Here is a 121,896-nt window from a genome sequence, read left to right on the forward strand (position 1 = left end):
GGTTCATGGAAGTGAGTCCACAGGACACAAAACCAGTCACAGCCGATCCAGGAGCCCGTTAGTTGCAGGCCACAGCCTCAGTTCGGCGCAGAAATGAGTAAACCTCGTGGAGGAGTGAAATGAACACCCGCCCGTCCCTCTCTTCCGGCCCCGATACCCTGACCTTTTCAATCTGGCCCAGCGCTTAAAATGGCCAAACAGCAGGTTGTTCCTCACTCTCGGACCTGGGCCCTACCACTTCTATAAATTCTTAGGACCTGGTCCCACCACCTTGATTTGGCACATACTTGAGCTTTCCAGTTTGGCCTGGCGCTTAAATCGGTCAAACCTCAGCTTATTCCTTGCTCTCAGAACCAAACAACTCTTCTTCAAAAAGTAGTATCATGGCATCTTCTACATCTACTGTTGAGAATAGATGGGCCTCTGTTTAATCTATCAGCTCATGGCTAATCGATATTTGATCGTTTTAACACAAAATGCAGTATTCTGAAGAGGACTGGTTCATGGACCTCTGGTTTCGTCCTTGTGATGTCAATAATCAGCTCCTAAAGCAGGGTCTCAACCCAAAATGTCAATTTACGCCATTTGCCTTTATAGCTGCTGCTTGGCCTGTTTAGTGTACTGTTTATGTTCTAAATTATAGTAAGTGTGTTCTATTTTGTCTTCAGCATCAACAAATTGTCTTGTACAAGCTGCTTAGAAAAGTCATTGAAGACATGTTTTAAACAACAAATATGGGTTGCTAGGCTCTTGCTGGGAAAAGAATACATGATTGGTTGGTTCTGAACTCAAAAATGCTGGAGGCAGGTTGGTGAGGGAGTAATGGGTTCACATCATAGCAGAAAGGTAGCAGATGGGAAGGCTGTATGCAGGAATTGCTGCAGAGCTGGAGACATGGGTGATGCCGCGTTATAAAATGTTCACATTTCTCATTTGATTAGAGTTGAATAATGTTCAATAAAACATGGAGCTCTTCCTCACTGCACTGGATGACAGACATGCCCACACAATGAGATTTACAGGAAGGTGTTTCCTGCTTGGAATTGCTGCCTGCCACACTTCCTACAGTGCCCTTAGGTCAGCCACAGGGTCATCAGCCAGAGACCACCATTCATCGATGTTTCGCTGCCTTAGCGCTGGTACATCTCCTGGTGACGGAGCAATGACAGGGACATCTCCCTGCCAGCCCTGCATCTTCCAATGGGATTAGTCAGACCCTAATTTCAGTCCATCCTCTTCAGCCACAGCCAAAAGCTGCCCCTTTCTGCCTCTTCAGCCATCTCTCTGATGCCCCTCCTGAGCCTCGTTCTAGTCGCTGCCGTATCTCAGAGTAACCTTGTCATCAGTGCACCAATGAAACGCCACCACCCTACCTCACAGGGTAGGTGATGGTCCTCCAGCCAGCTTCCTCACATTCAGCTGCCAGGTCTGAGTACTTCATCCTCTTCCGCTCGTGGGCAGCCTCCACCCCTTCCGCCCGTGGGATGGTTAACTCAATGAGGAGGACTGCCTTGGTGGCCGTGGACCACAGTCCTATGTCTGGGTTGAGCGATGTGCTGGTGATTTCTGTGGGGAACTGTAGCTATTGCCAAGATCTGCCCTCATGTTCCACTCCTTGTCTGTGGAGAGGAGTCCTGAAGGAGCTCTTGGGCAGATGCATTTAGCACTCTTACCAGCCTTACCAAATGGGCTAAGTTGTCGTTCCGCTGGGGAAAGGCTGTTTCTCACATCCTACCTACAGGTCTTGAGGATCTCCGCCAGCTTCTTGAGTACCTGGTCGCGCTGCCATCTGTAGTGCCCTTGGGATGGTGCGGTCTTGCTTCCTGCCAGGATGTGTTGGAGGTTGGCATCGGCTGTTTTACACAGGGGGCATCTATCCTCACTGCTGAACCAGTGGCAAAGATTTCAGGGGTAGGGCAAGGTGTCATAGGTTGCCCTGATGAGGAAGCTGAGTCAGGCTTGTGGGATCTTCTGCAGGTCAGACCAGCTGAATGACCTGTTGATGAAGCCCTCCCATGTTGTCCAGCGTCCCTGGTGGCCCTGTGCCACTGTCTTCACCCTGTAGTGCTCCTGCTCTGTCCTTATCACCTCCTCCACTAATGTGGTGAACTACATAGACCTGTCTGGACACGTCCCCCCCGCAGACTGCTCCTGTGGTTCCTCCCACAGACCGTGGCTCCTTCCATGGACCCCGGTATAAAGGCGATTGGAGGCACAGCCCTGGCCTCAGTCTCCAAGATGTTGTATGGTGGTCACTTGCTGCTTGTTCTTTCTTCCAGTCAATAAAAGTCTATATCTCGCCTCACGTCTCCGAGAGTTATTGATGGTGCATCAACTACCTTGGCTTTCCTCTCTTTGTCTGAAGCCTTGGACTAGAAATGTGCTGCCTTCCCCCAGCCAAGTCCTGCATGTCCAGCCTGGACTCTGCCGACAATCACCTTGTGCTGCAGCCTATTCTACTTCAGCTTGAGTTCTCCATTTACGCCTGGTATGGATTGGGGCATTGGCACTCCTCAGCAGTGGGCCGGAGGACTCCCTCAGCTCAACGAGCAGGTGGGTTTTCGCGTGATTGTACCCCAAGCCGATGGGTCTCAGTGGCAGTGGCAACATGTTCTTCCTGGAGAGGCCAGTGTCGGAGAAACACCAAGGCAGCCCCGGCCATTAATCTGATTTGACGAAGTGGCTATCTGGAGAGCTGGCAGCACATGTTAGGGTCATGACAGTTCACACAGACTGATCATAATTGGGAGCACTGCCTGTATTTCCTGGAGAGGGACCGGTGATTGGCAGCGAGTCACAGTTCTCTTGGGCACCCACAACAGATACCACTTACTGTGTCACTTAGAGTCAAAAAGGAACACACACCAGGTAGTGAATATATATCAAACATGTTGTAAATTTGTATTTGCAGCTAATTCAGAACAATTTGTCAATCCTGAACTGCAATTTCCATGCATATAGTAACTTCAACATACAGAAAAATTCATAAGGGTGTTAGCAAACAAAAAGTTGATGTCAAGTTACCCATGGAAAGGCAGGTGACCAAAAGCAGAATTTAAGGAGTGTCTTAAAGAGAAGTGAGAAGGTAGTCAGATCTTAGCAATATAAAAAAACAAGAAATGCTGGAAATATTTTGCAGGTCAGGTAGCACATTTACAATGTAAATGTGATAAATAAATCTGAATCTAAAACCTATACAAAGAGTAAGACTGATTTTTTTCTGATTAACGATCCTCATCAGTTCTAAGTGATCAGTTAAGTTCTAAGCTAATTCCTGAGCTTGAACACCATTTCAGACGTGCTGTTGCTATGCTTGATCGTGTCACAGCTGTTTTGCTGAAGAACAATGTACCGACTATCTGCTCTGCTGACACACTGGGGCAAATACTCTGAAGGGGTACAGAGGAGCTTCACTTCCTGTGATGGAGTGTCTCGGTTATGAGGAAAGACTGCATGGGCTAGGTTTGTTTCTGCTGGATTGCAGAAGGTTGAGGCAGAACCTGATAAAGGAGAAGAGGAATTATGAGGGCCACAGAGAGGGTAAACAATAACTAGAGGCAAACAAGAGAGAATCTGCAGATGCTGGAGATCTGAGCAACACACAGAAAATGCTGGAGGAACTCAACAAGCCAGGCAGCATCTATAGAAAAGAGTACAGTCGACGTTTTGGGCCGAAACCCTTCAGACTAGAGGCGTACGTTCCATGTGAGAAGTAAGAGTACAGAGAGGATATAAGAAAGAATTTTTTTGCCCCAAAGCTGGTTTGGAATGCACTACATGAGGGAGTGGTGAGAGACAGGTGCTCCTACAACATATAAGAAGTATCTAGGTGAGTATTTGATTCACTAAAGCATAGGAGGCTAGATACCAGGTGCTGGTAAATGGGATTATTATAGATGGGTCAGCATGAGCAGGGTGGGCTGAATGGCCTATTACTGTGTTGTATGATTCTATGACTGGAATCGCTTTACTGAATGATGAAGCCTACTCAAGCCTCTGAACGGCCAACAGCTGCTCCTTATTTATTTGTTTATCTACAGATACAGTGTGAGGTAGGCCTCTCCAGCCTCTGCAGCCACATTGCCCCAGCAACCCCTGACATACCTGATTAATTGTCGCTAATCACGGAGCAATTTACAATGACCAATTAACATCACCATCTGCGGTCACGACTGGCAGGATCACAACACAACCTCCAACGATTTTTCTAAGTGGCCAAAGCTCTGAACCTTACCTATAACAGGGAAAAGTGTGTGTTCGGAACCACCCGACTCGCTATCCTTGGGTATGTCGTGGAGAACGGGGTCATTGGCCCTGATCCTTACCGTATGCGCCCCCTGTCAGAACTCCCTCTTCCCACCACCCTCAGAGCCCTCAGACGGTGCCTGGGCTTCTTTTCCTATTACGCCCAATGGGTCCCTCACTACGCAGACAAGGCCGGCCCCCTGATCAAGTCCACCGCATTTCCCCTCTCTGCCGAGGCCTGCGCGGCCTTCAGCTGCATTAAAGGGGACATTGCCAAAGCAACGATGCATGCAGTGGACGAGACCATTCCCTTCCAAGTAGAGAGTGACGCCTCCGACTTTGTGCTGGCTGCTACCCTCAATCAGGCAGGAAGGCCAGTAGCATTCTTCTCTCGTACCCTTCAGGGCCCTGAAATTCGGCACTCTGCGGTGGAGAAAGAAGCCCAGGCCATAGTGGAAGCTATTAGGCACTGGAGGCACTATCTCGCCGGCAGAAGGTTCACCTTGCTGACCGACCAGCGCTCAGTTGCGTTCATGTTCAGCAACCAACAGCAGGGCAAAATCAAAAATGATAAAATTTTGTGGTGGAGAATAGAACTCTCCACCTACAACTATGATATCCTGTACCGGCCTGGCAGACTCAATGAGCCCCCTGATGCCCTATCCCGGGGAGCGTGTGCCAGCGCGCAGCTCGACCAGCTATATGCCCACCATGCAGATCTTTGCCACCCGGGGGTCACCCGATTTTACCATTTCGTGAAAGCCCGGAACCTGCCTTACTCCCTTGAGGACATCAGGACGATGACCAGGGACAGCCAAGTCTGTGCTGAGTGCAAACCGCACTTCTACCGTCCTGAAAAGGCGCAACTTATCAAGGCCACCCGCTCCTTTGAGCGACTGAGTGTTGACTTTAAGGGCCCCCTTCCCTCCACTGACCACAATGTCTACTTTCTCAACATAATCGACAAGTACTCGCGGTTCCCCTTTGCCATCCCCTGCCCCGACACCACTGCCACGTCCGTCATAAAAGCCCTGCGCCAGCTCTTCACTCTGGTCGGATATCCCTGCTATATCCACAGTGATAGAGGGCCCTCCTTTATGAGTGACGAGCTGTGCCAGTACCTGCTGGCTAGGGGCATTGCTACTAGTCGGACCACGAGATATAATCCCCGGGGAAATGGACAGGTGGAGAGGGAGAATGCCACAGTGTGGAAGGCCACACTTTTAGCCCTTAAGTCAAAGGGGTGCCGGTCTCTCGATGGCAGGAGGTCCTCCCTGAGGCACTCCACTCTATCCGCTCCCTGTTATGTATGTCCACCAATGCCACCCCTCATGAGCGCCTATTCTCTTTTCCCAGGAAGTCTGCCACTGGGACCACCCTACCGGCTTGGCTGATGTCCCCAGGGCCAGTGCTGCTCCGGAAACATGCGAGGAGCAATAAATACCCTCTGGTCGAGAGGGCTCACCTACTACATGCGAACCCCCAGTATGCCTACGTGGTCTTACCTGATGGGTGGGAGGACACGGTCTCTGTCCACGACCTGGCGCCCGCAGGAGCAGCAGACCCCTACCCCGAACACTCCACGGTAACTATGAACCCTGTACCCGAGGTGACACCGCGCACACCGAGCCCTACACAGACTCCTCACGACACTCCCATACCGGGCGCCTCGCACACGCATGAGGGATCACTGATGCCTAATGGGCTGACACCTGAAGTCAGGCCAGAACCAGCACAACCACTGTCTCCGGTGCAATCACCGCTGGTGCTACGTAGATCGCAGCGACAGATTTGACCACCTGATAGACTTCACCTGTAAATATACTTGTAAGAAACTTCGCCCCATGGGGACTCTCTTTTAAAACAAAGGTGGGGTGAATGTGGTGAACTACATATACCTGTCTGGACATGCCCCCCCGCTGACTGCTCCTGGCTCCTCCCACAGACCCCGGTATAAAGGCGATTAGAGGCACTGCTCCTCCCTCAGTCTCCAGGATGTTGTGTGATGGTCTCTTGCTGCCGATTGTGCTCTCTTCCAGCTAATAATAGCCTATCTTTCGCCTCACTTCTCCGAGAGTTATTGATGGTGCATCAGTCTGCACACCATCGCAGACTTCAAAGATAATCGCAGTGGTGCTGCCAACATCACTGCCTCTCTCCCAGATGAGCTAAGCCTTTTTTACACTCGATTCGATGTCGCCAAAACTGAGCCCCCGAGGACAGCCGCTGAAGCGACCTGCATCTCAATCATCTCTGAGGCTGAAGTACGCAGGTGTTTCCAGCGAATGAACAGCCACAAGGTTGTGGCACCGGACGGCATCCCAGAGCAGGTACTTGGGATGTGCGTAGCACAACTGGCTGGTGTATTTGCAGACATTTTTAATCTCTCCCTCTCCCAGTGTAGAATATCCTCCTGCTTCAAAATATCCACCATTGTCCCTGTATCTAAAAAGACCAAGGTGACATGTCTGAATGACAGCATTGTGCAGCTGGATCATGGACTTCCTGTCAGATCGCCAGGAAGTGGGCTCCGTCACCTCTGCCCCTCTGACCCTCAACACAGGTGCCCCTCAGGGCTGTGTTCTAAGCCCCCTCCTTTACTCTCTGTACACCCATGATTATGTTGCCACCCACAACTCCAATCTGCTAATTAAATTTGCAGATGATACTACATTGATTGGCCTTATCTCAAATAATAATGAGGTAGCCTACAGAGGAGAAGTCACCACCCTGACACAGTGGTGTCAGGAAAACAACCTCGCCTTCAATGTCACAAAAACAGGACTACAGGTTGTGGACTACAGGAGGAATGGATATAGGCTCACCTCTGTTGACATCAATGGATCTGGAGTTGAGAGGGTGAACAGCTTTATGTTCCTTAGTATACACATCACCAAAGATCTCACTTGGTCTGTACATACCGGCTGTGTGGTGGAAAAAGCACAACAGTGCTTTTTTCACCTCAGATGGTTGAAGAAGTTTGGCATGAGTCTCTAAATCCTAAGGATTTTCTGCAGGGGCACAACTGAGAGTATCCTGACCGGATGTATCACTGCCTGGTATGGGAACTGTACTTCTCTCAATCGCAGGTCTCTACAGAGAGTGCTCTGGACAGCCCAGCGCATCTGCAGGTGTGAACTTTCCGTTATTCAGAACATTTATGTTAAAAATGGGCCCATTGGGGACCTGAGTCTCCCCAGCCACAAACTGTTCCAGCTGTTACCATCCAGGAAAAAGCCAGGATCAACAGGCGCCAAGACAGCTTCTTCCACCAGGCCATCAGACTGATTAATTCACGCTGACACAATTGTATTTCTAAGCTATGTTGACTCTTCTATTGTATATCTTACAGTACGTACTATTTATTACAAATCACTATAATTTGTACATTGCACATTCAGACAGAGATGTAACATGAAGATTTTCTCTCCTACATATGTGAAAGATGCAAGAAATAAAGCCAATTCAATTCATTTCAGTTCCTTATTTGGTGCATGATTTATCTGGTTAAAGCTCAGCTTATCTGAAAGACTTTAAAGAACTCAATGTACATCAGCTGGGCCACCTTATCAGTTCAATTTCCAGCCACTTCAAAACATGGAGTCAAGATGTGGGAGCATGCATATGCTTTGCTGAGAATCTCTGATGTCACCTTCTGAAGTCATACAGAAGGTTTCTACTCATCCATTCTTGCATGGACTCAATGCTGACATCACATGTAGATGCATTATTTTCCATGGAAAGGCATTTTGATATTGACATTAGTGGGACAATTTTATCCATATTCATATAATTGCATGTTGCATTATATATCTGTTCAGACATTTGAAAGTTCTGACTTACACTGAGGGTTTATATGAATTTTCCCCTGGATTCCTTTAGCTTTTGTTCTAATCTGTTCTAAATTATACCACAGAACAAAACAATTTTACTGTTGTTATCACCACCTGCATTCTAAGATCACTAAGGACAGACAAAACATTCAGTAAAGGAAATATGAATATACTGTTCCTTTTACCAGGTCTAAAGTTGAAATGCATGGTGAAGAAAGAAATTAACTGCTATATTTTCGGAAGAAATTCTCTATTGCAGATACAAATTAATTTGAATGTACTGTTCTAATAGTTTATTGACTTAAAACATCAATTCTATTTCCGTAAGGTTCTCTGGCCTGTTGAATATGTGAATTTACTATTGCTGGTAACCACACCAAGAGCAAACCCATGTTTATTGTTTGGTTTGTAGCTCCGGAGACACTTGGCCTTTCCTTGTATAATCCCCAAGGCTCTAATATTTATTTTTGTGATGTAATTCCAGGGCAATGCACATAAATCCAGCTGAGACTGAAGAAATGTCTTGGACAAATTTGGCTTTGTTTTTATGACTTCATTGCCCCCTCTTGACCTGTTGATGTCCTATATTTCCTGAAATATTATTCTTACAATAATTCCTGAATTGGGCATTAAACAAGTATCAAAGATCTCAGCTTTCAAAAAGAATCATTGCTAATAAATAAACAAAAGGACCTAGTTTTGTCTGCTTTTAATAATATTGTGTTCTCATTTAATGCTTCAAATTTTTGAAAAATATCATTGAACACTTGTTATGTTCCTATTGCGAAAGACTCTGGGACTTCCTCAAGGAAACTTTCTGGTGATGCAAGGAGTCATTTGTTTTGAGACACAGCCTGCTGTCTGGATCTAATACTCTAGTGTGGCAGTTCTTAGGCATCCAATCAATTTTCATCAATCTTAATGTCGAGGTGACTCTATTTTGGTTTTAGCTCTTGGCTTAAACTGCTTGAGCATATTTGCTTCCTCATAAATCACCTTTCCATTGTGGATATGAAGTGAGTAGAGTGAATGCCTCCTCCCGACTGACCATTCATTATTCACTAAACCTCTTGTCACCTGCATGAACACCCCTTTGGGCAATTAGCCTCACTTGCTTTTCACTCTATCACAGACATTCCCTTTCATCTTCTCCTTTCTGCCTCCGCTTCACCCCCTCCCAAACATTTGTGCATCTTAAAACCCACACATCTCCAAATTTCTCCAGTTCTGATGGAAATTCATTATACTGCTTTGTATCTTGCCAGACATTGCAGGTGTCATTCCAATGATTTCACGTTTTATATAATAAAATGGATATCTAGCATATTTTACTAACCCAGAAGCCAGAGACGAACAGCTGGGCTGCTAGTCCTGAGACATATCATTCACTTAGATATCACTTAATGGTTTGATTTCTGACGTTGTCCGTTGGCATCTTTCTTTGCTGATGCCAAAAAATGAGGAAATAAGATTCTTGTAGATTGGGAAAAAATCCCACACTACAGAAACCTAAATACAACAGAATCATCAATGGAACAAAATAGCACCCAGTATATGAAAAAAAAACAACTACAAATGCTGGAAATGAGGAATAAAATGTTGGAAAACAGAGAAATAAGACAGTCTAGATAGTAGAGAATGTGGGCGAAGGTGATGTGTGGATAAAGGCATTTTTCTGATAGGGATGATAAATGGGAGTTATGATTAAGTGCTTTTCTTTCTCAATTCTCATGAAGAGTCTGGACCTGAAGTGTTAATTCTTTTTCTTTCCTCAGATGCTGACTAGCCTGTGCAGCATTTCTGTTTGAAGAAAACATTAAGCTGGATCCCACAGTTTGAAGAAAACGAGCTATACAAATCTGGGCATTTCACAAATATACAACTTGCAAACAACATTCAGAGCTTCAAAAGAATTGATTTGTTTTTCAATATGTGTGCCAGCAATGAAAACAATGTTTGTTTCATAACTTACTGCTGTTACAAAATGCCTGATTTATTTGCCCTTTTAGTGAATAAGGTTGTACATAGGCAAACAAGAATGACAGGCTATTTACTGATTCTCCTCTTAGAGTCATAGAGTCATAGAACACTGCAGCACATAAAAAGACCCTTTGGCCCATCTAGTCTGTGCTAAACTATCAATCTGCTTAGTCTCATCAAGCTGAACCTGGACCATAGCCCTCCATTCTTCTCCCATTACTGCACCTATCCAAATTTCTTTTAAATTTTGAGATCAAACCCCCCATCCACCACTTCCACTGGCAGCTCATTCCAGTTTCTTTCAGTTAATCAGCATTGATCAGTGGGAGTACAGCAAGAACAGCATCCAAAATATTTGGGGTTGGAGCATCTGATTGCATGTTACAGAATCAGGTTTGTTATCACTGTCTTGTAGTACAGTGCAAATGTCTAGGGCACAAATCTATAGATAGGGTATCTAAGACTTTTGCACAGTACTGTAGTAATTTTATGTATTAAGCTGTACTACTACTGCAAAAAGAAACAAATTTCGTGATGTGAGTGATGATAAACCTGATTTTGATTAAGGTCTCTATTGTAACTGTAAGTGGAAAGGAGGCAGGGAGAGGGGGATTATGGTTGAAGAAAGGGGAAGAGAGTGGGGAGGGAGCGGGAAGCACCAGAGAGACATTCTGTACTGATCAATAAACCAATTGTTTACAATCAAATAACCTTGCCTGGTGCCAGAGCCAGGTGTGTCTGCACCCACACCACCCGCCCCTAGCACTCTTTCTCTGCCACCTATCACACAACCCTCCTCTGGGGCTCCATCCTCACCATTCCTAACATCCTTTGCACCTGCCAGATTTAAAACTTGCTCTCCACTCCGCATTGACACATACAGTATTGTGCAAAAGTCTTAGGCATCCTAGCTATATATATGCACCTAAGGTGTTTGCACAGTACTGCATATAACAAGAAATCTGTTGTTTTGCAGCAGTAGTTGAGTGAAAATACATAACAATTTCTAAATATTAGGAAGTAGTACAAAGAAACCCACAGAGTTAATCCATAATTTTGCAGAAGAATAAAAAAAACAAATCTGCAATATGGAAAGTTGTTGCATAACTCTTACATTTTTGACAGTTTCTATATCACTGCTAAATTTGTGGTTTCTGTTGTTTAATTTGCTAACACAAATTATGTAAGTTATGAAAACTGGACCGAATGAAAGTGTTTGTTACACTTGGAAAGACTTTATTCACTCATAAAGCGTAGTAGTCCAGATGATTTGGATTTACTCCGGAATTGGAAAAACATCAGATTCAATTTATTTTGACTGTCTTACATAACATGAGATTTGTTGTTTTGCTGCAGAAGTTCAGTGAAAAGACATAAAAATACTATAAATTACAAAATAAATAAACCAATAAATCAAATTAAAAGGAATAACGAAGTATTCTTCATGGGGTCGTGGACCATTCAAAAATCTAATGGTGGAGAGGAAGAAGCTGTCCTGAATAATTGAGTTTGAGTCTTTGGTCTCCTGTACCTCCTCTTTGAATGTAGAAAATGGTAGGACATGCCCTGGATGGTGAGGACCCTCAATGATGGATGCTGCACTCTTGAGGCACTGCCTCTTGAAGATGGTTTTGTTGTTGGGAAGCTCTGCAACTCTCTGCAGCCTTTTGCAATCACGTGCAATGGAATTACCACATCAAATTGTGTTGCAACCAGTCAGAAAGCTCTCCACCTGTAGAAATTTACAGGAGTCTGCTGCGTTTTGTGGCTTCAAAATATTAAACTATTTGAAAGGAAGTCACGGGAGTCCAAAATGCAGGGCCAACTTCGAGTTTATTTTACGCGAGGTGCACACGTGGTATTGTGATGACATACGCAACTGACGAATCTTTACATATAACCTTTAATTAATTATTTAAATGAGCAAGAATGTTTAATCAACCAATATAGACACAAGATTACTCAAATATTACATAAATATTACATACGCAACATCCTTAGCGACTTACCAAACCTCCTCAAGATCTTAACAAAGCAGAGCCGTTGGCATGCCTTCTTCATTATTGAATTTATGTGTTGAGCCCAGGACAGATCCTCTGAAATGTTGACGTCAAGAAACTTAGAGCTGTTCAACCTTTCTTTCCACTGCTGACACCTCAGTGAGGACTGGTTTGTCTTCGTAAGTCCTCAGTCAATTCCTCCGTCCTGTTGATGCTGTGTGCGAAGTTATTGTTGCACAGCAGTCAACCAGTTGATCTATCTTGCTCTTGTACGCCTTCTTTTCACCATCTGAGATTTTACCAACAACAGTGGTGTCGTCTGCTAATTTATAAATGGTGATTGAGCTATATTTGGCTACACAGTCATGAGTGTAGAGATTAGAGGAACAATTTAATGAAACTTAGCTTGACCTTTTATGTTCTCTTTCTGACAAAGATTGTATGCATTTTATAATAAAAATGAATGTTAAAAGACTCGCCATACATGGAATCAATGTAAATGTAAAAATGATAGCAGGAAGCCGTAGTGAACTCAAAACAATACATCTCAGTTAGGTAACTTAGCATTTTTGCAAGCCACTAACGTGTTAAACTATTAATAAGGCATCCTGTTTCAAAGAACAGAATGTAAGTATTTATAATTACTAAAAACCTTATTAGAATATGCATCATTTATATCAACATGGGGTAGGAGTGGGCCTGTTTCTTAAATGTTAACCCTTTTGTTCCTTTCTTATGCTTTGTGGTGTCTAACTTGCATCAGCCAACATTACACATATGAGGCCAGTAACAGGGCAACTCAATCCAGTGTGAGTCTGGAAGAAGACTGCATGGGCTTCAAGCAGCAGGGAATCTTCAGTCATTGCCAGTTCCAGTTAATCTGCCATGAACACTTGAATATTCGACTGCAACTCAAAGGAATTAAGAACAGCTTTCTTATTTGGGCTGTAATTAATGAACTGTCACAAACCTTGCAATTCTTCACAATATTTAGAAACCTGATCACATGACAATTCCATAGTCTTATTTATCAAATACATGAAAGCATATGGCACTAGGATTTTTTTATTTCTACTCTACTATTGGCATATTAACACTGTCATGGGCTAGTACACTCACCCCTAGATCAAAAGATTTAGGTTCTACCAGGCCCATTCAATGTACATAAACATTGAGTAAACAGCACTAAAAGTTCAGCAACATTTTCAACATGTTATACATCTGAGCCCCAGGCAATTTTATTCCTTTGTGGTTATACAGCCACTAGTGAGAGCTAATTCATAGTATCAAAATATCTCCTAGAGTCTCTTAAAGCCTCCTTCAGCATATCATATTTTTTTCCTATTTAATCTGGATGAAAACTTGCATAATATAATGCAGCTAAGTGCTTGGCCGCTTCATGTCAACTCTACCACCAAGAAAAAATACCAGCCCCTTTACTAGGCCAAGGAAATTTGGCCTGTCCCTGATGACTCTTACAATTTTTATGGGTGCACCTAAGGAAGCATCCCATCTGGAAGAATTGCAGCTTGGTAGAGCAAATGCTCTGCCCAAGACAGGAAGAAATTGTAGAGTTGGGAACACAGTCCAGTCCATCACTCAAAACAACCTCCCCTCCACTGACCCTGCCTGCAATTCCTGCAGCATATGAAAAACAGATAATATATTCAAGTACCCTTCCCACCCTAGTTGTTCTCTCTTCTCCCCTTTCTCATCAGGCAGAAAACAAAAATCTGAGAGCATGAGCTACCAGAGGATCTCTTGTGTACTATGAGATAAACTTCTGAACTCGTGACTTCCAAATAAATGTGAGATCAGAGATAATCCTTCTCCTGATTTCTACCTTGCCCTGGGCTTTGCGGGAAAAGGTTACAGGGAGAAGGCAGGAGAATGGGGTTGAGAGGGAAAATGAATCAGCCGTGATGAAATGGCAGAGCTGACTCCTTGGGCCAAATGGCCTAATTCTGCTCCTAATTTCTTATGGTTTTAAGGTCTTATGGTCTTGCACTTTTACACCTTATGTGTCACTATGCAATGCACTTTCTCTGCAACACAGCTCTACATTCTGCTTTCAGTTTTCTTTTGTGCTGGATCAATGTAATGATCTATGGCATGCTGTCCAGAGGGCATAGAAAAACAAAGGTTTCTCACTGGAGTTCAGTACATGTAAAAATAATAAACCAATACTAAATGCGACAACAGAATCTGTTAGTGCTGGAGTATCCCCAGTAGATGGTATCTCTATGTGAGATGTGTTCTGCTTCATTTTCAGTAACAGGAAAGAAGCTCACTGATTCTGGCAAATCCCCACGTTCTCAAGATTTGTTCAGACAAGACCAGGAAGTGAGAGAAGGTATCAGTACCAATAAATTACATCCATGGGAATGAATGCATAATCTTGTACTCATTTCCTTTTGGAATGGAGACATACTTGAGATACATAAAATAATGAGTGTTCTAGATAAAGTGAAAGGAAAAGGTCTGTTTCTTTTAGTCGAGCATTTAAAAACTAAGTGGCAGATCATTAAAGGAATTAGTAACAGTAATAATAGGAGGTGAAGACAAGATTTTGTTTTGAATAGATGGTGGTAGAAGTGTGTACTACTGCCTGAAAGGGTATAGAAGCAGGGACCAGTCAAAGTTCAAAGTAAGTTTATTATCAAACTACATATTCACCACCATATACAACCTTGAGTATCATTTTCTAGAGGGCATGCTCAATAAATCCACAATAATAACCAAAATAGAATTAATGAAAGGCCACACAAATTTGGATGCTCAACCAGTGTGCGAACAACAACTAACTGCAAATACAAAAAGAAATAAATAATAATAACAATAAATAAACAGTAAATATTAAGAACATGAGATGAAGAGTCCTTGAAAGTAAGTCCATAGGTTGTGGGAATATTTCAGTGATGGGGCAAGTGGGGCCTTTGGTTCAAGAGCCTGATGGTTGAGGGGTAATAACTTTTCCTGAACCTGGTGGTGTGAGCCCTGAGGCTCCTCTACCCACGTCCTGATGGCACTAGCAAAAAGTGAGCATGACCTGGGAGGAGGGGTCCTGCCTTCCTTCGACAAAGCTTAGTGCAGATGTGTTCAATGGTGGAGAGGGTTTTACCCATGATGGACAGGGCCATATCCACTACATTTTGTAGGATTTTCTATTCAAAGACATTGGCGTTTCCATACCAGGCTATGATGCAGCCAGTCAATATACTCTCCACCACGCATCTATAGAAGTTTGACGAAGTTTTAGATATCATGCCAAATCTTTGCAAATTCCTAAGGAAGTAAAGGTTTTGCCATGCTTTCTTTGTAATTGCACTTATGTGCTGGGTCAGGACAGTTCTTCTGAAATTATAACGCTGTGGAATTTAAAACTGCTCCACCTCTGATTCTCTGATGAGACTAGCTCATGTATCTCTCCTTTCCTCCTCTTGAAATCAATAATCAGCTCTTGGACTTGTTGACATTGAATAAGAAGTTGCTGTAGCACCATCCAACCAAATATTCAAATCTTTTTCTGTATGCTGATTCATTACCACCTTTGATTCGGCCCATGACAATGGTGTCATCAGCAAACTTGACTATGGCATGGGAGCTGTGCCTTATCCACACAGTCATAGTTGTAAAGTGAGTAGAGCAGGGGAATTAGCACAAGCCTTGTGGTGCACCGGTGCTGATGAAGATTGTGAAGGAGATGTTGGTGCCAATCCAAACCGACTGGGGTCTTCAAGTGAGGAAATTGAGGATCTAATTGCACAAGGAGGTACAGAGGCTAGGGTCTTGAAGCTTATTGATTAATTTTAAGGGGATGATGGTATTGAATGTTGAGTTGTAGTCAATAAAGAGCATCCTGATGTATGCATCTTTGCTGTCCAAATATTCCAGGGTTGAGTGAAGAGCCAATGAAATAGCATCTACTGTGGACCTATTGCTCCGGACAGCAAATTGGAATGGAAGCAAATTGCTTCTCAGGCAGGAGTTGATGTGCCTCATCACAGTGGATGTAACTGCCACTGGATGATAGTCATTGAGGCAGGTTACCCTGCTTTTCTTAATAAATGAAGTCTGCTTGCACCAGATTGGTATCTCAGACTGCCAAAGTGAGAGGTTAACGATCTCAATCATCACTCTAGTCAGTTGATCAATACAGGTCTTTAGGAATTGGCCAGGTACTCCATCTGGGACGGTTGCTTTTTGTGGGTTCACCCTCTTGAAGGCTGTTCGCACGTTGGCCGTAGAGACAAAAAGCAAAGGATCATTGGGAGCTGTGAGGGTTTACGATTGTTCCTTAATGTTTTATTGGTCAAACTGAGTATAGAAGTCATTCAGCACATTTGGAAGTGAAGCCCTGTTGTCACCTATGTCTCCTGATTTTTATTTTATAAGAGGTGATAGCATTCAAGGCCTGCCACAACTGTTGAGCATCCATCGTTGATTCAAGTTTGAATTGTCACTTTGCCTGATAATTTCCTGGAGATCATACCTGGACCTCGTGTAAATTTCTTGGTCACTGGACTTGAATGCTTCTGACCTGGACATCAGCAGGTTGTGGATCTCATGGTTTATCCAGGGCTTCTGATTGGGGAAAACTGAATGATTTTGTGGGGATACATTCATCTACAACTGTAGATGGTAGTTTGTGACTACCATGGTGTATTCATTCAGTTAATACATGCAAAGTGTATTTGAATGTGCTTCAGAAGACCTGAGACCTACAGATCTGGTACTGGAAGGTAGGCATTAGACTCGTTAACCATTTCTTGACTGATACAGTCACAAGGGGGCAAGTAATGACCTCCTTTGTAATAGAACTTCTATGATTCTTCAAAAAAATATGGTAGCACATTTCAATAGAAGCGTAGGGAAGTCACAATACTTGGAATGTCCAAGTCTACTTAGATGAGTTAGATAAAGGAATGTCTGAATGTCAATCCATTAATCATCACTGATCTATGGGGCAGCAGTGATTCTTGCTCTCCTTTGAGACTTAGTGCAGCTAAAGCTAGCATGTTGAGGAGCTGGAAAAATGCCGGCAAATGTTGCCTCTGCAAAAATTCTACAAATTAATTAGAAGATAAAGCAAACCATTGTCTGTGTCTTTTCCCAGGCCAAAGCCTCCTGCATTGAAGCCCCTGTTGCATATAGTTGGCCACATTTGGTAGGTCACGCCATTTGCAAGCTTGACACGAGGTTCTCTAAGTGCTGGGATGATCCTGAAGCAAGAAAGTTGAGGGTGGTGTTGACCTTTCTTGTCCTGTGTTCATGAGTGAGCTTGAACCTAAGATTTCATATTGTCACAAATGTGATCCTTGTTGATGCATATTCTGAGCAGATATGATCCTAGTGATATTGAAAGATACACCATAGAAACAAGCCCTTTGGCCCAATAAGTCCATGCTGTCTATCATATGTATACATTATATAACCTTGAGACGTCTCCTTACACACAGCAACAAAACAAAGACATCTAAAAAAATGTTTAAAAAAAGAACATCAAAGAAATTTTTAAAAAAACAAATTGAGCAAACAAAATGTAGGCAAACAACATTCGGAATGAATGTGAGTCTACCGACACAAAACCAGGCGTCACTGCTGCCGGAGTGGGCCATAGCCTCAGTTCAGCAAAGAGCAGTGCTGAGTAAACATCACAGAGCAGCAAGCAGAACAGGCCCATCCCTTGCCTTTGGTCCTGACACCCCGCCCTTTTTAATCTGACCCGGTAATTAAATCATTCAAACCTCGGGTCTTTCCTCACTCTCAGGGGATGGCCTTAGGCCTCACTTCGGCTCTGTCTCACCTCCGCCTCCTTTTTATTCGCCTCACGTTGCATTCCCTCAGAGAAGTGTAGATAAAAATAGTTTTCTCTGAAGTGTAAGTGGATAAGCTGTTGGATGCTAGGCTTTTGGCATAATCGGGGACATCTGTTGTTCACTCACGCTTTCTAGTGCAACAAGCAAAAAGTGGATGCAGTAAACTAATTTTGTTTCCAGTAGATTATCTGAGGATACAAAGAATATACCTCAATTTGAGCAGATAGCTGAGTACTCCGTTAGCAAGAAAAGTGGTGAATACCAGGTTTCAGATTGGGTGTGATTGGCCCTTTAGATCACAGAATATAGAACATTACAGCACAGTACAGACCCTTCAGCCCACGATGTTGTGCCAGCCCTATAAACTAGTCTCAGATCAATTTAACTCTTTCCTCATTCATAGCTCTCAGTTTTTCTATCATCCTTGTGGCTATCTAAACATTTCTTAAACATCCCTAATGCATCTACCTTTATCACCACCCTTGACAGGGTGACAATAAACTTGAACTTGAACTTGAGTTCATAAGATATGCTCTCTAATCCAGGCAACATCCTGGTAAAACTCCTTGCACCCTCGTTAAAGCTTCCATGTCTTTCTTATAATGAGGTGACAAAAACCAAACACACTAAATAACTCTTTGAGAAAGCAGGATTAGTAAAAGTTCATTCTACTGTGGCTGAACAGCCACTGTTTTCAGTCCAATGTGTTCAAAACTTCCATGGGTGATAAATTTTGAGCATTTCAGTACAGTTGATATCATCTGGATGAATTAGAATAATTTTATTGCCAGTATATGAACATATCAGAATTGATCATAGTTCAGAGCCAAACACAAAACACAGGACAATATTATAACAGACAACATAATAGCAAGCAACAAATTATAAGACAATAATGTAAACAGCCATGAGCAAACAACAATTTGCAGAATGGTCACATGTGCAAACGTCAATAATTAAACTTAAATAAATGTGAACATATGAACGGGTTAAATAATTATTGGCAAAACAAGGAGAGCAGAAAAGACCATTTAATGGATGCTGTGTAGGGACATTTAGGGTATTACACCTGAGTGAGTTTTATTGAGAAGATGGATAGCTACAGGAAAGGAGCTTTGACGATGACGTGTACTCCCGATAGTGATGGGCTTGTAGCATCTCCCTAATGGCAATTTGGTGAATGGGTGACTGCTGAGGATGGTGGAGTCAGCAGTAACTTTCCCAGCTCTTGTGTTTGCTCTGGCAATGGACAGGACTTTTAATGTCGGTAGGTGGCAGCCAATGATCTTCTCCACTGAGTGGACCACCCACTGAAACCTGGGCTTAGAGAGGGAGGAGGTGGAGGAAAACCAAATGTTGCTAGATGTGGTCACAACACTCAATGATAGCTGAGTAAAAATTCATCAGGACACGCCCTGAGATATTAAGTTTCCTAAACTGGTATAGGAAGAATAAACTCTGCTGGGCTTCCCTACTGATGAACATACCATGCTTGTCCCACTTCAAAGTATTGGTAATGGTAGTCCCCAGAAATTTGAATGACTAGACCATAGACACACCCTGACTATTAATTTTCAAAGGAGGGCACATAGGGAGTTGTTGGCGGAAGTCAATATTCATTTCCACTGCCTTGATAGCATTAAGCTTCAAGTTGTTACAAGCACACCATACTACAGGTCAGTCTACCTCTCTTTGATAGCACATAGTTATTAGAGATAAGACCAACTACAGTTGTGTCATCTGCGAACTTTAGGATTTTAATGGATTTGTTTGTGGAGGTACAGTCGTTTTTAGAAAACACAGCCCTGGGGAGACCCTGTACTTTATGACATTGGACTAGATCATAGAGATTGATCTGGTAAAGTATCTGCAGTGAAAACAAGTCTGATTAAAAAAATGAAGATACAATATTAATGGTGGAAATGAAGAAACCCATGAACATGCATGAAATGGCTTCACTATTGCAATTTCCAACATCACTGGACTTTTTTATTTGACATTCAACAAACTAATTTCTGCACCCAGACTGCTATCTCAGGTAAAGACAGCTCATTCTTGTTATTATCACACTACTGTTTGTGGGAGCCTACTGCACGTAAAATAAGTGTCACGATGTGTGCTGGCTATATTGAAATCTAGCTGCAGAGGAAAGACTGACTCTGACGTAGGGATGGTGACAAGAGGCTATTCATAATAATTTCAAAAGAATATTAGTGACTCTGCCAAATGACAGCACGAGAAGTAACATTTTCAAAACTAGGACCCTGCAATTAGCACTAATCAGGCATCTGCTTAGATAATAAAAGTAACACAGAATCCCTGAGCTATCAAACAAACCTTATCAAACTTAAATAGAAGGCACCAGGAGACTATTTTCAAAGAGCAAGTCACTTGAGAAAAACACAAGGAAATCTAAATGATTAATGATGATCATTAACTAACAATTAACCATTTCAACTGCCCTAAAAAACTTGGAGCCCCGTGCTCTCCAGCCTGAAGAACTTATCGCAAATCCAACATTTCTACAGCAGTTTAACTGGAAAGGCAAGCTGTTGATTGTGGAGTATTTTGAAAAGTACTGAAATTGTGAAAGGCCCTAAGTAAATGCACATATTTTTCTTTATTACTGTGACATAATCCACATCTTGATTTATTCAAGAGTCGTACTATACAGAAATAGTCCTATCAGTTCACTAAGCCCATGCTGACAATCAAGTAACCATTTATACCCATCCTACACTGATCCCCATTTTGTGTTCTTATCCATTCACTCTATACTTTAGGACTCACCTACCCACTGGAGACAACTTACAATAGCTAATTAAACTAATCATTTTAGTATTATATGTATATATCGTTTTCAAATTTTTTTACAATGTTGTCTTTTATATGCTACTCTACCCAAAGCCTAATGAAATTAGAGCCTTTTATAAATTTTGGAGTTGGTTAGTATTAAATACTTGATTTTAAAAAAGAATTATTGCTTAGTTGGGTTTTATTGTGCAAATTTAACCTCAGAGTTCCAAAAATTCCATTCTATCACGCAAACTGCAAAACTTATGTGAACACAGAATTTCCTGTATTTTTATGATTATTACAATGATTTCATTTCAAATATAAAAAAAAAGTTCTGGAATGTGGAAGAAATCTGGGAATGTGTGGTTCCTGCTGAACAGAAACTCCCAGCTGGCTGCGAGTGGGTAAGAGAAGGTCATCCTAGCCCTGGCAGGGTCAAATACTGTACACACAATGCCATCGTCATCACTATGTGCTCTCTTGTAGGACATAGGCAGTCACAGTGTTTGACCATGATTGTTCTTGGCAATTTTTTCCACAGAAGTGGTTTGCCATTGCCTTCTCCTGGTCAATGTCTTCACAAGATGGATGACCCCAGCCATTCACACAATGTACCAGACCCTTTCATGGCCCTTACAAAATCTACAAACCCAGAAGCAAGTTTGCTGACAAAGTGAGCTTTATCAGTTTTCTGAAGTCCAGATCAGGCAACCTGACCTTCAGATACAAGTATAATCAAAATAAGGTGCAGAAGCCTGAAGTCCCACACCATCATGTTCAGGAACAGCTAATTTCCAACAGCCATCAGGTTCTTGAACTAACCTGTACAACCCTAAAAGTACCTCAGCAAGGGAACACTATGAATCATCTCTTGTACTTCTATACACTTGTCTATGAATTTTTTTGCACTGGTGTCTTGATTTGCAGTTTTTTTCTTTGCTTTCTTGTATAATTTATTTCCTGTGTTTCGTCTGAACCTACATGACTGTGATATTGTTGCAAGCAAGATTTTCATTGTACCTGTCGCTTGCTGTTCCTATGCACAGGATAATAAACTATTGACATATCGTCATATTCAGAATTACCTTAGGTAAACTGAACAGTCTAACACAGTCAGGTGAAACCAGATTTATGGAAAGTTTTGAAAAAGTGGCAAGGTAAAGAGAAATGTTTGAGATTGAGAAAAGGTGGTTAAATCTATTGATTACATGAGTGGTGAACAGTAAATAAAGAACAAGGAGAAGCCTTGTGTTAAAAAAAGTGCCAGGATTATGAAGTAGGAGGATGTAATTAGACAGAAATCATAAGGAGATTTGAAAATGTAGTTCTTAAAATTAACATATGCAAGGACAAGGATTATTGGAGGATGGAGCAGAGTGTGTGAGGTGATGGAGTGAAATATTTTGGACAAACTAAAACTCATATAGTGTTACTGGAGGGAAAAACTTAAGGGGACTAGAACTACAAGGAAAGTTGGCAGAATGGGGTAGATATAATGGGATTGATAATTTCTGTTCAGTTCAACCCTTAAAATAAAGTCTGGTGTATCTCATACAACTGCTGAATTATAAGATTAGCATTTCATTTAAAAAGAAACAGATCAGATGCTCCAAAGATAATATGGCAATACTCAATCCAATCAACAGCAAATTAATTCCTTTACTTGTTACAGTTAATCATTTATCAATTCTATAAAGCCTGCTGTAACTGTCTTTGATGTAAGTAACTTTTCCTTAGATACCTTGCTCTGTGATCAGTTCACAAAACCCCGGGAAAAAAGGTAGACAAATACTATCACACTAATCAATGACATAATGCTAAGGCTTTGTAAGGCAATGGTCAGACTGCACTTGGAGTATAGTGAGTAGCTTTGGGCCCCTTATCTAAGAAAGGATGTGCTGGTGTTGGAGAGGATCAAGAGGAGGTTCATGAGAATGGTCACGGGAATATAAAAGAGTTAACGTATGTGGAATGATTGATTGCTCTGGCCTATACTCACTGGAGTTTAGAAGAATGAGGGGAGATCTCATTGAAACCTACTAAATACTGAAAAACCTAGATTGGTTGAGGAGTGAATGTTTCTTATAGTGGGGGAGTCTAGGACCAGAGGCCTCAGCTCTAAATAGAAGGATGTCCCTTTAGAACAGAAATAAGGAGGAATTTCTTTAGCCAGAGGGTACTAAATCTGTGGAATGTATTGCCATAGATAGCTGTAAAGGCCAAGAAGTTGGGTATATTTAAAGTGGGGGTTGATAGGTTCTTAATTAGTAAAGGTGTCAAAGGTTACATGGAGAAGGTAGGAGAATATGGTTGAGAGAGATCATAAATTAGCCATGATGGAATAGTAGAAGAATATTCGATGGGCCAAATTGCCTAATTCTGCTCCTATGTCTTATGAACTTATAATCCTTTAACGTTAAAATGGTTGCCATAATTAATCTTTTCACTAATGCACAGTTTGGATCTGACTTGGACTATTATCTCCAAATCCCAATAAACCCCTGGCCCATTCATGGAGTAAAGAGTTGAATTTCAGAGGTGAAGTGTATGTGATTGCTCTTGGCATCAAGATTTTATTTGTCGAAGTATGGCATCAAGAAGCTCTGACAGAACTGGTTAGTGGGCAGTAAGGAGAAAACACTCCAGTGATTGGAGACGTATCTCAGATTGTAGGAGATCAAAAATCCAAACCCCAGGATGTAAATGCAATGACTACCAGAGTATATACTTACTCTTTGCAATATACCACCACTTTAGTTTGTTGAAAACTACTTCAGACAGACAGTTGAGTTTACTACTGTCTGGCTGGTCTATGTCAAATTAATTTCAATTACCACATCAAATTAAATCCTAATAAGAATGCATAGAGCTTACAGGCTCTTACAGGCTTACAGAGTATACATCACTCTGCATACACAGATATGTTTCCCTCCCAACAATACATTTACTTATTAGCATTGACTTGGCTTTCTGCTTCTGTGTGAGACATTTTCCTGTCCTCATCTGTGGTCTGAAAGCACTTTGGCACAGACCTATTCGTGCCTCTTCTGTCCTTCTCCCAACCCTAACTGGCAAATTTTGTTATTATTATATTGAGCTCTGTGAATCTTTGTTTCGTGAAGTGCCCTACCTATAAAGTTTAAACAGGGCAATGACCATAAAATGAATTATTTGTGTATTAGACGCAATCAAAGAAATATATTCATGATTGCTTTATATATACTGGTAACAATATACAGGCTATATAAAAATAGTAAGCGATATAGCACAATTTATCAGTATGCAGTATAAATCAATCTTTTATGTATCAATTAGTAATAACAGTTGTGGTAAAGTCATTTTCACCATGAAGACTAACAAAATGCAATGTTACATTTCGAATATACAGAAGTGGAAAAGTACAACTTCAAGTTCTAAGAGAGTTAGTAATAGAAATAAATCACTATCTCATCAACTTAATGACAGTACTTCTTGGCAATGATAACAGAAACATAGTACAATCAGAACAAAAACTTGCAGGAGTAGATGAATCATAGAAGCAAGAAAGGGTGATCTGGTGCAGGGTTGTATCAATCACTGGAACTTACAACTATGAGGATAATTGAGATACAATTTGATGCATACTTCATTTGCCACAGACCTTTAAGACTTTGAGTTGGGTTAATGATCTCATTTCAGTTTGGCCAGACAAAGATGAACTGGAAAATATTTTCTTTTACTGAACTTTAGAGGTCACCATATTGCCTGAACCTTAATAGAGCATGAAGAACTTAATTACAATTTCCTGTAGGAACCAAACCACTCACGGGTCCACTAGTGTCAGGCTCCTACAAAGTGCCAGCCTCACATTAAAGTAAAGCCCCTCTGTGTTAATAGGACATGAGTTATAGGGAAAGACTGAATAAGCTAGGACTTTATTCCCTAGGCATAAAAGAATGAGGGGAGATTTGACAGAGGTGTTCAAAGTTGTGAGGGGTTTAGATAGGATAAATGCAAGCAGGCTTTTTTCCACAGAAGTTTGATGAGACTAGAACTAGAGGTCATGTGTTAAGCATCAAAGATGAAATCTTTAAGGGGAACGTGAGGGGGATCTTCTTCACTCAGAGGGTGGTGAGAGTGTGGGATGAGCTGCAAGTGGAAGTGATGGATGTGGATTCGATTTCAACATTGAAGAGATATTTGGATAGGTACATGGTTTGGGCGCAGGTCGATGGCACTAGGCAAAGTAAGAGTTTCCCCGGACTAGATGGGCTGAAGGACTGTTTCAGTGCTGCAGTGTTCTATTACTCTATGATTCATTAGCATGACCTTGCTGTATAAATGTCCTGACAATAGGGTTTGGGTTGGAAAATGCCTTGACGATAGGGTTTGGGCTAGAACAATCCTTGCTCACAAAACAGCTAACAAATCCAGAAAAGTATGAACTGATTCTTTGTAGAAGGTCAAATTTGAAGGCAGAATACAGGGTTAATGCCAGGATTCTTGGCAGTGTGGAGGAACAGAGGGATCATGGGGTCCATATCCATAGTTCTCTCAGAGTGCCAAGCGAGTTGATAGGATTGTTAAGAAAGTGTATGTTGTGTTGGCCCTTGTTGATTGCAGGATTGAGTTTAAGAGCCTCAAGGTAATGTTGCAGCTCTATAAAAACCAAGGTTAGACCACACAGTGAATTGCGTTCAGTTTTGGTCTCCTCATTATAGGTGATATAGAAGCTTTTGAGAGGGTGCAGAGGAAATTTATCAGCATGCTGCCTGGACTAGAAAGCATGTCTTATCAAGACGGGTTGAGCAAGCTAGGGCTTTTCTCTTTGGTGCAAAGGGAGGGTAAGAGTTGACTTGATAGAGGTGTACAAGATAATAAAAGGCATAGTTTGAGTGGACAGCCGGCAACTTACTATAAATTACAAAAAGAAATATTTATATATATATATATATATATATACACACACACACATACATACATATATATGTGTGTGTGTGTGTGTGTGTGTGTGCGTGTGTGTGTGTGTGTATATATATATATATAAGCAGTGCAAAAAGAGAGAAAAAATAGTAAGGCAGTGTTAAGGGTTCATTGTCCATTCAGAAACCTGATGGTGGAGGGGAAGAAGTTGTCTCTAAGATGTTGAGTGTGTGTCCTGAGGCTCCGGCAGCTCTTCATTGATGGTAGTAATGAGAAGAGGGCATGTCTTAGATCATGGGGGTTCTTAACAATGGATGCCACCTTCTTGAGCCATCACTTTTTGAAGATGTCCTTGATGGTCCGGAAGCTAGTGCCCATGGTGAAGTCGGATGAGCTTACAACTCTCTGCAGCTTTTCTGATCCTGTGCGTTGACGTCTCCATACCTGATGGGAATGCAACCAGTTAGGATGGTCTCCATGCTGCATCTGTAGAAATGTGCTAGAGTCTGTAGTGACATACCAAATCTCCTTCAGCTCCTAATGAAATATCACTGCAGGTGTACCATTTTCATAATTTCATCAATATGTTGGGCCCAAGATAGATCTTCAGAGGTGTTGACACCCAGTAACTTGAAGATGCTCACCTTTTACATTGCTGACACTTTGATGAGGACTGGTATGTGTTCTCCTGACATCCCTTTCCTGAAGTCCTTTTGGTTCTACAATTATTTGGTTCTACAAATATTTGCTTCTACAAATATTTGGTTCTGTGAGGAGGAAATGCAGCCTTATGACTTATCAGTGAGGGAGGAAGTTATGCAGCCCTTTGCTGCAGCAAACAGCCATATCCCTGTGATTAAATATTTCAGAATAGACAGCTGGTCAGTTATAGAAGGGTGTGACTGTGTGATGCACATCCTGAAATCCAGAAAGTAGTGTTATAGGACTCTTGGTTCCTGCACTTGTCCAATGGATGTAATGTTCTTGCAGAGCTTGGGAACCATTGGGAGGACTGAGAGGAGAACAAACAACCTTACTACAATGTGGTGCTTCAGGATGCCCTTTGTGTCAAGAGAGTCAAAAAGAAGGTGGTTGTATAAGGAGATAATATTGCCAGGGAATTGCATAAGGTATTGGAGCAGAATTAGGCTATCTGGCCCACTAAGTCTGTTCTGCAATTCATTCATGGCTCATTTATTATTCTTTTCTCAACCCCATTCTGCTGCCTTAAGCCTCCTTATCAATCAAGAAACTATCACTTTACACCTTAAATACAGTGCCCGCCATTGTAACCAAACCCAATGTATAATTACCAGATATCTCCCTGGAGTTGGAGAGGATCTTGGAGTGGGTGGGGGAGTATCCACTTGCCATGATTCACGTAGGCACCAGGAGCACTAAGATCTTTCTGCTGTATGTGTTTGAGCAGCCAGTTACAACCACCAAGTTAATCATTTCTAGAGTCAAGTACAGTTTTATTTAAGTACAAACTGGTACAGTTTTATTGAGATCAGGCAGATGAATGCGTTGTATAAAGTCTGATGTGTGAGAAATGGGTTTCTAGTCATGAGTCACCAGAATCTGTATCGGGGAAAGAGAAAGCTGTTGTTTTAGATCAGACTGCACTGAGGTCAAACTGGATAAATAACATCTATTGAAAGAGAAACACTTATTGTTCTAGGTATTGGACCATTGTCAGAACCAGAACTCTGAGACAAAATTCTGTAGAATCAATTACCTAGGGAGGTAGATGGAATTTTAAACAGAAGATGATGGGGAGGAGTCCAGTGCAGAGAATTTTAAAATACCAAGAAGAAAAGAAAGGAAGCATAAGCATGAGAAAATCTTCAGATGCTGGAAATCCAAATAACACACAAAATGCTGGAGGACCTCAGCAGGTCAGGGAACATCTATGGAAAAAGAATAAACAGTCGATATTTCAGGTCCTGAAGAAGGGTCTTGGCCTGAATGGTTGACTGTTTGTTCTTTTCCACAGATGCCACCTCCAGCATTTTGTGTGTGTTGCTTAGGAAATGGCAGTGAGTGAATGGATAAATGACAGCCAAATTATGCCAGGAAGGGAAAAGGTTTACAAACAAAATATTCCACTAACTTAAAGTGGTAGTAGGACAACTAGGGTCTCAATGCAAATCAAAATGCACAGTACCACTGTGGAGATATGGCTGCAAGATGTGGAAGGCTGTGAGCATAACATCGAAGAGTGTTCAATATTTAGAATGGAAAAAAACAAAGGAAAATGAAGTGAATGGTGTTATTGGTAAATCAAAAGTAACGAGGAATATATTGATTCAAAAATTCAGAAGTCATGTTGGTCATACTAAGGAACACCAAGGGGCAGAAAAACATTATCTATAAAAGGGGCACCCAATCTTCTTTATGCCATGGACACCTACCATTAACTGAGGGGTCTGTGGACCCTAAGTTGGGAACCTCTGGTCTGTAGGCTTCCAAACAGCAGTGGTAATATGGGGAAGACATCAAACTGGAAATTATAAATGTTTGTAATAAAGGTCCAAAAGTAATCATGTGTGACTTCAATCTATTTATACAATTAACAATAATACTTGGAGTGGGAACCTTTGGAGTGTGTACGAAATGGCATCTTGGACCATTCTTGGAGGAATCAATTTGGAAACAGGCTCTCCTAAATTGAGTACTATGCAACAAGAAAGGGTTATTTAATATTCTTCTCTGTAGGATACTTAAGACAAGATAACAAAGTTCTGTTTTAAAATAGATACTTCAATTTAAAACTAGAAGTAGGTAAGTGTAGATGGCATATGAGGAGTGGGTTGACTATGATAGATGAGAAAGACATGACAGTGGATAAGCAATTGCTAATATTTAATAAGTGCTAATGCAGGAACTACAAATTATATATTCCCTTCAAGATCAAAAACACAAAGTTACCCAATCATGGCTCACAAAAAGAAGCTATTAATAGCATTGCATTCCAAGAAGTGTTATAGGAAGTTGCTGGAAAAAGTAGCAAGACAGAAATTGAGAGAAGTTTAAAAATCCGGAAAAATAAATCATGAGAGTAAACTTCCTGTGAATATAAAAGCAGATTGTAAAATAAAATTAGATTAGTAGTGACAAATGTAAATAGGGAATATTTATAATGGGGGACACGAAATAGCAAAGTAACTAATTATTTTTGTTTGTCTTCATTGAATCAGACCCACATAACTCCAGAAATATTTGGGAACCAGAGCCTGAAGAAAGGATAGAATTGAAGTAGATAAGCATTAACAAGAAATTACTGCAAGAAAAATTATTGGGATTGAATGAAGCTAAATCCCATGGTTTGGTTATTTTCATCGCTAAGTACTAATAGAAATAACTATCGATTAACACACACAAAATGCTGGATGAGCTCAGCAGGCCAGACAGGCATCTATAGAAAAGAATAAATAGTCTATGTTTTGGGCCGAGTCCCTTCATCAGAACTGAAAAGAAAGATGAGAAGTTGAGTGGGGGGGGGGGGGGGGTGGAGGGCAGCTGGAGGGAAGGAAGAAGTACAGAGGTGGCAGTTGATAGGTGAAACCAGGAGAGGGGGAATGGGTGATGTAAAGAGTTGGGAAGTTGATTGATGAAAGGGACAAAGGGCTGGAGAAGGGGGAATTGGATAGGAAAGGACAAAAGACCATGGAAGAATGAGAAGGACAGGAGCACCAGAGGGAGGTGATGGGCAGGTAAGGAGAGAAGGTGAAAGAGGAAAACAGGAATGGGGAATGGTGAAGGAGAGATTGGGAAGAGGGGGGAAATTACCAGAAGCTTCAGAAATTGATGTTCATCCCATCAGGTTGGAGGCTACGGAGATGGCATATAAGGTGTTGCTCCTCCAACCTGAGTGTGGCTTCATTGTGGCAGTAGATGAGGCCATGGACTAACATGTCAGATTGCTGAAACATGTCCTTGCCTTCCTCGCTGACTTCCTTCAGCTGGGAGTAGAGGATCTGTTTGGAAACACATGAATTAGGTATCTGGGTGACATGACTTATTCATCGGAGTTGGTATTGCTTTATCCTGGTGGAGATGCTGTTTATAACTATGGATCAGTAGATGTACTAATGGTTAAAGTTCTAGTTTGTGGATTCTTTCATATTGTACAATGGCAAATATAAGCCCACAATTAATAAAAAGGTGGTAGAGAGAAAACAGGGCACTAAAGAATAGCTAGCCTGACATCAATAAAATAAAGAATGTGATAACAGGGGACATGGAAGATTAGACAACTATGAACATTTGAAAAGAAATCATGTTTGACACATGCATTGTAGATTTTGAGGACGTAGCTGGTAGAGTGGGAAAGGGAGAACCAGTGGTTGTGGTGTATTAGACTTTCAAAAGCCTTTGAGTTTCAACATTAGAGGTTAGAACACAAAGTTAGAGCACATGGCATTGAAGCACTGTCATGGTTGAAAATTGGTTAACAGACAGGAATAAAATAATAATAAGTATGTCCTTTTGGTGGCAGGCAGTGATATAATGCAAGGAAATCCAATTATTCACAATGTACTGTATATTAATGATTTGAACGAGAGAACTAAATGTAATGTATTTAAGCCAGTTATATGCCAGCATACCGAACCTGAACAGCATCTCCACCACAATAAAGCAAAGCCAAATCCGATTAATAGGGCATGTCATCCAGATGCCTAACTCATGTCTGTCCAAACAGATCCTTTACTCTCAGCAAGGAAGGCAAGGAAATGTTTGAACAATAACATCAAAATCAGCCTGAAAAATTCAACATTACATCTAAAAACCGGGTAGATATTGCACTCAATAGATGCACCTGGAGGAAATCTGTTCAAGAGGGAGCTGTGCTACCTAAGAATGACTTCTGTTATACCCCAGAGAACAGGCGGCAGCTGCAAAAGGAGAGGCTGAACAATCAAAAGACCCAACCACTAACAATATCCACCACTTACTCGTGCTCACACTACACCAGAATATGTGGATTCCAGACTGGCCTCTACAGTCACCTAAGGACTCACCAATAGACAACCGCTTAGGAGAACATCCTACCCGACTGGGGTGATTGCACTGATACTGTTGTGTGAAACTGAGTGGGATTGTGAGCTGTGAGGGGGATGCAAAGAGGCTTGAAGGTGATCTCAGCAAGTTGAGTGAGCGTGCAAATACTTGAGAGATGGATTGTAATCTGGATAGGTGTGAAGTTATCCACCTCGGTAAGTAAAGCAGAAAGATGGTATTATTTAAGTGGCGATGGATTGGGAAAGTTTGCTGTAAAAGGGATCTCTGTGTCCTTGAACACTAGTCTCTGAAAGCAAACCTGGAGGTTCAGTTAACATTTAAGAAGGGAAATCGTATATTGGCATTTATTACAAGAGGTTTTCGAGACATTATCAAAGATGGCTTCATATAATTATACAGACATTGAGTGACAGCATACCTGGAGTACTAAGTGCATTTTTTGTTCTACCTACCTCAAGAGCGAATGTACTTTGAGGAAGTTAGAGGTGAAGGTGTAACAGACCAGTTCCTGGGACGGTTGGATTGCCGTATGAGAAGTCAAGTTCACTAGGATTGTATTTACTAGGGTTTAGGAGAATGTGAGATGATCTTATTGAATTGTACACTATTCTGACAGGGCTTTGCAGGCTGAATACTGGGAGAATGCTTTCCTGGCTGAGAAGTATAGAATGGAAGTCTATAGACTCAGGATAAGGGATAAGTAATTTAGCACAGAATAAAGGAGAAATTTCTTCACCTGGAGCATCATGAAGCTATGAAATTCTTCACTAGAGGACATGGAAGCCAAGTTATCGAATATATTTAAGAAGGTGATACCTTTCTGGACACAAATGGTATCAACAGATGAAGCAAGAGGTTAAGAATATAGCAATGGATGGAGAATTAGACACAATTACAGTGAATAGAGGAGCAGACTGGAGAATCAAACACTCCTATTTTTCTATTTTTTAAATATTTCTCTGAAGCAGAAAGTTGTTTTGTGGAAGATGTCCAGGAGGATTGGCAAAACTCCTGACTAGTTATTTGTTCAGCTGTGTGTTTTTGCCTTGTGGAACCGACAAAAGTTCATGGAGGCATTCATCAAATGAAGAAGCCATTACTTCCAGAACCAGGCCCCATTTGTTGGACACAACTGGAACTAGGGTCGACCTGAACTAGGTTCTTAAGCGGAGGCGGGGTTCTTGTGGCTTGAGCCTGTGGTTGGCTGGCGCCACTGATATACAACAGCAGAAATTAGATTCCGTTCCTTTCACCAAGCTGGAATTCCAGAGGTACATTCAGGTTATTGTGCTTATTCACGGACAATGCAAGTAGCATTCCATGAATATCAAGCCTGTGGTAAACGTGGCCCCTTCCTGTTTGGGAAAATCGTGTTTTACTTTGCCACTTCCCAATAATTCTCAGAAGTTGCCCATGTATATGTGATTTGACAGGAAAAGGAAGATTGATTTGGAATATTTGATATGTTATTCTAATTTCTTAAGAATAAAGGAATATTGAAGATAAATATGGTCTCTCTCTCTCTCAGGGCTAAGATCTACAAACCAGGAGAAGATATGTTATGGGATGAAATTAACTTTTTAAATTCCATTTTATCTCCTCAGATTAGCAAAAGTGCTGGCCTAGTGGAATCCACCAGAAACTGAGAGCTCGGTCAGGCAGCAGTTACACTGCCTACTCTCTCTGGAGTAGCACACTGCCTTGTTCCGTCCTGCCTCAGGTGAATGTACAGGAAAACAAAGAATAGACAGGTAGCATTAAATACTGGAGATTAAAGAAGATTTACCATAGTCTGCCTCCTTTCTTCAAACACAAAACTGGAAGGTTTTGTGCCTGAAGATAAAAAGAAGATATAGAGCTAGGTTTTCTGCTCTGTTAAAAAGTGATGGAAGGTACCGGCAACATACAAAATGCTGGAGGAACTCAGCAGGCCCAGCTGCATCAATAGAAAAGAGTACAGTTGACATTTTGGGCCGGGACCCTTCAGTAGAACCTTCCTTCTTCACCATTCTATCCAATTGTGTTGTCATTTTTGTGGAGCTTGGGAACTGCACCCAAATTTCCTCTGTACCATTAAGGGGCCCAACATACTTCCTTCCTGCATTTGACTTTCCAAAATACATCTCCTCACATGTGTAAATTAAACTCCATTTGCTATTTCTTCAACCAAATTTGCAACTGATCTAAGTCCTCCTGTACACTTAGACAAATTTCCTCACTAACTGCAACTTCACCAATTTTCATGACAGCTGAAAACCTACTAATCAGGTCTCCTATACATTAGCTGTAGGTGTCTTTGATTGTTTCTGTCATGTTATGTCACTTCCAAGTTTGTTGTCTGAAAAAAATCTTCTGTTTATTAATGGATTTTAATAAATGGCTTTTTCTCAGAGTCCTAGAGTCGTCATAGAGCACTACAGCACAGAAACAGGTCCCTCAACCCATTTAGTCTGTGCTGAACTATTAATCTGACTAGTCCTAATGACTACACCTGCACCAGAGCCCTCCATACCCCTCACATCCATGTACCTATTGAAATTTCTCTAAAGTGCTGAAATCAAATCCACATCCACCACTTTCACTGACAACTCATTCTGCACTCTCATCACTATCCGAGTGAAGAACTCGACATAATTCTCCAAATTAGGCCTCACCAACATCCTATACAACTTCAACATAGCATCCTGTACTAAATATGTTAATTTATGAAGGGCAATGTCCCAAAAACTCTCTGTACGACCCTACCTACCTGTGATGCCACTTTCAAAGAACGTGTATTTGTTAGGGTTTGATGTATTGATATGAAACGATGGATTAATAGTTACATATGACAAAATGGGGAAATGAATACTTCACTCCATGGTGTCAGGACTGTAGAGTAGTCACATGAAGTTAAGTGAAGCTCCAGTGTGGTTCGAGGGTAAAATGATATGACCATCACAACTTCATTACTGACATAATGCCAGTTGAACCACAGAATCATAGAATGACGAAGCACAAAAGCATATTATTTGACCATAAAACATAGAAACAGAATAGGTACATTCTGTCCATTGAGTCTGCTCCACCATTCAATCATTTTAACTCTCAACCTCATTCTCCTGCCTTCACCTTTGATGACCTTACCAATTCAAGAAACTATTAACCTCTGCTTTAAATATACCCAATGACTTGGACTTAAAAGCTGTTTGTGGCAATGAATTCCACAGATTCACCATCATCTGACTAAAGAAATTCATCCTCAGATCTGTTTTAAAGGGATGTCCTTCAATACGGAGGCTGTGCCCTCAGGTTCTAGACTCTCTGATTATTGGAAACATCCTCTCAGCGTTCACTCCACCTAAGACCTTCAATGTTCAATAGGTTTCGATGAGAGCCCCTCCCATTCCTCTAAACTCCAGCGATCAAACGCTCCTCATGTATTAACCCTTTCATTCCTGGGGTCATCCTCTGGACCCTGTCCAAATCCTGCACATCCTTTCTTAGATAATAGGCCCAGTTAGATTTGGCCCATCAAGTCTGTGCCAACCATCAAGCACACATTTACAGTATATTAATCATGGAGTTTCAGAGCATGGAAACAGACCGTATGGCCTATTGAATCCATGCCAATCATCATGCAACTACTCCTGGAATAATTCCATTTCATAATCTCCACATTGCATGCAACTCTCCTCAAATTCTACCAACTCAGCCACACACTAGGGGTAAGTTACAGCAGCCAAGTAACATAACAACAGGCATACCTTTGGAATGAGGGTGGAAATCGGAGCACCCGAGTTAAACCACTGCATACTATTATTAAACGGAGTATTGCGGAAGAAAAATATTTAACGAGTCATTAACTTGAGCAGACATAATCAGAACATTAATATCAGTAGAAATTGAGTTCTTACACTAAATTTTATTGTACATATTTCATATCGCTACATTATTATCAGCAGTAATGCTTTTGAATGCTGATTACTTCTTTTCTTCTGAAGCAGTGCTGACTTATAATTAATGTGTAACTGATTTTTGTTCACAGTGTAAGCAAAGATAAATATTTTTAATCTTGTTTTATCTATGCAGGTGACTCACCATTATCTGATACTGAAAACCAATACCAGTGCCAGCAGTTTCTTGACCTTTCTCCCAAATACAGTACATTATGGCATTGTTTTTCTGAAATTTATGGCAACATTTCATCAGTAATCAAGCCACTCCTTCCCTAAAAACATGGGATCGACTTTCTTGGCTTTATTTTTAGAACCTCTATCTGTTATAAGGGGGAGAGAAATGGCGTGCATTTCTAAAAGATGTCTAAGTCACTTTTCTGGCACTCGCTTCTCAGGAATCCATCACATAACCTCCTGTCATCCTATCAATTTGAATATAAACAGAAATTATTGGAAATGGCCATCCGGTCATGAAAGGTCTACAGAAAAGAGAGTTAGCATTTCAGATCAATGAAATTTCATAACATAAAGCCAGTGTGCAACAGTTAAGCTACCAGACCAAAAATCTGGCTGTCTATACTGACAATCCGGAGAAAGGAGTTCAGAACTCATCGTGGTGGCTGTGAAATTTAAATTCAGTTAATAATCTGTTTTTTTTTAAATATAGACACCTAGTCTTAATGATGCTGATCACAAAATCTACTGTATTGTTGCAAGAAATAAGCTATCACTCAGGAAGCCTAGTCTGCCTTATAAGTGACTCCACACCTTCGGTTGAGTGGTTGATTCTGCAAAGCCATCCATTCAAGGGCGGTTAGGGATGAGCAATAAATGCAGGCCCTGATAATGATGTGTAGACCCTGAGAAATAAATAATAAGAACAAAATAGCTGTAAGGTAGAAACGTAGAAAACCTACAGCACAATACAGGCCCTTCAGCCCACAAAACTGTGCCGAACATGTCCCTACCTTAGAACTACCTAGGCTTACTCAGAGCCTTCCATTTTTCTAAGTTCCATGCACCCATCCAGGAGTCTCTTAAAAGACCCTCTCATTTGGAAAAATCACCCTGATAATTCAGGGCTGAACCATTTTGAGTCAATTTAAGTTATTAAGGTCTTCTGACAGGTATAAACTGGAGACACGGGTGTCATCAGCAAGCTCTTGCTCAACCCTTGGACTCCATGCGGGAGCCTACATCTGAGGGCAGCTGAGCAGCTACGACAGGGGCAGAATATTTTGAGCTTGTGCACGTGCAGCTCTGAAGGTTTCCAGGCTCCAGCAGACAAATAGCAATGTGTGGAAATGCTGGAAAAACCTAACCGAATTTGTTCCAAAGTGAACCTGCCACTGACCTACGGATTCAGTTCAAGGTGAGGTTCCTCTAATAAGCAGCGCGATTTCAATACTGTGGTTGATCAGGAACACTTATCTGTACCCTCCTTATTGCATAACAGGCTCTGGCTTGTAATCAGAGAATGATCCTTTTGGGACTGACATTACAGTCAGGAGAGAACAGAGTTCAAGGTTACTGTTTCTTTGGGTTATGACCTTTACCAATATATCAGTCCTGAATTTAGGCAATTGGATTTGAGTAAAAGGTCAAATATTTAGCTCCCTTCTTAATGTAACAGTAGAACATATGAGTAGTTTTAGAATTAATTCAAAGGACTAATAATTGATCGGGCCTTATGAAAGTAAAAGTTGCAATGCTTGCACTGATATGGGCCACAGTAATTTTACTTTATTTAGAGACAGAGCATGATAACTGGCCATTCCTGTCCAATGAGCTTGCACAGTCTTTTTATACCCATGTGACCAATTAACCGACTAACCGGAGTGTCTTTGGAATATGGGAGGAAACCAGAATACCTGGAGGAATGCCAGGGAGAACATACAAACCCCTTCAACTTACAGCTTGGGAATTGAACCTGGGTTGCAAGCAATGTTCCCCCAAAGGTGTGCACGTGTGTGCATGCATATATCTTTTGCTACTAATGCACAAAGGAATTAAAACTGCATGCAAAGGGTTGTCACCCTCTACTTCATTGACATGTTAAGTACATTTCAGTCAGACACAATCACATGTCCTTTTGCAGTTTCTGATGGGGACAACGTTGACAGCATGGTGTTTGTGATGATTTGTCGACAGATTTTAGAACTGGTTTATTTAACCCGTTTTCATTGAAGAAATTATTCGGTGCACACGTGTCACTGGGCAAAAAATTGTACAGCGCAAGATTTTTGCGCATACTGGTCATTACAAATTAGAGTGAACATTGGTCGCTAGCACTATGCTAACCACTACACTACTGTGCCACCCCTAAATCAAGGGTGATTCTGCCATCTTTATCTTGGATGTTAAGTAGTCAGTTTTTTATATTCAATTCCATAGGCAAAATGCTAGACAGTGTTGTATGCAAGCAAATAAACATTACTAAAGAAATTCAGTTGATCACTGAATATAACCTCACGAGATATTGTCATCAGCTGAATGGAGCATCCTGGAATCAATCATGCTGCACAAAATAGGAAACAAGGGAGAATCGGCTGATGCTGGAAATCCAATCAATGCACACAAAATGCTGGAGGAACTCAGTAGGCCAGGCAGCATCCATAGGACTGCTTTATCAGGTTTCAATTTGAATACATTGAAGCAAGATCATCAGAATTAAACGACTTCGTCTCTTTGCGATTGTGACAACTTTGTTGGAACGCTCTTCAATGGCGATGGTTTATCATTTCACTTGTTACCATGGGCCAAACGTGGCTCACTACTGCCAAAAGCTGAAGCCTCCAATCTATCAACTGCATGCAATGGTTGAAATACAAGAAAAGCTTTATCTCAGAAAGATCTCTGGATTGCTTCATTTGATACTGCTTAAAACAAATACCATTTTCATATTTGGTCATTGTTTATTTTCCATTGAATAAGTAGCATTGACATTGTGGCCAAATGGACTGTTTCTGTACTGTAAAACTCAACGACACTATCTCAGTTACTTATTATGTCAAAAACAATAGGCCAGCTAATCCTCTCTCCCTCTGCAATTCATAGTTCAATTCATATTTCTTAGAACAAGTATGTTCATAGAACAAGGATTGTTTACAAGGATGTTGCCTGGATTGGGTAGCATGCCTTATGAGAATAGGTTGAGTGAACTCGGCCTTTTCTCCTTGGAGCGACAGAGGATTAGAGGTGACCTGATAGAGGTTTATAAGATGATGTGAGGCATTGATCCATGTGGATAGTCAGAGGCTTTTTCCCAGGGCTGAAATGGCTAGCACAAGAGGGCATAGTTTTAAAGTGCTTGGAAGTAGGTACAGAGGAGATGTCAGGAGTAAGTTTTTTATGCAAAGAGTGGTGAGTGCGTGGAATGGGCTGCCAGTGGCAGTGGTGGAGGCGGAAACGATAGGGAGCTTAGAAAAATAGAGTGTTATGGGTAAAGCCTAGGTAGTTCTAAGGTAGGGACATGTTCAGCACAACTTTGTGGGCTGAAGAGCCTGAATTGTGCTGTAGGTTTTCTATTTTCTATGTTTCTATAGGTTAACAAGAAAATTTAGGGTGAATTTTAACTTCAGGCTATTTGTGTTTAATTGTAAAAGATAGGAATTGGACAACTTAATGACAGGCAAAGAATCTGCTGCCTTTCAACCTGAATGGTGGAAAAGGAAAATCAATCCTAAGATTTGAAGGCCTCCACAACTTGTGTGTGGTGAGGTGAGACCATGTGGATGAACTGATAAACGGAGTTTGGATATGAGGGCTCAATTTTTGGTTCGGATTGTTGTTGTTCACTTTAATTGCATGATTCTGTGTTTTTTTTCTTTCTCTTGTGTATCGCCTGTTGGTCCACACTAAGAATGCACTTTGGTATTCATATTTATTGAGTTTTTAAAGTATTGTTGCATTCTTTATCTTCTTGTTTTTTTTTTGTGCTACATCAGATCCAGAGTAACAATTATTTTGTTCTCCTTTACACTTGAGTACAGGGAATGACACGTGACAGTCTTGACAATTAGGACAAGAATTTAAGGTATGAACAATAATCTGACCTGCCTTACTTCAATCAGGTTCCATAGCATAGGAAGGATGCTCGGATTATCCAAAAACCAGCATTAATAGTCAAGAAACCCTGGCAAGATGGTGCCAGTGAACAATGCGACTAACAGCACTGTCCTGCTGACAGTTCAGCAGTCTGGTCAGAGCGATCGATGCAGACTGGGGTGCTTTGATGAAGAATAGCCCTGCATTGGCTGGTTACACTGTGCTGAATAAATCTAAATTTACAATCTAAATTTAAATAAACATGAGACCGTAACACCGTAAGACAGAGGAGCAGAATTAGGCCATTCAGCCCATTGGGTCCACTCCACGATTTCATCATGGCTGATCCCACATCCCATTCTACCCCATACATCTGCCTTCTCACCATATCCCTCGATGCCCCAACCAGTCAAGAATCTATTAATGTCTGCTTTGACTATACCCATGGACTTGGCCTCCACCACAGTCTGTGCCAGAGCATTCCACAGAATCACTACTCTCTGGCTAAAACAATTCCTCCTTACCTCTGTCCTAAAATGTCCCCCCTCCAAACTTTGAGGCTGTTTCCTGTAGTCTGGATTGCCGCCCCCCCCGAGGAAACATCCTCTCCACATCCACCTTTCAACTTTCGGTGGTTTTCAATGAAATCCCCACACATTCTTCTAAATTCTAGACCCAAAGTTGCCAAATGCTTCTCATATGTTAACACCTTCATTCCCTGAATCATCCTTGTGAACCTCCTTGGGACCCTCCCCAATGACAATACATCCTTTCTAAGATAAAGGGCCCAAAACTGTTGACAATACTCCAAGTGCAGCCTGACTAGTGTCTTCTAAATCTTCAGCATTATCTCCATATTCTTATATTTTATTCCCCTTGAAATAAATGCCAACATTGTATTTACCTTCTTTACCACAGACTTAAACTGTGAATTAACCTTCTGGGAGTCTTGCATGAGGACTTCTATGTGTCTTTGCACCTCTGATGTTTGTATTTTCTTCTCATTTAGATAATAGTCTGCACTATTGTCCCATTTTACTGAAATGCATTATCATACATTTCCCAACACTGTATTCCATCTGCCACTTTTCTTGCCCATTCTTCCATTTGTCTAAGTTCTGCTGCAATTGCATTGCTTCCTCAGCACTACCTACCCCACACCTATCTTCGTATCACCTGTAAACTTTTCCAGAAAGCCATCAATTCCACTATCTAAGTAACTGACAAGTAAAGTAACGCGAAAAGTAATGGTCCCAATACTGACCCCTGAGGAACACCACTGGTCACTAATTGCCAACCAGAAAAGGCCCCCTTTATTCCCACTCATTGCCTCCTACCTGTGTGCCTGTTGGTTTGATGTCTGATATTCTATGTGTTGTTTGGTTACTTTTTGCTGTTTGTGCAATTTGTTCTTTGTTTCGCTCATTGGGTGTTTCATGACATTTCTTTGTTTTGTGGCTGCCTGCGTGAGGATGAATCTTAGAGTTGTATTCTGTATATATATTTCAATCATAAATATACTTTGAATCTTTCAAATCTTTGAAAGCAAGGGTTCTTAACTTAAAGTTGGGCTGTTAACAAATTATGGAAATTCAGTGACTTGCCTAAATTCAGTCATGGTCGATGGATATGCATTAAAGCAGTGCGGTTCAAAGTTCAAAGTACAATTATTCTCAAAGTGTTTTTGTGGTATACAACCCTGAGATTCATCTTCCCACAGAAATGCACAAAACAAAGAAAAACCATTGGACCCATTTAAAGAAAATTATCAAACCCTCAACACGCAAAAAAAGAACAAATTGCACGGACGGCAAAAAATATGAGTGAAAAATGCAGAATACAAAACACCAAATCGCAAAGATATGAAAAAAGTCCAGACATATTCAGTTCAGCTTGGTTTGGTTTCTCGCTACCTGCAGGCTTTGGTACTTCTTGGCTATCATGACCTTTTGAACTCAGTTGGTTTAGATATTAGCCATTCCTGGGAACAATGAGACAAAGTTATCATTAACTGTTCATTGTACATAGCATTTCTCTTCTATAGCTTATTAATTCACCTGCTTTGTTAAAGTATGCCACTTAGTCACTAGACTTCAGTAATAATTAATGAAATTAAATAGATACAAGATGCCTTAGACCTGCATGAGTATTAATACCTTTATAAGGGAATTGTACGAAGAAATTTGATGGAAGACTGGGTCATTGCTCTGAAAGCCGGCATTCTAAATTGGGAAACAATAGCCACGATAGCATTTCTTTGTCATTATAGTTGTCTCAATATGGCTCCTCCAAAGGAAAGAACTCTTCAATATTGTATGCTTGGAGGAGCTGAACAGGTTAACATTTGGTTGAGAACTGAAGTTATATAGGGTACAGCGGCAGTTTTGAGTTGTCTGATGTGTGCCCATAACTCTGGAGCAACTGAAGGTCTGATACAGAATTTCAACCTGAAACATCGAAATTTCCTCGCACTGAAGCTTCTCAATTCACTGATCTCTAGCATACTGTGTGTAGCTCTAGATTCTTGATTCTGTAGTTTCTTGTGTTTCACCATAAATTTGTCTCTTTGTCATCAAGAATGGCCAATATCCAAACCAAATGAGTTTGAATTGCCATGATTGACAAGGTTCCACAGTGCAAATGAACGGTCTCCAACCAAAATGTTGACCATTCATTTCCCTCTGTAGAGTCTGACTGACCCTCTGATCTCCTCCAGCATCTTTTGTGTTTTCCCCATAAACTTCTATTTCTTTCTCAACTCTTTCTCTTCCCTCCTGAAGTCTTTCTCTGCTTTCACCCTTCCTTACTAGCTAATATTTTACTCACTCTGGAGACAATGGTTCAATTTGACACTAATCAACAGAAAAAGAGTCTTCCGTGTCAAAGTGAAAAAAAGATCTCTACAAAGTGATCTAAAATAATTACAAATATAAAACACAAAAGAATTGATTGCAGAAGTATTCACCCCTTTGAAAATGACACACCATACCATCACTGGCTCAGCTAATTGGTTTTAGAAGTCACGTAATAAGTTAAGGTGTCCTAGCTATATATAAACCTGTGTAAATTCAAGGTGTTTCAATTGATTGTAGTAAAAATACATTTGTATCCAGAAGGTCCAACTGCTGGTGAGTTAGTGCCCTGGCAAAAGCTACACCATGGCAAAAAGAACACTCAAAGCTACTCTGCGAAAGGTTATTAAAAATCACAAGTAAGGAGATGGATACAAGAAAATTTCCAATTCACTGAATATCCTTTGGAGTACAGTTAAGTCAATCATCAAGAAATGGAAAGAATATGGCAGAGCTGTAAATCGGCCTAGAGCAGGCTGTCCTCAAAAACTGAGTAACCATACAAGAAGGGGACTAGTGAGGGAGGCCACCAAGAGACCTATGACAACTGTGGAGGAGTTACAAGCTTCAGTGGCTGAGATGGGAGAGACTGCACAACACCTGATCATTTTTCACTTTGACATGAAAGTGTGTTTTTCAGTTGATCAGTGTCAAAAAAGCTAAATTAACTCCACAGTGTTTCAATGTTGTAAAACAATAAAACATAAAAATTTCCAAGGTGGGTGAATACTTTTTATAGACACTGTAATTGTTGCAAACAAGATCATTTCATAGCGCAAACACGAGGAAATCTGCAGATGCTGGAAATTCAAATAACAACACACACAAAATGCTGGTGGAACACAGCAGGCCAGGCAGCATCGATAGGGAGAAGCGCTGTTGACGTTTCGGGCCGAGACCCTTCGTCAGGACTAACCGAAAGGAAAGATAGTAAGAGATTTGAAAGTAGTGGGGGGAGGGGGAAATGTGAAATGATAGGAGAAGACTGGAGGGGGTGGGATGAAGCTAAGAGCTGGAAAGGTGATTGGCGAAAGTGATACAGAGCTGGAGAAGGGAAAGGATCATGGGACGGGAGGCCTCAGGAGAAAGAAAGGGGGGGGGGAGCACCAGAGAGAGATGGAGAACAGGCAAACAACTAAATATGTCAGGGATGGGGTAAGAAGGGGAGGAGGGGCATTAACGGAAGTTAGAGAAGTCAATGTTCATGCTATCAGGTTGGAGGCTACCCAGCTGGTATATAAGGTGTTGTTCCTCCAACCTGAGTTTGGATTCATTTTGACAATAGAGGAGGCCATGGATAGACATATCAGAATGGGAATGGGATGTGGAATTAAAATGTGTGGCCACTGGGAGATCCTGCTTTTTCTGGTGGACCGAGCGTAGGTGTTCAGCGAAACGGTCTCCCAGTCTGCATCCATGCCTCCAACCTGATGGCATGAACATTGACTTCTCTAACTTCCGTTAAAGCCACTCCTCCACTTCTTACCCCATCCCTGACATATTTAGTTGTTTGCCTGTTCTCCATCTCCCTCTGGTGCTCCCCCCCCCCCTTTCTTTCTCCTGAGGCCTCCTGTCCCATGATCCTTTCTCTTCTCCAGCTCTGTATCACTTTCGCCAATCACCTTTCCAGCTCTTAGCTTCATCCCACCCCCTCCGGTCTTCTGCTATCATTTCGCATCTTCCCCTCCCCCCACTACTTTCAAATCTCTTACTATCTTTCCTTTCAGTTAGTCCTGACGAAGGGTCTCGCCCCGAAACGTCGACAGCGCTTCTCCCTATCGATGCTGCCTGGCCTGCTAAGATCTTTTCATATGTGTTTTTCTTTGGATGGCTTAAAATGTTTTCAGTAGGATTGAATTTTAGCAATTGCTAGGAAAGGACTAGCTCCAGAACCTGAAACATACTTCTACAGAAAGAAGTGTGAACTCTGCCACATTGCAGTATAGTGCTCTTTATACATGAGGGTTATGTACAAGAAAGTACCATGGATTTTGGGTGATTGGGCCATTCATTAATCAGGGCAGCTACTTACTTGTGTAAATTCTCAAAGAATAAAAATGATTAAGAACATAGCCAGGATTCCTCTCGTTTACTTTGGACACTCTGCTGCTTAATTGGGACAGGAGACTGTTGTGAAGTTTCTAACTAGGTAGTGTCATTTAGTCGGTCACATGCACTTTTGTGGCTGTTAGACACTACACCACGCTTCAACCAAACAGTGTGCATTTGTGCTCAAAAAGCAGTGATTTTTGTCATTGATAGTTGGCAAAAAATAATTCAGAACTGTTTTGCTCACTCCAGCTTCAAGCATTCAGGCTTGGAGATGCCAGAAACGGCTGGGAGTGAAAAGGAAACCATTTCACTACTTCAACAAGTTAGGAATTAGGAAGAATTTGAAATTATTGACAAACAACTTGAATGTACCATGAAAATGAAGATTTGGAAGATGCAATCATCAAAAGCATTTTATGAAGGCAGTCCATTATCTGCACCAGGTAGTTAAGTAGTAGTTTGTCTTATTTGAAACTTTTAATCTAAAATTGGAGCAGCCGCTTAATTGGGCCAAAATCTACTGGTCCTGATGTGTTTCAATTAATTTGAATTCACAGTTTTCAATCGGCACTAAAATAGTAGGAGGCACAGTGGCATTGTTGTTAGCACAAGGTTTATAGTGCTAACATTCACCGATTGGGGTTCAATTCCTGCCGCTGCTTGTAAGGAGTTTGTACATTTTCCCTGTGACTGCTCAAGTTTTGTCCCACATTCCAAAGACGTATGGGTTAGGGTTAGTAAATTGTGGGCTTGCTAATTTTGCAGCAGAAGCATGGAAACACTTGTGGGCTGTCACCAGTGCATCTTCAGACTGTGTTGGACATTGATCCAAAAAGACTAACTTCATTCTATGTTTCAATGCTTCAACATACAAATGACAAGTAAATCTAATTTTTCTTTCTTCCTTTTTTAAAATTATACCATCCTTTTTAGAATCCCATAGATTGTGCTGTGGTAATATAGCACTTTTATGAGGTAAGATTCATACTGCAGGTTTGCTGCCTTCATCAGGATCTCAAGGTTACATTGCTAAATTAAGTTTATCTTCAAGTTGATGTGTATCATATTGTCACTATAAAACTCAAAAGGTTCTTGTGCAAAGGCAATAACATATACTGCAATTGACTTTGTGATAAGATTTGTGCAATCTTTTCAACAGAGTTTTACTTTGCTCTGATATGTCTTGAATTGGTCAATTAGCAATGGCACATTAGGGAAGATAGCTAGCATTTACTTTTTCAATAAGAACATGGAGTACATTATTTATTCAGTGTAAGGTACACTGCATCCTTTAAAACAAATTTTTAAAATTAAAATCAAAACTTAAAAAGCTAAGGCAGGATCTAATTTTTGAATGTGGGAGAGGGAAGATCAAACTCAATTAACGCATAGACATCTGCCAATGAATTCTGTGTGGACCAGTAAAAGGGGTTAGACGATGGATGATAATTTGGAAGAATGAAGCACACATATTCAAGTAGGGTAAATATTTGCAGTGTAGTATTCAGTTGTTCATGTTTCAAGGGTGATTTTAACTGGTGTTAAATTGGGAGGTGGGAAATGAGAATGGAAGTTAAATGGGAAATGTTTCTTTAAAATATTTCTCTTCACACATTAAACCTATGTCCTCATGTTTTAGATTCTCCTACCCTTGGAAAAAAATTACACTGGACATCAAAGATTTTGCTTCGGGAATTCTTTTGGGTGTATCTAATAGATTTTGAGCTGCTGATCATGAAAACCACCATGAAATTTCCCTATCATGCACTATTTTTAAAAAAAAATCACTTATATTTGTTACTGAAGTCAGAACAACTGATACCAAGGTTAAGGAAGTAATTTTTGTTGGTCCACAAATCAGACAGGTATCAGTGACAGGCAATTCAAATAACTTCTTGTGGGACTGGAGAAAATTGCATGGAATGCATTCAAAGATGTTGTTGAAAATTTTCTTGGCAACTACAGAGCACTAGACTACATGCTGCCGGCTGACAATATGCTTCAAGAATGCAAAACCATGAAGTGCAACATGTCACTAAAGATTCATTTTCTGCATTCCTATTTGGACTTCTTCCCTGCAAATCTTGGCACTGTCAGTGATGAGCACGGTGAAAGGTTTCACCAGGACATTATGGTCATGGAGAAATGGTATCAGGGCAACTGGAATCCATTAGTGCTGGCTGATTATTGTTGGACACTTAAGCTAGAAGCCTCAGACACTGAGTACAAATGAAAATCATCAACAAAACATTTTTAGCTTAGTTAAACTATTGCAAAATGTCAGCACCATTATGCAATCAAACACATTATATTCAATAAAAGTTAATTTCTTTTTTCTCTAAATTCCTATGTGATACAAGTAGTCTGTAATTATATCTGTGTTCAGCTTTGAGTGATCTAACATAAACAAAAAAATTCGGAGGAAATAACACTTTCAAAGAAATTTGTTATCCAGTTTTATTATCTACCCAACCTTTGTCCCTCATAATTTCATAAATCTCATTCTCCTGTGTCATAGTGAGAACAAACACAGCCTATCCAATCTCTCACTCCTTTTAACTAAATAATCCATCCCAGGCAACATCCTGGTGAACCTTGTGCTCTCCAGAACTATTTTCTCTCATGCTATCACATATTGTCTATAGTGAAGTGACAAGAATTGACAATAATGTCACAAGTATAGCCTAACCGATAACTTGTACAGCTGCAACATGGTGCCTAAACTCTTGTACCCAGTACCCCTGGCTTTGAAGGTATCTTTGCAAATTGTAGACCCTTCATAGCTTGTCCAATGTTTCAGCAGCCTAGGGACCAAAACAATGCAATTGGAAACAAACAAGAGAAAATGTGCAGATGCTGGAAATCAAAGCAATACACAATCAAAATGGTGGAAAAACACAGCAGGCCGGGCAGCATCTATGGAAAAGAGTAAACAGTCGGCGTTTCAGATCAAGACCCTTCTTCAGGATTCATTTGGAATCCTATTTGGATTTTCAGCTATTGGCAGCATGCTCAATAGGGATCTGTCAGGGTACGGACCGTAATCCGCATTCCGGGTTTTGATCCGGTCCGAGGGCTCTGGACTCCGGGTCCTTTAGTTGTCCCTCCCGTCACTCGTGATCTAGTTAGGACCCTCCTGGCTCAAGGAGGCACACCTGTAACTCATTCAGCTGCATGTGTTTATAAGGGGCCTTGGGACTGGGACCAGGCGGGTGGTCGTTTTGTTCTGTTTCCTGTTTCTCCGCCGGCTCCGAACTCTTCTCTGCATTCTGTTATCCTGCCCGGGCTCAGATCTACTCCTCATCGTGCTTCTCTGCCCCCTACCAGTAATGCCAGGTTGATCCTCTCTCCCCACCTTTCTTCCCATGCGCTACTCCTGCTTCTCCGCTCGTTTGTGTTGTTCGCGCCGTCGCGCTGTCTGCTGGTCTTTCCCGATTTTCCTGTTATCATGACTGTTGTGTTGGTCACCCTGGACCTATGCCTGTTCCTACCCCTTGCCTCTGTCGGGCAGGTCCGGCCGACCTGCCGCTGCCCGGCAATGGTTCTGCCCGTTCCTATCCCTTGCCTCCGTCGGGCGAATCCGGCCAACCTGCCGCTGCCTGACAGGGGTTCTGCCCCGTTCTCCTCTTCCACCCAAACCCTGGGATTGTGCCCCACACCTGCCTAGGGGTCCATGTCGTGCCCAGGCCTCCGGTGTTTCCGCCTGGGAGGCGGCCCTACCCGGGATATACGCAGCCCACCCAGGGAGGGCTCTCAGCCAGCCCATCTAGCCACCTAGACCTGTCTGCCAGCTTGCCTGAACCCTGGGGACCTGCCTGTCTACCTGAACTTGAACTCAGGGAGCCCGCTCCACTCTGCCTGCCTGGACTCCGGGAGCCGCTCCGCTCTGCCTGCCTGAACTCAGGGAGCCCGCTCCGCTCTGCCTGCCTGAACTTCGGGAGCCCGCTCCGCTCTGCCTGCCTGGACTCCGGGAGCCGCTCCGCTCTGCCTGCCTGAACTCTATCTACCTGAACCCCAGCACTACCCTTAAGTGCCATGGCATCCCCATCCTGTCCTCCCCCTAGTACTTCAGTGTCTGAGTCCTGCGTTTGGGTCCATCCGCCCGCATTCCTGACAGGATCTTGTCTTCCAAGAGATGAAACTATCTACCAGGCTGTACCTTGAGCATCATTTTGTGTCAACACATCTTGTGCTAATCAGCATGGGGGATATTTGTCCAGGGAAAGAAGTCTTAAAATGTATCTAATATTTGTGTTAGGCATAAGGACAAATGCCACAATCAGTTTAAAGTTCCAGGTAAAATAAATTATTATTTGGCTTGACTTACAAGAGCGCCGTGTCAGACTATGCATTCGATATAGCGTAGTAAATGTAACAAGATAATAAGGGGTGTAAAATTGGCAGATTATTAATAAGATAAGCCTTATTTCATGTGAAGTGAAACATATAGTGAAATGCATCATTTTGCATCAACTACCAACACAGTCTGAGGATTGTGCTGGGGGCAGCGTGCAAATGTTGTCACACTTCCGATATAGTAAGTCTGCAGCTCAATATCCCTAACCCTAACCATTGGTCCTTGGAATGTGGGAGATCACTGTCTTTGATTAGCCTTCAGGAAGTGATGGTGATCCACCTTTAATAACCCTTGTTGTCTTTCCAGATAAAATGTCCTCACACAGCTGTTGATGAAGTTACCAAGTCTAGATCCAGCAATGATGAACCAACAGCAGTATATTTCCAAGTGTATAAAGTATCAGAGAACCTGGTAAATTTCCTGTGCACCTTCTGTTCTTGTTCTTTCCTGGCAATGTAGGTTTGGTAGATGTTATTAGATTAGTTTCAGTGGTGAATTATTGCTTTACCCTAAATAGGGCAGAGCTCCCTGAATCTTATTGGAACTGCATCCACACAACAAGGAGGCAGCATTCCATTGCATTCTCCAACGTGCCTTACTGATGATACAGAGCATATAGGGAGTTCATAAATGAGGTACACTTCTCAGGACATGCAAACTCCTGATCCAATTACAAAGAACCCAATGGCTATATATCATTAGGAATCGGAGGAGACTTGGCATGTCTTGAAAGACTCCACCATATATCTACAGATGTGCTATAGAGAGCCTTCTGACTGGTTGCATCACTGTCTGGTACAGAGGGGCCACTGCACAGGATCAGAAAGAGCTGCAGAGGGTTGCAAACTCAGCCAGCTGCATCATGGGCACTTAGCTTCCCCAGCTTTGAGGACATTTGAGCCTCAATTAAGCAGTATCCATCATGAAGAGCCACCACTAACCAGGATATGCCCTCTTCACATTACAACCATCAGGGAGAAGACACAGGAGCCTAAAGATACATATTCAATGTTTTTGGAGCATCTTCCTTTCCTTCACCATCAGATTTCTGGATGGTCCATAAAGTACTACGTTACTATTTTGATCTATCTATCTAGTAATGTTTATGTATTGCTACCAGAGAAAAAAAAACAAATCTCAGATTCATACCACACTACAGGATAGAAACAGGCCCTTCAGCCCATCCAGTCTGTGCCAAACTATTAATCTACTTTGTCCCATTGACCCAGACCTCATTTGTTCCTTCTTGCCTATAGCTGCTATGTATCACCTTCGTCTTCTCAACCAAGGCCTCAATATCTCTTAAAAACCAAGTTTCCCTGCACCTTTTATCCTTGCCTTTTATTCTTTTAGGAACATGCAAAGTCTGTCTTCACAAAATTTCACTTTTGAAGACATGCCCGCATAACGAGTGCACCTTTGCCTGGAAACAACCTTTCCTAATCCACGCTTGCCAGATCTGATGCCATCAAAATTGGCCTTTCTTTCCTATTTACAATCTTAATTCAAATAGTAGAACTGTTTTTGAAAGATATGAACATGAACTTTGGACTGGGTAAATGCAGAACATTAAAAGTAAAGAAAGGTGCAATAGAGCTAATAGAATACAAGACAGAGCAGCAGGATACAATACAACCAATGGATTTCTATAAAACGTATAAGTATCTGGGATATCAACAAGGAAAGAAAATAGTTGATGGAAAGTAGCTGACAGAATTTACTTCAAGGCTTAAGAAAATCTAGCAAACAGAGCTCAATAGTAAAAATTTAACAAAGGCAATGAACACTTTTGCTGTCTCTATATTAAAGTTTTCTTTGGCTTAATATCTTGGTCTGAAACCGATCTGGAAAATTTACAAAGGAAAATAAGAACTGAAAAGACAAATTTCAGAAAACATGATGTACATTTGAATGCACTTTGATTAACACTACCTAGGACAGAAGGGGGAAGAGGAATAACAGACATTAAAAATCTACACAACAGTCAGATAAATCTTCTAAGGATATACTTTCATTAAGAAAAACAGGAATCAGCAAGCATATGCAATTTCAATATGAAGCATACACCACTAAACTTAAAGGAGACCACAACCCAGAAAAATGAAGACATTATCACTATTGAAGAAGTTAACCAATGGAAGAGCATGACCCTCCATAGGAGACATCCCCACGATTTGATCAGACTAGATGTCAACAAGGAAGCGTCGAACACCTAGCTCAGAGTTGGAGATCTCTTCCCAGAAACAGAAGTGTTCCTTGTGGCAATACAGGACCAGGTAGTTGACACAAAAAAAATATCAAAAGTACACAATAAAAGACCAACAGATTCAAGACGATAAATGTAGAAAATGCTGAAAAAAAACCCAGAAACAATCCAACACATTACAGGATCCTGTAGCAGTTTGACTTTATCTGGTTACTTACACAGGCACAAGCAAGTGGCACACATCACTCATCAAAATCTTGCTTTAAAATACAAACTTATAAATTAAATCAAACCTTACCATAAACACAAGCCTGATCCAGTTTTAAAATGAGAATACCACCAATCATATTATGACCGATCCATTATTACAGATAGGACAATGCATAATAACCATCCAGATATAATAATACAGGATAAACAAGCAAGAACAACTCATTTAATAGATATGGCCATTCCAAACACACATAAATTATAGAAATCAATAAGTGAAAACACCAGAAATAAGCTGAATTAAAAGAGGAAATTGAAAGTCTTTGGAACATTGTCCAAATACTAATATCTGCAACAGGTGTTGTCCCAAAGGCACTACACATTTGCATTAAACAATTAGGGCTACCCATCGATATCTATGTAAATCTCCAGAAAGCCACAATACTACACAACACTAGAATAGTTTGAAAGTTCCTAGCAATTGAAAATTGAGTGTGCTTGGTTATGCCAGTACCTTAGGTTTTACCAGCTTGAGCTGAGAATCAATAAAAATAGTAATAATAATAACAAAATGGTCATTAACATCATCATTCCATTCTTATTCCCCTGTTCCACTCCCCTGCTCCACTTGCCTCAGTCGGCAAGTTCTCCAGTCTGAGCATAACCATTACATCTTCCCTGACCAGTAATACCACCCCTCCTTCTTCAATCCTCCCGCTCCATCATGTCTAAAACAATGGAATTCTGGAACACTGAGCTGCCAGTCCTGTCCCTCCTGCAACCAAGTATCATTAATGGTGACAATGTGCTGATCCATGCCCTAAGCTCACACTCTTTCCTTTCAATATTCCTTGCATTGATATATATACAGAATTCAGAACATTAGTACCACTCTGCTCAAAGTTTCAATTCCTGACATTGTATATAGGTTTAACACCTTTCCTGAAAACCACTCCAATCCCTGCTCTGGTGCTCTGTTACCCATTCCCATTAACTGCAACTCTAGTTTAATCTACTCTCTCCCCACCCCCCACCATTGCAGCATTCCACAAGAATATTAGACCCCCCCTTCCAGTTCAGGTGCAAACCATTCCATCTATACAGGGACCCACTTACCCTGGAAAATTGTCCAACGGTATAAAAATCAGAAGTCCTCCCTCTTGCACCATTTCCTCAGACAAATGTTAAACTATATTATAATCCTATTTCTGACTACACTAGCATGTGGCACAGATAGCATTCTTGAGATCAGAACCCTAGAGGTCCTGTCCTTTAACTTAGCACCTAACTCCCTGAACTCAGTTTGCAGGATCTCGTCTTCCTTCCTACCCATGTCATTGGTACCAACATGAACCACGACCACTGGCTACTTCCCCTTCAACATAAGAATGCTGTGGACTCAGTTCAAGACGTCCCTGATCCTGGCACCTGGAAGACAATGCATTATCTGGGAATCTTGTTCTCATCCACATAAGCTCCCGTCCGTTTCCCTACCAACTGCAGCTCACCTCGTGTCCCCCTTCCCTTCTGAGCCTTAGAGCCAAGCTCAATGCCAGAGACCTGACCACTGTGGCTTTTCTATGCTAGGTCATCTCCCCACCTCCCCCAAACAATATCCAAAGTATAACAATTTACTTGTTATGGAGAGGGACAGCCGCAAGGTTACTTGGTACTTGCTGCCTATCCCTTGCACCTTGTATGTAACTGTCTCCCTGTACATCCTGCTGATTAACCCCTTAATCTCACAAACGGTCCAGAATTCCTCCAGCTCCAGCTCCAATTCTTTAACAGGGTCTGTAAGAATTTGCAGCGGGAGGCACTTCTTGCAGGTGTAGTCATCTCCCTGCCTTCCCACATCCTGCAAGAGGAGCATTCCACAATCCAGCCTTGCACCCCCACTGCTCTAACTGTAGTGTGTGTGTAGGCCTCCGTTAGTCTCGATAGACCGTGGATTTGCGCCTTGGAAAGTTTTTTTTTAATGGAAGACCGGCAGTTGCCCAAGCTGCAAGTCTCCCCTCTCCACATCACCGATGTTGTCCAAGAGAAGGACATTAGGACCCATATATCAGTGTCATCGCAGAGCAATGTGTGGTTAAGTGCCTTGCTCAAGGACACACACACAGCCTCAGCCAAAGCATGAACTAGCGATCTTCAGATCACTAGACAAATGCCTTAACCACTTGGCCACGCGCCAACACTGCTCTAACTATGCTATAAGAAGGAAAGAAAGAAAACATCATATGAAAAGGAAGTCTACCTACAGGCTCTGCCTCTCCTTGCCGAAGCCTCTGTAAACCAAAGCCTGAACTCCCCACTCCAACACTGACCACTCCCACAATGGCTGCTCCATTTAAACCTAACTTATTTTATTGGACTTTGCCAACTGCATAATTACAGCACTCCAACATCTCCTAATGATGTACTGTACAGAACATCCCTACTGCCTCAGCTCTCTCCCTTCCTTTCGAATTTCTCTCTCATTACGCACACTCCTACAGGCACACAGAACATGATTCTTATTCTAATTACAACATATGTGGGAATAGCTCTATTGGATTTCTGTGGGCGTACACAGTTATTGATGTCTGTGGCACTAGTGGTCCTTTACTTTTCACCGTTCTTCCCCATGTGCCTCTTCTTTCTCTTCAAACTTTGCTGACTAGTGGCGATATTGACTGAGAGCAAAAAATTAGATATTTGAACAGATAACCACAAATCCAAATATCTGTTCAGCGGTGAGCTTCAAAGCTCTTCGGGAATCATCTGGACAGAGAAAATCTAATTTGGATGCAGTAGTTGTTTTGCTGATGGCATTACCATTGCAGCATTGCTGGTGGTGTTAGGCAACTTTGCAGATCTTCTGGATTAACAACAGGTGGAGTAAATTATGTTGTTAGGGACAAAATGTGTTGCCCTGGAGCCAGACTACATGGAATTTAAGTGACACACAAAACTGAGAGTAAATGAACGGACCTTGATTCGTAAACACAAGAGATGCTGCAGATGCTAGAATTCCAGAGCAACTCATATAAAATTCTGGAGGACCTCAGCAGATCAGAGAGGAATAAAATGTCAGTGTTTCAGGCCAAGACCCTTCATCAGGACTGGAAAGGAAGGGGGAAGATGCCAGAATAAGAAGGTGAGGGAAAAGGAAGGAGGACAAGCTAGAAGGTGATAGATGAAGCCAGTTGGTGGGGGATGTAAGACGCTGGGAGTTGATAGGCGGGAAAGGTAGAGGGCTGGATAAAAGGAATCTAGTAGGAGAGGAGAGCACCATGGGAGAAAAGGAAGGAGGAGGGGCACCAGGAGTAGGTGATAGGCAGGTGAGGAGAAGAGGTAACAGGCCAGAGTGGGGAATTGAAGAAGAGGGAGGGAGGAAGGGGAAAAATACCAGACATTGGAGAAATCAAATTTCATGCCATCAGGTTGGAGGCTACCTGGATGGGATATGAGGCCTAACAGTGGTCTCATTGTGGCAAAGGAAGAGGCCATTAACCAACATGTTAGAACCAGAATAGGGATAGGAATTACAGTAATTGATTTGTGCCAAAGAACTAAAGATAATTTGAATGATGCACTGTCTGAAGTCAAACTTCACCTGTGTAGTGATGGAACAGAATCCTTTTCACATTGTAAAGCTGAGGAATCTGAGGAAAATAGCACCAGTGAACAACACAACCAACAGTGACATCCTTCAGACAGTTCACAAAACTACTTCTTTGACTTCTTTCAAATAAGATTTTACTACGAAGCTGCATATGATTGGGACCTGTGATTTACATTTTGATGGGGTGTTTCTTGGGGCAACTGAGTGATCTGGCACCTTGCTGTCTCCGAGGGCATTCGATAAGGTTTGGAGCGGAGCATGCAGTCTGGAGACAAAGCAGCCCAGAGACGGGGTGCCAGCCCATGATCAATTCCATTTCTTGCTGATTAAAGCATTAAGCAAGTTTGAAATCAATGAAGACGAGAGCGGAAGGCGAGTGGGTGTTCAGTGCCGCCTGCCTGCATTTAACCGGCCTCTCTCTCCTTCTCGCTTGCTGATGCCAGAGGAAGGTGCCTGCATCTGACTGGTGTCTCTCTCTCTCTTGCTCACTGCTGCTGGAGGATGGCACCAGAGTCTTAGGTTTTGGGCAAGGTTTAATCAACACAGTTTGTGGACTGGACACTGTAGTTCATGTTATATGTGTTTCTGGTTTCCGGTTACTCCGTTTTACTGGTATTTTGTTTGATTTTGATTGGGGTGGACTGGCTCTCCGCCCTGCAGTCAATGAATGACACAATGCTAAATTGAAATGAACTGAACTAAATTGAACCTTCCTTGCTAAGGACTCTGTGGTTTGATGTTTTATATTCTGTGTGTTTTCTCACTTGTTTTTTTGCTGTTTGCATGATTTAGAACGTAAGAAAACATAAGAACGTAAGAAATAGGAGCGGGAGTCGGCCATCTGGCCTGTCGACCTGTTCCGCCATTCAATAAGATCATGGCTGATCTGGCCATGGACTCAATTCCATCTCATGTCATTTGTTCTTTTTTTTGTGCTTGTGGGTGTTTGATGTTTTCTTTGAATGGGTTCTATGGTGTTTCTTTGTTTCGGGGCTGTCACTGGGAAGACAAATCTAACAGTTGTATACTGCATACATACTTTGATAATAAATGTACTTTGAAATTTGGACTTCCTAAACCATTCAAACATTATGTTTGATTGATTCACGGGCTGACTTTTTTTTTTGCATAGGCTCAAAGCTTTACTATACTTTGATTTGCACCTAGCTTTCACTATGCAGAAAATCCTGTCCATTCAAACGTTTCAGTTAAGTGTAGCTCCTCTTAAAATATGTAAACACTTGTCAACAGTCCTTTCCCAAAATGTTACTCATCATTTAGGAATAAACTGCCTGAGAGGCTCCACATAAACCAATAAGGCATTGCACCTTTTTTATAATGTGTACACAGTAGCACAGATAAGCAAGTTGCATGAGAACAGATGTTAGTTATTCAGATACATTCAAGGCCTTATCAGTGTCATACGCTGTGAAAAAAGCAGCATCAGGAGTGCTGATGCAGAAGCAGGATCCTGGCTTCCAGATCTTCTGTGATCGACCTTAACTTGTAGGGTTTAATGGGGAATATTCTGCAGGATTGGATGGGTAAATCCTTCATCAGAACTTAGATTATTATTTGGAGCTGTAACAGTGGTCTACAACTTTATTGTCTGCTCATAATAATGAAGCTTTGTGAGCCAATAATGGATATGGATATGCCTGATTACACAGAAACGCTTGATTCTTCGTATAGCATGTTTGAGTATGACAGCCTGAGAGTACTGCCATCAAATAATGGTGAGTTTTATTGGGTAAGTGAATTTCTTTAAAATGAAAATTCTGGTGATACTTCAAAATTGTATTTTAAGGAGAATGATTTCTTACCCTAACCCTAACCCTAATTATTTCTTTATCAGTCACAACGTATTAGGATTAACAAAGGAAGCTTATTTGTCATAAAATCACACTTCATTTGAAAATATAGCTGCTTAATTACTAGATTACTAAGAATTCTAATTTTTTTTACAATTCAAGCTGGAAAAATTTGAAGCATGTTATTCTAACAACTCAGGTACATCATGAACGATATTTTTTAATTTGCTCCTTGATAAACGGTAACTTTTCCAGAAGTCACCGAGTTTTACGTGAGTATGAGGTTGCAGAGTGTCCCAAAAAGATTTTACATATACTCAAACTGTTCCATTTCTGTTTTTCATAAATCCAGAGAAACAATTAAAATATGAGTCTTTTGAATAAAGTATTAAATGATATAGGAATTTGCAGCTTGGACTTAAAGGCCAATGGTATATAGGTCACTAGAAGATTATTTGCTTTATAGTTAAAATTTAACCAAGTAGCCTGTAGTACTAGAGTTTGAAAACAGTTCTAAGTGTATTTAATATACTAAGGCCACACTTCAATTATCTTTAACTGGAAAATAATTATAAGTCTACATCCCTCAACTGATTATTTCCTTTCCACTGTAAAATTGAAGAATTAAAATATAAGGAAAAGATTTCCTTTGCAGCACACACAGCAGGTCAGTCAGTATTTATGGAAATGAATAAACAGTCAACATTTCGGGCCGAGACCCTTCTTCAGGAAGTTTCTTTGGTCTTGTTACGAATCGTTGGGCAGTTATTCATTTCCGTGACCTCCTGAGCTCCTCCTGCATTTTGTTTGTGTTGCTTTGGAATCCCAGCATCTGCAGAATTTGTCCTGTTTAAAGGTTTTTCAAATTTCCAGCAGGATGCACCTAACTAACATGTAACTAATGAGCTGTAATGTAGGAAATAATACAACCAAATTGCACGTAGCAAATCCCCACATCAGCAAATGAAAATGACAAAATATTCTCTTAGCCATGTCTCTAAACAATAATCAAAGATACTGTTATTTCTTAATAAACTCTCTCTGCACCTCCCACTCCACAACTACTGAGGCTGCACTTCCAATCAGTAAGATCATTATTGACATAATTTTGGCTATTTTCCTGCCAAATCCCTATAATTATTGACCTCAAATCCTCTACCAATTTCTCATTTCAACAAAAGTCACTGAATGAGAATCCACATTTCTCTCAGGTAAGGAATTCTAAAGGTTCACTGCCCTTTTGAGAGAAGAATTTTGTGTGATATATCTTTTTCTGAAACAAAGTGGTGGGGGAAGTATGGGGGTGGAAACTTACCTCCATTTGTCTACCCAATCACGTCCAAAAGAAATTTTATTAACATTGTCTCTCATTCTTCTAAACATCAATGTGTATAAATACAACCTGCTGAAACATCCCTCAAAAGACATTTCTTTCATCACTAAATCTGCCAACTGAACCTTCTCTGAACTTCCTCCAAGAGAACAATGTCTTAAAATGAGGCTTTGAAATTCAGGTGTTTGACTTAAATGGCCTATATTTTTAGCAGATTTTATTAAACGTAATTCTGAACTAAATGTTGATTTGTTGCACATTTTCACAGGAATCCATAAATTTCAGGCCCACTCTAATATAATTTATTTCCTCGAACAACTAGCTAAACTGAAGTCCCAACTATTATCATAAAAGGATACAATCCCTGTATTAAATGCACATTAAAATTTGTTCAATCAAATTGTCTCATTCTTTATGACTATCTGCCTTTATCTACAAAATATGAAAAATTCTTTTAAAAATCCATTTTCATTCTGAGGATAAAACAATTGAACTAGCATAAATTAGCAATGTATATGTCACTATAGAAAGTAGGTCAGCTATTCACCAGCAAAAGGTAATAGACTACGAGTTGTTGACTTGGCAGGGTGAAGTTTCCAGTTGCACTCACTGAAGTGAGACCCGTATGGAATTTGTGTTTCATTTGTATTTTTCATGTTAATATTACACAGGAGCAGGATTAGGCAACCTGGTCCACTTTGCAATAATATCATTGCTGAATTCCCACAAACACCGACCCTTCTCACTACCCCTACCCAAGCCTTCTTGGAGCTGTCATGTTAAGGGCCATGAATAATGCTTGGTTTAACTAAGTATAGCAAACTTGAAAATTCATTTCAGGAGGAAATGGTGGATCTGTTTATGGCACAATATTGCTTTTACAGTAAATATACTAGATTTTTTTTTGATGGAATTGAAGTTCAGCCTATTTGTTTGCTGGATTTATGACCCATAGTGGCAATGTAGTTCCCAGGCAATTTAGAGTCTCGTCTGTGTTTGCTTTCCTATGCAACTTCAAGTTTGTTATGATATATTAAAAATCTCTCTATAATGCTAGTTACAGCCAGAGGGGCGATGATTGCGTAATTCATCTGTTACCGAATCTTGAACATCTCACTGTTGTATGTGGCTGTGACTGATTTGTGTCATAAGAACATAAGAAACAGGACCAGGAGTAGGCCATCTGGCCATCTACCATCTGGTAGAGCCATTCAATAAGATCATGGCTGACTTAGAATCACGGGCAGAATGATGCCCTGCTGGAACACAGACTTAGACCTGTTGTAATAGTTCTACAGTGGATGCAATCTCACTGGCTCTCCACTCGGCCTTCAGTCGCCTGGACAACAGTCAATTAAGAGACTCTTAGGTAACATGGAGCTTAGAAAAATAGAGAGCTATGCAGTGGGGAAATTCTAGGCAGTTTATAGAGTAGGTTACATGGTCAGCACCGTGTTGTGGGCTGAAGGGCCTGTAATGTGCTGTAGATTTCTATGTTCTATGTTCTATTGTTGGCAGAATTTCAGATAGTGTCAAGGAGGGGTACAAGAATGAGACAGATTAGCTTTTTGAATGGTGTTGAAACACCTACTGTGCACTCAACGTCAGTAAGTCCAAGGAATTGATTGTAGACTTCAGGAAGGTAAAGTTAAGGGAACACACACACCAGTCCTCATCAAGGGATCAGAAGTGAAAAGCATGAGCAGTTTCAAATTGCCAACATCTCTGAAGATCTATCCTGGGCTCAACATATTGATGCATTTACAAAGCAGGCCAACAGCAGCTATATTTCATTAGGCGTTTGAGAAGACTTGGTATTTCACTAAAGACTCTTGCAAGTTTCTACAGATGTACAGTGGAGAGCATTCTGACTTGTTACGTCATTGTACAGAATGGAGGGGCCACTGCCCAGGATCAGAAAAAGCTGCAGGAAGTTGTAAACTCAGCCAGTTCCAACATAGGCACTAGCCTCCTCAACATCGAGGACACCTTCAGAATACGAAGCCTCAAAAAGATAGCATTCATCACTAGTGACCCCCATCCCTTCCTTACTATCATCAAGGGAGAGGTACAGGAGCTTGAGAACACATGCTCAACATTTCAGGAACACCTTCTTCCCTTCCACTATCAGATTTCTGAATGGACAATGAACTCCTGAGCACTACCTCACTTTTCATTTCCTCTCTTTTTTGCTCTACTGTTTAATTTAATACATTCTGTTGTAATTTATAGTTTATTATTATTGTGTATTAAAATGTATCCCTGCTGCAAAACAACAAATTGTGATATTAAGCCCGATTCTAATTCTGAAATATAGAAACATAGAAACGTAGAAAACCTACAGCACAATACAAGCCCTTTGGCCCACAAAGTTGTGCCAAACATGTCCCTACCTTAGAGATTACTAGGCTTACCCACAACCCTCTATTTTTCTAAGCTCCATGTACCTATCCAAAAGTCTCTTAAAAGACCCTATTGTATCTGCCTCCACCACTGTTGCCGGCAGCCCATTCACCACTCTCTGTGTAAAAAACTTACCCCTGACATCTCCTCTGTACCTACTCCCCAGCACCTTAAACCTGTGCCCTCTTGCGGCAACCATTTCAGCCCTGGCAAAAAGCCTCTGACTATCCACATGATCAATGCCTCTATTATCTTGAACACCTCTATCAGGTCACCTCTCATCCTCCGTCGCTCCAAGGAGAAAAGGCCGAGTTCACTCAACCTATTCTCATAAGGCATGCTCCCCAATCCAGGCAACGTCTTTGTAAATCTCCTCTGCTTTTTTAAATGTTTTTATTTAACATACTGTATATAGCATATTATGCAAAATTCCTTACAATGATAAAATGCAACATGTTACTCAGGCTGAGGAGTTACAGAAACAAATCATGAGTGTATGTACTCATGATCTCCAATATTGCATATTGCCAAGCAATTTTTCTAAATCATAGAACCTCTATTTGTTGGGACACATTCATCAAAAAGTAGGCAGTGGTTAAGAAAATCATTCATCACTACATTCTGAAAGGCATTTAAGGATGTGCAATAAATGCTGAAGTTATCGGCAACACAGCTATTCTGAAAAAATGCAGTTTGTGGAAGCTTGCTGTTTGCAAATTGACTAGTATGTTTCCTACACTAAATTAATGATTAGATCAATGCAAATATTTCATTGACTATAAAGGACTTGGAAATAGTTTAAAGCCATAAAAAAACACTTTATGAATGCAAGACAAATACATGCAAATGCTTTATGAATATAAATTCTTTCTCCCAATAATTTATCGAATCTCCTTTATAATCTCAGTCCCTTCATGATGACACCATTTAAGGGCATCTGTCTATTTTTCTTTTCCCCTCTACTTATTCATATAATTATTATATATCATAATTATAATATAGAACTATATTACATAATTATCTGTACATTTGCAAACTGTCTTAGTCAAAAACTACTTATGTACTGTCTCAAGCTTGTGAAATTATAGTCATGCACTTCATCCAAATGAAGTCCTTGACCATCTTTCCTCACAAAACCGCATGCCAAACTTTAGATGTACTTAAATTTGATCATGCAAATTCATGTGTTTGAGTTTGATAAGTAAAAGTATAATAAAAAAGCGCATTAGTGAGAAACAAGAAAACTGTTTGTAAGTGGTTCTATATGTGAAAAAAGTAAAGGTGAGCTAAAGTTAATATGGCTCCCTTATAGACTGAGGAGAAATACCGTGGCACCATGGCGGTGCAGAAATTAGCATAATGCTATGACAGCTTGGGGCGTCGCAGAGTTCAGACTTGGCGCCCTCCGATGAGGAGTCTGTATGTCCTCCCCATGGAATTCATGTGTTTACCCAGGTGCTCCAGTTTCCTGCACGGTCCAAAGATGTACTGGGTGGATCAAATGGTCATTGTAAATTGTCCTGTGATTAGGTTAGAGTTAATTGGGTTTGTTGTGGGTTGCTGGAGCAGCCAGGCTCAAAGGGCTCGAGAGGCCGGCTCTGGGCTGTATCACTAAATAAATAAATACATTTTATTCAGGAATAGGGAAATTAAAAAGATCGAGGAAGGCACACAAAATCTCCCAGAGATAATGGAAAAGGGCAAGTAAAAAGTGAATGAGTTCAAGTAAACTATTATCAATAAACAAAAACACATTGTGTCCCAGGATTTTGGAATAGGTGACTATGGATGCAATGGCTCTCATCTTTCAAAATCATACAGACAGTGGGACAATTCCTACAAATACAACAAATATAACCCCAATAATAGAGAAACAAACAAGAGAGAGAAAATAGGGAATCGCAGAGCAGTTAGCCTGACATTAGTAGTAGGGAGAATGTTAGAATCTATAATTAAGGAAATGGAAATAATAGGAATGGGTGGACTTATGAAAGGAAAACAATGTTTAACAAATCTGTTGGACTATTTTGTGGTTGTAACTAGCAGATTTTACTAGGGTGAACTAGTTGACGCAAAGTATTTGGAATTTGATAAGGGGCCACAGCAGCAATTATCATATAACATTATAACATAGCATCATTTAAATATCATATAATATTATTTTTCATAATATATGAATTGAGGATTGGTTAACAGACAGAAGAAGAAAGCAGGAGTAAGTAGTTATTTTTAGGTTGTTGAGATGTGCCACAAGATTCGATGCCAAGTCTTCAGCTTTACATATGCCACATCAATTACCAGGATGTAAAATACTGAAATTTGCTGGGGATTTAAACTAAATGGCTTCAAAGGCCGTGAGGAAGATACGGAGAAGTTCTAGGGGTAAGTATGGGAGTAAGTTAACAGGAGAGAGCAGAGAGAAAATACTGAAAGAAAAACAAGAAGATATTCACTTTAAAGCAAAAATTAAAAGGCATGTGCTTTTTTAATGGATGAGAGACTGAAAGACTTACAGTAAAAGGAAGTGTTAGGTCTTTATTGCAAGAATATGTGAGAAAAAGAGGAGAGATGCAACTGGAAAATTGCCTTCCCACCTAGCAAATGATATATACATAACAGAGTGTAGCAATGAATCAGATGTTCAAGACCTGTGATAGGAGGTTGGTTGAAATGGGAGATATTAAGCTAACTGTACTTCCTTGAACTTAGAAGAATGAGGAGTGATCTTATTAAATCCTACAAAAATGTTAATGGGGGTTGAAAGGGAAGGAAAAATTGATGATTTCCCCAACTTGCCATGTCAGGAACCCAGGGCTGCAATTATAAAATAAAGGAGCAGCCACCCAAGCAGAGAAGAAAATAAAAATTCTTCACCCTGAGAGCAATGAGTTTTTTGCACTACCTTAGAAGGCTGTAAGGTTCAATTCCTGGATATATGCATGACAGGAAAGATAGATTTGAAAATTTCAAGAGAATCGGGGGAGATGGAATATATACGGAGAGTTCATGCTGGTGAAAGGGCAGTCAGGATCATATTGAATGACAGAGCAGACATAAAAAACCGGCTAGTCTTTACTACAAACACAAGAAAATCTGCAGATGCTGGAAATCCAAAAGCAACACGCAAAAAAATGCTGGGGGATCTCAGCAGGCTAATAGCCTCTATGGAAAAGAGTAAACAATTGACATCCTGGCCCAAAACTTTGACAGTTTACTCTTTTCCATAGAGGCTGCCTGGCCTGCTGAGTTCCTCCAGCATTTTGTTGTGTGTTACTATTTTTTACTGAGGTTTTTATTTTCTTGTGCTTGATTTCAAGACACTTGGCTGGTGGTAGCATGATCTCACAAAAGCACATGTATATTTTAACTGTTTCTTAGCCATTCCTAAGCACTTCAGTTGTCCTTTGCCCATATTATATATTGTTCACCACCACTGTTGTTCCCAGAGAGAACCATGGTTCAACACAGGCAGAGTACAGGGCTACAATAATGACCAAAGGATCTAACATTAAATCTGTGCAACATTATTGCTGAGGTCATTCAGCTGTGTCACTATTTAATGAGATTTCATGGCTGATCTGATGTTCAGCATCAGTTCCATTTTCCTGACTGAACCCTGCAGTGCTGGAGTCCCCACATTGAATTTACTCTTGAATATACAGACCTCAGGGAGCTGCCTTTCACCCTGTGCTCTGTGTGAAGTCCAGCAACGTGGAAGGGTGATGAAAGGCATCCTCAGATATCGGGCCGTCCTAGGTCGGTGGTTCCTGGGATCAGGTGTCCATGTGAGCAGGAGGCACGGGGAGGCATGAGGGCTGGTGAGCCAGTGTACCTGGATTTTGAGCACGGAATTTCGGCTAGTTCCGGGGTTGATACTGAAGATCAAAGCCTGATGCAATGGTCAATCAGAAATCCGTACATCGAAGCCTGGAGACACAGAATGAAGGCCTGTTCTGGAGTTGGAGGACGGTCCATGCGTTTGGGTGTGTGGGAAGGAGGGTATGAGGGGGGAACGGGGCTTGTTTTGTTGTTATTTTGTTGCCTGTTGTGTTTTGTTTTGCTATGTTCTCTGATGTTCTACCCAGCACTGTGGACGTGCTACGCTGGGTCTGGAAAGAGTGACAACACTTACGGGATGCCCCCAGCACATCTTTAGGTGTGTTGGTTGTTAACGCAAACTATACATTTCACTGAATGTTAACATGTACTGTACATGTGATGAATAAGTCTGAATCTGAATCAAATATCCTTAGGCATTTTTAAAAATTGATAAAATTGACAACACCCTGAGGGAAGAAGTTCTTCTATGTCAGTCTCAGATGGTCTCTGAATGTGAACAAAACAAAAGAGATGGTTGTTGACTTCAGGACAGCACGGAGGGACCACTCTCCGCTGAACATTGATGGCTCCTCCATTGAGATCATTAAGAGCACCAGATTTCTTGGTGTTCACCTGGAAGAGAATCTTACCTGGTCCCTCAACACCAACTCCATAGCCAAGAAAGCCCAGCAGTGTCTCTACTTTCCGCGAAGGCTGAGAAAAGTCCATCTCCCACCCTCCATCCTCACCATGTTCTGCAGAGGATGTATCGAGAGCATCCTGAGCAGCTGCATCACTGCCTGGTTCGAGAATTGCACCGTCTTAGATCGCAAGACTCTGCAGCGGATAGTGAGGTCAGCTGAGAAGATCATCGGGCTCTCTCTTCCCACCATTACAGACATTTACACCACACGCTGCACCTGCAAAGCTAACAGCATTATGAAGGACCCCACACACCCCTCACACAAACTCTTCTCCCTCCTGCCATCTGACAAAAAGGTACCAAAGCATTTGGACTGTCACGACCAGACTGTGCAACAGTTTCTTCCCCCAAGCTATCAGACTCCCCATTACCCAGAGTCTAGACTGACGTCTACATCATTTATTATTATATTGAAATTTGTCCTCTACTATCTGTTGTCTTGTTTATTAATTATTTATTAATTAATTATTTTACTGCTCTGCACTGTTCTGTGCACTTTATGAAGTCCTGCGTAGGTCTGTAGTCTAGTGTAGTTTTTGTGTTGTTTTAAATAGTCTAGTGTAATTTTGTGTTTCATGTAGCACCAGGGTCCTGGAAGAATGTTGTTTCATTTTTACTGTGTACTATACCAGCAGTTTATGGTTGAAATGACAATAAAAAGCAACTTGCCTTGATTTGACTTGACAATGCCCATAGCTCCCATCTTCCAGTTCCCAATGGCAGCCTCTACCCCACCAGGCTCCAGATCAGACAACTTTCAATGATATCAACTCTTACCTATTTAAATTTCAGACAGGATTTCACCAAAATTATGTCAAACTCCAGTACAAACACAACAATGTGAGCACTCCTCACTGGTTCAGCTATTTAAAAAATGCAAAAAAACTGCAAAACCTGGTTAGTAAAACCTACTATAAAATATTACACCAACTTGCAATATATCACGTCTTTGGTCTCCTACTCTCTGACATTTTGCCAAGAAGGTTTAAGTATTTTTTTCAACCAGGAAAATCCACTTCAGGTGGAGAATGCTATGATGAATTAGGCTGGCATGTTCATTCAGTTTCAACACTTGGGCTGCCACCTTTGAACTGCTTGGCTCCAGATAGATACACACCTTTTTGAATACTACTTCACAAATCACTTTCTGATCATTCCAATTGTATAAAACTATTCATTTAAACAAAACAATAGTTAAGGCAATCATTAAGTGTTCCCCATTATTTAAGTTTTCAGTATTCATCTACATGAAATCTGCTAGCAGTCTGAAATTTTGTTGTTTCATAATCTAATCATATGATGTGGTTTGAATGTTTTTGTTTTATGAAGTCTATTGTCTTTTTTTACTCTCAGACTAAAGTGAGAATTGACTGGCTTTTGTGCATTGTGGTAGAAAAATGATTAATTTTGTTTGCAGTGTAGTGAACTGCTGATCCAAAAATGACACGTGCTGGCTGACTAGTTAAATGCTTATCAGGTTTAAGGAGAACTACTCACACAAATCCAATCTGTGAATGTTATCTAAGCTCTTGAAGATCCAAAATGAATTGCATGTGTTTCTTTTTAACTGGATGAAAACAATTTCCGTCATTTGTTAAAATAAAGGCTCTCTTTGGGGTTCTTCCGCAAAATCTGAAGAGTGACACAGCTCTTAGAGCTAATGCCTCATGGCTCCATTTATCTAGGTCCAGTTTTGATCTCTGCAGATGTTTGTATACACACTTATCCTGTGACTGCATAGGGGTCATCCAGTTGCTCTGGCTTCCTCCCACATTCCCAGAACATGGGGGCTAGTTGGGTTAATCAACCACTGTAGATTGCCACTAGTGGGGGGGGGGGAGGGAATTGATGGGAATAGGAGGATTAGTAGGATTAATATAAATATGTGTGGTTATCTATGTATACCTGCCTGGACACGCCCCTCTGCTGACTGCTCCTGTGGCTCCTCCCACAGACCCCTGTATAAAGGCGATTGGAGGCACTGCTCTTCCCTCAGTCTTCGACATGGTCGTGCTCCCTTTTCGCTGTTAATAAAAGCCTGTTGTTCACTTCCAGTCTCCTAGAGTTGTTGATGGTGCATCAATATGTGAGCTTGATGTTCAGAACAAGCGCAGTAGGCCATGTTTCTCTGCTGTGCCTCCACATGACCGTGTGGATGGAAAAGAGTTAGGAAGTGTTACAGGTTAGGTTTAAAGTAAGTGACCATTGAATGATATGTTAAACAATGATTTCAAGGAAATAGCCTTAGAAAAAATTAACACCTTTGCTTTTGAATCAGAAAGTTGAATCAAACTAGGGTCTCATTTTTCACTTGGTTTAGAAGATTGATACCCCAGCAAAGCAACAAGGGCATGCTGAACCATCTGGGATAGAAATTCTCTGACATAATGAGGTGTTTTGGTGTGTAATATGAATGAGTTTCATCTAAAATCCAATCAGGTATTTTGTCTGTGCAATGAGCACATCCATACAGTGGGCATGGGTCCTCTAAACCGACTACTCACTTGTGTAATGAGGTTTCCGCATCGAACAACATGCAACTTATATTTTGACACCTTTTGTTGAAAGTGCCTGTGTATACATGAGGCTCACGGATAACATGGCCTATAATTCTGGTGCGGCAGTGAGCTTACCTGAAGAGTAGCCCAGAGGTCTGGACTAGCAATTCAGAGATCTGGGTTCAAATCCTACCAAGACAGCTGCAGAATTTGACTTCAGTTAATTTCTGAAATCCCTGATGAAGAATGCAAAAATTGTAAAAACCTTTCCATTTCTTTGATGCCCTCCAGTGGAGGAAACCTATTATCCTGATCTAGTTTGGCCCATATGAAAATGCACACCTATCCCATCGCCTAACAGTTGTAGGTGGCTCACCATCACTGTCTCAAAGAGCAATTAGTAATAGGTGTTGTTAAGGTTTTCCAGTGGTGCCAGGTTCTGAGTCAAATAACTAACACTGAACCAAACCTTAATCTCTGGGCGTTACTTAATGAGATGTGTCCTTAACTGGTTTATTAATATGGAAGTTGAGATACCTTCATTATCTTCCTACTCTCACCTCCCCCTATTCTCCACGTTTAGGGATCCGTATCCTGTGTCTGACTGATTCCTTTGCCTTCCTGAACACCAGTCCAATATCCTACCCGCCGACCGGCCAACACTTAATCCCGTATCCAATCCCACCAGAACTCGGTTGCTGCCTCATCTGATCATCTCCCCACTTTTGACACTGGAATTGGATTTTTATAGTCACTTGTGCCAAGATACTGTGAAAACCTTGTGCTGCATACTGGTCATACAGATTAGGTATTTACAAAGTACGTTGAGGTAGGATGAGATTAAACCATAACAATGCAGAATAAAGTGGAACAGCCATAGAGATGGTGCAGTGCAGACTAACAAAAAGGTGCAAGATCATAATGAGGCAGGTTGTGAAATTAAGAGTCCAATTTTGTCGTACTAGGGAACTCTTTAATAGTCCCATATCAGTGGTGTAGAAACCTGGTGGAACATGCTTTCAGGCTTTTGTATCTTCTACCCGATAGGAGAGGGGAGAAGAGAGAACATCCAGAGTGGATGGGGTGTTTGCTTATTCTGGCTGCTTTACTGAGGTAACGAGAAGTACAGACAGAATTCATAGAGGGGAGGCTGGTTTTCCCACACCCACTTTTGCCTGTCCACCTGATCTGATTTCCACTGTTATCTCTGCCTTCTTCAAACAAGTGGAGATAAGACTTTTGTTTGCACTGTGAGTGCAAAGCCTGTTTTATGAGAAGAGAGGTCTTGGGCTCAGGTCTGACAGAATTGCAACAGCATGGTAGTGTAGCAATTAGTGTAACGCGATTACAGCACCAGAGACCTGGGTTCAATTCTGCTGTCGCCTGTAGGGTGTTTGTACATTCTCCTCATGACCGTATAGGCTTCCTTCATGTGCTCCCCTTTTCTCCCATATTCAAAAGACATTAAGATTAGCAGATTAATTGGTCACATGGGTGTCATTGGGTGGTGTAGGCTCATGGGGATGGAAGGGCTTGTTACCAAGGTGTATCTCTAAATAAGATATATAAAATAAACTCACTGCTGGGAAACTCAATCCAAGCTGCAGTCTCCTTCAGTGCCACGCCACTCTGAGGCAACATGAGAGGTGCTTCAGGATCTCTAGTTTATTGTCTAATGAATGAGAAATCTGCCTTTCCAGGTGGAATGAATGATGCTTGCCCAACTTCGGACAAAGGAGAATGAACTTCGGGTAACCTGACCAACAATTGTTCTTCAGTAACATCACTAACAAACATCAGCACATCATGAAGCACAGCTGTATTTCTCCTTACAGAGAGAAAAAATAACACTTGGCATACTGCAGAAAAGTTTTAATTGACCATGAACTGGCTTTAGGTTATATTCAGGATGTGTAAGATTTATATTTAAACTTAAGTTTATTTTTAAATGAATCTGTTTTTGATTGAGAATTTTTTTTTTGTAAAATAGCACCGTGGCTCTTTTGTATTGATCTGGATCATAAGCACAGGAAGACAATGATAGTTAAGGATGATTTCCAAGGATATTGGCCAATTAACTTGGTTTGATATATTTTCAGTCTCAAAGGGACAAAGATTCAAAGAATCAAAGTACATTTAATGTCCAAGTCTGCATGTAGTTTACAACACTGAGATTCAGCATCCCGCAGATAGCTATGAAACAAAAAAAACACCATGGAACCCGTTCAAAGAAAACATCAAACACGCAATGTGCAAAAAAAAGGGCAAATCGCACAAATGGCAAAAAACGAGTGAAAAACACAGAATATAAAACATCAAACCAGACAGTTGTTGAACAGTCTCAGATTGCCCAGTTCAGTTCAGTTCAACTTAGCACTGTGTCGTCTGTTGACTGCAGGCCACAAAGCACAGAATAACAACTGAAAAAACTGAACTCATGAATAGTTAACAAGCCATAACCAAATTTTACATTAGCAGCAATTTCTATACTTCTAAGTTTGATTTAAATTTGACAAACTAAAACAAAAAAACACAGTGACAATGGAAATCATCATAATCTGCAGGTTCCTCCACACAATACAATTAATAATGATGGAACATATGGACTCAAACATGTGTTTTTGACTAGGTTTTAGATTCAGTTGACTTTCTACCTTCTTTGAGATGGTTGTAGACAATGTCTGCTACTTTGGAAACTGTTCTACAGTTTTTGGAAAATTTTCCACAACAAGATATTGAATAACATTCCCATTGGGAACATCTTGACATTTGTTCTTAAGTATGAAATAAGACTGACATTGAATCATCATCTGTAACTATTTAGGCTGTGTGTTTCTAATAAAGCACTAATTTGATTTAAGTGGGAAATTTACCAGAATTTACATTTTTATGCTTGAAACCAGCTTTATATTTTGAACAAGGCTCATTAAGTTACAGCCCCAGGGATGAGCATGAAGATAAGCATGAATTCATTTTGTGCTGCTTGATCACGGCCTCTCTTCTTGTCTGTGACTGTTTGACTACTGAGTTCATACTGTTAGCTTTACTTCTTGGTGCTTTTTTACTATTTGGACATAATGCCAGGTCTATGAATGCTCCTAGTCTTTGTCAGCTTCAGAAAATGTTATGCCAATAGAATTAGAACAAGCTCATATGGAGCACTGGCGCTGGCATTGTCAAATTGGGTTAAACGGGCTGTTTCTGTATCATTCATATGTCATTTTTGCTACCTTAAATAGCTTTGGACATTCCTATTAATCTTGTGACACGTGTGAATGCAAAATAGATCTTGTAGCTACACTGATGATATTCATTTATATCCACACTTACATATACACATATAACTTCTGTTTTGAGAAACAAATCATAAATACAAAGAAATTCCACAGATACTGGAATCCAGAGTAACACACACAAAATGATGGATGAATTCATTAGGTTAAGCAGCATCTATGGTGAGGAATAAAGAGCCGACATGTCAGACCGAGATCCTTCATCAGCATTCCTCACCATAGATTCTGCCTGACCTGGCAAGTACCTCCAGCATTTTCTGTATGTTATTCTGCCTTGAGACGACCATTTCCAGATTAATTTTAAGTTTTTTTTAAACACAGTTTGCATTTTAGTACATATTATCCATTAAAGTAATTGTTGTTAAGTTCAATAAATGAATATCTGTGTGATAACTTGTATTATGAGTGAATATATTTGTATTTTTATTGACAAGAAATGTTGAAAACATGTCAAAATCATTTACAAATTAACAGGTCAAAAATAAAAGCAAATCAAAATGTATATGACCTACAAATATGAAAAGTAATGCCATATTTAATCAGCAGAATGGCCGGGGGAACCAAGTACCTAATCAAGCAAGCTATTGGTTGCTGTCTTCACAAAGTACAAACGTTTGTAGAAAAGGATATGTTATGTACCATTAACCATACTTTCAACACCTCCTGGCCAATAGCTACTTGCTCAGCCATGTAGACACAATGCAGCTCACTGAAGATACATTCTGCATCAAAGCTTCCCGTTAAATATTCCCCGTGCTTAACAAGCTGTGTCTTTCTACTAACTGTAATTTCTCTAGATTTAGAAACATAGAAAACCTACAGCACAATACAGACCCTTAGGCCCACAATGCTGGGCCGAACATGTGCTTACTTTAGGGATTACCTAGGGTTATCCATAGCTCTCTATTTCTCTGAGCTTCCTATACCCATCCAGTAGTCTCTTAAAAGACCCCATCGTATCTGCCTCCACCACTGTTGCTGGCAGCCCATTCCACACACTCACCACTCTCTGTGTAAAAAACTTACCCTTGACATCTCCTCTGTACCTACTTCCTTTTCCAATATTTTTATTAGTTTCTACATAGACGAATACAGAGTACAAGGAAGTGTATATAAAAGGTCAAAAAAAGATTTTTATAAAACTACCATTTACATCATACCTGTTCATAATAACAATCTCATTACCCTGTATTCATGTAAATTAATCAATAGTTCTATTGAACTATACTAATTTATTACAAAAAAAAGAATCTAACCCCTACCAAGACTGAAGTTGTTCATTAAGGAAAAAAGAAGGTAAAATACCTTCTCATATAATAAAAATTAATAATAGCCAACATCTGAGTTTAAATAACGAATTGAAGGTTTTGAAAATAATTCAGAAAAGGTCCCCAAAATGTTTGAAAGTCTTGACGAGATTCTGAAATTGAACAACGAATCTTCTCTAAATCTAAACGTGACATAATGTCGCATAACCATTGAGCATGAGTAGGAGGAAAACAATCTTTCCATTTAAACAAAACCGCCCTCCTAGCTATAAGAGAGCTAAAGGCCAAAATATGCAAATCAGATTCCTTCAGCTTAATATCTTTTCCTGCAACAATACCGAATAGGGCCGTCAGAGGGTTAGGCTTAAACTTGACTTTAAAAGGTAAGGAAATATTTTTCAAGATTCAGACAAGTCCAAAACATATGAATTAATGAAGCTTCTCCATTATTACATCTGTCACAGTAGGGAGATATATCCGAATAAAAATGAGAAACCTTTTTCCATTTGAGCAATTATCAGCTAAATATATCTTACCCAAAACTCACCATTTTAGATGTTTACAAATCAGAGACTTTTTAAGATCTCAATTATGCCCATTTTCTATAAGCTCAGATAAGAACTTACTAGATGTAATTTTTAGTTTGACACCTTTTCATAATGGTTGTATTACTAATATTTATGGTATGTTACTGAAGACGAGGAATATTCCTTAGACAAAATTAAGAATCTCTGGGAACAAGATTTACAGACATCAATATCGGAGGAAACTTGGAATGAAATTTTTAAGCTTCATCGCTATGTGCTTGACATTCCCTCATACAATTTAAGGTGGTACATAGAGCTCATATGACTAAGGATAAGCTGTACCTACTTCCAAGCACCTTAAAAATGTGCCCTCTCATGTTAATCATTTAAGCCCTGGGGAAAAAGCCTCTCATCCTCTCATCCTCCACCACTCCAAGGAGCAAAGGCCAAGTTCACTCAACCTATTCTCATAAGAGATGCTCCCCAATCCAGGCAACATCCTTGCAAATCTCCTCTGCACCCTTTCTATGGTTTCCACATCCTTCCTGTAGTGAGGTGACCAAAACTGAGCACAATACTCCAAGTGGGGTCTGACCAGGATCCTATAAAGCTGTAACATTACCACTTGACTCTTGAACTCAATCCTACAGTTGATGAAAGCCAATGCACCGTATGCCTTCTTAACCACAGAGTCAACCTGCGCAGCAGCTTTGAGTGCCCAGTTGACTCGGACCCCAAGATCCCTCTGATCCTCCACACTACCAAGAGTCTTACCATTAATACCATATTCTGTCATCATATTTGACCTATCAAAAAGAACCACTTCACACTTACCTGGGTTGAACTCCATCTGACACTTCTCTGCCCAGTTTTGCATCCTATTGATATTCCTCTGTATCCTCTGACAGCCCTCCACACTATCCACAACACCTCCAACCTTTGTGTCATCATAAAATTTACTAACCCATCCCTCCACTTCCTCATCTAGGTCATTTATAAAAATCACAAAGAGAAGGGGTCCCAGAACAGATCCCTGAGGGACACCACTGGTCACTGACTTCCATGCTGAATATGACCTGTCTACAACCATTCTTTACCTTTTGTGAGCAAGCCAATTCTGGATCCACAAAGCAAGGTCCCCTAGGATCCCATGCCTCCTTACTTTCTCCATAAGCCTTACATGGGGTACCTTATCAAATGCTTTGCTGAAATCTATATACACTACATCTACAGTTCTACTTTCATCAATGTGTTTAGTCACATCCTCAAAAAATTCAATCAGGCTCTTAAGGCATGGCCTGCCTTTGACAAAGCCATGCTGACTATTCCTAATCTTGGTATGCCTCTCCAAATGATCATAAATCCTGCCTCTCAGGATCTTTTCCATCAAGTTACCAATCACTGAACTAAGAACATTTCCATGTTGATTTTTAGTCTTAATTTTTTGGAGCTAATTAAGGTATGTAATTGGATTTCAGTTGAAAAAAAATCTTGATTATGAGAAATACATTATCTACATTTAGTATGTATGGTGTAAGTTGACTCTCACATCAAATAATCATTCAAATAATTGGCTTCTCAATTAGTTTATATTTCCAGTTCTGGAAAGCTGCCATAACCCATTAAAAAGGCACAAATGGCCATAAGACTCGACATTAATTATATCCACTCAACAAAGCTAACAGTATGAACTTAATTACCTCAAACACTAACATATAAGTTGTGGAAGCTATGATTAAACACTACAGTGCTCAGTTCAGACCCATGTGTAATTATGAACAGAAACATCTCTTGACTATATAATCTGGTTTATCATTTACCTTATATAATACCTACATAGGTACCATAGATTGGAAAATACTGCAACAAAAGATGTCTATTTGACACATTACATCCATGCAGGCTGAAAAGAATGTTTGAAATAATTCCACTTCTCAGCTTATGGAAATTTATCATGTTTCTCAGTCATTTTTCTGCAAAGTGTATCTTGTAAAACCGCTGCTGGTATTAGATATGTACTTAATACAACAATAAAAATGAGTGGAACTGGATCAGAAAATGAACAGGAAATGGAAACAACAAGACACACAAAATGCCGGAAGAACTCAGCAGGTCAGGCAGCATCTATGGAAATAAATAAACAGTTGATGTTTCAGGCTGGGAATCTTTGTCAGGACTGGAAAGGAGGGAGGAAGATGCCAGAATAAAAAAGATGGGGGAGGGGGGAGGGAGAGGAAGGAGGATAGCTAGAAAGTGATTGGTTGTAGCCAGGTGGGTGGTAAATGTATAGGGTTGCAGATGAAGAAATCTTGATTGGAGAGATAGTGGACAATAGGAGAAAGGGAAGGAAGAGGGACACAGGGTGAGGTGAGTGGCAGGTGAAAAGAGGTAAGAAAGGCCCAGAGTTGGGAATAGAATAAGAGGGGAGGGGGATGGAATTTTTTTTACTGGAAGAAGAAATCAATATTCGTGCCATCAGGTTGGAGGCTACTTCGATGGATCTTAGTGTTGATCCTTCATCCGGAGGGATCTCATCATGGCACAAGAGGGGGCCATGTTGGAATGGGAATGGGGAAATTAAACTCTTTGGCCACTGGGATGTTCCAATTTTGGCAGATGGAGTGGAGATGCTCGATAAAGCAGTCTCCCAATTGGGGTCCCCCCAAAAGAAACAAAATGTTACGGTCAGAAAATAAGTGAGATATGAACAAGGAAGATGTGCATGTGTTAAAATATAAAGGATAATGTGATTATCTGAATTGTTAAAGTCATTAATGGGAAACAATTAGCATGGTTAACAGTATAGTTCTCAGCTACGTGCATTTGTCTAATGTGCTGCACCAGTGAAGATGCTTTATTTCAGATGAGGTATTAAATTGAAACACTCTCAACCATCAACATACACAAAATGCTGGTGGAACACAGCAGGCCAGGCAGCATCTATCGGGAGAAGCGCTGTCGACGTTTCGGGCCGAGACCCTTCGTCAGGACTAGTCTCGGCCCGAAACATCGACAGCGCTTCTCCCGATAGATGCTGCCTGGCCCGCTGTGTTCCACCAGCATTTTGTGTGTGTTGTTGTTTGAATTTCCAGCATCTGCAGATTTCCTCATGTTTACTCTCAACCATCACAAGCCATGCTAAAGCAGGAAATATACCTAGGATCCTGCCCAATATCATTCTCTCATTTGACAGGAAGCAATATGTATCAGGTTATCATTTCATTCTTGACTTTTATTTGGAACCATGTAAATTCACTGCTAAACATGAGGACATTTAATATATTTGCTTAAAGTGAAAGCAATCAAGGGTGACACTTCAAACCTCAAACGTCCTGCAAACAGTGGGCAAGGCTCCTTGTTTGGCAATTACTGGGAAACAGCTTTTCCCATTTGAGAAATAAAAATTTGGCCAGAATTTATGAATGAAAGAATAATGGAGGGTCTGTAGGAGGGAAGGGTTAGATTGATCTTGGAGCAGGTGAATAAGTCAGCACAACATCATGGGCCAAAGGGCCTTCACTGAACTATGTTACAATTTGCTGGAACATGTGCACATATCTACATTGGACGTTAGTCGTTACTCTCCTGAGTAACATAAACTGTGGGATTATGATGTGTCAAGAAAGGCTGTCTGCATCGTGGCTTTGCCGATGTCATTCCAATGATTAATTCCTCATGGGTGCAGTGAAGGAGTACAAATTTGCAGCATTCCCTCATTGCTTATGCCCAGAAATCAGCTCATTGAACCTGTGCACCTTTAGACATGCTGCAGTAACGGTGAACTGATTCCTTTCAATAGAGAGGAATAGCTTTATGTAACAAAGGCCAGTATTAAGACAAATATATTCCTTTAAATTAGTTAAGCTTACCTAATGCTTTAAAAATATTTGATAGAGCTCTGATATGCTTTAATTTCATTTTTTGAATAATTTTAATACTATAATTTTATTTCTTTGAGTTTTAATGGTTTTAATTGAATATTTTTGAGTGTTTCCTTATCTGAGCCATTCAGAAATATTCAGACCAGTTTGCAGGTTTTGTAGTCAGCTAAGCCTAGAGAGATGGTTTTCAAATCTCTTCACAGAGTAACGCATACAAAATGCTGGAGGAACTCAGCAGGTCATATAGTATCTATGGAGAGGAATAAGCAATGTTTTGGGCTGAGACCCTTCCTCAGGACTGATGGTAGTCCAGTTTTTGTTCTCTTCTGGGGTATAGGTATCATTGGTAAGACCAGCATTGATTTCCAACACCAAACAGGAATGATAAGCCAAACCAAAAAAACCCAGTAAATATCGAAAATACTCAGCAGATTGGGCTGTGGGAAGATAAACATCTAAGGTTTCAGGTCATTAACCCTTAATCAGCTATCTTCTTGAACCACTGCTGCCCTTGTGATGTTGAACATGTAGTAAAACTGAATGGCTTTTACTTCTAAGCCTGGACACCTTCTCACTGCAGTAGCTATGAAGTATTGCTGAAGCCTGTTGAGCCAAAGCCTGACCACTCTAACACCGGCCCACATTTAGATACTAACTATTAGACAAATATTGGGGAATAAAGACTTTAGTATGGGGAAGGTCCTAGTGCTATTCAAATGAACTCTTCTGATGTTGAAAGTTTGCTGTCTGTATTGTAACTGTGACTTTTGTCTCTTAGAGACCGTTCCGACAGATGTCAGTACCATCAATGTGTTGATCGACCATGGTGTTACAGCCCTATGCTCAATCTGTGGTGATCGTGCAACGGGAAAACACTACGGTGCCGCCAGTTGTGATGGATGCAAAGGTTTCTTCAGGAGAAGTGTTCGGAAAAATCATGTCTATTCATGCAGGTAGGCCTCATGTTGAGCTGTGAACAACTACAGGCATGTCTGAAAGCAACAATGCCTTAGCTTTACCGTAAAACCAAAAAACATAGGAGCAGAATTTGGCCATTCGGTCCATTGAGTCTGCTCCACCATTTGATCATGGCTAATTTATTTTCCCACTCAGCTACATTCTCCTGCCTCCTTCCCCTTACTAATCAAGAACATATCAATTTTGCATTAAATATATCCAATGAGTTAGCCTTAGCAGCTGTCTGTGGCAATGAATTCTACGGAATTACCACACTCTGGCTAAAAAAAATTCCTTCTCGTCTCTGTTCTGAAGCGGTGTCCTTCTATTCTGTTTAAGAAATTTAAAAGTGGATAAATCTCCGGGTCCTGACCGGATATTCCCCAGGACCTTGAGGGAAGTTTGTGTAGAGATAGCAGGAGCTCTGACGGAGATCTTTCAGATGTCATTAGAAACAGGGATTGTGCCGGAGGATTGGCGTATTGCTCATGTGGTTCCATTGTTTAAAAAGGGTTCTAGAAGTAAGCCTGGCAATTATAGACCTGTCAGTTTGACATCAGTGGTGGGTAAATTAATGGAAAGTATTCTTAGAGATAGTATTTATAATTATCTGGATAGACAGGATCTGATTAGGAGTAGCCAGCATGGATTTGTGCGTGGAAGGTCATGTTTGACAAACCTTATTGAATTTTTTGAAGTAGTTACGAGGAATGTTGACGAGGGTAAGGCAGTGGATGTAGTCTATATGGACTTCAGCAAGGCCTTTGACAAAGTTCCACATGGAAGGTTAGTTAAGAAGGTTCAGTCGTTAGGTATTAGTGCTGGAGTAATAAAATGGATTCAACAGTGGCTAGATGGGAGATGCCAGAGAGTAGTGGTGGATAATTGTTTATCGGGATGGAGGCCGGTGACTAGCGGGGTGCCTCAGGGATCTGTTTTGGGCCCAATGTTGTTTGTAATATACATAAATGATCTGGATGATGGGGTGGTAAATTGGATTAGTAAGTATGCTGATGATACTAAGGTAGGAGGTGTTGTGGATAATGAGGTGGGTTTTCAAAGCTTGCAGGGAGATTTATGCCGGTTAGAAGAATGGGCTGAACGTTGGCAGATGGAGTTTAATGCTGAGAAGTGTGAGGTTCTACATTTTGGCAGGAATAATCCAAATAGAACATACAGGGTAAATGGTAGGGCATTGAGGAATGCAGTGGAACAGAGAGATCTAGGAATAACAGTGCATAGTTCCCTGAAGGTGGAGTCTCATGTAGATAGGGTGGTGAAGAAGGCTTTTGGAACGCTGGCCTTTATAAATCAGAGCATTGAGTACAGAAGTTGGGATGTAATGTTAAAATTGTACAAGGCATTGGTAAGGCCAAATTTGGAATATTGTGTACAGTTCTGGTCACCGAATTATAGGAAAGATATCAATAAATTAGAGAGAGTGCAGAGACGATTTACTAGGATGTTACCAGGGTTTCAGCACTTAAGTTACAGAGAAAGGTTGAACAAGTTAGGTCTCTATTCATTGGAGCGTAGAAGGTTGAGGGGGGATTTGATCGAGGTATTTAAAATGTTGAGAGGGATAGATAGAGTTGACGTGAATAGGCTGTTTCCATTGAGAGTAGGGGAGATTCAAACGAGAGGACATGATTTGAGAGTTAGGGGGCAAAAGTTTAAGGGAAACACGAGGGGGTATTTCTTTACTCAGAGAGTGATAGCTGTGTGGAATGAGCTTCCTGTAGAAGTAGTAGAGGCCAGATCAGTTGTGTCATTTAAGGTAAAATTGGATAGGTATATGGATAGGAAAGGAGTGGAGGGTTATGGGCTGAGTGCGGGTAGGTGGGACTAGGTGAGATTAAGAGTTCGGCACGGACTAGGAGGGCCGGAATGGCCTGTTTCCGTGCTGTGATTGTTATATGGTTATATATGGTTATTCTGAGACGTTGCCCTATGGTCTTAGACTGTCCCACTATTGGAAACATCCTTTCTATATCCACTTTTTTTTCCCTCTTGCCACAGAAGCTGACTGACCTGCTGAGTATTCCCAGCATTTACATTTATTTCAGATTTCCAGCAGCTGCACTTTATTTTTCTGATTTTCAGTTACTCTGATATTTTGAATCATACATTTTAATCCCTTGGTGTTTTTTTTTCCTGTTCTTTGAGGTGGATTACTTGTAGGTGGGGTGTGGGTTGGATAGGGATGGAGTCCTGATACAGGGCTCGAAGTTGTAGTATCTACAGTTATTTAAAACCAAAATCATAGAAAATGTCATGTAGAAGTTGACCAAACTGCAAGGCCTTTTTTAATTGGATATAGTTTTGTTTTGTAATTTGTGTGGCTTGATAAGTCACTGGGTAATGATCAGATATCTGAGATGTAAAAAAAAGGATCTAGTGCTTTCCCAGCATATGTGATGAATAAACTCTTCTTGGGTTTCCAGCCGGGTACAAGTGTCAATTTTAACCGACATTAAATCGATGAAGGTGGCAGAGTTTGTCATTGAAAAGTCAATTAAAATCGATACCTGAACGTGGCTGGAAACACGAGAGGAATTTTTTTTCAAATCTGAGATATATTTCCTCTCCTTGGCCCAGTGAGATTTCAGCCAGTGGATTATTGAATTGAATTGAATTAATTTTATTTCTTACATCCTTCACATACATGAGGAGTAAAAAATCTTTACATTACATCTCCATCTAAATGTGCAATGTGCAATAAATAGAACAGTCAATGTAACATAGAGTACACTCAAATCAGCGTGAGTTCATCAGTCTGATGGTCTGGTGGAAGACGTACATTAGTTCTACTGTTAATCAGTTATCTCAGTTCAAACTATTCACAAGTCAAACTCAGCACAATCAAGTCAAACTGGTCACTCTGGTTCAGCTCCTCATCAGGCCTTTCTATGCCAGGAACACAGTTCATATTAATAGAGTGTTGACTTGGTTCTTCTTTCTCAAAGATCTGCCTTCTGTTAGTTTCCTATCACAGGAGTGGGCATTACATATGGTGAACCACATCACCCATCAACCAGACAAGAAAATTCCCTAAATTCTAACCTTGTTTACTTCTTAACATGCAGTTTTTATACAACAGGGCCAAACTGTATTAAAATAGTTTCATAATCTGCACATATGATAATAAAATAGTTGTGATTCAGACGGATGAAGTCACCATTGCTGGAGTTATCAGTTAGAGGCGCCACAATAAAGTCATCAGTCTTGTTTGTTCCTGTACAGCAGTGGATTCAGGTTATAAAATAATAAATGTGTTTGATAATATTTGACAATTATCCTTTCAACATAAAAAAGCTTATTTGTGTAATACATGGATCTTTTTTTAGATCAATGACTCCCCTTAGCAATATGTATAGACTGATAACTTACCTATGCACATTGATCGGTTCTCTATGCACGCATATTGTTTTCTCTCTCTCTTTCTCTCTCTCTCTCTCTCTCTCTCTCTCTCTCTCTCTCCCCCCCCCTCCCCTCTCTCCCTCTATCACTGCAATGTGAAAACACCAGAGAATGCCATCTCCCGTGTGTGTGCTTTTATTTTAATTGATATGTAGTTGCACAGACTCAACAAACTGGTGACGAGTACGAACCTGAATGTCAACAAATATCACCAATGGCACCAACAGTCAGAGGATAACAGAGGGGAAGGGAGAGAGACAGCAAGAAGGAAGAGTTAATCAGTATGGAGAAGGCCATCGCAGATGTGAATAAAGAGATGTGTAACAGTGCGCAGTTAGCAAAGTTAAAGTGAAAATAACATGACGATATCCTTACTCGAGAACGTTGATGAATTTGATAGTACTAATAATGGCTGGGAATAATATATCAAGAGGGTTGAATTGTGTTGTAACACGAACAACGCGGATGAGGAAAAGTAAGTATCCACACTTCTTAGCTTAATGGGTGCTAAAACATACAGGCTCTTACACAACTTAGTAACTCCTGGAAAGTCAGCAAGCAAGATGTTCAACAAAATTGTTACCATTTTACAAAATTATTTAAGCCTTAAACCACTGGAAATAGCGGAGTGATTTAGATTTAATTAAACGAAGCAGTCAAAGGATGAAAGTATTTCTGAATACCTTGCAGAACTGTGTAAACTTTCCCAATACTGTGACTTCAGAGATGGACATTGATGCATTAAGGGATAGGCTTGTATGTGGCATGCATAGTCAAAACAATCAAAAGAGGCTACTATCAGAAAGAGATCATACCTTAGAAAAGGCATTGACCTTTGCAATATCATTGGAGACAGCAGCAAAGGGTGCAGCAGAACTACAGAAAAAGGGTTTAGAACATGAAATGCACAAACTCTTCCTGAATGGTACGAAAATCCAAAAATGTTATCAATGTAGCAAATCCTCCCATGATGCAAATGACTGTTGGTTCAAAAAAACAATGTTTCCAGAAAGTGTCACAGACAAGGTCACATAGAGAGAGTGTGCAAATCAGACAGAAAGTGCAACCAAAGAGGAAAACCTCAGAGTTTTGTTTTAAACACAAAACCAAACCAATGCATAAAGTGACTCAATGTGCAACTGAATCAGACAACACACTGACAAAGGTGAACTTTCATGCCTACAACTGTATAGTATTACTGAAGCAATCACAAAATCATATGGATCACAATAGATGTCTAGTGTAAAACTGAAAATGGAGCTAGATACAGGGTCAGCTTTGTCTATAACTGCAGAAGCTGACTACAACAGACTTGTTTCTAAGCTACTGTTAGAAAAAACTTCAGTGATGCTAAAGATCTACACAGCCTACACAGACACGAAAGTGTCTCCCAAATGCAAACTGAAAGTAAATGTAATGTGCGGAGGCAAAACACAGCTGTTAGACCTTTATGTGTTGAAAAGTGGAGGGCCAGCACTTTTTCAGATGTAAATGGTTGAGAAAAATCCAACTAGACTGGCACACAATCAATGCTCTCAATGTGTCATCAACAGGCAACTACAACTCAAACGGTAGCACTAACCAGAGACTGGCACAACTGTTTGATGCTAGTGAGAAGGTGTTTGAGAAAAGTATTGGCAAACTCAAAGGCACGGAGGCCAGAACTGAACTAAATGAAGCAGCAACACAAAGATTCCATGAAGATCACCCGGTGCATTATGCATTATGTCCTAAAGTGGATGCTGAACTTCAGAGCTTGGAGACATCTGACATTCTCTGCAAGGTTGAGCCGTGCAATTGGGCCACGTCCATTGTCCTGGTGATCAAGAAAGGGAAGTTCGGAGCTGTTCGCATATGTGGGGATTTCAAAGTGAGCATCAATCTGATGCTATGTACTATGCAGTATCCCTTGCCATGAATAGAAGACAGGGAGAGGTTTTCAAAGATTGCCTTTGATGCACCATCAATAACTCACTCTGAGGCGTAAAGGCGAGATATCGGCTTTTATTGACTGGAAGAAGGAACAAGCAGCAATTGACCACAATACTACATCCTGGGGACTGAGGGCTGGGCTCAGACCTCAATCGCCTTTATACCAGGGTCTGTGGGAGGAGCCACAGGAGCAGTCAGCAGGGGGGCGTGTCCAGACAGGTATATGTAGTTCACCACAGCCTTTTCACAAACCTGTCTGCAAATTGACATTGAGGAGTCAAGCAGGAAGTTCTTCAAGGAAGTAGCAAACAGGATGGACAAAGGAGAGGCAGTGGATGTCATTTACTTGAATCTTCAGAAGGCATTTGATAAGGTGCCACACATGAGGCTGCTTAACAGAATAAAATCCTATGGCGTTACAGGAAAGGTACTGGCATGGATACAGGAATGGTTGACAGGCAGGAGGCAGCAGGTGGGAATAAAGGGGGGCTTCTCTGGTTGGCTGCCAGTGCATTTTGGTAAAAGGAACAGTAGTGCAGACTATTATCTAAATGGGGAGAAGGTTCAAATGTCAGAGGTGCAGAGGGACTTAGCAGTCCTCATGCAAGACTCCCAAAAGGACAATTTACAGGCTGAGTCTGTGGTAAAGAAGGCAAATGCAATGTCGGCATTTATTTCAAAGGGAATGTAATATAAAAGCAAGGAGATAATGCTGAGGCTTTATAAGACACTATTCAGGCTGCACTTGGAGTATTGTCAACAGTTTTGGGCCTCATATCTCAGGAAGGATATGTTTTCATTGGAGGGAGTCCAGAGGAGGTTCAAGAGGATGATTCCAGGAATAAAGGGGTTAGCAAATGAGGAGCATTTGGCAGCTTTGGGCCTTTACTCACTGGAATTTAGAAGAATGTTGTGGGGGGGGGGGGGGGGGAATCTCATTGAAACCTATCAGATGTTGAAAGGACTAGATAAGGTGGATCAGGAGAGGATATTTCCTATGGTGGGGGTATCCAGAAGTGGAGGGCACAGCCTTAAAATTGATGGGCGACCTTTTAGAACAGAGCTAAAGAGGAATTTTTTTTAGCCACAGAGTAATGAATCTGTGGAATACTCTGCCACAGACTGCAATAGAGGCCAAGTCCATGCGTATATTTAAGGTGGAAGTTGATAGTTTCTTGATTGGTCAGGGTATCAAAGGATATGGCGAGGAGGCAGGTGTATGGGGTTGAGTGGGATCTGGCATCAGCCATGATGAAATGGTGGAGCAGATTTGATGGGCTGAATGGCCTATATCTACTCCTGTGTTTAATGGTCTTCTGGTCCCCGTATGGCTTTGGAGCCATTTTACAACACACTATGAAAGATGGATTTGAAAATCCAATTGCATTTACTTCAAGATTATTGACAATCACAGAACGTAACAATGCACAGATCAGCTGAGAGGCCCTTAGTCTTTTGTGGGGAATAAAGCAATTCTACCACTACCTCTACAGACAAAAGGTTACGCTAGCAAGACATGATCCTCTTGTGTCCATTTTCAGTCCCAGGAAGGAAATCCCAGTTATCACTGCTATCTGTTTGGAACTTTGGGCAATTTCCTTGGAGTCTACTCTTATGACATAGAGTTCAAGGGTACAAAACAATACAGCAACGTTGACAGTTTGTCATGTATTCCACTATTATTCCACTGAAGAAGAAAAGTCTTCAAACTGTGACCCAGCAGAAGTGTTCCACACTGCATTGGTAGACCAGTTACTGGTAAGAATTTCTGAAATACAAAGAGAAACAAGGAATGATCTGACATTGTCAAAGGTTTATGACATCACCATGCAAGGATGGCCATCTCGTGGTAATCCCATGTTTCCAGAGTTCTCAGTGAGACGAGATCAATTGTCCATATTTCAAAGGACCCTGATTTGTGAATCTCGTGTTGTGGTTCCCTCTAAACTGCACACCAGAGTGTTAGAGAATCTGCATGAAGAACTCCTGGGTACAGTCAAGATGAAGAGTCTCACCCAGAGCTACATGTGGTGGCCAGGAATAGATAGACAGATTGAAGACATGACCAAAAGCTCTTTTGGAGGCCAAAAAGTTCCAAAAGCATCCCCGCAGGCACCTTTACACCTGTGGGAGTGACTGTTGATGCCATGGCGAAGAGTGCATATTAACTTTGCTGGGCCACTCAAGGACTCTGTGATTGCTGTGGATGCTCATTTGAAGTGGTTGGAGGTCACACCAGTGAAGTCAACCACCTCCAAAAAGCCTGTTTCTGCCCTAAGGACTATCTCCTCCAGAAATGGCTTACCTGAACAAATTGTGAGTGACAACACACCACAATACACCTCAGAAGAACTCAAAGTATTCATGGAAAAAAAATGGCATCAAACATTTCAAGTCAGCTCTTCACCACTCTGCAAAGAACGGGTTAACTGAGAGGTTTATCCAAACTTTCAAGAAGTCGAATAAAGCTATGCAGAAGTTGGACATTCCTCTACAGCTCAAGGTGGACAACTTATCTTTGTGTATCAGAACTCTGTCGATGTGATGACAGATCGAACACCTGCAAAGCTGTTCATGAGCAGGAATCTGAGTTCTTGCATAGACCTCCTGAAACCAGATCTCAGAGGAAAGGGCAGAATAAACAGTTCAGCCAATTTACAAGTGAATTAGCAAGGAGCTTCAAGGCTGGACAGGAAGTCCTAGCGTGTGATTACTGAGAAGACAAGTGGACAAGCTACAAGAACTGGACCACTGATGTACACAGTGGATGTTGGAGACCAGACATGGAGATGTCGTGTGGGCCAGATATTGGATGCTCAGCCTAAGAACACAGCTGAACCAACTGCATCCAACAAGGCCGACACATTACAGCCACCGGACTTCATCTTCCAGTGATGATTATGTCACTAACAGCAACATGACACATGCATCAGAGAACGTTGTCTTTGTAAGATACCTTTCAAACCTGATGCCACTCCACAGGTCCAGAGGCTCTATGCTGCAAGAAACAGAGCGCCACCCAAAAGACTGAATCTTTAGAACGGTGAAGGTAGTTATGAACTGTTATTTGAAAGCATGTTTATTTGAATATGGTTTGTTAAAGAGAAGTTGAATGTCTTGTTACAGTTACAGTTTAATGTCACATTAATCTGAAGGGTAAGGAAGTGTAATGTATGGATCTATTTCATTTAGAACAAATACTCCCCTTAGCATTACATATGGATTGATAACATACCTGTGCCATCTCCCACGTGTGTGCTTTTATTTTAATTGATATGTAGTTGCACAGGCACAATAAATTGCATGGTAAAGTTGAAAGGAAGCATCATCATTGCTCAAAAATAAAAAGGGTTGTGGCCTTGATATAATTTATTACAGTGAAAACTCCAAGCCATAGACTGCAGGTGGAACAGCAGCCTGTTTTAATCTACAAGACAATTATCAAATCTTAATATGAAAAATGATGCTGCAACAGATAGATATTTTTGTCATTTGGACAGGGAGTCTTGAGTGAGTATGCACACCAAACATGTACAGGTCTGGAGTTCAGAAAATAGTATCTTGTAAACTATTTTGAAAATCATTTGTATTCATCAGTGTTAGAGATGTTATCTTGAAGAATAACACAAGAGACTGCAGATGCTGGAGGCTGCAACACATAACAATCTGCGTGGTCAAGCAGCAGTCTGTAGATGGAAAGAAATCATCAACTTATGGGTTCTAAACTCTGCATCAGGACTGAGGTTGGAGAAGCGATCAAAGAGGAGTGATGAGAATGATGACCGAGGTGATTGTTGGACTGAGGAAGGGTGTAAGGTGATAGTAAGATTGTGCCAGCTAAAGGGGTGGAGCAAGGCTGAGCTGGGGTGGGGGGGGGGGGGGCAGAGGCAGGTGAATAAGAGACAGTAAGCAACACACATAAAACACTGGAGGAACTCAGTAGATCAAGCAGCATCTGTGGAATTGAATAAACAGTTGATGTTTCAGGATGAGACCCTTCTTTAGGACTGGAAAAGAAGAGGGAAGATGCCAGAATAAAATGTGGGAGGGGGTAAGAGCTGGAGGCAGACAGACAGAAACAAAATGGAGATGGAGCGAAGGAGGGGAGTGTGAAGACTGGAACCAGCTGCTGGACAGAGATAAGCAAGAACAGAAAGAGCTGCTGGCAAAGGAGATGAGAATAGGAACTATTAGGGGAGAGGTACATTTTGGTTTTCCCTTCAGTTTTCTGAATTTGGGATGGCAATTAGAACTAAAAAATCTACTTCCACCCTTTCTCATTTGTGTGCATGGCCAATATCAAAAGCATAAGTATCTACTGAAAACATTATCAGCCAATGAGGCAGAAATGAATGGACCTTGTGCCCTGATTGTGCAGTAGTTCAGGAAGAAAACTGTGCTTTCCGAAGAGTGTTACAAAATTACAATAAGGTGAAGGTAGTTGCATACAAATTATGTGCAAAAGTTGAATTTCAGTGACATAAATAAAACAACCTACAGACTTAGTTGACAGAAATTACCCAATTATCCCCACTCTACCTCAGAATAGCTTCAATATTCTATGCAGTTTGCAAGAGCAATTTGGGAATGAAGCTGACAAACTTAATGCATAAATAAAAATGCACCCAAAGCAATATAATAAGACAACTAGATATGCTGATATTACATATCTATGAAAAGTTACAGCCCATAATAAAATCTAATGTGCTCTTATAAGCTGATTTATGGACTGTGGACTTTCTCAGACGTGGTTTTTATAATCTGTTTTTAATCACCTGTTCTTTTTTAATTTTGTTGTGCAAGAGGAGGGTGTTTGAGGATTGATGTGCTGTTGTGTTGTTAGTTTCTTGTGCAGGGGAAAGGTTGTTTTTTGGGGGGGTTGATGTTCTTGTGGCATTTTGTGTGGGGGTATGGGGGTTTTGGGGGTTGATGATTGGGCTGCCATTCTTCTGTGTGTGGGGGGGTGTATGGGTTTGATGTTTCTCTGAGAATGACTTTCATGTTCTTTCTTTATTTTGTGACTATCTGGAGAAGACAAATTGCAGAGTTGTATGCTGATACATGCTTTGATAATTAATGAACCTTTAAACATTTTTTGAACCTTTGACTTCTATTAGTGAAGATAAGCGTTGCAATGCTCGCTTCGTATGGATTCACGGAGATGTTCAACCTTGAACTTGATTGTAGGAACTTAATAATATTATTTTGAACATTTAATAGAATACATTTCAACACTTAATAAATGAAAACAAGTGGGGTATGTTTTTAATCTATATTCACTTTCTTAAACTGGACCTTGAACTGTGGGTAAGTGTAAAATGAATTATAGTGAATAGTTTGCTGTTTTTTGAGTTCCTTGTATATGCTTTCATTTCCTCTGGATATTTAATAACCATTCAGTCAATTATCAGTGTAAAATATTGCTTCTAGCAATCTGACAGGTTAATCACACATTAAATGTACTAAAGCGATTAGTAGAAAAGGTGACAGCTTTTATTTTACACATGCTTTTGGTGCAAAAGATTTTTAAAGTGCAATTTAAAGAAAAGAAGATTTTTTCCCTGTGTCCTGATCAGAAATCATCCCTTTATCAACATTATTGTAATATGATTATCTGGCTCTGGGACCATGCCATCTTTCCATACATGATAGCAGCAAATGGATCTAATAGGCTATGAATTACTCAGCAAGCCAGGCTTGGAATCAGAATCAGGTTTATTATCACTGACGTGTGTCATGAAACTTGCTGACATAAAAAATTACTAAGCTGGAAATAAAATAAAATAGATAAATAAATATTGCGAAAGACGAATAGTGAGGTAGAGTTCATGGACTGTTGAGGAACCTGATGGTGGGTGGGAAGAAGCATTGAGTGTCACACTTCAGGCTCCTCTACCTCTTCCTCGATAGTAGCAATGACATTAAGACATACTCTGGATGGTGAATGTCCATAAGGATGGACACAGCCTTCTTATGTTTTTGAGGTCTTTTGAAGGTGTCCTTGATAGTGGGGAGACTTGTTCCTGTGATGGAACTGGCTGAGTCTGCAATCATCTACAGCTTTCCTCTGTGCTTTGGAGCCTCCATACCAGGCAATGACGCAGCCAATCAGAATGTCCTCCAGGGTACATCTGTAGAAATGTGCTAGAGTCTTTGGTGACCTACCAGATCTCCACAACCCCATAATGAAGTACAGCCATGACTGTGCCTTCTTCATGAGCAGCTTGAGATGTGTCACCTCATCTGTCGGAAGAGAAGCAAAGTTAACCTTCAGATGGAAAAGTCATTCTGACAATGAGTCTTCAATCTGAAATATTAACTCTTTTCCTCTTCCTGTAGACAAGGTCTAACTGTTCAGTACTTGCAGCATTTCCTGCTTTTATTTTCAATTTCCAGTATTTACTGTTATTTGGTTTACATTTTATAGGCTCTGTAGTACATTGAATGAAGATCTTGTATTGTGTTGGATAAATGCAAGTTTGTTTAAGATTCTTTGTTCCTAAATGAGTAAAAATCTCATCTTTTGCTATATCTGAGAAATCTGCATTGTAAACACCAATGACAAAATTACTCCTTATAACATTTCAGTCCAGTGGAAGCTTGACCTGGGTTATGGTGGTGAGATTTATCATGGAACGATAAATAAGCAGCTACATGACTACAACATGAAAACATAATAAAGAATTAGGATAAGGCCATTCAGGAATCACTCAGTCATATACTACTTTAAGCCTCCATATGAAACATTTATGTTCCCTCAGTAAGTCCATTTCTTAAACAGATATAAGTTTTCATAATTACTTTAGGAGTCAGCTGACCTTCAGTATGCGATCTCACAAGTAATTACGCTATGCACACAAATGAAGGTGAACTGCTTATATGATTTCTTAAAGAAAATATATGAATAGTTTGAATCTTTGGTCTCAATGATTCAGGAACAGCTTCTTCCCTTCTGTCAATTAATTTCTGAATGGTCATCAAACCCATGAACACTACCTCATGACTATTTTCTATTTCTATTTTTTGCACTACTGACTTAACTATTTAATATATATATGTACTGTAATTCACAGTTTTTTCTCTATATTATCATGTATTTCATTGTACTGCTGCCGCTAAGTTAAGAAATTCCATACTATATGCCAGTGACATTTAATCTGATCCTGATTCTCTATTTAAATTACTCTTATAAGGCCAATTGGTAAGATGAGGTGACATTTTTAAAAACTCTGCTTTGTCTCTTGTAGAGAATAATAAAGAGCCAACAATTGAAAAGCCATTTTAGTGGACAAAGTAATCAACATTATCTTCCCTACCTGCAGGTTTAGCAGGCAGTGTGTGGTCGACAAGGATAAAAGAAACCAGTGTAGATACTGCCGACTGAAGAAGTGCTTCAGGGCTGGGATGAGAAAGGAAGGTAAAGGACAACTTGTTGCATTCTCCAGTCACATCTGCATTTAATTGATGCTTTCTCTTTGATATATTAGCAGTGGTCATCTTGTAGCCAGACTATTACATGCAGCACCACTCAGAAGTGATTAATATTACTATAGCAGATTTCCTTCCAATATTGCTTCTAGACAGGAGGGTTGTTTTATATATGTCCCATGGCATGTAAATTCCCACCTAGACCATTCTTGCAAAGATTTGAATGTCTCCATAAATCCTTTATCCTATCAAAACTATATTAAATTCCTATTTAGATCTTCAATTCAGACCATTATAGCTTTGTCACTCCTTCCTTTCACATGTATCTTGTCAAAAGTTGAAGTTAAAAATGTTTAACATGGTCACGCTCACCGACTAACTTGCCTAGCTAAATAAATGTTGTGTTTAACAGAGTAGATAATGAGTACATTCTGCACTAAGATGAATTGCCATCATGTTTCTGGGATTCACAGCATACAGAAATAAGTAAGTGTTACAAATTCAAACCGATCTTCACCCGTCATCTTTTAAAATGCCCAGATACTCCATCTGCAATGTCGCTACATTGCTTTGATTTACACAGCAGTGTGGTTGCACTGGACACAATGACTTGTTGCAGACCAACTTGCATTGGGACAAAAAAGCAAGGGTATAGGGCTAATTCAGGAAATTCTTCTTTAAAGAAAAGTCAACATGGTTATGATGAATCAAATGGCCTCCTTTTGAGTTAGAAAAGTACAACATGTCCAGATCCTGTAGCCCATAATGTTTTGCCAAACCTTTATTCTACTCCAAGATTAACTTAACTCTTCCCTCCCACATTGCCCTCCATTTTCCTTTCATCCGTGTGCCTATCTAAGTCTCTTAAATGTTCGTAATGTATTTGCCTTAACCACAATCCTGGCAAGGTGTTCCATGTGTAAAAAGAACCTGCCTCTGCCTATACTTTTCTCCCAGCACCTTAAAGTGCCCCCTTGTTTCTACCCTGGAAAAGTGTTTCTGGCTGTCCAGCTGATCTGTGCCTCATCATCTTATACATCTCTATCAAGTCACCTCTCATCCTCCTCTCCAAAGAGAAAAGCCCTGGCTTGTTCAACCTATACTCATAAAACATGCTCTCTAATCCAGGTGGCTTCCTAGTAAATCTCCTCTGCAGCCACTCTGAAACTTCCATATCCTTCCTATAATGAGGTGACCTGAACTAAACACAATATTCCAAATGTAGCCTTAATGCTCGAAACCTAGATTTTTGAATGTTTTGATGGCTGTCTAAACTGGGATTGTATCTTAAATAGATTCCAAAAGTTTTTTTCCTATTTTTTTGGTAGGACAAGGTCTGATGACTGATGGCTCATTAATGACTACAAATTGTGTGCTGCAATGTAGAATACAAAGACTTGGCAGAACAGCAAATTATACAAGTATATAATGTATGTTTTATCACTTGCTGTTTCTTCTCATTCTAATTGCTAGGCACAGCTTTAAGGTGAGAGTGACAGAGTTTAAAGATTTATGTAGCATTCTACTTATTTATTATTGGGGTACAGCGTGTAATAGGCCCTTCCGGCCCTCCAAGCCATGCTGCCCAGCAATTCCCCAATTTAGTTCTAGCCCAATCACAGTTTACTATGGCCAACTAACCTACCAAACAGTACATCTTTGGACCGTGGGAGGAAACCAGAGCACCTGGAGGAAACCCATGCAGTCATGGGAAGAACGCACAAACTCCTTACAGGCAGCGGAAGGAATTTGAACCAGAGTCACTGGAACCGCAAAGCATTGTGCGATCCACTGTGCTACGGTGCTGCCCTCTTTACACTGTGAGGATTAGGTGCCTGGAATGCCCTGCCAGGAAACGTGGTGGAAGCAAATCATCATCATGATCATTATACACAAAATGCAGCTAATACCTGCTGGCAGTAAAACTGAAAGTGTCAAAACCATTTCATAACTATTTTCAGTTGGATGATTTGAGCGGCTGATACTGCAGGGGCCAAACAACATGGCACAAAGTTGGTGTTGGATTCAACCATCAAGTCCATATTGCTTTGTGACATATTACCTTGTATATTCAATGGTTCCAATTAATATCAGAGAATGTATACAATATACAACCTGAAATTCTAACTCCTCGCAGACATCCACGAAACAGACCAAAACTCAGAAGAATGAACGACAGGAAAACATCAGAACCCTAAAGCCCCCCACCCCCTCCATGCACAAGTAGCAGCAAAGCATCAAACCTCCCCCATCTTCCTCAGCAAAAGCACAGCCCACCACCACCCGGCATGCGACCGACAGCAAACCCCCAAAGAGACCATCGAAAAAACCACTGGCTAGTCAAATAATTTGTTGGTTACATTTAAAGTTACTTTTCAATTGCATTGGTTAGTTAGATAATTTCTTCACACAAAGACTGGTGAGTCTGTTGAATGGGCTGCCAGACGAAGTACTAGAGGAAGGTACAATTATGATATTTAAAAGGCATTTGGACAGTTACAGGATAGGGAAGTTTTAAAGGGATATAGACTAGCTCAATTAGCCATCTTGTTTGGTGTGGATGAGTTTGGGCTGAAGGGCCTTTCTCTGTGTGTTATGGCGTGACACTGAGATGCACACTTACATTGATAGCTTTTCATCTCCTGTTTTAAGAATATAACAAATATAACCATGAGATGGCTCTTTAAGCCTGCAGTGCCATTTAACAGGATCACGGCTGATTTCTCACATGTATACCATTTCTCAGTGCTATTTTTATATACCCTGATTCACTAATACCCAGAACTCCAGCAGACTCTGTTTTGAATAAACATAATGACTGAGCTTTCACAACCTCTAGAGAATCCCAAAGGTTCACCGCCTTTGAGAGAGGAGACTACATTACTAATATACCTGCAACCCATTGAGGTGAAGCTTGTGTTGCAAAACTGCTTTACAGTTCCTCTGCTTTTTATTTTCGGTGAGAATTTTTTTTTTGCTTTGAAGCACCTATATTCCTTTTAAAATATAGCCAGAAAAATTGGTTTCTCTAAGCAGCATTTAGAAGAATGTTTCGCTCTCTTATTCCTTACTTTGCCTGGATTCATAATTCTGTTTTAGTATACCATTACAACAATCCCTAACCATCTCAAGAAGGTTCTGCAATGGCGCCTGCTTCTTAGGGGACATCATGATGTAAAATCATAACATCAGTTCAAATTAGTTTTTCTACTCATTTCATCAAGCTAATACATTTATTTCTCCCAGTACTGCATGAAAAGAAATGAATCACAAACATGTGAGAATCTGCAGATGCTGGAAATCCAAGGCAGCACATACAAAATGCTGGAGGAACTCAGCAGGCCAGGCTGCAACTATGGAAAGGAATAAACAGTCGATGTTTTGAGCTGAGACCCTTCATCAGGACCCTCATCCCGATGAAGTTTCTCGGCTTGAAATGTTGACTGTTTATTCCTTTCCATAGATGCTGCCTGGCCTGCTGAGTTCCTCCAGCATCTTGTGTGAAAATTGAATAACAGCTTTTATGTTTTCATTTCGGCAATGGGATTTATCCCATGATAAATTGCTCTATTTCATGGCAGCGAGCATCAACTTGTTATATTGTTCTGAACCTAATATGTGTAATGGAAGTTTGCCAGCTGTGTATTTTACTCTCCTCTAGTTCCTCCTTTCATTTGCAACCTTCTTTGATCTTTCACCCTATTCTTTTCCTGCCCCTCAATTTTTCTGAAAGATCCCAAAACAGACACTTGGCTCCTTATTAGTATTTTCAGAAGGCCTAACATCTGTTGTAGACAGTCTGGTCTGACATTCTAAAATTGCCTTATCCACTTTCAGATCAGTTGTTTTTCAGGAGCCTGGGGTGAGGCCTGGTCTGACCTTTCAACCAGGGCATCCATTTTATGCTTGTTACATCAACTCAGTGTCTCAAGTCTATCCTGCATGTTGGTTTTCATTTTGCTGAACACAAATACATGTCATGAAGTCTGATGTACTTGGGGCGTCACGGGGGAAATAATCCTCTTTAATGCTTATAAATAGAAAAAGATAACAGTCTGTTATCTTTAATGTGGTGAAATATTAGATTGATAGTCTGGGATTCCAAGTGCACTTGGTGTATTGTATGAAATTCTAGTCACCATACTGGAGACAGGACAAAAGAGATTCACCGGGATGTTGCTTGGATCAGAAGCCTTGAATTTTTGGGGAAAGATTGGATATGCTGGACTCATTAGGCTGTGTGATGATCTGACAGAAGTGTATAGAATTATAAAAGGCACCGACAAAGTAGGAAGTCTCAATCATTTTCCCATAGTAGGGTTAAGAAGAACAAGTATTAAAGGGGATATGAGGGCAACATTTATATACATATACGTACACATGTATTATTATATATACATACACATATAGGGAGCTGTTGATATCTGGAACTTCCTGCAAGAGGAGATGATGGACTGACATACAATCATTTAGTTTAATATATCACAAGCAGAGTACAATGTGCTGTTGTGATTATTCAGAATGTTTAGTGTTCCTGATTGAGGATGAATTTCTTAAACTAGATTAACTGCTTTCATTAGCTTAGCTAAGTATTCTGCTTTATGCAGCAACTAATGAGGCAGTTAGTGCAACATTTTACATCACCGGTGTCTGTAAAGAGTTTGTACGCTCTCCCCATGACTGCATGGGTTTCCCTCAAGCGCTCTGCTTTCCTCCCACAATCCAAGGACATACGTGGGTTAGGCTTAAGGTTAGTAAGTCAGTGGAGAAGCATGGCGATACTTATTGGCTGTCCCCAGCACATCCTTGGACTCTTTTGGTCATTGGTGCAAACAAAGCATTTCACTGAATTTTTATATGTTTTGATGTACATGTTTTGATTAGCAAAAAAGTTAATCTTTAATTACTTTAGCTAAGTAAATAGAATTACATACAGGTGGGGCTAGCAGATGATGGAATCCTGCCACCTACTGGTAAATTGATGTCAAATATTAGTTGGCTCCATCTTGGGTACTAGCTTACAGAACATCTTCAAAGAGTGGTGTCTCAGAAAGGCAGCATCCATTATTAAGGACCCCCAGCACCCAGGGCATGCCCTTTTCTCATTGTTACCATCAGGTAGGAGGTACAGAAGCCTGAAGGCACACACTCAGCGATCCAGGAGCAGTTTCTTCCTCTCTGCCATCTGATTCCTAAATGGACATTGAACCTGTGAACACTACCACATTTGTAAAATATATATTATTACTGTTTTTGCATAATTTTTAATCTATTCAACATACGTATACTGTAATTGATTTATTTATTTATTTTTCTTCTATATTATGTATTGTATTGAACTGCTGCTGCTAAGTTAACAAATTTCACGAGATGCCAGTGATAATAAACCTGAATCTGATTTTATTAAGGAGTCCTGAAGAAGGGTCTCGGCCTGAAATGTCGACTATCTGTTAACTTCCATAGACGCTGCCTGACCTGCTGAGTTCCTCCGGCATTTTCGTGTTCCTTTGGATTTAGAATTTATTTAAAATCTTACGTCCATGCCACAACGTGATGGAGTAAAAATCTTTGCGTTGTGACTCTGTTGCAATGTATTTAAAAGTCTAATGACTTATAGAAAGAAGCTGTCCTGTGGCCAGCTGATCCTGGCTTTAATGCTTCTAGCTTCAGCAGATTTTCTCATGTTTGTCAAAAATTAAGACTTGACTTTTTTTCTGCTTTTATATTTTTGGTTTTGTTCAGAGGCATTTTATTTTTCTCAGGTGTCTGAATTCACCAGGTGCAGTACCAACCTGCCATCAATGTCTGGATATAAAGGGCCAGTTGACGCGAACTTCAGTACCTGGTATTGAACTGTCTAGAAGAGCAGGCCGCAAGTGCCAGCTATGCCCCTGACGTCTTTTTCTGATTGATTTTTATGAATTAGGCATCTATAAGAACACAATTATAAAATATCTTTAAATTCCTCAATATCCAGGGAATGTATAACAAACGGCAAGATAAAGTAATAATAAAGAAAAATCAGTAACCACTTAGCTGCAGCTACCTTTTACTTAGGGCTCTAGGGACTGTGGGCCAGACATGACCATGATCCAGCCCAATAGCACTGTTTGGCCAAATTAGATATTAGGCATTTTTCATTATTAAAAATCCTTGCATAAATACAAGGAGTGATTGATAAGTTCGTGGCCTACGGTAGAAGGAGTTAATTTTAGAAAACCTAGCACCTTTATTTTTCACCCTCCTCTAGTGTTGCCACCATGTCCTCGTGGACCTCCTTGCATGATAAGCCCTTGAGACCGAGGTAGCAGATGACTGCACGAAGACTGATGTTGTCCATTTTCTCAGACAGTGCTTACTTGCAATTTTCAATTATCTGAAACAGAAATACCACAAAAGTTATTAACTTCAAATTTTCTGCATGATCACTCAAAGAGTTGAACCACACGTGCATGTAATGAGAGCTGTATAACTCCTTCTACCTTAGGCCACAAACTTATCAATCACCCCTGCTGTGGACCGCTTTCTGGAGGTCCAAGACGCCGACTTCTACAAAGAAGAGATCCGTATGCTCCATAACCACTGGACTAAGTGTGTAAATGTAGGAGGGGACTATGTTGAAAAATAGATGTGCTATGTTTTCTAAAATTGACTCCTTCTACCTTAGGCCACAAACTTATCAATCACCCCTCGTACATCTGATGCTCTTTTCTATAAATAAACTGCAATTACATGGTAATGACAATGAACAATATGCAAATCCTCACAGCTGTCCATTTCCACTGATAATTTATACTAATTCACTTTCTCTAATTGAATCTCTGGTACATTACTGACTAGCATATTCCATTTCAAGTCCCTAGTAGCCATGCTCAATTACTCTATTTATAGACACGTTATTACAGTGAATGATTAGTATTACAAGGCATATCATCAACACAGATTATTGTACTGCACAAGAAAGTAAAGACTTTTCTTAAGAGGACTTCTAGATTCTTTTCAGATTCAGATTTATTTATCATGTGTACAATGGAATTCGTCATTTATGTTAACGGCCAACGTATCCAAGGATGTGCTGGGAAAGTTTTTGATAAATGTTGAAAAATTCAAATCATAAATTGCCAGAATACACATGGGCCAATTTGAGAAATGATCCCTTTAGTTCCTCACAAAGGGTCTTTTGGACATGACATATGATCTTTGTAATTTTCCATCCATTACCTGAGAGAAAGAACAGTTGACAAACGATGTTAAATCTTGACTCAGTGAAAGGAACTATTGAAATGCATGCACTCCTTTCTTGACTCTTCCTAACTCAAAGCTAGAGACAGAGACACATACGGTTATATAGAATCCACCTGAATTTTGCACTAGGAATTATAACATTGAATTTGATATTTTTCAAAGCTGTGCAAAATGAACGGGACAGGATCAGCATTCGCAGAACAAGCTATGAAGATGTTGGCTCTCTCTCTATCACTATACTAGTACAAGCAGAAGCAATGTCTTGTCAGGTAATTTTAAGAAATATTATCATGATCTAAGTCATTTAATGTATCTCCCAGTTTATTTACCTATGCAAAATATAATTGTTTTCCCATATCAATATGTTGAGAAATATCTTAAGAAAGTAGCACCTAATTAATTTGTAAATAGTATCTTACCTCAGAATTTGGAACTTCTGGGTATAATTTCTACTCTGGACACCTGGGTGCAAATTTCCAGGCTGAAACATTGGTGCAGCACCTTAATCCACTAGTGAACATAAAGATAGCTTGGTAGGGCTTTGGTCAATATTGGTCAATTTGTATTATCAATCAATATATAAATTAAAATTAATCCTAACTCTGGAAATTTGCCATATGCAAATTGGTTAAACCTTCCCTATATCTCAACAGTGACTACACTTCAAAAGTATTTAACTGGCAATAAAACATTTTAGCAAATCTCAAGTCAAGAAAAGCAAATTTCTTTTGTTATACTGGAATTTGAAAATGGTGTAAAACTTAACTCTGTCCAACAGAAACATTATACTTAGTTTTTAAAATACATTTTCACAATGATTCAGTAGCTCTATGATCATAATTAATAAAATAATTTCTTTGCCACTGACTGCATTTATATTCCATATGGTGACATTTGAAGTCTCATCATTGGATTGTCAGTCCAGACTCTGGATAACTTAATGAACACACCACTACTATATTTCATTCGATTTTTGAAAGGCAAACCTTGCCCACAGATGGTCATTTAATTCTCAGTGTCAACTGGGATGTAATGATTAAATGCTTTACAAATTTGACTAGATAACCTACAATAAGATTCACAAAATACAATCCTGTTCAAACCAGCTGGAACAGCAGTTAACTACAATTTAGAAAAAAAATGTTTTGTCACTGGCAATGAAATAAGCTCTGAATGTCCTTTGGAACTTGTATATTTTTTAAGTGCCAATGTTACATAGATCACAGGCTTAGTAGAATTAAGACCAAATGCTGAATTGAAGAAACCTTGTTGTTTTCCTGATGGTGGTGGGTTCAGGTCATCAATCTCACTGAACAGCAACAATTCTTTTGCCAACAAGAGAAATAATGTCTTGTGATTAGCACGCTACTGCTTTTAGTTAGGTTTATGTATAAGCCGTTATCTTAGCAAGTTAAACATAAAAAGTAGTTTTAATTTAATAAGAAATGTCATCACAGTATTTTACATTTTAGATGGTGGCATTGCTGCATTCTTTTTAAGCAGATAAATGCCACCAAGTTCTCCTTTGGCTTATTATTCATAAAGAGGAGTTTTCTATTATTTACAAATGACATATTATAAGGATACTTTCCCTGGAGAGGAGACCCATGCTTTCTTTTGATTGATTGACGGGATGCTTATAGGTATATGAAAATAAATAATATACTTTCATCCAAAGCATAGCAATCTTCTCATCTGCTTCCACCTCGTTATCATCTGTTAGTTTCTTTGAATCTCTCATTCTTCCCGCCTTTGGTCTGTCTTCTCAAGCACAGTTATTGATGGAATATCGGACAGCAGTGAAGAAATCCATGCTACAACTCATAAGCGACACACACAAACTGCTGGAGGAACAGGCAGCATCTTTGGAAAAAAGCACGGTCGGCATTTCGGGCCGAAATCCTTTTGCAGGACTAGAGAAAAAAGGCTGAGGATTAGATTTGAAAGGTGTGGGGAGGGGGAGAGAGAAAAACACCAGGTGATAGGTAAAACTTGGAGGGGGAGGGATGAAGCAAAGAGCTAGGAAGTTGATTGGTGAAAGAGACAGAAGCCATGGAAGAAATTAAAAAGAGGAGGGGGTGGGGTAAAGCACCAGAGGGAGGTGATTGGCGGGCAAGGAGATAACATGAGAGAGGGAAAAGGGTTTGGAGGGGAGGCATCACTGGAAGTTTGAGAAATCGATGCTCATGCTATCAGGTTGGAGGCTACCCATCAACACTGCCCTCAACCACATCTCTTCCATTTCACGCACATCATCAGGTCCCCTCCCCCCACCTTTCAAGACTATTCCTCAGCTTTTTTCTCTGGTTCTGCCAAAGGGCTTCGGCCCGAAATGTCGACTGTGCTTTTTTCCATCAGTGCTGCCTGGCCTGCTGAGTTCCTCCAGCATTTTGTGTGCGTTGCTTGGATTTCCAGCATCTGCAGATTTTCTCTTGTTTTTGATTTGACTGCAACTCATTAGGACACTCTGTCATCCTGTATTTCATTGGTAATATGGGTGGTTGCCTACTGTCCTAGAACTAGGAGAAATGGAAAACTCCATTGCATCTCAATTTTACAAGACTGTGCATCTGCATAATTGGTCTGTTTCAGTTGGAAAGCCTCTTTGACATAAAAGTACTTGATGAAAAAATTCCCATACTAACCAGGTGTGGTTAATATCTGCTCTGATCAGAAGATAAAGCCTGTAATGCCCCCTATAGGAATTGTATAGTAGAGAATTTCTATTAATAAAATGAATTGCTTGAAGGGATACTAACTTCAAAATTCTTTGTTTCTACAAATATGTTGAAACATATTATTGCATTCTTTACATGTATTTTTGGCATGGTCGTGTGACTAAAATTGTTATGTACCTTTCTCAACTCAGTGGGTTCCTGAATACTATTCCTTTTGAAGAACAGTTAAGTCTGTGTTTTCACTAGTAATTTGATTTTATTTTAATATTAAAATCATTTCTCTGCTACTTAAAAGTCCAGGTGATATGATATAATTGACTCTTGTATGTGGAGAAATACAAATTAGCATGGAATGTTTTAAATACTAGCAGCTGGGTTCATAGGCAACTAACAGATTAGGAAATGTTGAACTCACTCAAGACATGAAATTGTTATATCACTTTCCCATATGATATCATAAATAAATATATAGGAACTAATCAAATTTCATTGTCGTGGCTCATATCATTCTACATAAATTAATAGCTTTCCCTGTTGGTAGATTTCTGCCTTAAATCCTGTGCATCCTGCTGATATTGCAATGAAGAAAATAGCAACCATTAGTGACGTCAGTGAGTCCATGAAACAACAGTTACTCGTGCTGGTGGAATGGGCTAAATGCATCCCTGCATTCTGCGAATTGCCACTGGATGACCAGGTATGAAATGCACGGGTAATGGGTCACATAAACAGATTCACATTCATTGACACAATATTTTTGTGTTAGCCCTGTAGTAGGTTGAATAGACAGCATATTAGCCCAGATTGATTGTGGTATTTACAGTACAGTCCATTCAACACAAATCTAACAAAATATTATTCGGCTCTGCCGGGTCCTAAAGTCCACCTGCACTGAGACTTGAGAACATGTTTTCTGGTATCCGCGGGGGGTGGGGGGGGCCTGGAACCAGTAAGAAAGGATTCTGAAATCCGAAAAATTCTGAATTCCGAAATGCAACTGGCCCTGAGGATTTCGGATAAGGGATTGTGGACCTGTACCATGAACTGCGTCGCCCAGTGGAACTGCCAGCCAGCTTTCAGTGGAAGACAGCCAGCTGCATTCACTTTTGGATATTTAACAGGGTTCATTGGTCTTGAAGCTGAACTGTGTAATTATATTGGGATTTATTTATTTCTATTTTTTGAGATACGGCACGGTAACAGGCCTTTCTGGCCAATTAAGCTCGGGCCACCCAATTATAGCCATGTGACCAATTAACTTACCAACTTGTACAGTTTTGGACTGTGGGCGGGAACTGAACCACCCGAACAAAGCCCATACAATCACAGGGATTGTACACTACAGACAGTAGTGGAATTGAACCTAGGTGGCTGTTGCTGTAGCAGTGTTATGCTAACTGCTGTGCTACCCTGCCACTAAGCTGAATAAACCTGTCTTGTACTCCTTTGAATTTCAATGGTTAAGGGTGGCGAGGAAGACTACTCCTCCTCCCAATGACCAGGTGATGTGTCTTACTGTGGCCGACGTGAGGAAAACTCTATGCAGGGTCAACCCACGGAAGGCTGCTGGACCAGACAATATTCCTGGCAGAGTGCTCAGAGGGTGTGCAGACCAGCTGGCAGATGTTCTCACTGACATCTTCAACATCTCCCTAAGTTACGCCGTCGTTCCAACGTGCTTCAAGGCCGCCATCATCGTCTCCATGCCGAAGAAGTCTTCAGGGTCCTGCCTCAATGACTACCGTCCCGTTGCACTCACATCCATCATCATGAAGTGTTTCGAGAGGCACGTCATGAGGCACATAAAGACCCTGCTGCCCCCCTCACTGGACCCTTTGCAGTTCGCGTATCGTCCCAACCGCTCAACAGACGATGCCATCACCACCACACTCCACCTGGCGCTCACCCACCTGGACAAAAAAGACACGTACGTTCGAATGTTGTTCATAGACTTCAGTTCAGCATTCAACACAATCACTCCTCACCGCCTGATTGGAAAGCTGAAACTGCTGGGCCTGAACATCTCCCTCTGCAACTGGATCCTAGACTTCCTGACTGGTAGACATCAGTCAGTCCGGATTGGGAGCAACATCTCCAACACCATCACACTGAGCACAGGGGCTCCCCAGGGTTGTGTGATCAGTCCACTGCTGTTCACTCTGCTGACCCATAACTGAGCAGCAATACACAGCTCAAATCACATAATCAAGTTCGCCGATGACACGACCATGGTGGGTCCCATCAACAAGAATGACGAGTCAGCTTACAGAGAGGAGATGTTGCGGCTAACGGACTGGTGCAGAGCCAACAACCTGTCTCTGAATGTGAGCAAAACAAAAGAGATGGTTGTTGACTTCAGGAGAGCACCAAGCGACCACTCTCCGCTGAACATCAATGGCTCCTCGGTAGAGATCGTAAAGAGCACCAAATTTCTTGATATTTACCTGACGGAGAATCTCACCTGGTCCCTAAACTCTAGCCCCATAGCCAAGAAAGCCCAGCATCATTTCTACTTTCTGCAAAGGCTGAGAAAAGTCCATCTCCCATCTTCCCCCCTCCCCCCCCATCCTCACCACATTCTACAGAGGATGTATTGAGAGCATCCTGAGCAGCTGCTTCACTGCCTGGTTCGGAAATTGCACCATCTCGGATCGCAAGACTCTGCAGTGGATAGTGAGGTCAGCTGAGATCATCATCAGGGTCTCTCTTCCCGCTATTACAGACATTTACACCACACGCTGCACCCGCAAAGCTAATAGCATCGTGAATGACCCCACGCACCCCTCATACAAACTCTTCTCCCTCCTGCCATCTGGCAAAAGGTACCGAAGCATTCGGGCTCTCACGACCAGACTGTGCAACAGTTTCTTCCCCCAATCCAACAGACTCCTCAATACCCAGAGTCCAGACTGACATCTACATCATTTATTATTATATTGTAATTTGTCCTCTACTGTGCCTGTTGTCTTGTTTATATAATTATTGCACTGCCCTGCACTGTTTTGTGCACTTTATGAAGTCCTGTGCTGGTCTGTAGTCTAGTGCAGTTTTTATGTTGTTTTACGTAGTCTAGTGTAGCCTTGTGCTGCCTAGTGTAATTTCATGTTTTATGTAGCACCAGGGTCTTGGAGGAATGTTGTTTCATTTTTACTGTGTACTGTACCAGTAGTTTATGGTTGAAATGACAATAAACTTGACTTGACTTAATTGATAAAATAATTGAAAAAACCTTGGTAGAACAAAGTGAATGGAGTTTTTATTGGATACCAAGAATCAGCAGGTACTGTACAATCTTAAAACACATCCGACACATTCACTTCTGAGATCAGGATGTATGCTTTCTACACAAAAAATAGTTGAAATCAAGAATTTTTATCAAAAATCTTTAGAATTACGAGTTTTATCAAATTTTCTGAATTACTATTAACATTTTTAAAAATTGCTCTGTATTCTTGATTTCCAATGATTAAATTAAAAAGCTCACCTGTGACCTAAATACTTGAGGAGCGTTTAATGGTTCTGGACCTGTAGTCAATGGTGCTCAGAAGGATGAGAACAAATTTCATTGAAACCTGTCAAAGGCTTCGATAGAGCGGATGTGGAGAAAATGTTTTTATTAGCAGGAAAGTCACAGAAAAAAACGTCCCTTGATAACTGAGATGAGAAGGAATTTCTTCAGCCGGAGGGTAGTTTATTTATAGAGGCCAAACCATTGGGTGTACTTAAGTTAGAGATAAATGGAGAAGCTGGGAGAATGGCATTGAAAGAGAAATTCAGCCATAATTGAATGGTGGAGCATATGCCATAAGCTGAATGGCCTGAGCCTTCCCCTATATCTTACGGTCTTAATGTCTTACTGTCTCACCAGCTAAAGGGTCTATCAGTAAAATTTTGACCTGGTGTTTCTCTCTTTCTCCAGGTTGCACTGCTCAGAGCTCACGCAGGGGAGCATTTGCTGCTGGGATTGGCCAGACGTTCGATTCCCTACAAGGATGTTCTCTTACTAGGTACGAATTGATAACTTGATCTGATGCCGCCATTCTATTGATTGCTTGTTTTCATAGTGGGCAAGATTTCAGGCCGTCCCCGGGTTATGAAAGAGATACGTTCCTTAGTCTGTCTTTAAGTCGGAATTGTACGCAAGTCGGAACAGGTTAGCCTATCCTTCGATGCTTTATGCCCTGGTGCACTATTTTCCTCTTTCGAAATGTAGCTCCTTTCAGGCATAAGCCAGTCTCGTCTACATTAAATATTTGGGCTGGCAAATAACCTCCTCCTTCAGTAATTTTTTTTCAACATTTCAGGAAAATCACTCATAGCACTTACATCAGCACTTGCTGCTTCACCTTGCACTTTAATATTATGTAAATTTGCCCACACTTTGAAACGATTGAACCAACCCCTACTTGCAACAAATTCTTCATCACAAGCACCTTCACTTGCTGCATGTGCAGCTTTTAAATCATTGAAAAGGCTTCCAGCCTTTTCTTGCACTAAAGTAAGGCTAATAGGCAAATTACGCTGATTTTGATCATCTAACCAAATTATCAATAGCTTTTCCATTTCAATAGTTAAATCACTGCATTGCTTAGTAATACTTATATCTTTCATTGGAGTAGAGCTGTAGCCTAATGCTTTTCCAGTGACCGATGGTGTTACACATCTTTCCGATCGCTTTATCATTTCTACTTTATTTCAATCATGATCATTTTCCTTTCCTTTTCTTTGATGCATCTCCAGCTCTTGCATCAGATTTTCACTTTGGGGACATGGTTACACACACATGGTAAAGTCCCCGTAAATATAATTGTGCGGAAAGTGAAATAAACAGGAGATGGGAATTATCGATTCGTCATTTTAACTTGTTTACCACGTCCGTCAACGGAACAGAAATACTGCGGATTCAGCAGCAGCCGCGGGCAGCAGGTTCTCTGCTGCTCCGGGTCCTAAAGTCCACTTACACTGAGACAGGTTAAATGGGACAATTGGGGGCGGTGCTGACTGGGAAAAGGGGGCTCAGGGTGAATCTTGCTAAGAACAATTTAAGCCAAATAAAAGTTACACACTCAACACAGTGCTAACGGCAACGTGATCGATTTTAAATGGCGGACAGCGTTCATCTTCCTCGAGCCGATCAGTTTTTAATATAATAGGCTTATAGCAGTCCGTTCGTAAGTACGAGTTGTCTGTAAGTCGGACATTCGTAACCTGGGGACTTCCTGTACTTAATTAGATGGTCATGATGGCTTCTTAAAAGAGTTATGGCTAGACCTCACAACACATTCTAGATAATGTGCATCCCATAGATAATACAATGCTCATTTAAACTACACTGAACTAGTAATGCTTCAAATGCTGGTCGTAGCCATATTAAGTTATAGCAATTAGCATCTGTTGCAATTTAACTTTGTAGTCATAGAGCACTACAGCACAGAAAAAGGGCCTTCAGCCTATCTAGTACATGCTGAGCTATCATTCTGCCTAATCACATCAACCCACTCCTGAACCATAGTGCTCCATTCCTTTCCTATCCATGTACTTATCCAAACTTTGCTTAGATATTGCAATCGACTCCACACCCACCACCTCTGCTGGCAGCTCGTTCCACACTCTTACCACCCTCTAAGTGCAGAAGTTCCCCCTCAGGTTCCCCCTAAATTTTTCATTTTTCTCCCTTAACCTATGATTGTTGCCCACCTTTAAATTGTAAGTATTGTCAATTTCCCGAGCAGGCTAACTTTTACCATGGTTTATTGTGGCAATGTTTACATGAATAGCCTGAGTAGTTTCCATTCACAAGAGAATGGCTAGTAAGAAAAACACTGTTTGACTCTCTGTAAAACGGCAGAGTCTGCAGTGCTGCTCAAATGTATGGTGTAGAATAAAAACATGCACTCAGAGAAAACATAATTCCTCTTGTATAGCTTGAGTCACTGCCCATCCAATTCCCTCTTCGGCTCTGGTCTAACGTCTCTTTGTTATAGATGGTTTAGCTGACAGCCTGAAACTCCTAAAATGTTAACTCTTTACTCACTGGAGTTGAATGGCAGATCAGTGTTTATGATGTACTTGTGTTTCATTTCAATTCAACAGTGAGTAATAATGACTTTTGTTACTTGGGATTGGAGGAAAGCATGCAAGAAATGTAAACATTGTTTGCAGACTGGTACCATGAAGCCTTTGAAATAGATCCACAGCCAAACACCTTTATGGATTAGGCATTTTGAAGACTATTGCTTGCCTTCGAGAGGCAGGTTATGTTCTGTGGAGGTTTGGTGAGAGTGATCAAAAAGCAACAATATAATCCACATCAACATACAGAATACTGTGGGAACTCAGCAGGTTAGGCAGCGTATCTACTTCTTACCCATCTTTTAAGTCAGTCACTCAATATTGGCAGAGATCCGAGTGCTTACCCGGATGATTGAAGTGGCATCGTTTGGTGGTCAGGTGTTCTCAATCAATAGAGCATCTCACCAAGTTACAGAGTATGTTAATAATGAACTCTTACCAAATCCAATCTGGACTAGGAACTCAGACAAAATGCTGGAGGAACGCAGCAGGTCAGGTATATATTCTTTTATTCTATGGACTAGAAAGGAAGAGGGAAGGCATCAGAGTAAAACAGTGCTGGGGAAAGGGAAGGAGGATAGCTAGAAGGTGATGGGAGAATCCATAGGTAGGAAAGGTGCAGGGCTGGAAGGCAAGGAATCTGATGGGAGAGGAGAGTGCACCATGGGAGAAAGGGAAGGAGGAGGGGAACCAGAGGAAGTGGTAGGCGGGTGAGGAAAGGTAAGAGGCCAGAGTAGGGAATGGAAGGGGGGGGGGGGGAGGGAAAAAATACCAGAAGGAGAAATTGATATTCAGGCCATCAGTTTGGAGGCTACTGAAATAGAATATGAGGTGTTGATCCTCCACTCAAAGGAAGACCTCATCTTGGACAAAAGGAGACCATAAACTCTCACCTCAAAACAGGAGTGGGAATCGGAATTAAAATGTTGGGCCACTGGTAGCTTCTGCTCTTGGTGGATGGAGTGGAGGTACTTGATGAAGCGGTCGCCAAATTTACATTGGGTCTCACCAATGTTGAGGAGGCAGCATCAGGTGCAATGGATACAATTGATGACCCTAGAGGATTTGCAGATGTGTTGCCTCACATGGAAGGACAGTTTGGGGCCCTGAATAGAGGTGAGGGGGGAGGTGAACGGGCAGCTGTAGCACTTTGGTTGTTTGCAGGGATTAAGTGCCAGGAGGGAGAGTAGCAAGGATGGGAAAATAGATTAGAGAATCATGGAAGGAGTGATCCTCAAAGAAAGCAGAGGTGGAGTGAATGCGGGTGTCTGGGAAATGGAGGAGGTGTGGGTGAGCACAGAATCAATGGTGGAGGAAGAGAAACCCCTCTCTTTGAAGGAAAAGGACATTTCTGATGTTCTGAAAAGAAAGGCTTCATCTTGGGTACAGACATGTTGGAGACAAAGGAACTAAGAAAAGAGAAGAACATCTTTACAGGAGACATGGTGGGAAGAAGTATAGTCAAGATAGCCATGGGAATCAGCAGTTTTATGAAAGATCTTGCTTGACAGTTTATCTCCAGAGGCAGAGCCAGGGAGATTGAGAAAGGAGAGGCAGGTATCAGAAATGGAGTAAGTGAATTTAAGAGCAGGGTGGAAGTTGGAGCCAAAGTTGATGAAATTGATTAGAATGAAGCAGCGACAATGTGGTTATCAATTTAGTAGAGGGAGAGTTGGGGAGCATCATCAGGGAAGGCTTGGATCATGGACTGTTCTACGTAGTCAATAAAAAATCAGGCATTGCTAGGGCCCAAGCATCTGGAAAGATTGGGAGGAGCCGAAGAAGAAATCAATGGTGAGAGCTAGTTCTGTCAGACAGAGAAAGGTATTGGTGGAGGGGAACTGGTTGGTTCTTTTATTGAAAAAGAAGATGACAGCTTTAGGGCCTTCTTGATGGCTGATAGAAATGTATAGGGACTGGACGTCCTCAGTGAAAATGAAGCGGTCAGGGCCAGGAAATTGGAAAAAAAGTTACTGAGAAGATCAAGAGTGTGAGAAGTGGCTATTTTATGTGTACTCTTCTGGCTGTATGCATTGAAAATGGAGGATTTCTGTGATGCTATGTTTCTTTGATTAATGCTTTAACTACTTTCAATAAACTTGATTTCAGAAATGTAGTTGAATACACACCTATAAAGAATGTAGTTTAAGGAGAGTTTATGAAGTGTCTCCTGGCTTCATAACAATGATTTACAAACGCAGATCTAAAACCTGGACTATTTGTATGCATTTCCATTCGTGTTTAATAACACATCCCAACAGGGATATCACAAAGCTCCATGTTAAACTGAAGATCTAGTTAGAACGTTTAATGTTTGAATGTTTGTCACTTTTGGAAGATGCTCAGTGCATCAGTTTTGTAAAGTATAAGTACAACACTAACAGAACACATGCTCAATCAACAGGAAATGATTTCATCATTCCCAGGCACTGCCCGGAATTAGAGATTATGCGGGTAGTTAACAGGATCCTTGATGAGCTGGTGAAACCATTGCTGGACCTCCAGATCGACGAGAATGAATTTGCTTGCCTTAAAGCTGTGGTGTTCTTTGATCCAGGTAAGTACATTGTTGACTGAAGTATCAACATTACTCAATCTTTTGAGCCTGAGACGTTCAGCGTTGGTTCCAAATTTCCAAGAGACACTGAGAAAGATCTTAGGGGTAAGAACAGCAGTTTTTTTGCACACACAAGAATTAATCCAAGTGGATGCTTGAGAAGGACTCAGAGGCAGATTGTGCATTGCAGTAATGCTGGTAACTATGTACAGTGCATCTACCTGGGCTCCCATTTTCTAGAAGTACATAGTAACAAAGCTGGTCAGTTAGCTGAGGCAATTTTTGATAAGAGAATACATTTTGGAAGTTATTATTTGTAAAGGTTCTTACACTACAATAATTATTTTATTACCTTTTTATGTGTGCTATTTAACAAGCTGATTGATGCAATGTATTCACATAATGGCACACATGGCATTCATTGGATTTCTAAGAAATTCTTAAGAGAAATTTCTAAAAAAATAATTTTGCATGTAACTGAGAATAAAATCTATCTATTAAAGAAAGTCAAATGAAAATCATAATACCAAAGCACCACAAATGATGCTACAAGCATTGAAAACACAGCTCTAACCTGGTGATCATAATATGGAGAGATGGTCCTTTAACCATCTTTGATTGTTATCATCACTCTGCCTAATCAAACTCAGCATGTGCACATTAAGGCCAACATCTTGAATATAATGAGGAAAACCAAGGTTTCTTACAACAGAGCACCTGGATAAGACCTGTAACACTTTGCTGTGGGCTTCCAATGCAAAGCTGTATATGTCACGGTCTGATAAATTTTGCATGCCCTATATCTGGGTGATTTGTAGTTCCTAAAGCTGGAAAATGGAGAGAAAGAGTTTGGAAAGAGCAACAAACTAATTTTCTGCTACAATTCAACTATGGATGGAGGAATTCAATCATTCCACTTGATTTTACTTCAATGCACCTCAATGGTCCATAACATCTGACCATCTCCTATTAAGTTAAATCAGATAATCAATTTGGCTCTTTAAGGTAAAATTGTTATCATTTTTGGCAAGTAGAGATACAAACCATGATCTCACATTGTGGTTAGACTGGATTATTCTCATTTTAAATATTTATCTGTATATTGATCATTTTATCTTTATTATAATCTGTATTTGTGCATTTTAAGTTCTGTCAAAAGGAACATATACACTCAATGCTTTACATATTGCAAAGAAATGTTAACTCATCACTTCTCTCCCATAGATTGCAGAGGTGTAAGTGATTCAGCAAAAATCAAAAATATGAGATTCCAAGTGCAGGTCAAACTGGAGGACTACATCAACGATCGTCAGTACGACTCCCGTGGACGATTTGGTGATATTCTGTTGCTTCTTCCACCTCTGCAGAGCATCACATGGCAGATGATTGAGCAGATTCAGTTTGCTCGGCTCTTTGGAGTGGCGAAAATTGATAGCCTTTTGCAGGAAATGCTCTTGGGAGGTGAGAAACTGGTCTTTTGCTGCATTATTTTAGACAGTGAGTTACCTTGTGAATCAATGATTGCAGCCCACAATTACACAATTAGTATACATTGAAAAGTCAATTCAATCAGTTATTTTAAAAGTTCCCAATACTAAATATTGTATGAAAGGTATGAACAGTAGTTGTTGCAAGAGTAACCAAATGCATGGAAAGAGATTCATAAAAAATACTTTTGGCACCAGGTGGTTTGATAGCCTAGACATCATCACCATGTGCCATGTCATATGATGTAGGGGATCATGATCTATCCATGACCATGATTGTTCTTGGCAAATTTTTCTGCAGTAGTGGTTTTCCATCACCTTCTGGGCAGTGTCTTTACAAGACTGGTGACCCCAGCCATTATCAATACTCTTCAGAGACTGTCTGCTTGGCTTTAGTGGTTGCATAACCAGGACTTGAGATATGCACCAGCTGCTCAAATGACCATCCACCACCACCAGCTACCAGGCTTCATGTGACCCCAGTTGGGGGGGCTATATCTTGCCCAAGGGTGACCTGCAGGATAGTGGACTGATAAGTTTCTAACTGGCACTGTTAGAAACGTATCTCAACCCCACACACCCAAGATAGCCTAGATAGAGTTCCATTTAAAGACATTTGTTTAAATCTGGATCAAGGAAATCTTAGTCTACCATTAAGAATTTTAAAGAGCAGAGAGGTGTGAAAGTAAAAATATTTACCAAATTCTGTTAAATTTAACCCATTTCTTCAATATTTGTTGTGCAAGGCAATTAACAGAATGTATTATCTTTGAAGAATGTCTGTTGGATGCAATTTAAAATATCTTCTGCAAACTCATTGAAAAATTTACCCTGATGTAATTATTTTATGAGTGAAACTTAACGAGAACTTAGGCACGGAAAATGCAGGGCGTGCTGCATCTGATCACAAACGAACTGTTAACAATTCTGGTCTGGGATCCTACACAAGAGATAAGCAAGAAAACAAAATTGGTTTCATTTACAGAGAAAGTTAGCAGGGATGGCTTGATCAACAGGAATTTCTCTGAAGGGTGTGGCCAAATAAAAATAACTCAGTTAAGATCAGAAATTGTACAATGTTTTTCTAATAGTAAGACTATGGGACATGGTTAGCAGTCCAGACTATACTAATAGAGAAGGGAAAAAAAAGGGAAAGCAAGTCAATTGACGACAGGCAGGAACGAAGAGGCAGACTGGCAGATGCTGTGGTGTTGGGGAGGGAGCAAATAGCTGGGAGGCAAACTGTTGGAATGCAGTTTTATGAAGAATTATGTTACATGGTACTGAGTAGGAAACAATTAGATCTGCACTGATCCTGACAGAATTCAATTTGGCAGTCAAACAGGCTTCTGTTTATGCAGATTCCTCTGAAGTTACTTCCTGGGTGGGGGAGGGGGAAAACAATTCGAAGTAACAATACTGCTGCTTGTTTATTTACAGAGACCAATACCAACATGTTAATTGAAAATTAGTTATCTGAAATTCACCTGGAATTTCAGTAGAGGTGGCTGGCTATTAGCTACAATTGCACAAATAGCAAACAGCGCTTGGACATTGAACCAGCATAGCTAAGGGGGGCCCATTGAGGTATCACTGGAAGATCTGGTCCATAGTTTTCAGGAAATTCCAAAAGCAATTTAAAACCAACTCTTAAAGTGTGGTTGATTTCTGATATAATGTGGAAAATGCCAAAGCCAAATTGTGTGTTGCAAGCTCCCAAAAAGCAGAAATGCAATAATGACTAGATAATCCGTTTTAGTGAAGTTGATGGATGGGAAAATGCTGGCCAGGAACAATTTTGCTGTTCTTCAAAATAGTACTAAGGAATCCTTTACATCTACTTATGACAGAGATGGGGCCCTAGCCTAATGTCTCAACCCAAGGAAAGTACCTCTGACCGATAAATTACATTCCAAACTGGATCCAGCAACAAATGTTTGTAATGGGTCCACCCAAGCAGAGCTTAGAGGTCAGTTTTTTGTTCAGTAGGGTGCTGACACCAAAACAAGGGCACTGTGTGGGTGGACTCTTTCTGAAATCCATTGGCGGGGTGCCAAATACTTACAGCTTTTCCAGTTCTTAACCTGTGCCAAGTAGACTAGTCCCATTAAAACAAAGTGGAGAAACCAGCTGCCAAGTGGAAAGTAAATAAAGTGATATTTCATTTAATTAAGCTTCTGGAACAGCTTTCAAGTAGCTAAGGGTTTTAACATTTTTCAGCTGTCAAGGGTTTTTGAATGATCATGCTGTCAAAGGCGTTCTAAAGGGTTCAACAACCGTGACAACTTTGACAGCTGTGGAGCCTGGAGGCCAGACCTCACCAGTTGTCAGAGCTATTCTTTGAGTGCACTGTACCCTGTTGATGAGCTTGCATGCTATTTCTTCCAGTTTGATTCTGGCTGTCAGCAGAAAACTGCACTGGGAAGAAACAGTGTCCTTCAGGATCAGGAGGTCGACAACCTCAAGCCAACAGAAGATCTGTCCCAATGCCTTCCTCTCATTACTTTAAGTTCTGTAAAGATTCCAGTGAGATTCATCTTAAAATGAAATTACAAGCACAAAGCATAGCAGTTAAAAGAAAATCAAAGTACATATATACCACCATATGCAACCATGAGATTCATTTACTTGCAGGCATTCACAGTAAATACAAAGAAACACAGTAGACTCAATGAAAACTGCGGACGATATTAACAAGGAACCAATATGCAAAAGCCAACAAACTGCAAATAAAAATATTAAAAAACAAAACAATAATAATAAAAAAAGCAATAAATAGAGAACATGTGATGAAGAGTCCTTGAAAGCGAGTCCATAGGTTGTGGGAACAGTTCAGTGTTAGGGTGAGTGAAGTTGAGTGAGGTTATTCCCTCTGGTTGAAGGGTAATACCTGTTTCTGAACCTGGCAGTGTGAACCCTGAGGCTCTTAACCTCTTTCCTGATGGCGGCAGTGAGAAGAGAGCTTGGCTTGGATGCTCTCTTGACAATGGATGCTGCTTTCCTGCAACATCGCACCTTGTAGATGTGCTTACTGGTGGCAAGGGCTTTACTCATGATGAACTGGGTCACATCCACTACTTTTTGTGGGGTTTTCCATTCAAGGGCATTGGTGTTTCCAAATCAGGCAGTGATGCAATCTAAAATTTTTTTGAAAAACTAAAATGAGTGAAATAAATGAATACTGGAAACACTCAGCTGGTCAAGCAGCATCTGTAAAGAGAGAAAAAAATGGTTTATTGTTTTAACTTTAAGACATTCAGGCATCTTCCATTTAACTCTCGGCAGGTCTCTGACCTGCTGAGTATTTTTAGCATCCTCTGTCTGTTAGAATACAGAATGTATTTATTGGATTAACTTCCGTATGTTGGGCATAAAAGTTTTCAAAAATAATAATTTGATCAAGTTCATCTGATTCCAAGTAAAAGTAGATTGATCAGTTAATCTACAACGAAATTTATCAGATTTTTCATCTCCTGAGTTTACCATTCACAGTCCGTTAAGTCAAATCTGACTCTTTGTGACCTCATGGACCCCTGCTCCCTAAGCTTTCTTGTTGGAAATTGCCTGTCTAAGATCCCCCAAGGTCATATACATTGACTGAGTAAAATTATCTATCCACCATAACCTCTGTCGTCTTTTCCTTTTATTTACCTTCTGTTTTACCGAACATGAGAGTCTTCTCCAAGGAATCCTGTCTTCTCATGATGTGGCCAAAATATTTGAGCTTTTGTCTGATTATCAAGCCTCCTAGTGAGTAGTCTGGCTGTATTTCTTCAAGTATTGACTTACTGGATCTTCTTGCTGTCCAACGAACTCTTAACACTTTCCTCTAGCATCCATGTTCAAAGGTGTCGATTCCTTTGAATTCAGCCTTAGTAATAGACCAGCTCTCACAGCCATTCATCACAACTGGAAATATCATTGACTTCACTATATGGATCTTCGCAGTCAATGTTGTATTCCACTGGAGAAGGAAATGGTAACCCACTCTGGTAATTTGCCAAGAAAACCTTATGGATAAACGTAACTAGAGATTGACAACAATGTCAATAATTAATACATCATTACATCAAGAAACAAAATTATCAAAGACAAGATGTGCATATATGTAAATAAACAGCTGTTCTATATCCATTAGGACAGAGAAATCAGCTCCCTTCTCATTTATACCCAGTCTATCTGATATGGCAGGAGTACTATTAGTCCAAATGTAATTGTGTTGACATTATGACTTATTCTTGCAAAGAACATAAAAAATAGGAGCAGACCAATCCTCTGCTTCAGCACCATTTTCAATATTATTCTCATTATACCTGATTTCTTTACATGTCTACGGATATATTAATGTCTTTTTTGAATTAATGTAATAATTGAATTTCTTTACCTCAAGTAACTGTGGAAACTCAAAGGTTCACAACCACATTCTCTTCTCGATTTGAAACGGCCTAATCCCAACTCTCAAACTGATTAATCAAGTGCCTTTCTATCATCTATTGAAATTAGTCCACTCTGCTGTGACATGACAGTTTGGATAATTATACCTAATACAGATTAATGAAGTACGATGACATACCGTATGTGTGAGCATCCAGAGCTCCTATCAGTAATAGGAACCATAAAACTGCTTAATTGCTTTAAAAACTCATTTCATTCATGTGTCCTTCCAGAAAGGAATGTGAAAACCTCTCCCAACCCATTTTAGATTCCAGATTTATCAATGTGGTTAACACTTAAATAGTGTGCAAGCCTCTCAGTTCAAGGGGCAATTAGGAATAGTCTTATTGATGTTATTCATATCCCATTAATTAATATAAACAAAGCTGATTGCATTTATGATCAGAGATGCATCTTTCTAACCTTTCTGTCTAACCTTTATCTCACCTCAGGGTCTGCAACAGAGGCACAGCAGTACCCACATTCTGCACATTCCAATATTGTCCACAGCCATTTGCTTCCCCATACAGTGATGTCAGCTGGTATGTCAGCAGCCATTCATCAAGTTCAACTCTGTAAGTTTGCCAACCAGCATTTGACTGAACGTGTAAATAAAGAAGCAATAATGTTGTATCCAAACATCTTTCTTATATTGGCCTATAATTCTGTAGTTGAATTTAATTGTTCGAATATTATTAATATTTTAAACCGATCACATTTGATAGTCAGTAGTAATTATACATTTCTCAATATCCGAACGTTTGCTTAGATAAACTTTTAGTTGAATTACTCTGCAGCTACCATAGCGAGGAAATCCTGACACGAGATCATGTCCTTGTTTTTTTGCAGCGTCTCCAGAAACTCCACTTTCATCTCCATCATCTGGCTCTGGAAATGAGGAAATCAAACTGCGTCCTGTCAACCATATCCAAACGCATTCTTTACCTATGCTGCCTCAAAACCTCATTCCCAAACAAGAGATATTGTAAGAAAACACAAATTGGGTGAAATCCAAACATGACTTGTCGAATCTTACCGCAGGCACTTCTACATAACGTGACTGCCACTTAACACGCACTGAACTGTCAACATGCTGGGATTGCATAAACATGAACAAGCGTCAAGTTTTGCCACCTCTTAGTAGCATACATAGAAATCAAACATACAGTACTGTGTAAAAATCGTAGGCACATTTATATAGCTAGGATACCTAAAACTTATGCACAGTACAGTATTTATCAACCTGAAACAGAGATCGAGTTTTTAAATCTATTGGTAGAAAAGGATGTTGGGAATGGTGAGGTTGGAACACTATAGGAGAGGTGTGGGACAGGTAGCAGATGAGTACCAGGAGCAGACACACCCAACCCTGAGACACCAGGCAAGGTCTTTTGATTCCAAACATATTGTTTATTGATCAGTACAGAATGTATCTCTAGTGCTTCCCGCTCACTCCCCTTTCCCTTTTCTCAAACATGATTCCCCTCTCCCTGCTGCCTTCCCACTTCCAGTCCACAATAGAGACTCATATCAGAATCAGGTTTATCATCACTCACAAAATCTCATGAAATTTGATTTCTTTTGTAGCATCAGTACAGTGCAATACATAAAATTAATACGCACTGTACAAAGGTCTTAGGCACCCTTGACCCAAGAATTTTGCACAGTACTGTATACAAATAAAATTTTCCACATTTATCTAGTACTTATCTTAAGTTTTCGTGTGTTTGTGGCACAGAAAACTTGGAGAGAAGACTCTTATGTATTTTCAAAAATCACAGAACTACAGATGGAATTAACACACCAAGACACAAGAGACTGTAGATATTGGAAACTGGAGCACAGAAACTGCTGGGTGAACTCAGTGGATCATTAAGGATAGTTAATGTTTCAAGTTGAGATTCTGCATCAAACCCTGATGTAAGATCTCAGCTGCAGATGTTGACTATAATTTGCTGCTTGACCCTCTGAGTTCCTCTAGCTCAGGGGTGTCAAACTCATTTTAGGTCACGGGCCGAATTGAGCAAAATGCAGCTTCATGCGGGCCGGATCATGTCGGACGCGTGCGAACGCAGCTTTCGTTGCCTCCATTTTTTCAGCCTGCTCTCATGTGTCTCAGTCTCTGCTATAACTACAAAGTGTTTCACTTTACAAATTCCGTTTCTTATGAAGAAGACTGCCGAGCAAGACTGCCGAATAAACACTAAAAACCCTGAAAACCTGGTACCTGAATAAACTCAGCATTAGCCATATCATACGCCATAGGCGCTTCGATTACTGGGGCCAGCTTTAATAGTAATTAGATATTATCTCGCGGGCCAAAGATAATTCCACCGCGGGCCGGATTTGGCCCGCGGGCCTTGAGTTTGACATATATGCCTAGCTGTTCTTTGCTGAATAAATGAGTTACGTTTGTAACTCTTACATACCCCAGTTTCGTCATAGAGCTATTTTTCAATCCTATTGCTTGAGTGTGTTCATGCTCCATATCTGCAGCCAGAATTTTGTACAAGTTTTCTCCATCTGGCTTTGGTGAAATGCTCTCTCAAAGCTATGATTAGATTTTCAGAGGCTGAAGTAATCATTTCATTTTCCAGAGCAATTGTTTCAGCATTTAAACCAATTATCTTCACTGCGATCTTTGTACCTTCTAGTTTCTCATTTTTTTAAAACCATATTTTTAAGGCAAAACTGTGTCACATTAAAAATGAAAAGCTTTTCATTTGCTGATTCTTAAGCATGTGTGCAAACATGAATAATATTAGATAACATAAAAATTAAATTTGATTTTAGAGGAAAGTGAATTGTATGTTTTATGTTGCCTTAGACATTAATTGGATATTCTGACTTACATATATTCTTAAACAAGGGCACTTTCCAGTGACATTAGCCAGGAAGTATAATGTGATAAAGGCAGAATAATACATAAAGGTATTTTATCTAGTCTATTTTCCACTTTGCACTTCTAGAATAAATTTGAAGCTATTTGGCTATTTATTAAAAATAAAAAAACGATTTATAGAGAAAAGGTTCTTTGTTCCATGTTGCTGCATTCACTGTTTTTAAGCAGCTATTCAATATTTGATTAAAAATATAGCTGAGGGGATACTAGATCATTTGCCAGTCCCATTTACCCTCTAAAAAATATTACGGCGTTCTGTTAATCACAATGAAAACAAATGCATTTTGGACACAAATCACGTGGAAAAAGTCTAGCTCAGCGGGCAACCTCATTGCAGATTTCTCTGGGGTCTTTGAATGGCTCAGCTTCTCGAGACAGTTAGCACCTTTGTACATGGTAACAGTATGAAGCATTTCCTTGCTTCATTCATCAGTAATACCCATGGAAAACAAGAAAAAAAAACAAACAGTTGAGGAATCTGGGATAACAAGTACAGGGAGGGAAAAGAATACAAAAAAAGAAAAGGAAGATAGGGGAAAAACAGCTAGAGCAGGGGTCCGTAGACCCCTTGCTTAATGGTCTTGGTCCATGGCATAAAAAAGTCTTGGGAACCCCTGAGCTAGAGAATAAAATCTCAGTAATCATTTAATTGGTGGATAGTTAAAAAGCAGCAAGTGCTACTTCGGTATTGCTCCTGAAGAAAGGAATCCATTCCTTCATAACAGAATTCATTCCTTAATAACATTGTGGTAGTTATGTCACATTTTTTTACAATCAACATTAAAAGCACCAAAAGGAAGGCAGAGAATATTTTTTATTAACCAAAACATACCTCCATGCCAGTCTGAATGTGAAATCCTGATTGGGTTTTGGAATTTCCCTGACTTTGTGTTTGATGTCCTTCTATTTTATCAGCTAAAAACCTGGCAGATTAATGCCATATTTTCTCTCCATAATTCTCCATTTAAGTTATAGTCTTGATAATATTCTGCCTCTTCAAATATTACTGTGAAAACTAAATTATAACTTATTCCAATGGTTGCAAGAGATGATTCATTTGAGATAAGGTCTTTATCTAGATCGTTACCTAAATCTAAATATTCTCATCTATGGCACATTAGAAGAAGCATGACATTTTTAGGGTGCCTACATTTGTACACTTCATACAAAGCTCCAGCCACCAAAACACTGTGAACGTTACTTAGGATTCACATATAGCAAAGCTTATATTTAAGTATTGATTTTTAAAACACTCACATATTTAAATCTAATTCAGAACTTTGAATCTTGAACTACCCCTTGATTATTAATGAATCTTCAGTTGATATCAACTGACATGATTGGCTAAAAAAGATTTGTATATTGGAGACTTCTTTAAAATTTCAAAATCAATGTGATTCTTGTGAAAACAGCCATGAATAATGATTACCTACACTGAAAAGGGTTTCTTTACAAATCCTGTCATCTCAAACTTCAAACTTTGAGAAGCCTGTATTTAAGATTCAATCATGGCATAATCCAAATAACTGTAATTAAAAGCTGCATGTGCTTTTGTAATTATAGTTTAAACAATACATTTAAATAGCTAAACCATCAAAACACAAATTAACAGTAACAAGTCATCAGCATCACATGAAACTGGGAACAGCTGCACCATTAACTTTGGCTGATGGTGAGTAAAATGGCCATAGTGTAGGGTGGAGGGGTCAACAAAGTGTCAACAACTGAGGAAGGTTCTATTATTGAAAAGCAATTGCAATGATTGTAGTTTATCAGCCGCATCCTTCAACATGAATTGTGTGGCATTATCAATAAAAAACAAAGTGTAAAATGCATTTTCTATATTTCTGATAAGCCTAGTTCAGGTTATAGAGCACACTGTTTTTTTTTTAAACCAACTCATTAAACAATATTGAGCCATGCCATCCCCCTCTCCCTCTTGAGTCAAGGATGTCTCCTCATGGGTACAGATCACTCTCAAGGGGATGGATAAGGAACCAGTGGTTGTACATATTGACACAAGTACGAAAAAGGAATGAGGTAATGCAGAATGAATACGGGGGATTAGGCATAAGGTTAAGAAAACAGGCTCTCAAGGGTTTAAACACTGGATTACTCCTGGTGCCATCTAGCAGTGAGGGTAAGAATCAAAGGGCAGGGATGGTGAATACATGATGAACAATTGGTGCAGCAGAGAGATTCAGGTAATTGAACTATTGGCGATTCTTCTGAGGGATGGCTTGCACTTGAATGAAGAGAGATCAATATCCTGATGGAGAGATTTCCCAGAACTACTCAGGAGGGTTTAAACTAGTCTGGTAGAGGGTGGAACCCAAAGTAGTTTAATAGCATATGAGAACGTTGAGGTATGTGCAGAGGTTAGAGCAAATAAGTTGTGGCAGCTGCAATTACCAGCCGCACCATCAACCGGGCATATTAAAGTGTCCTGTAGCCGACCATCCTCCTGATAATCTGGCAAATGGCTGAGCTGTTACATTACACCCGCCTAAGTAGATGGGGCTGGATAATTGGATTGTGCCATTCTGCTACAGCCAGAGGGTTGTTCTCTGGAGCTGCTTCATTTAAGCGGTATCTTTTTAAGAAGAGGAATGTTTTCTCTCCCCTGCAATTTACTATGGACTGGCCAGCATTGAATATAAACCCGCAGTCAGCATATGAGTCGTGTCTCTTGGTTTGAGGAGTATTTCCTATGCTGTTGTAACCAAGTTCTGTTCAGTTGATTCAAGTTTGGACTCTAGAACAGTTCTGTCGAGTTTGTAAATATTTTGGGTAAATAAAATCCCTTTTTTTATTCACCTTTACCTGCTCTCCCAGTTTTATGCTCACCCTGATCCTTCACATAAGTGTAGTAGGCAGACAGGCAGTGGCAGGACAGAGAACGAGAAAGATCTGGTAGACTAAACTGCATTTACTTTAATGCAAGGGTTCTGACAAACAAGGCAGATGATCTGGGGGCATGAGATTGGGATATCATAACTTTACAGAAACACGGCTGAGGGATGAGCAGGGCCTGCAGCTCAGTGTTCTGGCTTACAGATGGTTTAGGTGTGATGGAGGTGGAGGTGAAAGCAAGAGGGGGAAGCTGTGCTATTGGAATAGGGAGAATGGCACAAAGGTACTTAGAGCGGATATTCCTGGGGGACTGTTCAGTGAGGCAATAAGGGATAAAACTTAGAAATAAAAAGCAGATGATCACATTGATGGGATTGTACCTGGGCCTCTCCTCCTATAATATGCAGGAATTGGAGGAGCAAGTATGTAGGGAAATGACAATTAACTGTAAGAATAATAGGTTGTAATAATGTGATTTTAACTTCCTTAATTTTCACCATGCCTTGATGCACCAAGGTCTTGATGCACCATCAGTAACTCACTCTGAGACGTAAAAGCGAGGTATCGGCTTTTATTGACTGGAAGAAGGAACAAGCAGTGAGTGACCACCATACTACATCCTGGAGACTGAGAGGCCGGGCTCAGACCTCCATCACCTTTATACCGGGGTCTGTGGGAGGAGCCACAGGTGCAGTCATCAGGGGGCGTGTCCAGACAGGTATATGTAGTTCACCACACTACTATAGAGCTAAGGGTTTAGATGGGACTGAATTAAAGTATGTTGAAGAATTTTTTTCTCAAACAATATGAAGATGGCATTCCTGGACAAGGCGGGAGGAACATCAATACACGGTTTCCTGTTGGAACATGAAACAGGGCAAGTATCTGAAATCTCAATGGGGGAGTGCTTTGAGACCAGTGACCATAATTTTAAGTTTTAAAACTAGTTAAGCAAAAAGATAGTAAAGGTCCACAGGTTAAAGTCCTAAATTGGGGAGAGGCTAATTTTGACGACGGTATACACAAACTTGCAAAGGGTGATTCAGAAAAGCTGCTAGTAGGATAAGGGATGTCTTAGAAGTGGGAGGCATTTAAAAGTGAGGAAGAAAGAGCTCAGGGGCAACGTATTCTTTTTAGCGTGAAGGGCAAGGCTGGCGGGATTAGGGAACCCTGGTTGTCAAAGGATATTAATACTCTGGTTAGGAAAAAGGAGACATATGTCAGGCGGCTAGGATTAAGCAAATCCTTCGAGTACAAGGTATGCAGCAGTACACTAATAATGTAAATGAACGTGGCAAAAATAAGACAGGAAATGGTTTTGCAGATAATAATAATTATAGTAATTATAATTTAAAGAATATTAAGAGCAAAGGGGTAACTTGGGAGAAAATAGGGCCCCTCAAAGATAATGTGACCATCTATTTGTGAAGTCACAGGAAATGGATGAGGTCTTAAACGAATGTTTGTCACCTGCTTACTGTGGAAAAAATCATGGAAGCTAGGGAATTCAGAAGAGAATAGTGATGAATTAAAATATATTCACATTATAAAAGAGAAGGTGCTAGCAGGCTTAAGTCATATTAAGGTAGATAAGTCCCTGTGATCTGACCAAGAGTATCCTTGGATGTTGTGAGAAGCAAAGGAAAAAAACTGCTGAGGCCTTGGCAGAGATATTTGTACCATTGCGGGCCAGAGACTAATGCTGTCTCTTTATTTAAGGGTGCTTCAAAGACAAGCCAGGGAATTACAGGCTGATGAGCCTAACGTTAGTGATGAGAAAATTATTGGAGGAATATTCCTACATTTAGTAAGGCAAGGACTGATTAGGGACAGGAGCTAAGGCTTTGGTCATGGGGAAACAGTGACTCAAATTTTCAGGGAAGAGTCAGCAATGAGGATTGACGAGGGCAGAGAAGTAGAGGGCACAGGTTTAAGATGAGAAGGGTCTTGACGGGCAAGTTTTTCCACAAGGAGGGTGGTGAATATACAGCAAATGCCAGATGAAGTTGTGGAGCAGGGTACAATTTCAACATTTAAAATCACTTAGATAGGTACATGGATAGGACAGGTTTAGAGAGAAGTGGGGGGAAACAGGCAAATGCAAACTTCTCAAGTACATAACTTAGTCTGCATGGACAAGTTCAGCTATAGGAATCTATGTATTAGTGTGAATAATGACTCTTCACTTACAGGACTGCATAGATTCCTAAAATCCAAATCTGGCATGGAAATATCTTTTGTCCTTTATAAGTACAAGATGTGAAATCTTAACTCCATTACTGGTAGTCGTGGAGCCACAGCACAACCTGGCATTGACAATCCATTTAGTGATAACATTGAAATGACTGTAGCAGAGTACTGCCTAATGGAAATGGATTAAATTGTGGTCGACTTCGAATAAATGGAGCTTTACTCTGCTTTGAACTTGGCTTTATCTACCCATGTCTGATATTGACACGATGCACTTCCTGCTCCTCTGCCAGAGTTCTATGAGCATTCCTCTTTCTCCATAAAAACATTTTAGCA

The 121,896-nt window shown here is 40.5% G+C and overlaps 1 protein-coding gene across 3 annotated transcripts; it reads left to right on the forward strand.

Annotated features, from left to right (window-relative positions):
* Positions 1-55,289: 55,289 nt before the first annotated feature.
* Positions 55,290-116,414, forward strand: LOC140740812 (hepatocyte nuclear factor 4-beta-like). 3 transcript variants are annotated; one of them, XM_073070339.1, is made up of 10 exons: positions 55,290-55,605; positions 76,184-76,358; positions 89,037-89,131; positions 96,550-96,656; positions 99,607-99,762; positions 102,985-103,072; positions 107,542-107,694; positions 108,919-109,155; positions 114,068-114,190; positions 114,465-116,414. In XM_073070339.1, the coding sequence occupies exons 1-10, from the start codon at positions 55,491-55,493 to the stop codon at positions 114,602-114,604; spliced, it is 1,389 nt and encodes a 462-aa protein (XP_072926440.1). In that variant the 5' UTR covers positions 55,290-55,490; the 3' UTR covers positions 114,605-116,414. The 3 variants fall into 3 exon arrangements, with proteins under 3 accessions (XP_072926440.1, XP_072926441.1, XP_072926442.1); XM_073070340.1 differs by lacking the exon at positions 89,037-89,131; XM_073070341.1 differs by lacking the exon at positions 89,037-89,131 and having other exon boundaries at positions 55,507-55,619.
* The last annotated feature ends 5,482 nt before the right edge of the window (positions 116,415-121,896 follow it).

This window comes from Hemitrygon akajei, chromosome 17 (genome assembly GCF_048418815.1).
Source record: "Hemitrygon akajei chromosome 17, sHemAka1.3, whole genome shotgun sequence".
Taxonomy (NCBI): domain Eukaryota; kingdom Metazoa; phylum Chordata; class Chondrichthyes; order Myliobatiformes; family Dasyatidae; genus Hemitrygon; species Hemitrygon akajei.

Coding starts and splice junctions, on each gene's coding strand:
- LOC140740812 (XM_073070339.1), top strand. CDS start 55,491: ATGAAGCTTTGTGAGCCAATAATGGATATGGATATGCCTGATTACACA. Junction 76,359..89,036: donor AATCATGTCTATTCATGCAG/GTAGGCCTCATG, acceptor CCCTACCTGCAG/GTTTAGCAGGCAGTGTGTGG. Junction 107,695..108,918: donor TGTGGTGTTCTTTGATCCAG/GTAAGTACATTG, acceptor TCTCTCCCATAG/ATTGCAGAGGTGTAAGTGAT.